Consider the following 144,179-nt stretch of genomic DNA (forward strand, 5'->3'; position numbering starts at 1 on the left):
CTGTAACCTTTGCCTCTCGCTGCAGACTCCTCTCCCCCTTCCATTTCTTAACCCCCAATACATTATTTGTAAGGCTGTGAGGTGAATTCCAAGAATATCAGAATTACTCTATCCTTGGCCATTTATATCTTCCCTGATTCCAAGAATTGCTGCCCCTCGCTTCTGACCATTTCTGTCTTACTATCACCGAGGTGCCAAGCTCTGTTGCTCAGCCCTGAAAACATAACCATCTTCTTAACCTATGTTCACTAGGCACAGGTCTAAAATCACCTCTCTCGCCTGGCTCACAAACTGCACTAACTTAACCTTCCCGTCTCCGACCATTTCTCCCCAGCTACTGAATTTCTACCTTGAAGATGTTATTAATCATGATATCATTTGTCTCCCATTACGTCTTAATTCCCAATATTAATGATCTAGACTTCATATCAATTATGTGAATACATATCATAATTTTATGCCTATTATACAGTCACTTCCCACTCGTAATCACGAAAACGTGATTCTTAAGCAAAATATTAATATGAAATGTCGACTTTGCAATGAATTTACATCACTGTATCGTCCCACCCTCTGTCTGAGCTCCCTCACACACTGGAAGGGGGTGTAGCCTGGAAACAGATCCATGAAATCGACTGTATGTTTGGCCCACCTTTCTATGAATGCAATGCAGTCATATGATTTACACAACTCAGAGAAATAATATGGCTGGTTTAACTTTGAGTAAAGACCAATAACATTCCAACATAAAAATGGTAACAAATTAGTATCGTCATTTTTGGTATCGTTAAGATTGTCACCATTAGTTTGATCATCAGTTCGACTTACGGTATGGGTTTGAATGCTATTTATCTTCGAGTTTTGGTGCTCCAGTAATTGGCCTCCGCCACAGCGAAGATACTTTGATACATGTTATGAATAACTTTAAAGCATTTTCAGGTTATGTTGCTTGATGTCAATTTTTGTAACTGACGCCATAATTTCTTCCTTTGTTATGGTACCATTTAGCAATGCACTGCCATTAATATCGAAATCGTTAATGGAGTTAATGTCTAAATCAAGATTTCCTGGTCCTTCATTTAACATTCTGGAAAAAAAATCAAAAGTAATTGTTTGTCCGGAATCCTTGTCGTTTCAACCTTTTTACCTTTTTAATAGTTTCCAGAATGAACAAGCATCCGACTTTGAGTCTTGAAAATTTTTTAAAAGGCAACGTTTGTAATCTTTACTGGCATTTATGAGCCGTTTTGTATTTGAAAGACTGCGGTAGGTTTTGGACACTTTTAGGGCATCAAAGTATTTTCCTCTGAATATTTTACATTGTTTTCCGAAAAATGCCTGGTTTTTCTTTTTTAAACAAACTACTTCAATTTTCTCTTTCTAACAAACCCAAATACTTTGCCGGCTGTAGCGACAAGTACATTGCTTATTGTATCATTTACTGCGGAGACAACATCAAGTGGATTGTTTGGGGAATTTAAATCATTAACAATAGAGTCGACAATGTTTCTGTCAATGGCATCTACTTAACCATTAACAAGTGTTTTGTTCCATTTACGAATGTGGCTTTTACATGATCGAGAGGGGGCGTGCTTGCTTTCGCTTGTATCACTGTGTGAAACTGAGAAGGACAAAGATATAGGAGAGTGGATATCAGAGTACAATGGGTTAAAGCCGTGGACTGTCAAGTTTTTCAAGGCTCGAAAGACATTTGCGCCTGCAGCTGAGTAATCTACTGGACTGACCCCGTTACAAGTTACCTCACCAATCCCTTTGTCAGACCACATAGCATATCATCCTAATCACCAAATCAACAGGACTGACTTCACAATTCCCGCTACAAACGAATCAGACTTTACCAGACTTTATCTGAAGGAATTAACATCAAACGATACCGACCCTTGATTAATAGAGATCAAGGCTACTTTTTCCCCAGTGCTTACGATCAGCACATCAATTAATTCTAGCCTCCTGTACAAACACCGATTCACACCCATAACCCCTACATGCCACTACCCCTACACTCCAGTACCCCTACAGCTAGTTAAAACAACACCTAGCATTTACCTGTCTGATATAATAGACTAATCCTAAAGAGGGATTAGTGCATGGAGCATAGATGAGATCAAGGGATGCATAAATGTGATTAGTCTTTTGTGGCAAGGAAATTAGTGGTCTCATGATGAAAACAAACCTCAACCCTGAGTAGAAGAAACATACAATTGGAAAAGTGTTGTGATTGCTAAATGTTGTTAAGAAAAGTTGTTATAGTGCACTTTAATGTTACATATATTACAATGTTGAGAAGTTGAGAGAAATAAAACGTAGACCATTCCTCCTGTTTGCGGACGGCCATGACGACAAGATCTTGGCCTTCGGAACACAAGAGAGTCTTGAAGCCTTGCAGTCAGCTGACAACCTCTACATGGATGGAACTTTCACAGCCTGTCCTGCACTGTGGAATCAAGTATACATCATCCATGCAAGACGTGGCAGCTCAACATATCCCCTCATCTTCGCCCTTCTTCCGGACCGCCAGACAACAACCTACTCCAGACTCTTCCGATTGCTCAAGGACAAACAACAACCTGGAAGGATTCCACAACCGTCTGAATCGAGAAATTCCACACAGGCACCCGAACATCTACAGATTTGTAGAAGTCATCAGGAGAGTCGAACACGCCGAGAGAGTGAGGATTGCTCAGATTGACTTTGGTGCTGCGCCAACAAACAGAAAACGAGTGTACAGAGAGATCGACAACCGTCTGTGCAGACTCAAGGAACAGCTTCAGCGTGGACAGAAATCCCCTCTTCAGTTTCTTGACGCCGTCGGCTACCTGCTCAGGCTTGGATAGACTGTAACACTGACACTTGAACACTTGTGATAATGTAATAATGTGGTCTTTCTCTCATCCTGATATGTTGATATGAAACACTTGTGATAATGTGATCTTTTGTTCATCCTTATATGATGATATGAAAACACTGAATGTAAATAGACTGAAAATCTTGACAATTATTGATCTCAATGTGTGATGTATTAAGGTCACACTTTTGATAATGTAATAATTTGGTTTTTCTCTTATCCTGATGTGATATGAGATGAGATGATTAAAACACTGAATGTAAATAGACTGAAAAACTTGACAATTGATCTCAATGATGTGGTACTTTGTGATAACACATGTATTAAAGTCACTTTTAAAATCTGTCTTGTGTCATGTTGTGCATCTTAAGTGGACCAGTCCACTGTATGGAATAGGTAACAGGCAGGAGATTAGTTATGCAACAGACCATAAACTATGTTGTTATAAGCTGTAGGGGTAGTGGCATGTAGGGGTAATGGGTGGTTACCCAAACACCCTACGCTCTTTGTACGACTGGCTTCCACCGGCTTCTATATATATCCCCATAATCCTCTGTTGTCCCTTTATTCCTTATCATCACATTGTTAATTTCGACTCAACCTTGTTAATTAGTCTTCTCTTATGTATATATCACCTGTTCTCTCTTTGTACCATTCTTACTTGAACACGATACAAGTTCATATATCGAAACGTCGTACTATAGAATAAAAGAAGTTGTCATCCATATATCCTTGTTCTAACTGACTTCAAACTTGTAAAATGCCACTCAAAGAAGTCAAGAAAACTTACATTTTATTCCGACCTACCACATCATCCATACACCATCATGAACAGTTAACCAGCTTGTAACTGCTGACCTAAAGATTCTCCGTTGTCCCTAGTTTTGGGTTGTTCCTCCCATAAAGGCGCATCTTGTCTTTTTGTTTCTTTTATTAAGCCATATCATGGTTATGGCTTACTTTATTTTCCTTTCTATTTTCTTTTCATTGTTTCACTCAAAATCATGTTACACAGTGTAAGTTGACCTATACCTACATCAAATTACAACAAACGTATTTACATGTATTAGTTACTTTAGTTCAGTTTGTGTGTGTCTACCTCCATGTAATCACCCACTGGAACCCACTGTCCTACCTGATACGACTATATGTATGATATTTGATTATGGCTGATATTGAGCAATACAGTCAGGCAGTGGGTTCCTTTGCTGCAAAACTACAGTCAAAATCTGCTGTCCGATTTATGAAATCCATAAACAGTTTTAAGTTCTTGTGTCTCTACAGCACCCCAGTATCTGTAATTGCCTCTCTCATCCTTCTCTGCTGTGGCCATATCCATCCGAATCCTGGGCCGAAATATTTCAGAGACCTTAAAATAATACATTTGAACGTACGCAGTTTGAAAGACAAAACTGATTTACTTGACGCAGAATTTCGATCTTATGACGTTATATGTCTTACTGAAACCTGGTTGCATGCAGACATTCGTAGTGTTGATATAGCAATACCTGGATATCACCTACCATTCAGGAAAGATACGCAAACGTGTGGTGGCGGTGTCGCAATCTATGTCAAAAGCAACTTACACGCCAAGCATATGGACAACCTTGACAACCCTGGGCTCGAGGCGGTGTGGATACAGATAAAGTGTAAACACCGTTGTTACCTAATCGGATCCGTCTATCGAGCAGATAAGAGCGCGGGGTACTGGGATCTGATTGAGGAATCTGTTGGTTACGCCGTCGACCTGTACATGTATACTATCGTTGTCGGTGACTTTAATACAGACGTCCTTCGGGAAAATCGAACTAAAATAGATAACCTTCAATCGATGTATGACCTTAAACAGATTATATCGGAACCAACTAGAATTACACCACATTCAAATACCCTGATAGATCTGATTTTTGTTTCGAATATTAAAGCTGTAAATGACTCGGGAGTCCTTGACCCTATCTGCAGTGACCTTTGTCCGATATTTGTGACCATCAAACAACCAATTCCCCTCCTTATATATTATAAGAGGAAAGTTTATTACTATTCGTTAGTTGATACTGTAAGCATGAACAAGAGTGTCGATGATATTGATGGTGATATTTTATTTTCTTCCAATAATATATATAAGATTGCAAACCGATTTAACATCCACAATAATGAAAATCTGCGATCAACATATACCAAATAAGACTGTCACTATTAGTCCTGCAGATCCGCTCTGGATGACGAGTCAAATACGTTCTTTGATTCGGAAACGTAATCGCCTACATAAAATTGCAAAGAAATGTAACCATCCAACGAAGTGGGCTAACTTCAGATCAGCAAGAAATAAAGTTACTTCCGCTATTAGAACTGCTAAACAAATTTTCGTTTCTAAAATTGAAGACTCTGTTAATACCTCGATCGGTACGAAAACGTGGTGGCGTCTGACGAAAGGGTTCATAAAATCACGTAACAATGACAATCAATTTGGGACAATTATCTTTAACGATACAATCTATAATGACCCTGAAGAAATCGCAAATGTCTTAAACAATTACTTTATCGCTCAGTCGACTATTGCTGATCCAAATCGAGATTTGCCCGATACCGAGTTTCCTTTGCAGCCCAAAATTAACTAACATCACTTTAACCCGCGATGACGTCAGAGATATTTTAATGTCACTGGACACATCAAAAGCGACCGGTCTAAAGTACTTAGATATACCGCAAATAGTCTAACATCCATACTTACGAAATTATTCAATTTGTCCCTTAGCCTGTCAATTTTTCCCAGTCCATGGAAAGAAGCATCGGTAATACCTATTCACAAGAAAGATAGCGTACATGAATGTTCTAACTACCGCCCTGTCGCACTCACATCTTGTTTATCGAAAGTCTTTGAGAAATGTGTATTTAAATATGTATTCAATTTCCTAAGAGATAACGACTTAATGACAAATTTACAATCAGGATTCATGCCAGGAGACTCCACAACAAATCAATTAACCTTTTTGTACAACTTTATAGCCAAAGCTCTTGACGATGGACAAGAGGTTAGAGCAGTCTGCGACATAAGTAAAGCCTTTGATAAGGTCTGGCATAGAGGAATTATTTATAAACTGAAAACCTATGGTATCCAAGGCGAACTATTACAATGGTTTGAAAGTTATTTAGAAAATAGAGTACAACGGGTCGCAATTAACGGCTATAAATCTGACAAGAAAACTGTACTAGCTGGAGTACCTCAGGGCTCTGTCCTTGGACCACTTCTTTTTCTGATATACATCAATGATATTGTATGTGATGTTGACAGTAACATTCGTCTCTTTGCGGATGACACCTCATTATATGTTATCATAGACGATCCATCAGTTGCTGCTACCTGTCTTAACAAAGATCTAGATAGAATTTCACAATGGGCCCGTAAGTGGCAGGTTACATTTCATCCAAATAAAACCGAAACTACTCAGTTCTCACGTAAAACGAAACCGTCTCTAAAACCGAACCTATTCATGGACGGAACAATCATAAAAGAAGTCAAAAGTCATAAACATTTAGGATTAACACTCCAAAGCGATTGTACGTGGAATGATCACACTAATGATATTGTACGTAAAGTTCGCCCTATGATCAGTTGTCTGAGGAGTTTCCTATATCTTGCCAATATTTGACTATTGTTCGCATATTTGGGATAACTGTACTTCTGAGCAATCGTGTACATTAGAAAATTTACATCTTGATGCTCTGAGAACTATATGTGGTGCCGTTCGTGGCACAAGTCATAACAAACTTTATAATGAAACCAAATCTCAGTCCATGCAAGATAGAAGGAATTGCCAGAAGTTAACTTTTTTCTATAAGATGTACAACAACCAATTGCCAAAATATCTTTGTGACCTGATCCCAAACTCCGTCTCCGGAACTACAAACTACAGCTTGAGGAATAACTCTGAAATACAAGGAATTTACAGTCGCACTGCCTCTTATGCTAAATCCTTTTTACCTGCCACAATAAATTTATGGAATGCCCTACCAAATTCCAAAGCGTCATGTAATCTCACAGAATTTAAAAACCTAATTACAAAAACTGAAAATAAGATTTACTTTGACCTTAATTATGGCACTCGTTTTTGCCAAATCGTTCACTGCCGCCTCAGGCTCGGATGTAGCGACCTAAACGCCGATAAGTATAACAGACATTTAATAGACAGCCCTTGTTGTTCTTGTGGACATCAGAGTGAAAACGCCCTACACTATTTCCTCACTTGCCGTAACTATACTCGGATAAGACTTAATATGTATTTTTACACTACCGGTTATAACCTGGATACCATTCTTAAGGGAAACAAAGAACTTACTCCCTGTGTAAACCAGAAAATAGTTGAATCCGTCCACGATTATATAACCAAGACACAACGCTTTAAATTTTCTCAGGAAAATAATTAAATTTACTCAACAACCTTCTCATGATTGATTTATATTTCTACAATGGCTTGTGAGACACACACAACTGTAACTCTAACTTATGACTACTTAGAGAATAGTTGTATTTCATGTAATCTGTATATATTTATATATTTTAAAAATATTATATTTATGCAATGGTCAGTATCGATGACGTCAAATCCTCCATTTTCATGTTGTATTATATGTTGCATGGGAGCGGTGTTAATATAAGCAGTAATGCTTGTTCACCAATCCCAATTCATCTTCATGAATAAAAATATGTTTAAATCATCTAGGAGGCCTTCCTGGAGATTGAAGGCCATATCTAGACTCTCGATTCCATACTTTGGTTTTGTTACAGCTTCAAACATCCCACTAGCACTTTCAATATGGTATCTTTCAACATCAATCTTGGAACCTTGAAAGTTCTCATCAAAGTGAAAAATGATTTTGTTGTGTTTGTTCATTAGCCTATTGCTGTATATGGCACCACCATCAAAAACTGGCTTCAAGGTTTCATCGAGGATCTTAAATTCAATTTCATGGCCAGAATACAAATCAAACCCAAAATCTTCTAACCTTTGAAATTGTCTCCTTGCAACATACCGAGGACAAGCTAGCTGAGGGGTGTTGTCTTTCAGCCACCTAGATTCGCACAACATTTCCACAACTTTCACACCATCTGGTGCCCAAGGAATTGGCCTGAGAGTGTTGGGATCAGGAAAGATATTCATATTGCCAAGGCAGTGGTTGCTCTCATGGTTTATAATCACTGGATCTCTTGTTGGAGCAAGTGCCAAAGTACCTACAACGAAGCGAAAGTATATTCAAGATATTGTATCATACATTTTTCTAATCTCTTATTCTTTTCACGTTTGTGTCCTTACATGCTAGGAAAGCGCACATCATTTTATAATTTACTTAACATTTTTGGTCAGCGAACAAGAACAAGGTCAACTTCATATTACTTTCCCTCATTGCATTTAAATAGTCATTTACTTTGAAAACACGTAATATATATTAACTATACTTTCGTGGACATATCATCGGAGGGAGCACGTCCAACCGTTTTCCTGGTGTACCTCAGTCTCTAAATCAGACAGCTGACCATCAGGGATAATATTGTTCAGCGAACAACATCAACTTCAACTTCATATTACTTACCCTCAAACAAAGGCAGCCCCTCTTCGAGATACTTTACAACATGACAACCCCTGATGACCTGACCACGGCTCCTCCCATTTAAATCGCAAAGAGCAAATCGTACATAGTCGTATTTCACCACCTCATTCTTGACTATTTCCATCTTCAACATTGTCACTACACTTGGACTCTAAAGGCACGATGTTCGCCTCAAAGGTATTTATAGTGTTGAGGAAAAGATTTTTTCTCACGCCATGGATATCCAATTTAAATATCATAATAATGGAGGTGGAACAGTTGTATCGGTGTTCTAGTGCGTAAATAAAACTGATCATGCTTCGGTTACATCAATCAAAGCATTTACACCTCAATGCTTTTTTAACATAATGACTGCATGCAATGATGCTTGTGCATGAATATTACGATTTCTAAAAAGCGCTGTGTAGTCGTTTACGCAAATATCCGGTTTCGATTCCCCATATAGGTACAATGTGTGAATTCTCTGCTAAAAGCACAGGCGAATGTACAATTCTGACTATACATACACTGAAAGACACGTGGTATCATAGCCTGAACTTTTACACAAATCAACAAGGTGTTTTTTTCTGCAAAATGTCATGAAATGTTGAAACAACAGTGAGTGTGACCACCATTGGCTTCAATACACGCCAATACACGCCGACGCATTGACGACGTAAGATGACGAATGACGTGATCTGTTGCCATTCCTGTAGGAGACATTGCTCCAGTTGTTTATCGATCTAGGTAGTTCCATAAGTGTTCTATCGGAACATGCTTGCCACGACACAACAACGATGTTAGTGTTATGCACAAAGTCGTTTGTCAGTTAGGCAACATATCAAGTAACAATACTGCTGCAGCTCTGATAGAGTCTGCCGTCCAGAACATTAACGACTGATTTGCTACAAATGCCAATAACGTTTTTTGCGAGGTCAGTGTAAAGGTTGCACCGAGACGTAGAAAATATAAAACGTCAAAACCATGGTTTTATCATGACTGTAAAATTGCCCACAGGAAATAATATTCTGCTAAGAATTGTTTTAACATGCATGAGACCATACCAAATAAAATGGGATTAATTAATACCAGCAGATCCTACAAGAAGACGCTTGTTAAATCGAAGAATGCGTTTAGCCATAATATGCAACATAACTTCGATAATCTTGACAAGAATGATCCAAAATCATTCTGGAAATTACTAAAGAGCGGTAACTCTGACGAAACAATTGATAAACTGTTTGAATATTATTAAGCGCTGAATGATGAAACCAGATTTGAAGAAGATACATATATGAATGAAAAAGCTCCAAACATATCAATGACAATGATGCTGTTCTCGATCTGCTTACTAGCAGTGATGAAGTCACAAATGCTATTAAACACCTTAAAATAATAATGCCAGTGGTGCCGATAATGTCATAAACGAATATATTAAATGCACAGCTGGTAATATGATCCGTTTATATGCAAAACTGTTCAATATCATTTTGGACTCCGGATGTTTCCCGGAAACTTGGCTAAGAGAAAATATAAGACCAATTTATAAAACAAAGGCGATCGTTCAGACCCCAAAAGTATAGACCAATTACTTTGCTGTGCTGTATGAGTAAACTATTTACGTCAATAATTAATAACAGATTGACTGACTTTTAGAATCATCACATGTTCTATCTGAAATACAAACTGGTTTCAGAAAGGGTCACTCGACAAATGATCACCTTTTCTCACTTTATTGTATTATAAATCTATTAAAATTTCAGAAAAAGAAATTATTCTGTGCATTTATAGACTTTGAAAAAGCTTTTGATAATGTATGGAGACTCGGATTGTGGAATAAGCTTATTAATTATAACATAACTGGTAAGAGTTTCAGAATTATACAGTCAATTCATAAAGGTATAAATTCGTGTGTCTCAACCAAATGTCACTCATCTGAATAGTTTGATTGCCTTAGTGAGTGAGTGAGTGAGTTGATATTTAATTTCACATTGGCAATATTTCAGCCATATCGTGACTAGAACATATTTGACATTGAAATGGAATATATGTATATTATAAAAACCTGTCGACGAAGGACAGTAAAACAACTAGAATATCACAATTAGAATTAAAACTAGCGTGGAGAGTTAAAACTAAGAGCACTATTTGGACAATACAATATATAAACAGGTTATAGATCGCCAACACCTGAAGGTAGATCACCATATATACTAGGGACCATAGGGACCTACAGTACCTTGCTACCTGCATGGACCCTAGTTGGATTTACACCATCCCTTCAGCTGTTGGCGATTGTAAGAAATGTTAGCCAAAATTAAAATAACAACAATACTACGTTTAAAAATCCTGGTAAGTTTAAATTGACTTTGAAAGTTTTGGGACTTACGTACCCTCTCAGGAGGACAATAAGTTTACGCTACTTCAACCCCTTTGAGGATACAGCCACTTACAATCCAAGTTGATAATCTGAACTACCAATTATATAACTTTATCTATTTACAAAACATATATCAAAATTCGTTTAACAAATCTATCTCTTTTAAAAAATCAATGATTAAATGATAATTAACTTTATTAAAAGGTCCTTTACTGTTTTGATATTGAAATATCTATGCCTCATGATGGAGAATTCAAAACAGTCAAGCAGGACATGCTTGACCGTGGTTCTCTCATCACAAGAGATACAAAACGGAGGATCCTCACCTTTCAATAGGTATGCATGAGTATATCTTGTGTGGCCAATACGACATCGTCGTATGATGACTTCTTCAAATCTGGACTGACAACCCAAGTAGGTATATCCAATATACGGCTTTATTTCATGTCATTTATTAATACCCACTTGAGTGTCCCACTTCTTCTGCATGAGATCACGGATGTACGATCCATTGGAAGCTTTGTAATCCGAGCATGGAATGAGAAGTCGTGTCACAGATTTGTTGAGTGCTGCCTTAGCAGCAAAATCGGCCATAGTGTAACCAGAGATTCCAACATGGCTGCGTAACCAACAGAGGACGATGTCATATTGGCCAGTAGCAAGCTCATTGTAAAATTTTATTATTTCTATTAAAAGTGGATGTTCGCAAGGAAGATTTATAATGGCCTGAAGGCACGAAAGAGAGTCTGAAAATATTATATATTGTATATATTTAGGGTGTCTTTTAATATATTAAAGCGCTGTTAATATGGCGTTAGCTTCTGCTGTGAAAATAGAGCTGTTATTTGGTAATCAGGAAGAAATTATTCTGGATCCAATGACAGTAGCACAAGCAACCGCGCCATCATCCTTGGACCCATAAGCGTTTATATGTATTATATTTATTTCTTAATTGATAATATTCTTGTTTATATTGTAAGCCATTAGTTTCTGATTTTTTTAAACTTTGTCATTGTATTGGTCGACTTGTGGTCTAACCAACTGCCAAGGAGGAGAAGAAAGAAGACGGGAAGGAGATGTATTCTCCAACCCAATGCCATCAGCAGAAATATATTCTAGGATTCTTATCCCACGAGGTGGAACAAGTGAAGTTTTTTTATTATAATAAAGAGGATTAAAAACGCATTTGTGAGCAGGATTGGATTCATTAGAATATAACTTTGTGATATATTGTAAAGACAATTTGATACGGCGAAGTTTTAAAGATGACTCATCGGCCTCAACGTAGAGGCTGTCAATGGGAGAGGTTCTAAAGGACCCAAGACAAAGTCTTAGACCTTGGTGGTGGACAGAATCTAATAGTTGTAAGTTACTTTTGCAGGCTCCACCATAAACGATCGAACCATAATCAAGTTTAGAACGAATCAGTGCTCTATACAAATGAAGGAGGGTCGACTGATCACCTCCCCACTTAGCATTGGAGAGGACTTTTAATAGATCTTATGCCTTCAGGTATGTTGCCTTAAAGGTCACATGCAACGCAAAACACAACTTTGCAGATTCTGATACCTTTCGGTATGGACTTACCGAAACAAATCATCAAAAATGCAAATTCAATTTATAAAGTTGAAAAATAACGCGATGAAAAAAACCGCGCGAAATCGGAGTTCAAACGATTCACTAATTTTCCCCCGACTTTTCCGGGGAAAACTGGTTTCAACAGCTGGGCTGCGCTCATAGCACGTGCGCAGTGAAATAGGTTCGCGCAACTTGGAAGCGGGCTGTCCGGTGAATACTCGGTGAAGGCTTTGGTGTGAGCTATTTTCCTAATGTTTTGTTGATATCTCACAGGCGCGAGCTTTTTATATGTTATGACAGTAAAGAAACTGTTTATATAATTTCATTTGTCTATTTCACCTCACGTTCTTCTTACCGAGTCACTTTCTCAGTTCGATACTTAAAAGCAATGTCATTATTTAGCGTTGACAGAATTTCTAACTGTGATATAGATATGTCGTTGTCACAGACAAAACTCAATGTCTTGTTTTATTGACACCTGTGCGTCTGCCTGCCTGTCTGCCTGTCTGCTAATGACAATATTCAATACACAACTGCGATCACTGACCACATGCAATTTGAACTTAACACCAATCAGGCTATACACCATAAACAAAACGCATTGATTTATGGCCCGAGTTTAGTCTCTGTCACATTATGTAAAAATTACACAGACAGGCAGGTGTGATACTTGAACACATGACATGTTATGATGTCTGTTGATTGCAATATGTTATACACAAAAATGATCATGTATTTACAAAACCCAACATCTCTATATATACAAACACAATGAGCCGTGAGGGCATCAAATGAACCAGCCGTTAACTTGAGTGCACACCAGCTGGGTTCGGTATCCCAGCTGCTTCGTTTCTTTAGCAATATTGCACTTTTGATTTGCGATTGTACGCTTATAATTTTGTTTATATGTTTTTTCATAACTCATGAATTAATTGTGTTTTAATTATGTTTGATTTTTGGTTGCATGTGACCTTTTAAGGTATTTAATATGAAGTAAAAACGTAAGATGATGGATAGATGCCAAAAATTTTAGCTTCCTTAACTACTTTAATGGGAGTACCCGATAGATGTAAGGTCCTTGTGTGGTGTATATTTACGACAGAAATGGATGCAGTTAGTTTTAGATTTAGAAAACTTAAAGCCATTTCGTTCGGACCGATCATTAATTTTATTGAGACAGGGTTGCAACTGTCTCTCAATCGTGTGCATATTTTTAGCCCGACATGATACATTAAAATCATCAACAAATAATGACCCTTCAAAAGAGTCATTTAACACTTTCGATAAACTATTTATTTTGATACTCAACAACGTTACAGATAAAATTCAGACAAGATGGAACCCACCCGTACCTGGAAATGTCGATCTGTTATAAACTGTGATATGAAATTTGGCAAACGGCCTCTCAGACCCATTTCATGAAGATCTTTCCAAATTCCATGTATCCAGGTTGTATCATATGCTTTTTCGAAATAAAAAAATATAGATACAACATGTTGTTTATTGACGATAGCATTCTTAACAAACGTTTCTAATCTAACTAAATGGTCAATGGTACTTATGTTTTTCCTAAATCCACACTGGATATTCGTAATAAGATTATTGGTTTCTAAGTACCATATTAGTCTGTTATTGACCATTCTTTCCATGGTTTTGCAAACACAACTAGTAAGCGATATCGGCCTATAGTTGGAAGGATCAGTATGATCACGGCCTGGTTTTGGAATTGGAATAATGACAGCATTCCGCCACGATGAAGGGAAATTACCCTTTGTCCATATTTGATCATAAATATTTAACAGGGTTTCTAAACACGAATCAGGTCAATGTTTACGTAACTGATAATGAATACCATCAGCACCCGTAGCAGTATCATGAGCTTGCCCAAAGGCAGTATGTAGCCCACGAAATGAGAAAACCTCATTGTAGTCCTCACCACTATCAGACGCAAAATTGATTGTAATTTTTTCAGCTTGTTTAAAGTTTTGAAATTTTGGTGTATAATTTGATGAAGAGGAATGTTGAGCTAAAGTTTCTCCTAATTTATGAACACTAGATTTTTATCCTTTACCTTTTATCCTTTGCACCATATTCCAGATTTCGTGTTCGTGAATTAATTTTTGATACCTTCATACATTCATCAGCTATTACATTTAAAACTTCAGAAAATACCTGAAGAGGATCAGCAACATCACTGAAACATTCGGGTCTTAGTTTAGATGTGTATAAAGTTGCCAGTCTGCCTTGGAAAAGTTCCATCTTGTGTAAGATGGAGAATCAGTTGGATACATTTCTGATAATATCGTTGGAAAGTGATCACTTCCACAGAGGTCATTGTGGACTGACCAACCAAATTCATTAAATAGATTAGAGTCTGCAAGAGACAAATCCAGAGAAGAGTAGGTGCTCGAATCATCATTATATATACACAAATCATTATTGGAGATAAAATCTTCCAGTGTTTTACCTTTATAATGCAGGGTTTCGGAAGTTGATCATAGAGAGCTTGAAGATTAGGCGGTTGAAGTGTTGAAAAAGGTGGAATATGCAACGAGCTTATTGTGAAGGCAAGAGTGAAGAGTAAGTCTCACTGCAACGGCCTGAAGATTAGTTGTAAGTATGACAGGGCTGTGAATTACATTCTGCTTAACAAGGATTGAAGATCTGCCTGTGGCCCTATCGCCCGGAAGTGAGAAAGAATGATATGCTTCGAACTGGCGTAGATTAAAAGTATCTGTCTGTTTCAGATAAGTTTCCTGCAGACAAAATGCTGATGGTGCCAGATCCTGGACTAATAACTGTAATTCATTAAAATTAGTCCTTAATCCTCTACAGTTCCGCTGTACTATATTTTTAGAATACGTTATCGTTTTGGTGGGTTGATTGGGGATCTACCCTGCACTGTTTTTGAGGGCGACAAGCTATGTGCCCTAGTTTGGATGTTTTCGGACACATCCATGTCCTCTAAGGATCCGAACTTATTAAAAAGTTGGATCTTGTTATTAGACCCCTTTGAGGCTCTGCCACTTTGACTCTTTTGTGAAGATTCACATCTAGATTTAGGCTTGTTTTTTACCAGTTTCTTTCATAATTGATTGAGATGTAAATTTTGCATTTGGCTGAGATGATTTCTCCGTAGTACAAGTTGCATCGTGAACACATGTGGCCTCTGGAAGGACTTCAGCAGTTTGAGTGGATGTTTCGGGTAGCAAAATCTGAGGAGTGTCAGTATTAACCCATGTTAAGTTGGTTTGACAGCATGCAGAAGATTTGACTACGGTCATGGTTGGCTCAGGTGATGTTCTGGTGACGGAAGCATAAGTTTCTGTTAGGTCCGATCTTTGGACAAGTTTTTTCGCATCTGCAAAACTAATGTTTTGAGTAAATTTAATTGTGTTGATTTCCATGTTCCGTTTCCAAATTGAACAGTCCTTTGAGAAAGATGAGTGACTTCCGGCGCAATTATTGCATTTTATAAAGTTGTTGGTACAATCTTCTGTTCTATGTGTCTGCTCACCACAATGGGCGCACGTGACAGACAATGTACAAGTGTTCACTCCATGACCGAATTTTTGGCACTTGAAGCACCTTAATGGGTTAGGAACATAGGTATCAACAGTGATGTTACAGTACCCAGCTTTTAATGATTTCGGAGCAATTGGAGATGAAAGAGAAAACAAATACGTGTTGGTTGGAACAGTTTCTTTGTTTTTCCGGATTGTAAATCTTTTGACATAAATGACACCTTGATCTTTCATCTCTGTTACAATATTTTATTCCGTCATGTCCGCAAACAATTGATCACGATCTCGAACTATGCCTTTGCTTGTGTTTAGCGTTCTGTGAGCTGAGACTGACGCTGGAATTCCTACAAACAATTCTGTTGACATCAGGTTTGTAGCTTTCTGTCTTTTACTACATTCAATGAGAAGAGCTCCTGAACGCAAGCGTTTAACATTCTTGACATCACCTGCAATGCCTTGAATAGCCGTTGATACCGCAAAAGGGTTCAACTTCAGTGGCGTCTTATCATGAGTCTCGATCACTATAAAGCGTGGCCAGTAATCAATTGATTGGGTCGGTCTGTGTTCATCATCTTCACGATCAATGTCTAGTGGACGTTTCGTTTTCTTTAAGGGGGTTTCGTAAGCCATGGTTAATGTTAAATGGTTCATCATCCGAGCTCCCCACCCACCACGGAGTATCACAAGGACAATGCTAAAAACAAGTGGATCTCCGACTTGCAGCACCAAGGATACCCGGATGATATACTCCAGCAGAAAAATTAAAAGATTAATGATTCCACCAGATTGGCCCATGAGCCACTGCCTTCTGGGCATACGACTATAGGCAAAAACATACATGAAATTGTGAGTTCAAAAATTTGCAAGACTTAAAAATATCATCTCATAATTCTCAATTTTTGTGCAACATTATACAGTTGTAGCACAGGGTTTGGCGTGACCAGCCGATTGATAGAACCGGGCCAGTTCTACCACCCGTCTAGGTGAAGTAAGGAGCGAAGTGGTGTGTTGGGCAAAGGAATGCTGTTCCTGGAACCAGTGCCCTCAACCACCAGACTCCCGTCCTCCACCGACACAGGGGCGCAACGCAGGGCAAACGGGTTGGTGGACCAAATATACCCCCGGGTCCACAACGGGGGGTTGAAGAGCGCTTAGCGTTACCCAGCACCCACAGCGAGGAGGTGGCTCTTCACGGATGCCTTGACTGCCTTAAACGTGTTCGACAAGGTGAGAATCTGTCGCCTCTACTCTTTCGTTATTCCTTAAAGGACCCCTGAAGTCTGGGTTAGAATATTGATCTTCAGTAACCCATGCTTTTCTTAAGAGGCGACAAACGGGATCAGGTGGTCAGCCTCGCTGACTTGCTTGACACATGTCATCGGTTCCCAATTACGCAGATCGATGCTCATGCTGTTCATCACTGGATTGTCTGGTCCAGACTCGATTATTTACAGACCGCTGCCATATAGCTGGAATATTGCTGAGTGCGGCGTGAAACTAAATTCACTCACTCACGACCTTGAACAATAGTTTAATGCTTTCTCATGTAAATGGGGCGGTGGGGTAGCCTTTTGGTCAAAGCGTTGGCTCGTCACGCCGAAGACCCGGGTTCGAATCCCCACTTGGGTACAGTGTGTGAAGCCCTTTTCTGTTGTCCCCCGCCAGGAAATGTACTTTCACGTCCACTAGGAAAGCACTTTGTGACAAGAGTTTACAAGCCATGAACTACGTTATATTTAAAGCCAGGCATTTCAGTCTATGTATTACTTACGAGTTAAAACTCTTTGATGTGCTTGTCGTTCCAATTTTGACTTAAGGGTGTGAAATATGGGGGGTTTGAAAACTTAAGTATTACGGAAATTATCCATGTTACATTTTTAAGGAAATTACTTAGGGTAAAGAACAGTACACCATTATATATGATTTATGCACAGACAGGACGAAGCCGAGCAGCCGAATGTTCTGGCAATGACGGTGTGGTTACATTTCTGAGAGTCGACTGTACAATTCTAAGTATATCATGAGTATGTATTTAGTTCAGCAATATTACAGCTCTACGATGTCGTTTGTAAACGGTGGCGGTGGGGTAGCCTAGAGGTTAAAGCTTCGCTCGTCACGCCGAACACCCGGGTTCGATTCCCCCCCCATGGGCACAATGTGTGAAGCCCATTTCTGGTGTCCTCAGCCGTGATATTGCATAGATCTAAATGTGAAACATGTTTGTCGTATGAGGTTATTGTAGGAACATTATGGGGTCAGACCCTATGTTTTCAATTATATATAAATTACTCTGAAACAAAGAAAAGCCCCCTTCCGAATACGTTACAGAATGACAACCTATGATTTCCTGAACACGCCTCATGCCATTCAAGGCAGAAATCGTCGTATTTCGCCTCTTTCGTGACTCTTGTCCTCATAATGATACTATGAACACATTACGACAAACTCACCTGATAATAATAATGTTGAAGTATAAACCACATATCATTTATGAAACATCAATTTTAAACATCTGTAAGATATAACTGAATACCAACATGTCCTAATTAATGTACTCACTGAACAGAATGTTCCTCATTAATACCAACTATGGCTTCGATGCGTATATAAACAAAGATGTAACGGCAGGATATGTTATTAATTAAATATGCAAATAAGAAAAACATTTTCACGGTCCAATAATTGATTTCTATGCCTTCCTGGAGATCACACCTGTGTGCAAAATGAATCTTACCATGAAATTAAAACTTTAATTAAATGTGTAAGTACCTGAAATCAACTGTGAAATGTGGATTCTATAAGCAGGAGTAGATTGTTTATTGCTTGACATGAAACGTAAAATCGCCATTGGAAAATCAAAATCATACCGCTCGTCATAAATGTACACCCGGGAAAAGCACTCCAACATATCTTGACCCCAACATATCTATGTTTATGTTCAAGGTGTTTATGATACGAATGATAATAATGTTCATTCATGCAATTTTTTGCAATTGTACTTGAAGGAAAGTGTCTCCCAAACACTGTGTAGAATGTCCAGAAGCCAACAAACGAATTGTCACAAGTGCAGTTTGTACACGTGCCATATGTAGGTATTTAATCTGCATGGGTTACAATGCTCATATTTCTGCAATTTTGAGATCATAATTTATTGGCATACATAACTCCAGTATTACCTGTATTTGTGGATGACAACACTAGGTCACATCGCTCTCGTGCACTGACAGCTTTAATTTACAATAATGCACTGACTGAATCCACGTAGGGTACAGAGAGTTATCCATGCACGTTATCCAAGACTGTTTTTCTTGCTTGTGCTGCTTAACATGTTTGAGTCTTTGTTCATGACAATTTAGGTGGAAACAACAATACAAAGATCTGAGGAGGACATTACCGGACTTATGTCCGATGCGATTCCCGAATTTGAATTGTACCATACGTTCCCGAATTATATCAAGTGAACAGTTGACTAGACTTTGCAATGTCATGAAGTGTCCCACCTGTTGTGCAGGATACAATGGTATCATCACTATTTCATAGTGATTCATAAACACATGCTCTGTCATCGTATCACATGGTTGCAATTACTGGATCGTGTGGTACCAGGGGCGTAGCTACCATTATAAATAAGCCCGGGCTTACACATGATTGTTGCTAAAAAGGTTGGGCAGACCCTCAGTACTATCTAAATATAAAACCTATCGGGCTTACACGAAAAATTTGGGTTGCGCCCCTGTGTCAGTGGAGGACGGAATTCTGGCAGTTGAGTCCGAAGGAGCCAGGAACAGCTTCCTTTTGCCCAACACACCAATTCGGCCCTTACTTCACCTTGACAGGTGGTAGAATTGGCCCGATTCTATCCATCAGCTGGTCAAGCCAAGCCCTGTGCTATAATTATGTAATGCACAAAATTTGCCAATTTGGAGAATTATAAGATGATTTTGTATTTTCTTGCCTAGAGTCGTATGCCCAGAAGGCGGTGGCTCATGGGCCAAACTTGTGGAATAATTAATCTTTTAATTTTTCTGCCTGAGTATGTCATCCGGGTATCCTTGGTGCTGCAAGTCGGAGATCCGCTTGTTTTTATGGGTGGGATACACCGAATCGCTTGTTTTTATGGGTGGGATACACCGAATCGCGACTTGTCTGAGACCACACGAGACCTCACTGCGATTGTCGATCGCATAGTTTTTGGCGACCAATTGTTTCCGTTTAAACTGAATATTGTGTGAGACCTGTCTTACGATCAAAAAGTTCTTATTTTCATTTTTATGGCGACTTGATTGAGACATGCAATCGATCTTATAGATGGCAGCTGGGGCGCAATGCGGTCGTGCCCCCTGGTGAGAGCGTACTGGCGACCTTTCTGGCAAGTGAGTGAGTGAGTTTAGTTTTACGCTGCACTCAGCAATATTCCAGCTATATGGCAGCGGTCTGTACATAATCGAGTCTGGACTAGACAACCCAGTGATCAACAGCATGAACATCTATCTGCGCATTTGGGAGCCGATGACATGTGTCAACCAAGTCAGCAAGCCTGACCACCCGATCCCGTTAGTCACCTCTTATGACAGGCATGGGTTACTGAAGGCTCATTCTAACCCGGACATTCACGGGTCCTTTCTGGCTTGTGCGTTGAGACAACTGCGATTGACTTGCGACTGGAGTGCGGGTAGTAAGACCATATTTGCGATCGAGTTGCGATCGTAGCGACTCCATGCGACTCAAGTCGGACAATGAGTACCTTTGTCAGGACCATATTGACACCTGTGCGACTTCACCAAGTCCCCATTGGAGAGTGGGCTGCAAAACTCGTTTAAGAACGATCGTGACCGGCAGCGATCTTGTCATTCTCTGTGTAAATGCAAGATTGCATGTTTCAATATTCCCTTAAATTCTATGTGTTAATATTGTTTAAAGTTTAAATTTAATCTTAAACTTAAATTTACTAAAAGTTCAAATGCAAATATCTTAACTCATTGGTCTAATGGTTAAGGCTGTGGATTTGTAATCCAAAGGTTGCAAGTTCAAACCCCACTTACACCAACTAAGCTTTTGTAACTAATTTAACTAATGTACATAAAGTATTTAAATTAGCCTCATTTCTAACACTTGTTTACCACATGATATCCCTAAGGAAGCACATGGTCTAAAAAAACATGCACTTCAGTCTATGCCTGACCACCATGCTGGAAAGTTGCTTCACCTCACTGTCTGCGAATAACTGCATGTCAAGAAACAAATGTAAGTTACTTTCAACTCATAGCATTTCTAACTTTATTGCATTCTTATCATTTGTATTAATAATAAATTATTGGTAAACAATTTTGATAACAGTTCAACGAAATGTTGTTCAAATGTTTAGTCATCCAAATGTACTTGTACAATTTCAATAAGCTTTGTAGAGTTTATTAATGCCAAAAGTAAATAAGTTTTAAAGTGCATTAATGAGCAAAGATTATGAAATTGTTTCTGCTTATATTGTAGTTTTTAACCTCATCAGAGCTCATCAGTTTTCATCGTAGCCTGATTCGTTGTCAAAGTGCTCACCAAGTTTCAAGGATGAAATGTTGATGAATTGGTAAATTGTAACCTGCACGGATGTAATAAACTCTGATGCGAGTATCGGATTTTGTTCTTGCATCTACATTTGTTCAACAAAAATTGCAGACAGTGAGGTACGTATGGAATTCATCTTTCAACGCTTTATGCATGGTGGTCTACAACTCTCAATGATTGCAACGTTAAACCGTGTGGCAAAGATAACGTTTATTCTTGTCTGAGCTTCTTGTGTTCAGTGGTGGTTACTATTCATCAATTCAACGTGACATTCCTGTTCAACATTTATATATTCTTCATGCTATGTGATGTGACTTGTTTGTGCATAGCTAACTTGTTTCTGGAGCACAATGGCTGAAAGTAACAGTGATAGCGACACTTCTCTGGACATTCATGAACGTATTCGGTGTCTGAGAACCCTGACTGAGAAAGGCAAAAGTGAACATTTACGTTTGTTAAGGAACAAGACTATTGGTGCTCTTTCCAACTTGACGAAGTGCAAAAATGAACTTGAGTCTTTATTGTTTGATAATGATAATCTGCCTTTAGTTAAGGCATGTATTCACAAGTTACATGATTTGTCTTCCCGTTATCAAACTTGTAATGAGATTTATTCCAGTTCTCTTGACACTGAGTAAGCTAGAGCTGCCGCTGTTCAGCACGCTGAGACTAAACTGAGAGACATCAAGCATGTTCATGATTTAGCTGTGAGCTGGATTGAAAAGGCTGAACGTGAATTGTTTGAGCAAGTACGTACTCAATCTGTTTGCCAAGATTCTGCAGATGATAAAAGATCTGATATCCAGTAAATGCCAAATCTCTCATGCCAGTTCTAATGGAGAATGAGCAGTTTATTGAAACCCAGCTACAAATGGTAAATGCAATGTTTCTGCCTCAGCCAGAAGTTCCAAAGTTTACAGGGGATCCAACTGAATTTGCAGTTTTCATGATGGCTTTTAATGCACGTGTTGTTCCCCACACAAAGAACGATACTGATAGACTGTATTATCTAGATCAACAGTTACAAGGTGAGCCCAAAGACTTGATTTTGGCTGCTTATATATGAATGTTGCTTCTGGATATCAAAATGCAAGACACCTTTAGTTTGAAGAATATGGTAATCCTAACAAGGTATCTACTGCTTATCTCAACAGAATACTGTCTTGTCCTGTTTTGAAGCATGATGATTTTCAAGGACTTAAGGAGTTCTCGTTCAATCTCAAGAAATGCTACCATGCCATGCAGAGTATGTCTCAGTTGTTGGTTCTCAATTATGCTCCTTATTTGCAATTTATTGTGCTAAAGCTTCCGCAGCATCTCCAGAGTGTCAAGTGTGTGTGGGACCGTGTAACGTCTAGAAGGATAAATGGACAAGATTTCATCGGATTTAAGGACCTGGTGGACTTCATCGAATTTGCTGCAAAGTCCGCAAATGAGCTATCATTTGGTAAACAGGCGCTAACTGTCAGTCAGAATCTTCTTCAGCCTAAATGTAACAGCTCCAGTAAAGGTAACAGTCTTTATCCAGGCCTCAGTCAACAAGTTTTGCCACTCAAGTAGGAAACAACGCATCTGATGGTAAGGTCAACAGTCCCAAATGATTCTTTTGCAAAGAGTCTCATGACCTTGATGAGTGTAAAGACTTCAAACAAAAATCCCTTGTGGAAAAACGTGACTTTTTGGAAACCTGTAGCAGATGTTCCAGTTGTTATGGACTAGCTCATTCTGCCTAAGGGTGTATGAGGAAAAAGATCTGTAAGACCTGCAGTAAAAGCCATCCAACAGCTATGCATGATAACAACTATCGATCCAACAGGAATGCAAAGCACGAGCGTAACAGTGATAAAGCGAATGAGCAATCTGACAAAGGTAATGATCCTACAAGTTGCAATGCATCCAAGTCTTATTGTATTGGAACCATTTTCCAGCCAATTCCTCCTGTTCAAGTGACCGTGAAAGGCCGCGACAAGGTGATGACTACCTACGCAATGTTGGACAACGGGAGCACTGGGTGTTTCATCATTGAGGATCTGAAGAATCGACTAGATGCCAAGTCTGCACCAGCAACACTGAAGCTCCAGACAATGAATGAGTATGTCAAGACGTCTGTGGTAAATGGTCTTGTTGTCTCGGACCTTGATGTCACTAATCACGTGAGTCTCCCACGTACATTCTCTTTGGAAGTTATGCCTGTTGATCATGCTCACATTCCAAAACTAGCATTGCTTAAACAGATACCTCATCTCAGAACAGTTGCAGATAAGTTGCCAGTGTATTTGCCAAATCTTGATATTGGAATTTTGATTGGTAGCAACTGTCCAGATGCTCTCAAACCTTTAGAAGTTGTTTCATCAAATGATTCAGGACTTTTTGCCGTTTGGCATAAACATGGATGGACAAGAAATGGCCCTATACAAGTTCGACAGAATCCTGTTGACAATACTGTTCTCTGTAACAGAATCATTCTTCATGAGGTTGAAAAGTCAAAGGAATTCATTGCACCTGAAACAGTCTTGAAGTTATTTGAATTGGATTTCAGTGAGAGCGATGTTGGTTCCACACCAGGCGAACGTGGCTACTCCATAGAGGATCAACGATTCATAGAGAAAACACAAAACGGTATCCAGTATATTGATGTTCATTTCCAAATTCCACTCCCTTTCCGTAATGAAAGGCCCATGCCAAGTAACAGAGAGCAAGCTATCAAACGTGTCCTTTCGCAAAAGGAAAAATTGTTAAGAGATTAAACGTACCATAAGGACTATGTGAAATTCATGGGTGCCATAATTTCAAAAGGATATGCTTGTGAAGTACCTGAAAGTGAGTTGAATGGCAAAGAAGGTTGTGTTTGGTACTTGCCCCATCATGGCGTATACCATCCTAAAAAGCCAAACAAAATCAGAATTGTATTTGACTGTAATGCAAAATGTGATGGTTATTCCCTTAATGATGTTCTTATCCAGGGACCAGATCTTGCAAATTCATTAGTTGGAGTTCTCACCGGGTTTCGTTCAGAAGCTGTGGCATTCATGGGAGATGTGGAAGCAATGTTCCACCAGGTTCCGAAGGAACAGCAGGACTTTCTCAGATTCTTCTGGTGGCCCAATGGAAATATTCAAGGGGAACTGAAGGAGTTCAGAATGACTGTTCACACCTTTGGAACCATCTCCTCTCCAACCATTGCTAACTATGCGCTGAAGGAATCGGCAAACAAGGCAAAGGACAGGTGTGATAATGTTGTTCTCCTAACCATTCTGCGTAATTTTTATGTGGATGACTGTCTTAAATCTGTAAAAGATGATCAAACTGCAATAAAACTGATATCCGATTTACAGTCAGTATGTGCAGAAAGTGGCTTCAATCTCACCAAGCCTACCTGCAATAGTAAATAGGTTCCCTCCTCTATTCCTTCTGAGCATTGTTCCAAAGAAGTACAGACTATAGATCTGAGCTATGATGATATTCCAATGGAAAGAGCACTTGGTATGCAATGGAATGTCATGATGGATAGTTTCAGGTTTTCAGTAGATCTGCCTCAGAAACCAACAACCAGAAGAGGAATTTTGTCTACTATGTCCTCCCTGTACGATCCACTGGGACTTGTCTCTCCATTCTTGCTGCCAGCAAAGAAGATTCTCCAAAATCTCTGTAAAAATAAATCTCTCGGCAGGGATGATGAAGTTGATGATGACCACAAGCAGAGATGGGAACAGTGGCTTTCTGAGTTGGAATCTCTGAAAGGTTTGTCTGTTAAACGTTGTCTCAAACCACTAGATTTTGGAAATATAGTTTCAAGTCAACTGCATGTTTTCTCTGATGCCAGTGTTCAGGCTATGGATGTGCTGCATATCTCCGTTTATGTGATAACAAGGACAACATCATACCTCCCTGATGATGGGTAAAGCCAGACAAGCACCCCTGAAAACTTTGACAATTCCAAGACTTGTACTTTGCAGCACTGCAGCAGTGAAAATCGGCCAGTTTTTGCTCAAGGAATCAGATATTGACATTGACAGAATTACGTATCATACTTACTCCACGACGGTTCTTCATTACATTTGTAATGAGCGTAACAAATAGCCAGTATTTGCAGCAAACAGAGTCAAGATGATCAGGGATTACACCTCTCCTCAGCAGTGGAAGTACATTGACACTAGGCGGAATCCAGCAGATATTGCTTCTCGTGGATCAAGTTCCAAGCAGTTCCTAAAGTCAACAGCTTAGTTCAAAGGTCCTGATTTTCTCAGAAGTGCTGAATCTGAGTGGCCTGTCTTAGAATGTGAGAGTGGTGGATCTGTTGGAATGGTACAGTCTCATGTTGACGTCCAAGATATTGACGCTGCTCAACGCCTTGTGAACCCATTATTCGCCATGGCATCGTCTGAAGCGAGCAGTGGCAATCAACCACAAATTTTTCTCATACCTTCAGTCAACAGCTCAAAAGCACAAATATCCGCGGTCACTGACAGTCAAGGAGCTTGATGTTGCAGAGAACTGTATAGTCAGGTTTGTTCAGCAGACTCATTACAAATCAGAACTTGCTTCCCTTGTTGGTTCATCATGTGAACGAGGCCGAGTACATGTCACTCTCCCTAGAAGCAGTTCAATACGTAAGTTAGATCCAGTTGTCCGTGGTGGTTTGCTGTGTGTTGGTGGTCGTATTAACAAAGCTGATATTTCAGATGATCCACGTTTGTTACCACGAAAATGCCATGTTTCTTCTTTGATTATTCAAGACATTCACCACAGTTAATGCGACACAACATCAATGCAATCATGTCCTGCATCTGATCGAAAGGTGGAGCTGACGAATGTATCTGCGAGATCGCAAAATGATATTGCATTTGCTGGCTTCTCAATAGAGATAACCTGCTCCTGTCCACCTATGAGTAGAGATGAGAAACTTGTCACTCTTGTCAATCCACATCTGAGATTAAGATATCAGCTAACATCGATTTATCCTCTGTCCCGTTTGTTTCAGCAAGAGCTATTGTCAAGATCAACAAACCGTCCAGCTACATATGAGATGATGAGAGCCTGAAGAATATTTCTATCGTTTTTCATCACAGTTCTGTTATTCCTGGTGGTAAATGTTGAACAATTGTACCTTGTCAATGGGTTGTATGTGGCTTGTCTTCAAGGTGAGTCTGTGCTACTGAACAGTCGACAGCTTACAAGGTCATCTTGCTGCTGACCAAGAACTCTTGTATCAAGTAAGGATTCCTGTATCTTTTCAGTTGCAAGGTCTTTTGTGGGAGTGTTCTGCAAGGCGTTTGGTTGGACACTAGACGTTAATACTTGGAAACGCTGTAATATGTTTTACAACAGTGTTCTCATCTGCATTGTCTCCATGTTGCTGTGATAACTGTAGATCTTTTGCACATCATTAGGAAAGCGAGATCAAATGCTTCTGCTGTCACAAAGTTCTCGCCACTTCTTTGGTCACAAAAAACATTCCTTCTCTATTGGACCTTGGAACAATGGGGTTGGTGTTGTTGGAGGCATATTAGCTGAAATGACATTTGACATGGCATCTAGAATATCTAGAGTTTGGGTCGAAGATAGTTTCAATGTGTCAAAGATCGCATCGATGGCTGGTCCAACCTCTCATGCTGCTACTTGTGTTGCATGAAAGGTGTTTTTTTTCACCCAAGGTTCCATCCAGGATATCAATGTTGTCTGCTGTGAAGAAAACAAATCTGTTTGGTGGTATGACAGAACCAGTGGTGTGAGTCTTTGTTTTCAACGTTGATGTGCCAAGGATGTGTTAAGTCACATGACCTGTTTGTAACTTTAAGTATGTCCTGCTTTGTGAAACAACTCGACAAGATCTTTGGTTCTCATTACTTGATGAAGTGTACTGGCCAAACTAGTACGTTTCGGAGTCTACTTCTGCCCCACACTCACATAGATCATGTCCTGAGAAGCACTTATGACCCAATGGTTCAATGTTATATGTAATGTTACATGTTAAAGGAGGAATGCTTACAATAATTGCACCATCAACTTAGAAGAGGAGCCATATAAGAAGAGCAGCCATCAACAGTAAAGGGACCGTTCATTATTTTGAATTGTCAAATTACCACCTTTTGAATAAATCCGTCAAAACAATTACAACTGAGCTCAGTAATGTTTCATATGTTGCTAACCATCTGAACTATGTACCAATTTAAAAAATTTATTAACAACCTATTCCTATTATTCTATGACAATTTTGATAAAATATAAACAAGGAATTAACTTCGTTTTTCTAAACAAAATCCAGTTTATTTCGTATTTTCATTCAAGTGAGAGGCAGTTCTTTACTTTGTGGTGACAACAATATTAACATTTTAATGGTACAGTGGTCATTTTTATTTGATGATATACAGATGTAAGCCTTCAGCATTTTATTTCACTGAAAAGGTTTTGCGGCTATTTTAATTTTTTTTCAATTTTGAGGGTCAAAAGTAATTTTGGGGGGAGGGTATCCAATTTATCCATGATCAGCACCTACTTGATGTATAAAAAAGACAGGTTTCAAAATATTTAGAAAATAGATATACAGTCACAAGTGATGATATATTCTGCACACTTACCACTACTTGGGGTGACTATGGCGACCATTTTGTTTTTTCAGTTTTAAGCGTCACAAAAACATTTTACAGTTTGGAATCCTATTTATTCATGATCAGCACTGTCTTAGAAAGTGAAATTTCCATAATCTGAAAAATAGAGATACAGTCACAGACGAAAATATCGTGCACACCTACCACTATTTGAGGCAATTTGTGGCCATTATGTTTTTTTCAGTTTTGAGGGTCAAAAATTGGGCTGCACAGTATTACCGGTATACCGGTAAACCGCAATACAACATTGTAACAATTACGTATCGCGATACGTTTATGATGTACCGGTATACCGATAAAGATTTATTTGTTCAATTTTAATCCATTCAACACCGCAGGTACGACTTCCGCCCGTATACCCCCTGAATGTTAATGGTGAGGAAAAAGATATATATGTATATTCAGGTAATATGGCTGTTGGTGGGTGGGGATTGGGCGGAAGTCTTTCCAAATGATTGGCAACGGGTCCACTTAAACATTGTCAAAGAGCAAAGTATCCATGTTTCGAGGTAATAATTAAAATTGCATGAACTAATGAATGAAATCTACAGTTTTCATAGAAGTTGTCAAACGTACATCTAAGTTACTATTTCCATATTTTTGAGTGCGATCGTGTTATGCAAGTCAAGTGACATCTCGGCTTTCGTTGCCTCGATTTTCATGCTTGGACACGATTTTTAATGTGAAACAGATCGCATAAGGATTATCTGTCATAGGTCGCTTTCGAACGATACCCGCCATCACACGAATCTTCTCCGATGATAATGAGGCTCTGTATGATGAACTGCAATTTGACATCACCACTAAAGAAGTACGTCAAGCAATTAGAAATCTTAAAAAATAACAAATCGTCTGGACTAGACCAAGTTATAAATGAATATTTCAAATGTACATGTGAACTGATGATTAATGACATTACTAAACTGTTTAATGCAATCTACTCATCTGGTATATATCCAAAGACCTGGACTGATGGAGTTATCATTCCTCTACATAAAAACGCTCATTTAACATCGAACTATCGCGGCATCACAGTTAATAGTGGCTTTACAAAAGTGTTTTCATCTGTATTGAATAACAGACTCATGGTTGATAAATATAACGTCATTTCAGATGCCCAGGGCCGCCTCCGTGGTGTAGTGGTTAGAGCGTCCGCTCGGAGAGCGGAAGGTCGCGGGTTCGATCCCCGGTCGCGTCATACCAAAAGACGTTTAAATATGGTACTTGTTGGTCTCTGTCTGGCGCTCGGCATTTATGGGTACAACAAGGACTGGTCGGCTCGGAGTCAGTATAATGTGTCTGAGTGGGGTATTCATGCTTCACTGTGGCATGGTATCTCAGTGGGCTAGCACTATAAAACCAGCTTCAGTCTGGGCTAGTTCAAGCAGCCGCACATACACATACACACGCATGCACGTCGTAATATGAGCGAAATATTCTCAAGTACGACGTAAAACCCAATTTCACCTCATCTCACCTCAGATGCCCAGTTTGGATTCAAACATGGTTATTGTACCGTGGATGCATTATTTGTACTCCAAGGACTTGTCAGCAGCTAGCTACAAGAAAATGAACGCCTATATTGTTGTTTTGTTGACCTTTCAAAGGCGTTTGATACGGTCTACAGAGATGGCCTGTTGTTTAAATTACATTACTTGGGAATACGTGGTAAAATGTGGACTATTATAAAGGCTATGTATGCCGAGGTTAAAGCTTGTGTTAGATATAAAGGCAATATCTCTGACTACCTCCATGTTACTTTCGGTATAAAACAGGGCGAGGTCATGTCTCCCATATTATTTTCCTTGCTCATGGAAGATCTCGAAATGAAGCTCCAAGAAAACGTCGATAGTGGTCTTTGGATTGAATATGTCAATCTGTTCCTTATATTGTTTGCTGATGACATGATCTTGTTTGCTGAATCGCCGAGTGGATTTCAACACTCTCTGGATAGTTTGCATGAATACTGTAGTGACTGGGCCTACAAGTTAACATTATGAAGGCAAAAGTGATGGTTTTCCGCAAAAGACGAAAATTAAACCAGGATGAGCATTGGTATTTTAATACTATGCCGCTGTGCTGCATAAAGATGCAATCTGAAAACACTTCACGTGAAAAAAAAGAATGCAAAAATTCTGGCATGAATGCAATTATAGTAATTGAAGACAGACAAAAAAAATCATAAACGTTATATATCTTTATTTCAAACATCAGAATCATCGAGACCAGACATTTATTTTCTCATCTTCCAATCAAATGACAAAGTCGTCTTATTCTGATCGTATTTCCGACCCGTGAAAAACCGTGTAAACTAAACAACTCTACTCTGCCATTGCTAGAAGAATCTGAAAATTTACTTAGGTAAATAGGTACATACAGTTTTAGCACACAGCAAATGCTTATATGTATTTCTTATGCAACAATGAAGTTCTGTACATATTCTCAAAACAGTGTCGGCTCGTAAGTTTTCACATGCAATTAAACTTGCATGTAATACAGCAATTAATTCTCCCTGTTGTAACCCGTGTAAGTGGTATAGTGAGTGAGCGAGTTAAAATGTATCGTCACATCGGCAATATTACCGTCATATCGTGACGAGAACAATTAATTGGTATACATAGTAAGTAATAGTAAATTATGAAAAGCTGTCTACGAAGGACAGTAAAATAACTAGATTATCACAGAGGCGAATTTAAAACTAGTAATTAAATCTAAATCAATTTAAATATAGATGACAATACAATATAAAAACGGGATATAGATTGCATACAACTGAAGGTAGATCACCATACTAGGGACGTTAATTGGTATAAACCTACACATGTTATTTGTAATCATTCATTTGATGGTGAGTTAATGAATTTATAACAGGTATAATTAGTGGTAACACCACTTAGATTACCCGACAAAGGTTCCCATTTGGCATTTCTTGTGTCTGGAGTAAATACTCAATATTATAAACATCGATCAAAGGATTAACCGATAACACGCTGATTGACTAATTACTTGTATCTTACGCAGCGGATTTGTCAAAAGGTAGTGTTTATGTATGTAGATTTACTAGTCTAAAGTGAAGACACTCTGTCGTGTCTGTGTCTGAGAAAAAACGACGTCCTTCTTTCAAAGGATTAACCGCCAATACAAGATTGATTGCTCATTATTGGCTAACTAAATTACTTCTGGTTTTTTTTAAAGAAAGGAGGACATTATGCAATTAGTTGCCAGGTGTGCTATCTTGGGTGACCAAGGAGACTATACACCAATGTGAAATACCTGAAACGATATGTCACGTTTTCGTATATTAGACTGTTAGAAGACAAATCACTTGGAACAGCTGCAGATGAATTGCATATCATTCGTTTTTTGTGGATATTGATGGATACATTCCTCGAACAAGGTAATAGCCTGACATTGTTCCTATAACTTTAATCTGTTTTAATTTTAATATTTGCATTTTGTTTTTATTCATTTGTCGTAGCATTCAACAGAATCATTGTTTTCGCCGTGAAGTGTAATGAGACAGACAACATACACTAGGGCGTGTGCGCGAATTATGATTCACATTGGCAAACTATAAAATGTCTAGATATTACAGTCATGTTATAAATTCACTTTAAGTATCAGCAGATCGTCTGCTTTTTATTTAGTTTTATAATGCATACAAGTATGATAATAAACTAATTAAGATTATAAGACCAAATATGAAGACGTACATTGACTAGTATCTACATACTGGTGAGTAGACGTTAACCACGTGAATGTAGCAAGAAATTTATCGCGCAGTATTGTGACTTCGACCCCCACCTCGCTTCTGTGGATGAAATCGTTATGTTTATAAGTTGTGTCATGCAAAATCCTTTTGGTCATGATTCAAATATATATTTAACTACGAGTAGAAAGTAGTTTTGATTTTCTCAAACACACTTGATAGCCCGTGACTTTACGATTTTCAAATATGGCGGCGCCCTGTTGCGAACATCGGCCAGTCTGAGGATAAATGCTATTTAGGTTTGTTTTCACTGAGTTACAAAATCAAAACTACTTTCTACTGGTAGTAAAATATGTATTTGATTGATGGCCAATAGGACTTTGCATGACATAGCTTATAACATAACAATTTCTCTCGCGGAAGCAAGGTGGGTGTCAATATAATACTACTTAGTATTATTGTTACTTCGACCACAACCTCGCTGCCGAGGAAGAAATCGTTATGTTACAAGTTGTGTCATGGAAAATCTTTATGGTCATTAATCATATACATATTTTACTACAACTAGTAAGTAGTTTTGATTCTTTAACTTCCGTGTAGCGATCTGAACACAAGTAAGTTATCGTTTCAGGCTTCCACAACGCTCGCTTCGCACTCACAATCATAGCCCATTTAGCAGAAACTGCGGGGTCATGTGGATATCTGCGCATTGTGACACCATCGCCCGACCCCTAGGAGCAATTGACAACAACGCAACGATTCGGCATGTCTTCGTTGATGTCGAGAAATCATCAAAATGACGAGCTTGCTACACACTTTATATACAACTAACTGAAAATCCTTCCTCATATTACGTCACTGCAGTGCTCTGGCGACAGAGTTACGTAACCTGTCTGTGGTTTCGTTGGCGGGCGAGTGTGAAGCGGGCGACCTTTTGGCAACTTTTAATCGCTCGGTATTGATTAACCACAAGTATTTTAAGAATGAATTTGGTGTTCTGCATAAGACTTACCACAAATCATTCATATGTAATAGTTAACAGAGTACAAAAAAACAGAGTTTATTTGTTCTTTAACAACCCACGATTGTCATAAGAGTGACCAACGGTATCTCATGTGTTAATGATGAATCACTGGATAATTTGGTCCAGAATCAATTATTCATATGGCTGGAATATTGCTGAGCGCTATTGTTAGACAACGAACAAAACATACATTATATTTCGACCTACCACATTATCCATACATCCACATTAACCTTATACCCATGTATACTTTGGTTGCTCTATATATGTAGCAGGGTTATACCTTATCTTCCATTACGAAATACAACAGCACACAAAAATCATATAATTCTCCATTAATTATAAATGTTTCAAAATCAAAGGAAACATATCAAAATGGTTCTAACATATATCCTCTTACATTGTGAAATAATTTTACAGATATTCTTTTTTCTCAATAGCAAATCGTTCCTCGTCAGTTTCAACACCCTCATACTTGGCAATTTCCCCATCTCTCTTGCTCTGGACAAACCATGTCACCAGTTCTTTCCCCAAAGCATCACACAATTCCTCATCTTTTTCCAGTTCGTCTAGAGCTTCACTCAGAGAACGGGGAAGTAATTCATTGTGTTCTATTTTCCCTGGGGGTGGGCACTCCATCTTCTTGATGACTCCATCCAGTCCAGCAGCAATAGTAGATGCAGCCACGAGATATACGTTGCTCTTTGAACTTGGAAGTCTGTTTTCAATGTATGTTCTCAAAGGACCGTCGTTCTTGGCGCGCACACATGCAGTTCGATCTTCTATTCCCCAGTTGACTGACGAAGCGAAAAGAAACTTGCCAATGTTCCTATAACAATTGACGGTAGGGTTTGCGAATGCGCAGAGAGCTTTACTATGCTTAAGGACACCAGCAATAAACTGTTTGGCAATAACAGACAATTTGTCTGCAGCATCAACATCGTAGAATACGTTTTCTCCCGACTTAGTCCAGAGAGAAAAATTGAAATGTTTGGATTGCCCCATTTCCCTGTCTGCAAGATGGGACATGAAGGTGACTGTACAATTGGTCAGATCCGCCATTTCTAGGAGGCCTTCCTGAAGATTGAAGGCCATATCGAGACTCTCGATTCCATACTTTGGTTTTGTTACAGCTTCAAACATCCCATTGGCACATTCAGAATGGTATCTTTCAACGTCAATCTTGGAATCTTGAAAGTTCTTATCAAAGTGAAAAATGATTTTGTAATGTTTGTTCATTAGCTTATGGCTGTATGCGTCAGCACCATAAAAGACTGGCTTCAAGGTTTCATCGAGGATTGTAAATTCAATTTCATGGCCAGAATACAAATCAAACCCAAGATCTTCTAACCTTTGAAATTGTTTCCTTGCAACATACCGAGGACAAGCCAGTTGAGGGGTGTTGTCTTTCATCCACCTTGATTCGCACAACATTTCGACTACTTTCACACCATCTGGGGCCCAAGGAATTGGCCTGAGAGTGTTGGGATCAGGAAAGATATTCATGTTGCCAAGGCAGCGGTTGTTCTCATGGCTTACAATCACTGGATATCCTCTTGGGCCAAGTGCCAAAGTACCTTCAAAGAGATAAAAGTATATTCATGATATTGTACAATACATTTTAGGTGATCATATTTTCATTTCACCTTTGTGTCTTACATGTAGTTTCCTGAGAAAGCGCACCACATTTTATAAGTTATTTAACATTTTTGGTCGGCAAACAACGTCAACGTCAATTTCATATTACTTACCCACAGTGCATTTAGGACTTTACTTTGAAAACACTTAAAATAGATCTCATCGGAAGGGAGAACATCCAACCGTTTTCTTGGTATATCTCAATCTCTGATTCAGATAGCTGACCATCAGAGTTAATGAATACATGACACGTTCTGTATGGATAATAATATCTTTTCTTCTTTATGAGGCGTTTCAGAGCTAATTCTTGCTCCTTCATCAGGTGAACCCACCGTGATCTTGCTGGAATATTGCTAAAAGTGGAGTAAAACCAAACTCACTCACTCATCAGGTGAATGCTGACTCAGTGTACAGAGTGAATATGTTGAGATCAAAACATGTTTCCACAAGGCAAGTCACCAGAACAGCCATAATAGACGTCACTTTCACTTCAGATAGAACACTAAAACACATGTTACATGTCAATGGAAAAGGTCCCACTGAGTCCATCCTAAAGCCTGGAGGATGTGTGTACGAAATTGCATGCAGCTGCGGAGACAAATACATTTGTGAGTGAGTGAGTTAAAATTTATCGTCACATCGGCAATATATCACCCATATCGTGACGAGACCAATGAATTGTTATACATAGTAATTAATGGTAAACTATAAAAACCTGTCAACGAAAGACAGTACAATAACTTGAAGACATGCCTGGCCGTGATTCTTTCATCACAAGGGATGAAAAACGGAGAATGCTCACCTTTCAATACGTATTCATGGGTATATCTTGTGTTGCCAATACAACATCATCGCATGATGACCACTTTAAATCTAGACTGACAACCCAAGTAAGTATAACCAATATAAGGTTTTATGTAATTTAGTTATACCTACTTGGGTGTCCCACTTCTTCTGCATCAGATCACGGATGTAAGATCTAATGGTAGCTTTATAATCAGTGTATGGAATAAGAAGTGGTGTCACAGATTTGATGAGTGCTGTCTTGGCAGCAAAATCTACCATTGTGTGCCTAGAAATGCAAGCGTGCCTGGGTAACCAACAGAGGGCGATGACATATTGGCCAGCAGCAAGATCATTATATACTCAGTCAAATTAAAAACTTCACACCAATAAATTTGTAAAGAATGAATTGAAATTTGTTAACTCACAGTTATTAACTCACTGACAACTGCTGTGAAAATAGAACTGTTATCTGGTATTCTAGAAGATATTGTTCTGGATCCAACGACAGTGGCACAAGCTACTGTGCCACCATCCTAAGGATTTATATGTATTATATTTATTTCTTAATTGACTTGTTCTTGTTTACACTGTAATTCATAAGTTTCTGATTTTTTTAATGTGGTTAATGATAGGTCAACGTGTGGCCGAAACAATTGCCAAGGAGGCAAAGAAAGAAGACGGGAAAGAGATATATTTTCCAGCTCAATGCCGGCAGTAGAAATGAATGGTTTAATTCTGAGCCAAAGAGGTGGAACAAGGGAAGATTTCTTATTGTATAAATCCTCATAGAGAGGATTGCAGACACAGTTATATGCAGGATTAGACTCGTTAGAATATGCAATACATTACAAAACCATATCAGGCCTACCAAAGAAAACTTCCCCACAGAAAAGCCGACATTAATCGTGGTAATAGCAACATAAACATACTAACTCGCTACTGAAGCAGTAAAAACGGCAATGAAGACTGAAACTGCAACAGTTTTGTATCACGCGCTTCTTTCGATCTGCGCTTCTTTCAAATTTCCGAGCAACTTTGAATTGTCTCGCGTAGAAAAAGTATTGAATATGTCGAAATAATTGCTGTCAATAATTTTATACGAATGGAAATTAAACTAAACAAGTGTACAAACAAGCACGATGATGATGAATGCCAAATAACACAAGAGAGATACTTTAAAAAGGGAATGTAACTTTTGTCCAAGCTTGAAAATGTCAACTTTCGGTCGAGACTTTCCTCGCATGCGCAAAATCAAAGTTGCAGGCTCTTCGTTTTCTGATCCAGTTTTAGCCATTTAAAGTTGTCGTTTTTACTTTTTCAGTAGCGAGGTATTATGTTTATGTTGCTATTTCCACGATTAATGTTGGCTTTTCTGTGTTTTTCTGCACAGTGGGAAAGTTCTTTTTGGTTGGCCTGATATAGTTTTGTAATATATTGTAAATACGGCGTTGTGTAAGAGATGGCTCATCTGCCTCGACGCAGAGACTGTCAACAGGAGGAGTTCGAAAATATCCAAGACAAAGTCTTAGACCCTGGTGGTGGATTTAATCTAATAGTTTTAGATTGCTTTTGCAGGCTCCACCAAAGATGGTCGAGTTTTGAACGGATCAGTGCTCTATACAGTTGGTGGAGGCTCTTCTGATGTCCTCCCCACTTTGAGTTAGAAACAACTTTCAATATATCTAGTGCTTACACGCATTTATTTTTCAAATATTTTATATGTTGCTGAAAGGTCAAGTGTTGATAAAAAATCAGACCTAGGAACTTGGCCTCTTTCACAATTTTAATTGGTGTACCGTCCAAAAGTTATTCTGAATCCTTGTGTGGTTTATATTTTCGTCAAAAGTGGATACAGTTCATTCTTAATTTTGAAATTTTAAAACCGTTTTCTAAACGCCATTCAGTAATTCTGTTCAAACACATTTGCAATTGCCTTTCAATAGTATGCCTGCTTTTGTCATGACAGGAAATATTAAAATCATCCACAAATAACGACCCATCAATTGAATCGCTTACACTTTTGATAAATTATCAATCTTTTTACTTAACAATGTGACAGACAAAATGATTACACAGGGTAGAACCCACGCGGACTTGAAAAAAACTTGGATATAAATTGAGGCAAACGGCCTCGTAATCCAAAGTCATGTAAAACTTGTTTAAATGCCGTACTTCCATCTAGTGTCGTATCCTTTTTCTAAATAAAAAACGATGGACACAGCATGTTGTTTATTAATTGCAGCGTTCTGACAAATATTCTTCTGTTTTTACGAAAACCACATTGAATGTCAGTTATTTGGTTATTGGTTTCTAAGTACCACACTAGAGGATTGTTGATCATGCGTTCCATGGTTTTGCAAACGCAGATAGTTAGTGAAATAGGTCAATAATTTGACGGATCTATATGGTCACGTCCAGGTTTAGGTATTGGTACTATTATAGCGTCACGCCATGAGGAGGGAAATTTCCCGACGTCCATATATCATCAAAAATATATAAAAGTGTCTCTAGACAGGAGTCTGCTAAGTGCCTCAGGAGTTGATAATGTATGTTATCAGCTCCTCCAGCAGTATCGTGATCTTGGTCAAAAGCGGTATGGAGCCTAAGAATAGAAAATATTTCGTTATAATCTTCACCCATTATCTGAACTGAAATTGATAGTTTTCTTTTCTTGCTCATGTTGATGCTTTTGGAATTAAGGTACATAATTAGACGAGGAAGAGTGTTTAGCAAGAGTTCCACGGAGTTTATTTGCAATATCTGATTTATCTGTCAGTAATTGATCTCCGTGCTTAAGATGATGGACGCTAGATTTAGTACCTTTACATTTAATTTTCTGGATCATGTTCCATACCGTACGAGAATTTATTTTTGAAACATAATTTTACCAAAATTGGCGTTTATTTTGTTTAAGAGTACGCCGGGCTTTAACATTTAAAATTTTAAACTTATTTAAATTATGGATCAGTGGATGGCGACGGAAATATTATTCAGTTTTCTTCCGTGCCTTCCCAGCTTGTTTTTAGTTAGCATTAAACCATGGTTTACGTATGTGTGGATTTGAAGAGGACTTCGGAATACATTCATCAGCTATTTTGTGAAGTTCGTTAAGGAAAGTTTTATAGGGTCGGGAACAACAAGAAAAATATCAGGTGTTAGTTTATTAGAACAACGAATTTCATATAAAGGCCAGTTTATTTTTGGCAAAGTTCAATCGTGATGATGGTGGGATATCAGATGGTGTAACAGATTTTAATATGGTAGGTATGGTCACTTCCACATAGGTCATCATGAACAGAACATTCAAAGTCACTCAATAAATCAGAATCAACAATGGATAAATCCGGACAAGAGTATGTTCCCGTTCCTGGATGAAGATATGTATGCGAATCATCATTAAAGATGCATAAATCGTTGCTCAAGAAAAGAACAAAATCTGAGAACAATATTTCACGTTACACCAACTACAACAGCCTGGAGAGGGGTATTGAGAGGAACAGGACTATGAATGATGCATGCCTCACAGAAAGAGAAGACCCTCCAGTGGCTTTATTACCCGGGGGAGAAAAGCGGTGATATGAGTCGCACCGTCTGAAATCAAAATCAGTGGTTTTGAGGAACGTTTTTTGTAAACAAAGAGCAGATGGGTTTAAATCTTGAAATAATAGCTGAAGATCAGAAAAATTGTTGCGAAGACCTTTACAATTCCATTGTATTAACGTGTCAGCACAGCTCATGGGGGCTGAACTTGAGATCGTGAGCCGGTAAGTCCTTTACGCTGAATGGCAGCGATGGACTGACCTCCATATCTAGAGGTTCAAAGATATTAGGAACCTCCAGACGAACGGTTAATGGTAAAGGCACCTGAAAATGTTTGAGGCCCTTTGATTCCTTTTTCTTGAGTTTTTGTCTTTCCTTCTTTGTGAGTCATACATTTGGTTCACATCAGTAACAGGTTCAGGTTGACTGTCAGGTTAAGACATGGTTGTTTCCTGTATAGTTTTAGCAGACAGGGTAGTTTGTTGAAATGATGTGGATTGAGAAGAAGTGGCTCCAGCATCTATTTAAAAAAGAATGGTCTGTACATCAGATACCCAATTAATTGCTGTGTGTCAACTTTTGAAATTGAGGAGGAAACTGCAGCAGAGTAAGAAACTGTAGAAGTGGACGAGGATGACTCCTTTTCTACCAATTTCTTTGCCTCAACAAGAGAAATGTCTTTAGAATATTTGATGGTTAGAATTTAATTTTGTTTTACAAAGCACGGGCATGATTTTGTAGAGGACATGTGGTCGCCGTTGCAGTTTGACTGTCATGTTTCTCACTGCAGCCGGGGCAAACGTGTGAGTTACGGCAGGACTTAGCCCCGTGTCCAAACTGTTAACATCTAAAACATCGGAGAGGATTGGGTATATATACATCAACTCCGATGTTGAAATATCTGGCTTTGATGGATGATGGGATCTTCGAGAGTGCAGACGTAAAAAGGTAAGTGTTGGTTTTGATAATTCTGTCACCTTTTCTAGTGAACCCTTATCACATAAGTTACACCCTGACTCTTCTGCAATTTCCTCCTATGACATGTCTGAGAGGCACTTTGCACGGTCGCGAACAATGCCTCTGCACAATTTTAAGGTTTGTGTGCTGAAACAACAATCTCAGTATTTGCAAAATGCTTGGCTTGCAGCAAAATTAGAGACTGTTGTCTTCATGCACGTTCCCCTAGCAAGGAACCGGAGCAGAGATGAGTAACATTCTTTAAGTTTCCACATATGCCTTCACTTGATTTGGAAATGACAAAAGGGCTCACTTTTTAGGGTTTCACAATCAACACCTGTTACGACTAGAAATCGTGGCCAATAATCGGAATTGTGTACAGATTCACAGATATAGTTTTAGATCGAGAACCAGTTAATTGTTGGGTAGCCATAATGCAAAAGGGTTAATTCTACATCTCTGCTCCTCACCCGTCATCGAGTGTCACCAAGGCTACAGGGAGCTCTCAGCATTACCCAGCACCCACCACGAAAAGGTGGCTCTTCACAGGTGCCTAGATTGGAGAGACATCTTGCCACAAAAATCTGACATGAAATCTGCCCTTTGGGAATACCTTCTCAAAACTCCCGACCACAATATTTCCTGGCAACAAACCAAGATTCTACATTCCAACATTAACCACTGGAAAAAGAGGAAACTTCAAGAAAGCATCAAGATCCAAAGGAAGAGGCCAGCCATTAGCCAAGACCAAGGCATTTACCTTCCCGGTGTACACTGTATTGTTCTATAATCGCCGGCTTTGTCTTACATTCTAATACCTTTAATATTATTGGCTTCATCCTTACATTGTTATTTTTATGAGGTGAGGTGAAATTGGGTTTATCGTCGTGCTTGAGAATATTTTGCTCATATGACGACGTGCATGCGTGTGTGTGTGTATGTGCGGCTGCTGGGACTAGCCCAGACTGAAGCTGGTTTTATAGTGCTAGCCCATTGAGATACCATGCCACAGTGAAGCATGAATACCCCATCCACTCAGACACATTATACTGACTCCGAGCCTTGTAGTACCCATAATCCCGACCGCCAGACAGGGACCAACAAGTACCATATTTTAACGTCTTTTGGTATGACGCGGTCGGGGATCGAACCCGCGACCTTCCGCGCTCCGGCAGACACTCTAACCACTACACCACGGAGTCGGTCCTTTTTATCTTTGTACATTAATCCTATCGAACTGACTTCATGTTATCTGGCGTTGTGTAAACATGTTTTAATCTCTATATATTCACTCTGTGCCTTGACATAGCATTCTCCCGACGAAGGAGCAGGAATTAGCTCTGAAACGTCGTATAAAAACGTGTCATGTATTCGTGTTCGTCCAATTTCTAAATGCCTTCCAAAAACTTCATCAGAGATAATATTGGTCAGTGAACAATATCAACATCAACTTCATAGTACATTCCTCGTACAAAGTGAGTGCATTTATATCCATGTAAGCCCTTTACATTGAAAACACGTAAAATATATCTCCTATATTTTCATGGACATATCATCGGAGGGAGCACATCCAACCGTTTTCTTGGTATACCTCAATCTCTCAGACAGCTGACCACCAAAGATAATATTGCTCAGTCATATCCGTGAAGGTCCGGGTTGGAATTGATCTTCAGTAACCAATGCTTGTCGTAAGAGGCGACTAACGGGGTCGGGTGGCCAGGTTCGCAGGCTTGGTTGACTCATGTCATCGGTTCCCTATTGCGCAGATCGATACTCATGCTGTTGATCACTGGATTGTCTGGACCAAAAGCGATTATTTACAGACCGCAGCCATATAGCTGGAATATTGCTGAGTGCGGCGTAAAACTAAACCCACTCACTCAGCGAACAACATCAACGTCAGCTTCATATTACTTACCCTCAAACAAAGTCAGCCCCTTTTCGAGATACTTTGCAGCATGACAGCCTCTGATGACCTGGCCACAACTCATTCCATTTAAATCGCAAAGAGCAAGTCGGACATAATCGTATTTCACCAGCTCTTTCTTGAGTATTTCCATTTTCGACATTGTCACTGCACTTGGGCTCTGAAAGCATTATGATGCTCGCCGCAAAGGTATTTATAATGTTGAGGAAAATATTTTCCTTACGCCATGGATATCAACTTTAAATGTAAAAATAAGGGATGTGGAAAAATAATATAGGTGGGCTAGTGCATAATTAAAACTGAACATGCTTTGGTTACATCGATCAAAGCATTTACACCTCTGTGCTTTCACATAATGACTGCATGCATCGAAGTGTAAATGATATGATGTTTGTGCATAAATATTGCGACATCTAAACTAATACGTGATGTAACGATTAAGGCAAGGACTGAAGATCCTGGTTTAATGGGTACAATGTGTGAAACCCATTTCTGGTGTCTCCGGCCATAATCTTGCTGGAATATTGCTAAAAGCAGCATACATCTGAACTCACTCCCCACTCTAAAACAACGGGATAGAATTAGGGATTTTTTCAGTAAAAGTGACAAAACCATTACAACATCAACAGGAAATCTCTGGTAAACGCAGAGGCGAATGTACAATTCTGACTATATCATGAGTATTTAAACAAGTGCTCACAGGAAAATATACAGTATGTTTGACTAAACTTGAAAAGAAAAGAAAAGCATATATGAATGAACATTTGTTTCATTTCATTATAGTATTCAATTCAACAGCAAATGTACACAATTTGATTTCATACCAAATCGAAAGTAGCAACATGAAGTTAGAAACGGATTTGGGATTTGGGATTCGAATCCCGAATCCGAATTATCTTTTCACATTCGAGATTCCAATCCCGCATCTGATTTTTTTCCATATTCGGGATTCGAATCCCGAATTTGAATTTTTTTTCATATTCGGGGTTTTCTTTTGTATATTCGGCACTCGGCATTGGGCATTCGGTATTTGGTATTTCAACTCTTAATATGCATTTCTTCAACACATCTGGAATTCGGAACTTCAGTATCCCTGTAACTATACCCTTTGCACCTTCATCTGTCAAACCTATCTCTACTCGACGTTGCCGTGCAGATAGTCAACAGTTGGTCTCTTTCAATCGGGTTACACAATTGGCAATCATAGTCTATATGAACATTCGAAATTCGGTCGAAAAGTACCTGATGTGTGAGGTGCAAGTGACTGAAGTGTAGTTTAGGGCCAGAAATCGTGAAAAGAACTAAAAACACACACCCAGAAACACGTTTCTGACACGAGGGCGGATCTCTTGAACACAGCCGAGGTCACCAGGTCATGTCTCTTTCAAGTAGTTCAGGAGAAGAAATAGTTCCCTCTTTACCATGCTGTAGCTCCGTTGTTCTAAGGTCCATAAAACATTTCCAAAAGCTTAAATCCAATATGGCTGCCATACGGTGCCTTGAAGCTACATGGATACTCCCCTTGAAATTGTACGGATTCTTATTCCGGATCTGTACCAGAAATTACAAAATCTTTGGACCGGTAGTTTTGAAGATTAATGGTCTGGAAATTGTCCTTGAGTCAAGGGACTGGAGATTTTTCTGGTAACAACTTCAGGACCAGGGACACCTTGATGAATTTTTGGAAACGATTCTAAATACTGTTTTTTGAGTAATAATAAAAATGATGAGAAGTTTTCTGAGAAGCCATTGCATCGTGTGTACATGCTGTGTGTGGAACAGAATAGCAATCCAACCGTCTCTTTCGCCTGGATGAAATCGGCAGGTCTTAAATGTGAAACTGGGAGCTTTCTTTCTTGTCACTTCCCACCCTCAATTGCCAAAATGCGATTCTAAAAGAAAATGTTTGCATGAAATGTCGATTGTGCAATGAATTTACAGAGACTGTCCAACACCTTGTCAAAGGATGCCCTTCCCTGGCACAAACAGCATATCATAAATGACATGATGGCATGGCTCGTTGCTTTTACTACCGTTCTCCGCCATGCCTATGATGTTGAAAACCGAGGTCCATCCATGGTACGACCCTCAACATGTCCAGGGCGTCATGGACAATGATGCTTTCAAACGTATTTGGAATAGGCCGATACATTCGGGTTTCGGGATTTGAATCCCAAATCTGAATGTGGTATTTTTAATATTTGGGATTCGAATCCCCAATCTCGAATCTGATTTTTTTTTCATATTCAGTACTTTTGCAGATTCCACGCTCGGCATTCAGTATTCGGTATTCAGTATTTGAACTCTTGGTATGCATTTCTTTTACACATTTGACATTCTTAACTTCAGCGTCCTTGTAGCTATCCTCTTGGCACCTCCATCTGTTCTTGGCGTTGCCGTGCACCCTCGAACGGTCCTGAAGCACTTCCCACTTGCACCTCACACATCAGGTACTTTTCGACCAAATTTTGAATGTCCATATAGACTATCATTGCCAATTGTATAATCCGATTGAAAGAGACCTTAGAAACTTGCCTTATGTCAACACAAACTTGATTTAACAGAACTGGCGTAAACGGGTTTTTTACGGTGCTGTTGTGGGAATTGTGAAATTCACTGTATCGACGGTGATGTGTTGAGATATACAAGAGTTGTGATGACACCTGGTGAATCCGGACTGTTCTGTGAAGAGTATACCAGTCTACCATTCTAATGAACCAATGCAGGCAATGGGGTAGCCTAGTGGTTAAAGCGTTCGCTCGTCATGCTGAAGGCCCGGGTTCGAATCCTGACATTGGCACCATGTGTGAAGCCCATTTCTGGTGTTCCCCGTCACTCACTCTGAACCAGTGATGCTGTGTACACTGAGCTAGGCGTGCCTTACGGTGACATGGAAGCAAAGTAAGCCACATTGCTGAATGTCGGAGCCAGATGTGATGCTCCCTTAGCTGCCACCCAATGATCTCAAACAAGAAAATGTTTGTTAATATGGTTGCTTGGTATTGTTTCTGTAGGTGAATATGGTTGTCCTAATAACCTGACGTCGCTCATAGATGGACAGCTCGTGGCAAGCCACGAGTGTTGTGTTGCTGTAGATAACTTCTCAAATGCGATACTATTGTGTTTAAAAGATAAATAAAATGTCTTGCAACACGTTTACGTGCGCACTGTAAATAGTAACCTTGAAGTTGAGGAGATGTCTTTAAAAATGTGTATTGAAAGATTCATTATTAAATTTCTGAAAATATTTATTCAGTGAAGCAGAGTTATTTCTGTAGTTTATATATAATGACATTGCATGGAGAATCTGCCACACTGTGCCAAGACGACATTGTTATTTGTATAATTGTGAACTTTCAGAAACGTTTTGCAGAATCTTAATTGTACCTTGTGTACGTTTGCAACCGACTTTGTTCGTGCACGAGTTGGATGTACACGGTTAAATATTGATACTGGGAGACATAAGAAAATTGCAAAGTCTGATGTATATATTGTAATTTAAACAACGTCGAAGATCTGTAACATTTCACCCTCATATGTCCATCCTTAAAGAACATTCGAAAAAAATATATACCAATTAAATATTTAAATCGCCCTTCAGTACAACACTTTGTTCAAACTATCAAGATTTAAGATCTTTAATGTTATATTTCAAATATGCATTCAAGAGTAGAAATTAAATGTGAATCTTTTGTTTAATTAATCATATACTGTATCATGTATACTTCATGTATAAGGGCCTATTTGATTGATTGAATTGCACACTCTCATTAATACAATAATTCATTAATACACTAATAAGTGGTTTCCTGTTTCTCAGATCCATGGCACAAGGTAGGTGTGATCATAGCTATAAAAATATTAAATTATTCTAACGACCATTGTTTCCGAAATGTTTCTAGTAGTCGTTGATTGAGAATGCTGTTTTTCTCGCTTGTGCAGCTAAACATATTTGAGCCGTTGTTTATGATAATTAAGGTGGAAACAGCAATACAAAGACATCTCTTTTGTGTTGACAACGTCTATTTCTTTTGTTACATAGTTACAGATTTGTTGACATTTACGCTTACAGCAGTAACTGATCAAAAAACGTTCCAACGACACAGATGAGGAATCATCAACAAATATGTTTGAAGACATATTGGACATATGATTAGATACAAAAAACAATCCCACCTCCAATAATGTAGCAGCTGGCTGAATACAATGCTTGGAACCTTGGAGGGTTCCATGATTTCATTTCAAGTACAGTAACGTATCTACAGTATCTAAGTTTGATCAATGATCAATGGTACATCTCTTTCCCCACAAGGCTGTATGACAAAAGGGATTATTCCAACAGTCAACTTTCCTTTCATGCCGGGCAATATTCCGACAGCTCCAGCCTTTGGTGTTTACATTTACAACTATTAATGTGCAATCGACCTTTCTGTTTCATCAACATTTCAAGAAGCGTCATACTACTCTTTCTCAGAAATTGTTACAATGTTACAACATTCAAGGCCACAAAATATTGTATGGTAGACATTTCCAGATTTTATGCATCAGTTGACGTCCGATGCAGTTCCCTAATTTGACTTGAACCATACGTTCCCAAATTATTTCAGCTGAATACTTGACTTCACTTGCATATATTTATGAAGTGTGCAGGATCTGAGTATAAGTATAAACTGACGCTAGTTTTTCCAACCAAGAATAGACAGCCTGGCTAGCAGTTATGCTCAAACATTATCTATTATAATATGTGAGTGAGTGAGTTAATATTTAACGTCACATCGGCAATATCTCAGCCATATCGTGACGAGAACATATGAAAACATTTTGAAGATTAAAACCTGTCGACGATAGCCAGTAAAAATACTAGAAAATCACAGATATGAATATAAAACTAGCGAGCAAAGCTAAAACATTCCAATTAAAGCAGACAATACAATATAAAACACGGGCTATAGATCGCTAACAACTGAAGGTAGATCGCCATACCAGGAACCATGGGGACTTACATTACTTTTTGCTACCTGCATGGAACCTAGCTGGATTTACACCATCCTTTCAGCCGCTGGCGATTGTAGGATAATTTAGCCAAAATTTAAAAGAACAAAACTACTACGTTTAAAAACTTGGTACGAGAAAGTTTCACTTTGAAAGTTTTGGGAACTTACATACCCCCTCAGGAGGACAATAATTTTATGCTACTTCAACCCCCCTATGAGGATACAGCCACTAACAATTTAAGTTGATAATCTGAACTACCAATTATAAAACTTTATCAATATACAAAACATATATCAAAATTCATTTAACAAATCTATCTCGTTTAAAATATAAATGATTAAACGATAATTAACTTTATTTTAAAGGTCCTTTATTGTTTTGATATTGAAATATTTATCCCTTATGATGGAGAATTCAGCACAGTCAAGCAGGACATGCTTGACCGTGGTTCTCTCATCACAAGGGATACAAAACGGAGGATCCTAATCTTTCAATAGGTATGCATGAGTATGTCTTGTGTGGCCAATACGACATCGTCGCATAATGACCTCCTCAAATCTGGACTGACAACCCAAGTGAGTGTAACCAATATAAGGTTTTATTTCATGTAATTTATTGATACCTACTTGGGTTTCCCACTTCTTCTGCATCAGATCACGGATGTAGTTCTAATGCAAGATTTGTAATCAGAGTAAGGAAAGAGAAGTGGTGTCACAGACTTGTTGAGTGCTGCCTTTGCAGCAAGATCAGCCATTGTATTCCCAGAAATGCCAACGTGGCTGGGTAACCATCAAAGACGACGTCGCATTGGCCAGTAGCAAGCTCATTATACAATTCAAGAATTTCTAATCAAAGTGGATGTTTACAAGAAAGGTTTTAATAACCTGAGAAGACACGAAAGAGAATCGGAAAAGATTATGTATTGTTCATATTTATGGTGTTTATTAATATATTTAAGAGCTGTTAATATGGTGTAAGCTTCTGCTGTGAAAATAGAGCTGTTATTTGGTAGTCGAGAAAGATATTGTTCGGGATCCAATGACAGTGGTACATGCCACCGCGCCACCATCCTTGGACCCATCTGTAAATAAGGATTTGTATGTATTATATTTATTTTTTAATTGATTATATTCTTGTTTATACTGCAATTCATTAGTTTCAGATTTCTTAAACTTTGTCAGAGTTAGGTCAGCTTCAGGCCTCACCAGTTGCCAAGGAGGAGAAGAAAGAAGACGGGAAGGAGCTATATTTTTCAGCTCTATGCCGGCAGCAGAATTGAATGGTTTAATTCTTAGCCCAAAAGGCGGAACAAGAGAAGGCTTTTTGTTGTATAAATCCTCATAAAGAGGATTGAAAACACAGTTAAATGCAGGATTAGACTCGTTCGAATGGAGTTTTGTTATATACTGTTAAGATAATTTGATACGACGTTGGTTAAGCGATGGCTCATCAGCCTCAACATAGAGACTATCAATAGGAGAGGTTCTAAAAGACCCAAGACAAAGTCTTAGGCCTTGGTGGTGGACAGAATCAAGTAGTTTTAGGTTGCATTTGCAGACATAATCAAGTTTCGAGCGGACTAATGATCGATATAGGTGGAGGAGGGTAGCTTGATCCCCTCCCCACTTAGAGTTGGAAACAATTTTCAACAAATCAAGGGCCTCCAGGCATTAAGCTTTAAAGGATTTAATATGCGGCAAAAGAGTTAAATGTGAGTCCAAAATGAGACCCAAGAACTTGGTCTCCATGACAACTTTGTTTGGAGTGCCATTTAAAGATAGTTCTTGGTCGTTATGTGGCTTATATTTCTGCAAAAGTGTAGACAATTAGTTTTGGACTTGGCAAATTTAAAGCCGTTTTCAAGACACCATTTATTCATTTTATTTACACACAACTGCAATTGCCGTTCAATAGTATGCATATTTTTTACCACGACAAGAAATGTTAAAATCATCCACAAAAAGTGATCCATCGATTGACTCTTTTAAAACCTTGGATAAACTGTTGATCTTAATACTAAATAAAGTAACAGACCAAATACTGCCTTGAGGGACATCCTGATTGTAATGATCAGACAGGGTTGAACCCACTGGGACTTGAAATTGCCTGTCTTTTAAAAACTGTGATATTAAAAGAGGCAAACGGCCTCTCAAACCAAAATCATGTAAATCCTTCAAAATGCCATGCTTCCAGGTCGTATCATAAGCTTTCTCAAGATCAAAGTAAATTGATACAGCATGTTGTTTATTTACTATGGCATTTTTAACAAAGGATTCTAAACGTACCAAATGGTATTGGTTTCAAGATACCAAGTTAATCTATTATTCACAATACGTTCCATGGTTTTACAGACACAGCTAGTTAGAGATATCAGTCTGTAATTAGACGGATCTGTGTGATCCCGGCCAGGTTTTGGTATTGGGACTACAATGGCATTACGCCACGAAGGAGGAAATGCTCAAGACGTCCATATTTGGTCAAATATATTTAAAAGTGTCATCAGACATGGTTCAGGTAAGTGTTTCAGTAGCTGGTAATGTATATTATTATCACCCGCTGCAGTGTCATGAGCTTGCTCAAGAGCAGTATGTAGCTCATGTAATGAAAACACTTCGTTATAATCTTCACCGTTATTTGATTCGAAAGTTTTGTCTTTACCTGTTGTTTCTGATATCTCTGAAACTCAGGGACATAATTTGCAAATTTGGAAGTTTTGTCAAGAGTTTCGCCAATTTTATTTGCAATTTTAGACTTGTCAGTAATTAAATTATCACCATCTTTAAGATGGTGAACAGCAGATTTTGAACCTTTGCCTTTAATTCTTTGAACCATGTTCCATACCTTAGACATTGGCGTGCGTGAATTAATTTTTGAGACAGAATTTTTCCTAGATGTCGTTTGTTTTGTTTCAAGGTACGATGCGCCTTTGCATTGAGTATTTTAAATTTATTTAAGTTATGGACAGTTGGATGATGGCGGAAATAACGCTCTGCCTTTTTCCTCGATTTTCTGGCTTGTCTACAATCTGTAGTAAACCATGGTTTTCGTACATGTGGAGTCGTAGAGGAGTTTGGTATACACTCATCAGCTATTTGCTTTCAAACGTCAGCAAAAGTTTGAATGGGATCAGTTATATCACGGAAACATTCTGGTCGCAGTTTCGATTTACATATAGTTTGATATAAAGACCAGTTAGCCTTCAAAAAGTTCAATCTTGTATACGATGGAGTGAATGAGTGAGTTATTTCTGAAAGGATAGTTGGGAAGTGGTCACTTCCACAAAGGTCATTATTAACAGACCAATCAAATTCATTCAGGAGGTTAGAATCTGCAAGAGACAAATCCAGAGAAGAATAAGTGCCAGTTGCAGGATGCAGATAGGTGCTGGAATCATCATTAAATATGCCCAGGTCATTATTGGAAATAAATCTTCCAGTATTTTGCCTTTAGTATTAGTGTTAGTACTGCCCTAGAGTGGGTTGTGACCGTTTAGGTCACCCATAATAACACATGGCTTATGGAGTTGAGTTGGGATTGAAGATCAGTCAGCTGAAGGGTCGATGAAGGCGGAATATACAGAGAGCATTACGTAAATGCTACACCCAGAGTTAGTCGCACTGCAACAGCTTGGAGATTAGTGTTAAGTATAACAGGGCTGTGAATAACATCCTGTCGTATAAGGATAGCACAACCTCCAGTGGCTCTATAACCTGGAGGGGAAGAATAATGATACGTTTCAAACCGACGGAAGTTAAAATTATCTGTCTTTTTCAGATACGTCTCTTGCAGACAGAACGCTGATGGTGTTAAATCCTGGATTAATAGCTGTATTTCATTAAAATTTGTCCGGAGTCCTTTACAGTTCCACTGCGCGATATTGTTATATAGACCCATCTTTGAGGCGGATTAATTGGGTATCTAGGGCGACAAGCTATGTGCCCTAGAATGGACGTTTTCGGACACGTCCATGTCCTCAAGTGATCCGTATTTGTTAAATAATTTGATTTTTTCATCTGACCCTTTTGGGGCTCTGCAACTTTGTTTTTTCCAAGAATCTGGCTTCGGTTTGTTTTTGCTTTTGACGATTTGCTGAACATTTCTGGTAGACTGAGTCATTTGAGATGCCTGAGAAGATGTGTCACGTTCAGAAGATGGTTCTGATTGGGTTTGGGTCGTGTCAGGAAGACTTAATGGTTCCCCAGTTTGTGTTGACATTGCAGGTGATAAGATATCAGGAGACTCGGTTTTGAACCATGTCAAGTTCGTCTGACAGCTTGCAGAGGACTTGATCTTTCATTTCTGAAACAATGTCAAGTTCGGACATGTCAGTGAACAACCCATCTCCGTCTCTAACGACTCCTTTACTGGTGTTAAGTGATCTATGAGGAGAGACAGATACCGGAATGCCGACGAATGTTTCAGTAGAAATCAGGTTAGCTGCCTGTTGCCTTTTGCTGCACTCAATGAGCAATGACCCGGAACGCAAAAGTTTAATGTTTTTCACATCACCGGCTATGCCTTGTATGCCTTTTTTTGTACCGCAAAAGGATTCAACTTCAATCTTGAGTTATCTTGAGTCTCCATCACTAAGAAACGTGGCCAGTAGTCAATTGATTTGGGCTGTCGATGGTCATCATCATCAGGATCAGTATCAAGAGGACGTTTTGGTTTTTTTAGGGGAGTTTCGTAAGCCATGGTTAGTATTTTAAAGATTCATCGTCCGACTCACCCACCACAGAGTATCATGAAGACAATGCCAAACTCAAGTGGGTCTCCAACTTGCAGCACCAAGGATACCCGGATGATATACTCCAGCAGAAGAATTAAAAGATTAATAATTACACCAGATTGGCCCATGAGCCACCGCCTTCTGGGCATAAGACTCTAGGCAAAGTTCATAACATTATATTTCAAAATGACAAACGTTTTAGATTAACAAGTAGGCCAAGACCGAAATTAAAACAATTCCAAATCAAATTTGTGCAATGACATATATATATATGCTAGGCACATAAAGAAACTGTGCATACAAAAATTTAAAATCTAAATTTATCAAACCTGTGTAGACACATAAGGATTTAAACTCAGAGATTAGTGACATGTATCCAACATGCATGCACGTGCCACGTTCCGTGACGTCAGTGGGTTCGTCCTTGAGACGTGCAATACGTTGTTGCACGTGCATTCCGGGAAAGAGAAACAGAGCAAATGAATGCCACACAATACTGTCACTTTGGAAAGCTCAACCCCTGCCCTTGCGATCGTTCAAAAAATTAAACGGCTATTGAAACGCATAGCATGCCAAGGCTCACGTCTGCACAACGTCATGAGGCCATTGGGATGGTCCGTGGGGGAATGTCTCAACGACAAGTGGCTGCACATTTCCACTGCCACTGGAACACCATTTCTGCACTGGTGAGACGCTACCAGAACACAAATGACGTCATCGATCGGCCACGTTCCGGACGTCCACGTGTAACAACGCCAAGATATGACAGATGGATAAGGGTGACCCATCTTCGCCACAGGTTTCAGACTGCAATGATGACTGCCCGAACTATCCCAGGACTGCGCCGTATCCGCCCCAACACAGTTCGACAACGTTTACGTCATCACGGGATCAGACCACGACGTCCTGCCATACGGCCTATCCTGACACAACATCATCGACAAGCTCGCCGAATGTGGTGCCGAAATCATGTCCGCAGACTGTTTTGGTGGAGAAATGTTGTTTTTACAGATGAGTCCAGGTGTAACATTTCCTATAGTGATGGACGTCAGCGTGCCTATAGAGGCGTGGGAGAACGTTATGCACAGGCCTGTGTCTTGGAGAGGAATCGCTTCGGTGTTGGTTCCGTGATGATTTGGGGTGGAATAACAGCACGCCAAAGAACTCCTTTGGTGATTGTTCAGGGCAACTTAACTGGTGTGGGCTACAGGGATCAGATTCTTCGACCTGTGGCAATTCCTCTTCTGCAACGTCATGGCCCTGGGTTCACATTCCAACAGGACAATGCCCGCCCCCATACGGCAAGGGTTGCTATGGATTTCTTGCAACACCACAACGTTGACTTACTGCCTTGGTCTGCAAATTCACCGGATCACTTCCCGATAGAGCATGTTTGGGACGAGATGGATCGACGTCTACGTCGTCTTCATCATCCTCCAGATACCGTCCTTGACGTTGCAACAGAACTTGAGAGAATCTGGCGTGACATCCCACAAGCCTTCCTTGCACGTTTGATAGGCTCACAGGGGCGCAACCCACGGCAAACGGGTTGGTAGACCAAATATACCCCCGGGTCAACAACGGGGGGTTGAAGAGTGCTTAGCGTTACTCAGCACCCACCACGAGGAGGTGGCTCTTCACGGGTGCCTATTATAATATGTATTACCCTACCTCAGATATTAGCAACTCATCTCCGCAGGTCTCAAAGTCGTTGGTCCTTTCACGAAACTCTCACAGAATTTTATTGGCTATATCTTTCAAAAGGATGCAGTCTGGAATCACTTCACCAGATCAGAAAGTATGAAGAAACAGAAAGTCTGACACGAGTGCAGTGTTTGCCCTTAACCCTAAAAAGCCGCAGGTCCTATATAAGGACCCAGAACCATAAAAAGTTGTGGGTCCTGATCAGAATGTGTAGGCTCTATGTTTTAATATGGAAATAATACTCTTAGTTAGTGGGGATGAAAAATCTGTCGGCACTGCAGCAAACAAAAGCTGTGGGTCTGAGTGGTTTTCTGACGTTAATTTCGATATAACATGTTATTATTATTATTATTATTCAAAGACCAGTATCAGCAAGATTAGGCATTTATTTTCTCACCCTCCAATCCAATTAAACGGCAAAGGCATCTTATTCTTTTCGAATTTGAGACTCCTAGAGATCCGTGTTAGAACTGGTCTTCAGCAACCCACGATTGTCGTAAGAGGTGACTAACGGGATCGGGTATCCCATTTGCCCATGGTGAATCACTGGACAGTCTGGTCGAGAATCAATTATTCATATACATGTAGCTGGAATATTGCTGAGCTCCACGTTAACAACGAACAAAACATACATGTTCTTTCGACCTACCACATTATCCATACACCCTCATGAGCGTTATATCCATGTACACTTTGGTTGCTCAAAATATGTAGCAGGGCTATATCTTCTATCTAACTTATCTTCTATTACGTAGTACAACATTACACACAATTATATAATTCTCTATTAAAGCATAAACGTTTCAAAGTTAGAGGTAACATATCAAAAGGGATATAACCAGCATATTATTACATTGTAAATTAAATTTACAGATATTTTTTTTTCTCAACGGAAAATCGTTCCTCGTCAATCTCAACACCCTCATACTTGGCAATTTCCCCATCTCTCTTGCTCTGGACAAACCATGTCATCAGTTCTTTCCCTAAAGCATCACACAATTCCTCATCTTTTTGCAGTTCATCCAGAGCTTCACTCAGAGAAAAGGGAAGTAATTCACTGTGTTCTGTTTTCCCTGGGGGTGGGCACTCCATCTTCTTGATGACCCCATCCAGTCCAGCAGCAATAGTAGATGCAGCCACGAGATATACGTTGCTCTTTGAGCTTGGAAGTCTGTTTTCAATGTATGTTTTTAAAGGACCGTTGTTCTTGGCGCAGATACAAGCAGTTCGATCTTCTCTTCCCCAGTTGACTGACGAACAAAAAAGAAACTTGCCAATGTTCCTATAACAGTTGGCGGTAGGGTTTGTGAATGCGCAGAGAGCTTTACTATTCTTCAGGGCACCAACAATAAACTGTTTGGCAATAACAGACAATTTGTCTGCAGCATCAGCATCGTAGAATACGTTTTCTCCCGACTTAGTCCAGAGAGAAAAATTGAAATGTTTGGTTCCCCCTACTTCACTGTCTGAAAGATGGGACATGAAGGTGACTGTAAAACCGCACAGATCCGCCATTTCTAGGAGGCCTTCCTGAAGATTGAAGGCCATATCGAGATTCGAGATTCCATACTTAGGTTTCGTTACAGCTTCAAACATCCCACTGGCACATTCAGAATCAAAGTATCTTTCAACATCAATCTTGGAATCTTGAAAGTTCTTTATCAAAGTGAAAAATGATTTTGTTGTGTTTGTTCATTAGCCTATGGCGGTATGCGTCAGCACTATCAAAAACTTGCTTCAAGGTTTCATCGAGGATTGTAAATTCAATTTCATGGCCAGAATACAAATCAAACCCAAGATCTTCTAACCTCTGAAATTGTTTCCTTGCAACATATCGAGGACAAGCTAGCTGAGGGGTGTTGTCTTTCAGCCACTTAGATTCGCATATCATTTCCAACCTAAACCTGTTGACACTGGACATGGTGAGACAGAACATTCAGATGTTGGTCCAGTACTAATATCGAACGATCTTCAGGTTAGAGAACCACGACGTTCGCAGAGAATCAGAAAACATCCTGAACGATTTCACGACTGTCTTGAAATGAACTTTGAACTGTCATCGAATATATCTGAATGACTGAAAGCACTGAGAACTAGTTTACTCTTAAATTTTCTGTATAATATGTGTATAATATATCAGGAAATCAATTCTTTGATATTGGGCTGGTGCTATTTGATATAGCATTATTTCGTAAATATCTTGTCATTGGTGAATTGAATGTTTGGTGTTATTTGATATTGCATTATTTTGTAAATATCTTGTCATTTGTGAATTGAATGTTTGGTGTTATTTGATATTGCATTATTTTGTAAATATTTTGTCATTGGTGAATTGAATGAAAGTATGTTCACTGTATCAGGTATCTAGTAAGAGTAAACAAATATATGTATTAATACAACATTTGTTGATAATATGAAAATACATAACATTTGTAGAACTTAACATTTTACAGTTGTTGAGGGAATGATCAGAACCAGCTCGTTTGTGAAGCGTGTGAATGATTAAACATGGGAGGAATGTGGCGTAGTAATATTATACATCATGTGATGTAATGTGATGTAGTGTGCATGTGCGTGGCGTATCGGATGCTCTGGCACTCGGGAAGTAAAAGGCTTAGCGTAAACACTTAGTTGTGTCGTCTCTTCTCCTGGGAACAGCAAGTCATGCAGTGAAGGACCCATAGAACACTACAACATCCAATGTAATTATCAAAATAATGGGTTTTGAAAAGTAATATAGGTGGACAAGTAATTGAAAAGAACTGAACGTGCTTCATTTACATCAATCAAGTCATTATACAGTTCAATGCTTTCACATAATTACTGAATGCATTACTTAAAAGTAGGGTATTAAAAAGTGATTAAAACGTTCGCTCGTCATGCCGAAAACCAAGGTTCGATTTTCCACATGGGTACAAGGCGTGAAACCTATTTTTGGTGTCCCCAGCCGTGACATTGCTGGAATATTGCTAAGGGTGGCGTAAAAGTAAACTCACTGACTCTAAAAAAGGGGCTGGAATTGGGGGTTTTCAACCCATATTGTCGTATGAGGCAACTATGATTGTCCTTGGAAACAAATTATGGGATCAGACCACGTATTTCACCTCTTCCGTGACTTTTGTCCTCGTAGTGATACTATGAACACATTACGAGTGAGCAAGTTAATATTTAACGTCACATCGGCAATATCTCAGCCATATTGTGACGAAAACAATTTATACAATAAAAAATGGAAACGTTTTGAAGAGAAAAACCTGTCGGCGATGGACAGTAAAATACTGGAGTATCACAGATATGAATATAAAACTAGCATGTAAAACTAAGACATTTTAATTAAAGAAGAAAATACAATAATAAACATGGGCTGCAGATCGCCAACAACTGAAGGTAGACCACCATACTATGAACCATGGGGACCTAGATTACTTTTGCGACCTGCATGGACCCTAGCTGGATTTACACCATCCCTTCAGCCTTTGGTGCTGGTAAGAAGATTTAACCGACATTTAAAATAACAAAAATACTAAGATTAAAAGGTATGGTTGAGCGAAATTGACTTTGAAAGTTTTTGGGACTTACGAACCCTCTCAGGAGAACAATACTTTTACGATGCTTTAACCCCCTTTGAGGATACAGCCACTAACAATCGCAGTTGCTAATTCATACTACCATTTATAAAATAACATTTATCTATTTACAAAACATATTGTTCAAATTTATCCAAAAATTCTATTTTATTTCTTTTGAAAAACCAATTATTAAATGATCATTTACATTTTTTAAAGATCGAACAAGTATATATGGATGACAACTTCTTTATTTGAGATACGACATCGCTTCGACAGTTCTGTATCGTTTTCAAGTAAGAAACCTGTATCGACACGTCGTGCTCTAGAATAAAATAAGTCATCCATATATACTTGTTCTCTTCAACTTGCCACTCAAAGAAGTCATGAACAAGATCTTTAAGTGTTTTCAGACTAAAATATTTATCCCTTGTGATTGAACACATTACGACAAACACAGAGATATATATAAAGTTGTAGAATAAACCACATATCGTTTATCAAACATTCAGAGCTACAGATAAGCTGCGTATCTGTGTAAATTTATGTGACTCAATTTCTATAAGGTCAATTACGTACAAGTACGCTTGAATTTTTGTAAATACTCAATAAATGTGATCTTACATTCGTACACACAAAAATGTAAAATCTTAGCTTGCGTACCCGTGGACTGATAAAATGACTGAGGTTACTGAGAGGTTTTATTTCAGGACACGAACTTGACGACTTAATGAGATCAAATATAAATAACAAAAACATTAACAGTTAAACTTTATAACATTTTCAAAATCAATAGAAAATGGTAAAATATCCAATTGAGTTTGATTGAGGTGATATTTGGTTACTTAAAGAAAAATTAAGATACCCAGTTGAGATGAACACAAGTGCGTACATAATTGACATGCATCGATTTTAAATAACTGTTTGATGTAATTGAATACCAACATGTCTGCACTGATGTACCTGCTGAACCAAATGTTCCTCATTAATATCAACCATGGCCAAAATAACTTTTAAATATGCTAACATCAAGCGGTTAGAAACTGTTTAGATAAGGTACGATCATAATCACAAAAACAATACAAAGTTTACACATTCACGTAAAACTTGATTAATAATTGGTCTGTGACATGAGATGTATTGAGGCGGATCTCCTTCTTTGGATAAAAGAATGTGTATAATAAATGTGTCCTATTCGTAATCGCCGCATTATAACTTGATATTATCCAGTTTCGTTCAATGGAATGGTGGATTTGAGTGAAGCTTAGATATACTCTGCAGTGAAACTCGTTAACTTTAAACATGGTCAATTTGCTTTAACACATAAGCTATCGATATGCATGGGACGTTCGAACATAGTCTGATACTTTCATTATGAATTGTAGTGCTATAACGATGCATCGAACTATTGATGGATTGCAATTGTTGAGTCTCCGATAGAAATTTATCGATAGTAGACACGAAAAACTGTCGATGCATCGATAGTTTAGAAATTGACGTCCGTATCGATGAAAAGGCTATGAAAAAATTCTATCCACCCGTTCTCGGATTTATCTATAGGAAACCCAGCTAACATCGCGTTAAAGCAAGAAAACCAGGCCCATTTAAGGCATTCCGGAACTGGGCCTGTACTATTTTGCACATTGGCGTTGAACTGGGCCAGTACAGGCAAAGAAGTATGGCCCAGTACACAGCCCTAACGGTCACAAATTGGCCCTTTACAGTTTGGCCGGCACTAGCCCGGTTATGTTTAATACAGTTTTTACTATTTAAAAGAAGCTGATACGAAAACAAACTATGAAATAGAAAAAAGCAAGAAAACACAAGTGTATCCATAAGAGTTTAATTCATGAAAATAGATGAAAACTTGATGCGTCATTCTTTCATTGATTCAGAGTCCCTTGTCCTTCTGGATCATCTTGTTCAACAGAAGTTTCAAAATTCAATTCACAAGAATACAGTCTCTTTTTAAAGTATTTTCAAATTTGATTTACTATTCAATCTTTCGATTTGTTCAGTATGACATGATTATCAAACAATACTATAATATAGTCCATATTTTGAATTTATGTTTTTGAATGAGGCATGTCAACAGGTTTTCCATGATCTAACAACATGCCATACATACTGAATGTTTCAAAATGTCCTTGTTCCTGCGAAATTCATACTGCATGTTATTGTTCAAATTTTAGCTCAACACTTAACCTTAGTTGAAAAAGTAGTCTGTATAAGTGATTCACAACAAATACTGTTACATTTTAGTGTCACTGTGATTAAGGCAATTTTCATTCATAAATGTGGGAAATGCCACACTCTACCCTTTGGCCACCACTCTTGAGCAGACGACATGGTCCTGAGATAATCCCTCACAATTCACCAGACAGGAAGTGCACCGCCTGTACTGGGCCAGTACTGGGCCGGAACAGTATTGTGGTGCAGTATTTACGGTTACCACCCATATGCATTCTCTTCCCACAGAGGTTATTCCTGTCATATCTTCCCACGTAACCTCTGTTCTAATACGGCCCTTTCATGGTGTGAGCGTTCAAGACTCGTGATTGGAGGCAATCAGATTTAGATGTGCAATCAGCGACGTTGTTTCAAAAGTGATCATTCGCAAGGCCTCGGTAATTTCCGTATGCTTCGAGAAAAACTAAATTTCTTCCCCTGCGCGATGCACAAACGTTTCTTCTAGACAGAACTCAGTCATGTTATGGCGGATCAGTGGCGTCTCCATCGCCCTCGTTGACAACGGACAAGCTAGCCATTAAACGTCTTTTGTGTAACATCAACACAATTCCCCGGCAGATGGGGGATATTTGTGGCCCCACATTTGCTTGTGTTAGTCAAGTTGAATCTTAGTCGATGTAACACGTGGATAGAAAGAAGGGAGATAATTCGTGTTGCAATCTTTTGCCGCTAGGGGATTTTACGAGAACCGGGAAATATGGCCGTATTAGAACAGAGGTTCGTAGGAAGATATGACAAGTAACCTCTGTGGGAAGAGAATGCCCATATGTGGCCCAGTACAGTTTTTTCTGTAACGGGCCTCTAAAAGAAAACAGGTATTGGTCCTGTACTGGCTCTATACTGTCGTACATTATGCCAGTACCAACGGTACAGGCCAGAGCGATGCCAGTACTGGCCCAGTTATGTGATGTTAGCTTGGAATATATGGCCTGTCGCCCAGCAGTTTATAGCCGCCATTCGGTAGTGACTGCCGGGGTCAGTGTCAAAGTTAGAGTTATACGCCCCTGTTACCTCTTAAACAAACAAGGCTGCAAAACACCGCATGCGACTCGGAGTTTGAAAATTGTGAATAACAATAAGTTTATGTTTTAACTGTTTACTTGATCTGGGTTTCAAGTTTCTTGTCAGTTATTAAAAGAAACTGAAACTACATGTACTTCAACTTGTATTTATTTTATATAAACTATACATACATTTGGGAAATAACTTCAAATGAGACAATTAAAGGAGAACATTTTGGAAAAAGCAAGTTTCCAACGTCAAGGATAATGGACACTGGACACATACATCTGAAGTCGCCTTTTTTCAGTTTCGTGCGTGTGTGTTTTCCCTGCAGGGAAACGCCCCCGAGTAGGGGTAGAGACCTCTGTCCTCGTGTGTCCAATGTGACGGTTGTAACTGAGATTGTTACTATATCACTGGAATGGAATAATGCTGCGTATGGCATTAAAACACAAACCAACAAATTCTTCTCTCCCAGTTTGTCCGTCTGATGCCATTTATAAAATTCATTTCAATATTGGCTTTTTTCATTCATAATTATATGCAATTTCCATTTTCATTAATTTAGTATCTGTTCATCACATGTCTGATTTGTGTTTGCACAGGGAAAATGGATAAATGCTTCACTGACTAAACATCTAACGATAATCTCCAGATAATTATTCTGGTAAAGAAATACAATAGAAAACACAACAAGGTATACATAAACTAAGTGTATTCAAACTAAGAATCAATATCAATTTCAATGCAAATTAAACAATGTGACACAGACCATTTCCTTTGATCTAATGAAAACATTCAGAACAATGCGATCTGATTACTAACCACAAGTACACTGATAGCGTGATGTGACAAGCGGAGCAATAATATGGATGCGATACAATTTGTATCCCGATTTTGAACATTTTTTTCATAGCTCATATTCAGTCCCTTTTTGCAGCTGAATCACAACACAGAATCATCTGTTTTCAAACTTCAGATAGCAAAACTTGAGATGCTGTGCAGATTTTGCTATTTACAGCCAACCATGAAATACTGGCAAGTATGCATAAACTGGTTCTTGAAAAGGTTCTATTCCATGATGCTACACCCATTTACTTGTAATGTAATGAATTGTATATCGGTAGCGATACAGGCATCATAAATCGATGTATTGTATCCTGAGAAATGGTGTAGAAACTTAAAAACATTCCACTCCAATCATCTTTGTTGTTAGTTGTTTAAGGTTTTTACATGTAGGATCATTCAGACGTAAGCCTTCGGTGAAACTGTTTCGGCCCAAGTACATTTTATTCAAACCCAAACACAACTGGAGAGATGAGATGAACAGATACTAAATTAATGAAAATGGAAATTACATTACTTATGAATGAAACAAACCAATATTAGAATGAATTTCACTTTACTCAACATTATTCCAGTTGTATAGTTTCGGTCTGTAAATAATCGAGTCTGGACCTAAAACTACTTGATTCCGTCCACCACCAAGGTCTCAGACTTTGTCTTGGATCTTTCAGAACCTCTCCTGTTGACAGTCTTTGCATCGAGGGTGATGAGCCACCTTTAAAACATCGACATATCAAATTATCATTACAATATATTACCAAACTACTGTAAACGTATTATATTTCGCGCAGGTTTTATTTTCGCGCTTTTCGCGCAAAACATTTTAGCGCGAAAATTTACACACCGCGAATAAACCTGTCATTCATTCAGTCTAGCCACGCTCGCCCCTGAGTTGTTACCATAAAACATCAAGTTTGAAGACAGAAATCTACGGGAATCTTAAAATGACGACTGATAGTACCATAAAGAATCATACTTAACTGTCGCTGTAATGGATTTCCCAAAACATAATTAAATAATGAGCCAAATCCCATCGCCGAATTAGCGAAAACAGCAATGTGTGTTGTGGCCGCCATGGAAATTGGTCACATGTTCTATTTCGACCAATCGTAGTGACAGATGGTTTGATATAAAACAGATTACCATGAAACGACTCGGAAAGAAATAATACAGCAGTATTTTATTTATTCATTAAGATTTTATTTACCAGTACATCATGAAGCGAATAGTCACTTAACACTCAATCATCTCATTCACAACAACCCGGCTTGTTTGAAATCACAAAAAGCTTCATATACAGTAGAAGTTAATTTCCTTGATTGTCGATTAACACTCAATCATCTCATTCTCAACAACCCGGCTTGTTTGAAACCGCTCTGGATGAGGTCCCTCCTCTTTGAGATGGTGTCAAAGGCCTTGATTATCCATTGTCCGTGAAGGGGCTTAATGACGCTGGTCCTGATGTCAACTGAGATTGCAGACACTGCATCATCCTTCCCTGCATCCTCTTGCGCGTCCAGTTGTCGCACAACCTCACTGGAATACCACTCGTGGAAGCACTGTTTGATTTCGCCCTTAAAGTTCTTGTTGGAGAGCCAGGTCAGAGTGGTTGCAGCTTGTCAGTACAGGCTGACGCTGGGACATGCAGGAAACAAATGTTTCTTCTTGTAGGAGTTCACGCAACCTGGGTCCGTACGATGAATAGACATCCAAGATGCATAACGCTTGTGGTCGGGATCTAATCCCAGTTCGTTACGTGTTGCTACAACGTAGGGGTCGATGACTTTCTCCACAAATCTGAGCATGGATTCCTCGGTGCTCCAATGTGATTCTGTATCATGCTTACAATTGTGTTTTTAATCCTCTCTATGAGGATCTGTACAATAAAAATGCCTCCTCCTCTGTGAATACGAATTAAACCTTTCCTTTCTGATGCTGGCATTGAGCTAGAAAATATAGCTCCTTCCCATATTCTTTCTTCTCCTCCTTGGCAATTGGTGAGGCCACAGGTTGACCTGACAATGACAGCTTTTAAAATCAAAAACTAATGAATTACAATATAAAACAAGAATATAATCAATTAAAAATTGAAGCATAATACATACAAATCCTTGATACAGATGGATCCAAGGATGTGGTGTGCGCAGTGGCTTGTGCTACTGTCATTGGGTCCCAGAAACAATATCTTCTCGGTTACCGAATAATAGCTCTATTTTCAGCAGAAGCAAACCTGCAATACTAACAGCTCTTAAATATTAATAGACACCAAAAATATAAGCAATACATAATCTTTTCTGACTCTCTTTTCTTGCCTTCAAGCTATTACAACTCTTTCTTGCAAACATCCACTTTTATTCGAAATTATTGAATTATATCATGATCTTGCTACTGGCCAATACGACATCGTCCTCTGTTGGTTACCCAGCCATGTTGGAATATCTGGTAACATAATGGATCGATCTTGCTGCCAAGGCAGCACTCAACAAATATTGTGACACCACTTCTTATTCCATACTCTGATTACAAAGCTGCCATTAGATCGTACATCCCTGATCTGATGCAAAAGAAGAGGGACACTCAAGTAGGTCAAAACAAATTACATGCGATGAAGCCCTATATTGGTTACACGTACTTGGGTTGTCAGTCTAGATTTGAAGAGGTCATTATGCGACGATGTCGTATTGGCCACACTAGATATACTCATGAATACCTGTTAGAAGGTGAAGATCCACCGTTTTGTATCCCCTGTGATGAGAGAATCAAGGTCAAGCATGTCCTGCTTGATTTGTCCATCACAAGGGATACATATTTCAATGTCAAAACAGTTAAGGTTCTTTTTTATATTTTTTTCCCATTTCAAGTCTCAGATGAAATACATATGACATAAACGACAATATATACTGAATCTCATTGAAAACGCACCACTTATAAAAGTTCAGATTATTAAAAGCACGAGTAAGGAATATTGATATTTTTTTAGTGGATAATAACAGATGGACGACTGGACACAGAAAAGACGCTCATTCATTGAAATGTTTCACAGTCAGAAAGGATCAAACACACGTGGGGTCAAATCGAAAAGTCCATATCGCGTGTGACCGCCACTTGCATTGACACATGCAGTTCAACGTCTCCTCATTGAGTCAATAAGCGTCCGAATAGAGTTCTTGAGGATGGCATTCCACTTCTGCGGTAGTGCATCCTCAAGTTCCCGGATGTTTGGCATCTGTTGTCGCGAAAGACTTTGACCAATTTCGTCCCACAAGTGCTCCATGGGGGATACATCTGGCGACTGTGCTGGCAATGGAATAACCTGGATGTGTTGCTGGGCAAAGATACTGCATGGAAAGTCTTGTTGTGTGTGCCCGTGCCTGCGTTGTCCTGTAGAAAAGTATAGACATCTTGGTGGTGATTGAAGAGGTAGATACTATTTGATTCTGAAGAATCTGCTCACGGTAATAGGGCATTAACTCTCCCTTGACATACATATGAAGGAGCAGTCCTGTGATTGTAATTTATTTCACCCCAGACCATGACACTCCCACCACCCAAAGGTGGGTCTGTGAACCACACACTCATCAGCATAACGTTCACCACGTCTACGCGCCAAACGCATGTAATCGGCCGTCAGCATTACGTAATAGATGAAGACGTGACTCGTCAGGTGTGACTACCACACCATGACATTGTTGTAACCTTTACTGAAAATGCCTGCTAGCCATTGTCACACTACGCTGATTACGGTGTGTCTGTCAGTCAGAATTGGTCCAACGTCGAGCATGTATGGAGCTCTGTAGCGTGTAGATGGCGTCGGCGGAGTCAGCGTATGATGGCCCTAATGTCAGCCTTGAACTGGTGAAGCGGTCTGGCAGTAAGGCGATTTCAATCACTGATATGGACAAAGGTGTATGGCGTCCCTGATGGAGCGTCGTAACTTACGTTGTTGCCAAGTTCATTGAAGGTCACGGGTGCTGCCTGTCTACTGATGTCGTCTATGAAGCCTAACGATGGTGGAGTGGCCAAAGCCAAGTTGTAGAGCAATACCCCTGCTGCTGGTGCCAACCTGATTGATGCCTAGTACACGTTCTTCTTTCGTGAGGTGTTAACCTCGGCATCTCTGTCCTCGTTTCACAATCGTTAGTGAAGCTAATGAGAATCGGTTCTCATACACCTGCTTTTTAATGTCACAGTCAGTATGATTTCAGAATGAAATTCGTGCTTTCATGGCTGCATGTTGATGCATTTTGGAATTAAGAGTCCTGCACCAGTGGACAGGAATTTGTTTCACAAAGCATTTTTTCAACTGGACATGCCCTTCGACTTCCTGTTAGTTATATTCATTGATCATAGTCATGCTGAAATCCATCATGATGGTACTATGGGAAAATGTTAGACTGGTGTGCTTTCAACGATGTTCGAGTATATATATAAAACATCAATGGTGTTTTGTAAGGTTATAAATAATATAAATGATAAGATATCATTAGAAGTTTCTGGGTAGAGGCATAAAAATATAAAATTAGAGGGATAAGGTTGAATAGTGTGATTGTAGTGAGTGGGGTCTGGAAATATCAGCTGATATTATAAGTAGAGTTCAATGCTTAGCACGTAGCTAAGGTATATAAATGTTTCAACTTCCTTATAAAGGGTTCTAAGCTATTGTTTTATCTAGCTATATATTTTTCAGTTGTACATATATCTTTTAAAAACTTTAGAAATCTCTCAAGGGAAAGTACTTGTTTTATACTTCAAACATAAATGAATCTTTTGGCAAGAAGTATAATATGGTTTAGTATATTATTGTTTGAGCACACTCCAAACATGATAGTGAATTTTGTAAATGTGACATTACACTGGAGGTGGGTATATCTTCTTTACAATGTTAATAATCATTTCATAATTGAATTTTTTAAAGAAATAGAATTATTACATAAATTTTGAATAATCTGTTTTGTAAATAGATAAATGGTATTTTAAACACGGTAGTATAAATTAGCAACTGCTATTGTTAGTAGCTGTTACCTCAAAGGGGGTTAAAGTAATGTAAAATTATTGTCCCCCTGAGAGGGTACGTAAGTCCCAAAACATCAAAGTCAATTTAACTTTATCAAACATTTAAACGTAGTATATTTGCTATTTTTAAAAATGGCTAATACTCAGCATAATCGTCAGCAGCTGACGGGATGGTGTAGATCCAACTAGTAATGTAAGTCCCCATGGATCCTAGTATGGTGCTCTATCTTCAGTTGTTGGTGATCTATTGCCCGTTTCCATTTTAGTACTGTCTCTACTGATTTAATTTTATAATAGTGTACTAGTTTTCAATTTATATCTGTGATGCTCTAGTATTTTTACAGTCCTTCAATGACAGGGTTTTATGTTTTAAATTTATTGATTTTAATATTGATATAAATTAACTTGTTCTCGTGTAAAGTCAAGAGGAATTAAATATCACATTCTTAACTTCTACTTTTGGGAAAGGGGTAATGCAGATCTGAAACGTTTAGCTCGTCAGTGAAATCCACATAGGTGGTGGGGTCTCTTAGTGGTTAAAGCGTTCACATCAAAATGAGTGAGTGAGTGAGTATGGTTTACGCGGCTTTTAGTAATATTCCAGCAATCTCACTGTGGGGCACACCAGAATTGGGCTTCACACATTGTACCCATGTGGCGTTCACATTAAAGACCTGGGTTTGATTCCCCACATGGCTACAATGTGTGAAGCCCATTACTGGTGTCCCTGGCCATGATATTGCTGAAATATCGTTAAAAGCCGCATAAAACTAAACTCACTCACTCACTCACGAACCTACCTACAAACAGAATGGCCACGATCCATTCATTTATGCTGAACAAAAACATTAAGAATGGTGAATATTTTTAGGATATTTGTTTGTTGTGATGACTGAGCACTAGTGTTGGGAATTGGTTGAAATCTCACAATCGATGATTGCTTCATTACCAACGAACAATCATCGAACAAAATTGGTTAGCGTCATTTTTCAGATTTTCCTATCCAGGTTGTTACTGCAGGAAAGTATAACATGATGCAACTTGTTACTTTAAAGTGATGACTAATATATCATGAACATAAACTTCCTGGAGTCTTAGAAAAATATTCAGTCATGACTTTTCAGTTAGTGAAGTGAGTTTTCTAAGAAATAAACATGTTTCCAGGCCCTGACAACTTCTAAGATATGTTCCATTGTCAGTATTTCAAAGACTAAAACAGTAGCTCCAAAATCGTTTATGTTCGATTATGAGAAAATGTGATCGATTGCTTGGTCGTTTGGTAACTGCGACCAATCTTCGATTATTTCAATTAAGCTGAACACCACTACTGAGTACACACCTTCACACAACAACCCCTAAAATATTTTGTGTTCTGTATATTGTAACTGGGGTCCTTCTACACCAACAACCCATGTAGAATGGGTTAGAATTTATCTTCAGTAACCCATGTTTGTCGTAAGTGGCGACTAACAGGATCGGGTTATCAGGCTGGCTGACTTGATTGACACATGTCATTGTTTCCCAATTGTGTAGATCAATGCTCATGATGTTGATCACTGGATTGTCTGGTCCAGATTATTTACAGACCGAAATTATATAACTGGAATAATGCTTAGAAAAGTGAAATTCATTCCAATATTGGCTTGTTTCATTCATAATTAATGCAATTTCCATTTTCATTAAGTTAGTATCGTAGTATCGGTTCATCTCATCATTTTATTTTTGCACAAGGAACATGGATAAAGGCTTCACTGACTATATCTAAATATATACTCTCCAGATAATTATGCTGGTAAAGAAATACAATGGAAAACACAACAAGGTATAAATAAACTAAGTGTATTCAAACTCAGAATCAATATCAATTTCAAAGCTCATTACACAGACAATGTGACACAGACCATTTCCTTTGATTTAATGAAAACATTCAGAGCAATGCAATCTGAGAACGAACTGCTGACTTCAGGTGCAGGGATAGGGTGAGGCCGGATAGGATACCCCGGGCAATAATATGACACAATTTCTATTATCATTTTTTCATAGCTCATATTCAATCCCTTTTTTGCAGCTGAATCACAACCCAGAATCATCTGAGTTCAAATTTCAGATAGCAAAGATGGCACATGGTACTCAAAGACATATATAAACTTTGAGGCACTATGCAGATTTTGCAACTTATAACCAACCATGAAATACTGGCATGTCTGCATAAACTAGTTCTTGAATAGTTTCTATTCCATGATTTTACACCCATTATATAACTTGTAATGTAATGAATTGTATGTATAGCGATACAGACATAATGAATCGATGTTTGGTATCCTGATACTTGTGTAGAACCTTAAGAACACTCCACTACAATCATATTTGTTGTTAGTTGTTTAAGGTTTTACAGGTAGGATCGTCCAGACGTAAGTCTCGCGGAAACTGTTTCCAGTCAAAGTACATTTTATTCAAACCAAAACTCAACTGGAAGGTTCTTACAAATTCCTTCAAACACAAGACTTCCACTGGACAAGAAAATACATTCTATACTTATATCTCGTGTAAAATGTGTCAAAAAAAGTTATACAAGCAAAGGCTGAAAATGCTTTGAATATTATAAAAACAGGGTGTGGGTTTGGGTTATGTGTGTACACCACATCATGTAAATGTATACGTTACACAATTCCAGTTCTATCACAGAGCATGAGTAAATGTATCTGTGAGTGAGCGAGTGACTGAGTGTGTCGTGGATGAGTGACTTTAAAAGTTTGAATAGCCACAGTCAAGACTATCACAGTCACAGCATTGGGATCCTGTTAAACAAATCATATGTGGATTACATACATCAAAGGTCAATAATGTGAGAAATAACTCAATTATTCCCACATGATCACAGTTGCCATAACAACCCTATTTGTGGGGGGATGTTTGCGTTTATGAGACTGTTTGCTGTTGTTACATGGCATTCATCAATATTGTAGCTACGGGGTACATCATTGCAACAAAAAAACAACATGCTGTGATGAGAAGGTGGCTGATTGTGTGACCATCCGCCTTCGGGACTGGATAACACACACAAGTCCAACAGACTCAACATCTTGGCCAGTCCTTTCAGAGTCACTGAATATCAACTGGGTGTTTGATGAGTATGAGCTGTGGTTGAAAGGTTCTCATCATTACTACAACAGACTAGATTGCCTTACTGGTTCCTCCACCACACTTCTGGTCACCAAAGGTGCAATAACTGGATCCCATCACAAAACAGTTTCTCCTTATAAAGAGTGAGTATGGTTTTATGGTTTTATTTTAGCGCAATATTCACAATATCACAGTAAGGGACACCGATATGGGCTTCACACATTGTAAACCACATGGGGAAATTGAACCTGGGTTTTCAGTATGACAAGCAAACACTCTAACAAGCAGCCTACTACACATCACCTCCCTACGTAAAAGTCCTTCCACTGCAGAGAGACGATGAGATATCATCATTTGCATAACCAGTAGATATGTAATTTTTAGAGTAAAATTGATATTTTATACTTATCCTGACTCATGCTCTTTTGTTTGTCTTCTTCTTCTTATAACACAGTGGAACACCTGTATCTCCTTATTTGAAGCTCCCTTCAAAATAAAATCACTAATTGGTACTCACCACGAGTTGTCTCCCTTTATCTCCCCTGGCGGGAAAAGGTGTCGCCACCTCCAGCCCATGTGCTTCACTCTCTCCTGATTTTGCGAGCCCAACACTTGGACTTACAGGGAAATCCAAAGTGTTATGTGGGGAGGATGGAGGGCCAACCCTCATGAGTCAGGATAAGTATAAAATATCAATTTTACTCTAAAAATTACATATTTTTCCTTATCCTGACTCATGCTCTTTTGCTTGTAGTATCCTACGGAAACGGAGGTGGGATTAACAGAATACTTTGGATTTATAATTAGTGATTTTGTATAGATATACTGTAATATCCCCTACGGGAACTTCATGAAGGCTTAGATTTAGGATGTTTCCTGTATAACAAAACCATAGGTTATATAATGCCATAAAAGGGGAATTACATTGCGAATATATTGAACATTACATATAATATAATATATATATATATAGGTGACTCTGATAGAGGCACTGAAATGAATATATCAAAGTATATGCTTAAGGTTGAATAACTTAAGCTGAACATATATACATAGCCCTAAAACTCCATAGAGTTATAAGCTAGATAAGTATGTATAATCATACATATTAATCTTGTGAGGGTAATATTTAACGCCTACGAGGGACTGTCAGTTGCTGAGCGAGGACCAGTGGTCCTAAATGAGGAATGCCAGAGACATCTTCTGTAGTGATGTCTCTCAGGTAGTGATTTGCAAATACCATGTTAGATTTCCAATAGCATCCTTCCATAATCGTGGTTCAAGGAACAGTTACCCGTAGGGCTTAGGGTGGAGGCCAGTGCCCTGATCTCATGTGGATTTGATGCTGTTGGTGGGTCCAAGCCTGCTGCCTTGTAGGCACGGAGAATGACAGTCCTTATCCAAATAGATATTGTGGTCCGTGACACTTCTGTTTGATTCAGAGGCTTATAAGGGGATGAATAAACGCTTGAGAAATCTTCTCCTTGTTTTGGATCGTCAGAATAAACTTTAAGCCTTACTGGACACAGTGATAAGTCTTGTGTATCTTGTGATCCGAGAATAGAGGATAGCCGGATGTGGAATAATCTGTCTGGTTGACCTGGCAGTTGATTTTAGCGATGAAATCCCATCTTAATCCTGGAGGTGCGCTTATGTTATGATTGTCATCAAACTGTATCCTCTCGTAATCCAGAGCGCTGAATTTCGGACATTCTTGCCGCCGCGGGCTAGAGATAGCAAAAACAGTGTTTTCTGTGAGAGAAATTCAAAGTTTGTCGATTCCAATGGTTCATAAACCTCACTCGTGAGGTGTTGCAACACTATATTCAGATCCCAAGCTGGGGCGTGGAACTTCCGCTTTTGGTCCTCCAATCGGAATGCTCGTAGTAAGGCCAGTAACTCTGGAGATCTTGTCAATTTACTACCTGTTCTCATGGTGATTACAGAACTAAGCGCGGCAAGATATGTTGATATCGTTGAACCTTTTAAATGTTTGTTTTGGCGCAGGTTACACAAATAGTCTGCCACTTGAGGTTGTGACGCCTCTTGCTGTAAAACCTTCTTTGCTGCATAATTTTCAAACTGTGCCACTTGTCGCCGCATTGCCACGAAGTTGAGTAACGTAAGGCGTTGACTGCTTTTTGCCGCCTGGCAGAATATCCTCTCTTGTTTAAACACATTTGTATACAGTCCATAATGCGTAGTTGGAACATTGCTGGGTTTCGCGGCACTTGTTTGGTGTGAGGATGAATTAACAGGTTTTGCGCGCTTTGGGTAGCTCCAGTGTTGGTTGACCGATTTTTGAATTAGTATGGGAAACCACGCTCTGGCCGCCAGTAGGGGCCACCAAAGTGAGTTGTAGGCTCTGTGTTTGTCTGATTTTCTGTAAAACTTGAGGTATTATTGCTGGCGGGCGAAACGCTGCACGCATTGAGGCCTTCCCATGATAGACTTAGAGCCGCCCGCTGCCCAAGCTTGAGGGTCTGGGACTGGTGACACGTAATGTCGGTAGCTGATTGTTGAATCGCTGCGGGCTTAAAAGGTCTATTAGCTGTGCTCCTAATTGCTTGATTATCTGTGCAAATATTTCCCTGTTGATCATCCACTCTGTTGGTGATGGTAGATGAGGCGTAGAGAGAGCCGCCTGCTAGTACATTTCTGGTCCGGAATGTGCACTGCTCTGACATGTAGATTTAGATCTTGTATTAAATCAACAGTTGAAAGCTGAGGTTCAAAAGGTTCATCGATCTCGCTGAGCCTTGCCTGTTTATGTAGACCGCCACTGTCGAATTGTCTGTATGAATCATTAGGTGTGCATTTTGTAGAAATGTACTCCAAATGTAGAATGGCGCTGATTACAGCTTTCATTTCTAGACTGTTTATATGGAGTTTGCATTCTTGCTGATTCCATAATCCTGATATCGCGGTGGTTGGTGAGATGAGCTCCCAACCTTGGAGTGACGACGCCTACATACAGATGGGTTTTGTATTCCTGCTCTGCTAAACAAACTCTTCGCAGACATTCGATTTCTTGGTCCACCATAGTAGATGAGGTCTGAGATGTTTCGTAGACTGAATGGTTGTACATCGCTGAGATGTGTGCTGATGAGGACCTGTAGGGACGAATCTGTAACCTGCCTGTGACAGTCATGTCTTGGGCTGATGTGAGAAGACCTAGTAGGCTCTGCCATTGTCGGAAGTGGTAACGGAGAGAGTAGAGCTGGTGGAATGGTCTGTTGTATCTTGAGCCAACGGTCTTCTGGTACAACAATACGGGTTGCGATTTGTGATGAATCGAATACCTAGGAATTGCAGGTCTTGGCGATGGTACTAGGTCCGACTTATGCGTAAGTTTACTAACCATCCTAGTTGTGTTAGTAGCTTTATGATGTAATTTAACTGTAGTTTGAGACGCTGTGGATCTTGATCTACTTGTATCCCGTCGCCGAGGTAAAACGCACTCGCGAGTCCTTGATGATGTAGAAAATTGATAATCGGGTTTCGCGGATCCTCGTGGAATAGCCAGGGGCTGATGATATTCAATGGGAGTACTTTCCACTGGTAATGTAGCCCTTCTAGAGTAAACCGTAGGTATTTCTGGAATCGGGATGAATGGGGATGCAGGTAGGCATCCTGTAGATCTATGCTGCCCATGTAGTCCATAGGATCTAATCATCTGGCGAACTGAGGTAAATGTATCATGCTAAACTTCGTGGTTTGGCGTAGATAATTCTTGTTGAAAAAGCTCATGTTGTAGATGAGTCTGTATTTCTCCGTGGAGTTTTTCTTGGGAACTAGGAAAACTGGGGAGTAGAAACCTGGTTCGACGCTTGCTTGATCTATTACTTCTATGGCCTGTTTGGATAGGAGTGATGAAACAGCCTCTTATCTTTGGTAGTTGTTGCGCTTTGTAAATCGAACCTGGGGGTTTGATTGTCAGCGGAGGCTTGGCCTGTAGTGGGATAATACTTAAACTGTTGAAGAATGTTGGAAACGCAACGGTCTTGCAATATTCCCCAGTTTTCCCAGTGTAGTTGGAGGCGCCCACCCACTTTGTGCTGGCTGTACTGGAACGGCTGGGGTGGAAGACTCCAGTCGCTCCAACCTGTGTTTCAGTGCCTATAGTTGTGGAACCTCTGGGTGTCCTGCCTCTTCCTGATCCTCCTCTATAGTTGCCATATGGGCTTAATTTAAAAGAATCTTTACCTCTAGAGCTGGCTATCTTCCTGTCTCTTGCTCTTTGTAGGCCCGTGAATTTAGATCTGCCTGAGTATCTTTGTGAAGTCTGATCTAATGACGCTGGCTAGTGTGTCCATCGACTTGATCATAAGGACTTCCCTGGAATCCTTAGAGACTTCCTTGGCAACCTTTGTCAATTTCTCCGCCGAAAATGGATGTTGTCGACCACGGGCTGTATAAAGTGGGCTGTAAAGTTCTCTCCCAAGTACAGGAAGCGAGGAGGCCTTGACGACGAAGCTAAGGTCAATGCTGCTGAAACAGATGTAAGATGATCCGCTAAAAACTGCTGATCTTTCTTTGCATAAGTAAGGCAGAATAAATCATTCTATCATCTCCGCCGTGGAATCCCGAATCTAGTAATAAGAGTCTCATTGATCGCCCTAGATCTATTTAACCCAAAGAACATACGCCTCGCCATGGTTTCTATATGAGCCAGCTTATGCGCATCATCCATCTTGTAAAACTTGTTCTTTACATCGCTGATGATCTTATAGTTCTCATCGATGTCCTGGGCTTTGTAGAAGGAGTCCATGTTATGCGTGGAGAACTTCTTGGCATGAAAGTTGGGCAGATGTGGTGTCTGAATTTTCGTAGCTTTCTGGAAAGCTGCATCTAGATTCTGTGGCACTGCCGCAATCGGGTCGATCGGGGGTAGAGTGATTGCATCTGGATCATCTTCCTTCATCAAATATGTCTGTGCTTGTATTGCCACTTTTAGATGGTGATGTGAGATCTAGGTTATTGACCATCCAATACCGTGATTCTGCATCAGAAAATATGATTCCTCCATCATCCTCAATACCTTCATCATTAATGAATTGTTGATGCTCTTCGACCGCGGTAGCTGCCTGTATATCCCGATGAGGCTTGTGGCGCATCTAGTTGACTTTGTGCGCTTCTATGTGGAGATCTGACGGGTGATCGACCTGGTGATGAACGATGTGGAGATCGTCTATGGGATGATCTTCTCGGAGACTTGTGAGGTGAATGTTGATAGCTTCGCGAAGCTCTTCTATAGTCCCTCGATGTTCTTCTAGATGATGAGGATCTGGAATCATATGTCCTTCGCGAATGCCTTCGCAAGCTTCATTTGCGTCCGGTCCGGGGGATCGATGATATGACCTTCGCGAAGGCCTCCATGATGTCTGATGGTCCGAGTCCATATCTAGAGATGAAATCGAAGATGTTGATGATCTATCCCGCCTTCGCGAAGGCCTTCGCGAAGGCTGTACATCTAGGTCCTTCGCCAAGGTGGTCCGGGACTTCCTTCGCTGAAGGTGATGTCGCCTTGGCTGCTACGCTGACGGGGGTGCCTCTGGGGTGCTGTTCACGCTGGAGCCTTCGCTGCTGGTTCGGACCCTGCTTACGCAGTTTGTAGTGGTCCTCCATGATGTTCATAATTTGTCGCGATCATGTCTTCTGGGATGATCTGTGACGGTCGCCGGGCGCCTTCTCTGGGCGATGGGGTTCACATCAATAACGCCTGACGCCGGTGTAGAGGCATCAGGCTGCATGTTGATCTCTGCAGAAGTCACAGTCGCTGACACCGGTCGCTTCTTGTGCCGCACGCCGGGATGATTATCGGCTGATCATCGAGAGGCCCAATTCTGCTGCTGGAACGATCTCGGCTGAGAAAGTTCTTGTTGTCTTCAGATTTCCTTTGGAAGTCGCGCTGCCCTGGGGGTCCTCAGTCTGCGCTTGAGACGACGCTGAGGCCCTCTTAGACTTGGTCTGCGATGACGGGATGTCTGGGGAGGCCGGGCGCTTCTTCGAGGTAACGGATCATGGCCCCACGCTCCTCCGCCGCAGGGGTCTCTAGCAGAACACCAGACGGAGAGGGTCGATCGCTAGCAGCTGACTGGATGGAATATCTGGACTCTCTGCCATGTTTTGCCCTTGTTTCATGGACCTATCTGCAGCACGCCTTAAGACGCAAAGATGATATTTATTAAATGCAGAATGAGATAAATTAATGCAGTAACTGCAACGTGAATTAAACGCACAGGGCGTAGAACAACTAGGGCATATAACATGCGGATCAGAGGCAGAGAAACGAATCTACAAATCGCACAGATTTTCATCAACGTAAACCTAGCTGAACAATCACGAATACACGTGAATAAACAGTAGAAATACGATAATAAATCAATACAAATTAGTAAAGGATACTAGCTATACCTCTATAGTAACCTAAGAGAGGTAAAAACTAAGAGATTATCAAAGGATATGGTGTGTAAGGAGACACGAGGCGCTCTCACATCCTGCTCACTGGGCGAAGAAGGAGAGAGTGAAGCACATGGGCTGGAGGTGGCGACACCTTTTCCCGCCAGGGGAGATAAAGGGAGACAACTCGTGGTGAGTACCAATTAGTGATTTTATTTTGAAGGGAGCTTCAAATAAGGAGATACAGGTGTTCCACTGTGTTCGCAAGAAGAAGAAGACAAGCAAAAGAGCATGAGTCAGGATAAGGAAAAATAATACACAGGAAGCCCAGCATCTGCTGGTAGCGGTCAAGCACATCAAAGCGACACACCTCATGCAGCTTCCGCAGACAAACTGGACATAGGAAGAGGGGCTGATCCATGGCCTCCATTAGTGAGGTGCTCTCGTTCATAGAACAGTGGAAGTAGGTGCAGTGGCGGAGACCAAACAGGTGGCACAACTCATGGCTGATGGCCTGAAATAAACACTAAAACAGTGAGTTTGGACCAGACAAACCTGTGGTTTACAATCAATGTCACATGCCCTAGGGGTATTCATGGCTGATGGCCTTGAAAACAAGTGTGGAAGTGAGCACATCTCACATACCCCCGCTTCCCACCAAACTTTATATACATGTTAGATAATAGTTTTGCCATTTACTGATTACATTCATAATTTATACAAATATTATTTTGTGATTTCCGTGGAAACCTGACATATCATTGAACTTGACTGTCTCATGTTGCACACAATGAAGTGAACATTGGTGATAAATGTCACTGATTCTCATGATTAACTTTTCGGTAATATAGACAAGACAACCATCAAACATATTTTGCACTAAGTCATGTTTCCACGGAAACGAAAAAAATAAAATTCTGATAAATTTTAGAATAGCAAAAGGCACATCTGTTGGTCATGATTAACTTGTGTTTTAAGTTTGGTGAACCGAGCATGTATAGATTCAGTGATATGCTCCGGACAAGATAACCATCAAACACGTTTTGCACTAAAACCATGAAACAAATTTTCCAGACAAAGGATGGAAGGATGGAAGGAAGGACGGAATGAATGTTATATTTTCAATCAATGTCATATGCCCCAGGGGTAGTCATGACGGATTGCCTTGAAAAAAAAATGCTATATGTGTGTGTGTGTGTGTGTGTGTGTGTTCATCACCCATTTTGTTCTAGGGAGGTAGGGAGGACATCAATTTTGTACATGACATGGAGGGGGGTCACTTACTTTGTACATAAATTTTATGGGGGTCATTCACATTGTACATGCTTCTCCATAAAAATCATCATCACTCCCCCTTGCCATAAATTATGAACGGTCCCTAATTGTAAGAAAAGCAACTAATGCTTGTCATAAGAAGTGATTTAACTGATTCAAGAGGCCAGGCTCAATGATCTCTGGTGGACATTATTATATGATTGTAGTTAATCTGTCATGAATCAAAACCGTTCACAGACTGCAAGCAGCATGCAAACAAATACAAAAATATAAACAGCAACGTACTCGTATAAGTTTCCAGACGAGGAACCCATCTACTTCAGTGATGTCCTTATGTGTCTCCTTCTTGAAACCCTTGGTTTCAAACCTCCCGAAACAGAAGATGCCAGCTCGATGGTAAAAGGACACTTCCCCAAGGGTGAAGTTCAGGTCATCCTCGGGATACAGATCTGTCCACACCAGTCCAAGGACACAGTGACCATCTGAAGGAAGACTGCTCTGCAGCAGGGGGTAAAAGTCCTTGGCTCTGTACTGTTTCTGTTCTGTCACTTTGTGAAATCGCGTCTTTACATGATTTGCCCATCCCCGTCTCTCCATGGACATACTTGGCAATACTGTCACATCAAGCCCACTGAAAAATATTTGTGTGAATCCTTGCAGAAGACTGAACACATCTAATGATAATGACTTCATTGAAATCCTAAACTGCTTCATGAAAGTGGGGAATTCATCAATTGGTTGGATGTAAATGATCTTCCTTGTTGGAACACAAAGTGCATACATGTTCTGAAGTTTGTACATATATTTCCATCTGGGATATGTCTGACCAAGGTATATTGGTCTGGCTTGTGTGAGCGGCAGAAATAGCCCTGCATCCTCATCCTGCTTCATGCCTCTGGCACTAGCACCTTCAAGGTGATGTTGGCTACATTCTGTCTTGTGTTCAGGCAAATCTTTTGAGTCCCGTGTAGTGTCATCAAATGGATAACTTTCAAAGTCTACAGGAGAAAAGTTATCAGAAGCTGTTGCTGTAGAACCACTTGCTTCTGCACCACCCACAGGAACTGGGATAGGAGCTCCAGGCGACCCAGCATTAAACTCCTCTAATCTCTTAAAGTTATTCTTCTGGGAATCTAAGATGGTGGAGGTGAGGCATTTTTTCCCAAGACTCACCACTCTCTGGGTCATGGGGTCAAGTTTATCAAAGTTCCCTAACAGTAGACGCAGGTCACGGGCAATCTGTGGAGACGTGCCGTCAGAAGGTGTGCTTGATGTACCACCCATTTTGAAAATATTGCTCAAACTGGTGTGACTGCACAGGAGATTATTGAATTATACAGGAGAACATCATGATGTCGTTGGAATAAGATTCTGCATGGTCTTTGTTATGAAACGAATGATCCTAAGTCCCCTTTGAAAATCTGAAATAATAAATAATGTTATTAAAAGTATTAACATGTATTGTGAATAAACTGTACAAAGACAGTGCTAAACATTGAACTCACTGATATCAAATATCATAATAACAGGAATAAAAGACATCATTTTTGTCTCTTAAATTTAAATTCAAAATTAGGTCGCGTTTGTTGTTGTTTTTCGATCTTCAGGCTAAGGTACTTGAGTTCTGGATTTGTCGAAAGGAGTATCATAGACAGACAGCAATCTCGCTTTATGTGCCCTGTGTGTAAACGATGGGCTTGGGTGTGCACTGGTCAGCTGAATCAATGCAACAACGTTTTATTTGTCTTCAACCAATGTGTATAGTTTTGGCTGATTCGCAAGAAGAATCAACAGATGTAGGCACGATAAGAATAATGTTCAGGAATATTCGTTTACACATCTCTAACCGGCAAAGGACCTTGACCCATTCAGCACCCAAGAAGTAAAAGTGGTGTTTACGGATGTTTACATTACACCGGATACCAGTGTAGTCGAAGGGAGATAATAAATCAGGTGCTTCCGCGTTTGGAAACAAATGCTACCTGTATGGTGACTTATAACACTTCTTATCAAGATCAACGAAACTTGCAAATGAAAGCTTTAATTTTTTAGAATGCAGCTAGAAAAGAGAGCCCCACAAATAGGGAAGAGCGAAAGATCCGTTCTCTTCCATCCTGAATTAAGAGTTTTATTGTCACAAAGTTGCACACCGAAATTCATTTGTCAATAACAAGTCAATTTGAAAAAGTAAGAGGCTACAAATTCAGTTGTGTAAAATTAAAAGATAAGTATCGTCATTCAACGTTCAACTACGCAGACCAGCAGAGAAGTAGCAGAAATCACTTCTTAAGAAAACACTTACATCTCCTACACAGAGTATTTCACAATCAAAACAACTCACCACTTCCTAATTAACATTCACAACAACTCAGTGAAACCTGTTAATCCTCCCACAACAATGAAAACAGTCGGGAAATTATGATGAGTAGACTAATTTTGTCTGATCCGCCGACAAAGTTTACCTGTACAAACACTTATGGTATATAGACCTCAAGAAGGTAAGAAGATCATTCCTCAATCACACTTTCTTGTCCTTATCTGCCCTTAGCTTCGTATCACTGAAAAAAAAGCATAACAACTTCGTTATACACATTCTAAGTAAAAATCAAACTTAATATATACTATTATTCACTTATTATTACACGTCAATAATTGTTTGTCGATTAAATACATAGTTGACAGTAAGACGTATAATTCTCCATATTAGTTATCCCAGTTCTGGTCGCAACACACGTCTACGAAATCACCGTCTACGAACCAGTCTGGGTTACGAATCCACCGCGTCTACGAACTGGTTCAGTCTACGAAATCACCGTATCCCAATACAATCAAGTGTAAAGTTAAACGCTTATTGCTCATATTATACATCCTCAATTTTACAAAGTGTTGTTAAAAATCTTTAACTGAATATAAGACAGAACGAAGCTATGTGTGAACCGTGTAAATACTGGTAACGGTTAACAGAAACGGTAGCTGACAAAGGGGCTCAGCATGTTAGCGGTCCCAGCATGTTTCGTTCAAGACCCTCAAACATGTATGTACACACTACGTGTTCTTTCTGCTAGGTCAGAGTTTATCATGTGTTTCTCATAATGGCAGTATAACCCAATTCTTCCCTTGTAAGACAAGGCGAAAATTTATCTCCATTTCTGTTTGCTCTTTATTTAAATGATTTCGAATATTTTCTGTCAAATAACGTAACTGGTTTGGAATTGGTAAATGCTTATGCACTAAAAGAAATTGGTATGTTCATTAAGCTACTGGTAATTCTTTATGCTGATGATACAGCACTTTTATCTGAATCTCCTTCTGATTTGAAACTTTGTTTGGAAGCTTTTGATGCTTACACGATGGAAACTTACAGTAAACACTCCTAAAACTTAAGTTTTTATTTTTTTCCAAAAGAAGCAGTAAAATCAGTACTTTATTTCTTCTGCAAAATACTGTTTTAGAGGTAGAAAAACATAAAGTTTATCTTGGTGTACTATTCACAAGCACTGGTCGCTTTTGTAAAGCCATTAAACGGCTCTCTGACCAATCGTCTCGTGCAATGTTTGCTATATTTAGTAAAATTCGCTTGTTAGATATACCGGTCGACTGCCAACTTAAACAATCAAAAGTAATGTATAAATTAATGTTCAATTTGCACATTTCTCAGGCAAATGCTAAATATAAGTAAAATCTATCTTAGAGAATACAGGCTTTAGTTACATTTGGCAATTACAAGAATTTCAGAGTACCCATTGGCTGGTAAATAATGTTAAAACTGTACTCGTTGATCAGTTTCTGCAAACTTGGAGAGAACGTAAATCACAGTCATCGAAAGGCTTATATTACAATATGTTTAAGGATAATCTTTATATTGAAACTTATTTGTTGCAACTTCCTCTAGATTTACGTATTTATACTACAAAACTTAGAACTTGTAACCACAGACTCCCTATCGAAACTGGTAGATGGCATAAAATTAATAAAGAAAATAGATTGTGTACATCATGCAAGAGTAAAATTGGGGATGAATTTCACTTTACGTTAGAATGCAATGAGTTAAACGAATTACGAAACAAATATCTTCCTGCATATTATTGTAAACATCCCACTGTTGATAAATATATTTCACTTATGTCTATCACACACAAACCAATACTTGTTAAGCTTGCTCTTTTTGTGAAATTGGGCGTGCGTACGTTCCGTTAATGTAATATGTATGTGTTGCATTGTTTTGCACATGTATTTGTTTTACTCTGTCATGTATATGACTCATCAGAATAAACTTTGACTCGACTTGACTGGAAATGCCGTGTTATTCACAGTAAAGATGTTGACATCCATAAATCTTGCTTTTCTTATGCAATCCACTTCTAAATGCCCTTCAAATAATTATTCGTCAATCTAACGGATAATGATTACCCGAATTACACACGGGTAATGCCCCAGTTTACCAAATGACATAAATTAATCCCTTTTGTTTCCTCAAAACAAGACCAGACCGATCAAAATCACCGCGATTACTCTCCGTCGAACGCAAACTGAACTGATTCTGCTTTCCAGTGGCAATTTCAGTTAATGAGTGGTCCTTTGTTGGAGGTACGTCTCATAATAGAGTGTAGAACACACAAAAATCTTTTCCGAAAAGGTATTTTGCATCGAACTGTGCCTTATTTGTCTGTGACAGTGCAGCCGAATACTTCAGGAAGCTTGTAATTGCAACGGAGTGCGTCACAATTTTATCCTTTAGTTTGATATGTCGTTACGAAAATAGTACACACTTTTGTTTACCTTGGAGCCTGTCAAAGTGATGGCACATGTTTCAACTGATTCTGACGACAAATCTCTTCTTGTTTATATTGTGATTCAGATGCAAAGATGGATAACGCTGTATTGTTCTACATTGTTAACGTGTGTGTAAGTGAACTGTTTACTGTGTTAAAAAATGACAAGACGCAAAATGCGATTGCAGGAAGAAAAGTCAACAAGTTTTCACCTGTTTGGAAAGTTTGTAATGGTAGGGTTACCGATTGTACAAAACACGAAAGGATACGAAATATTTAGGGAGGCACTTGTGTACTCAGAGCTTGAAATTCATTGAAATATTCTGATGGAAAATATTATGCTTACATAGACAAACATACATTAATAATATTTTCTCAAGTGACTTGTCTAGCCGAAAACTTTTATAAAGCGAGGTGGTCCAACAGTCAAGAGACATTAGTGTAGCATCTCCTCGCAGTTCATGACTGCAACTGAGTTATGCTTTTAACTAAACACATTATAATGAATAAAAACTTGATCATTTTTGCTAAGCTATTATGCTTAATGCTGTTGACTTTCAGAGATATGGTTGTCACATCCATGATCCTCTGATTGCTCTTAATGATGTTGACTTTAAGAGATATGTTGTCACATCCTCTGATTGCTCTTAATGCTGTTGACTTTCAGAGATATGGTTGTCACATCCTCTGATTGCTCTTAATGCAGTTGACTTTCAGAGATATGGTTGTCACATCCTCTGATAGCTCTTAATGATGTTGACTTTCAGAGATATGGTTGTCACATCCTCTGATTGCTTTTAATGCTGTTGACTTTCAGAGATATGGTTGTCACATCCTCTGATTGCTCTTAATGCTATATCCCGAGCATGACTCACATCAAAACCTATGCCCGTCTCAAGCCGAGCCCCTCTCTCTATGATGAGTATGATGTCTCACCCACCACTTTGCAAATACGGACACCAGAGATATTCCGTGACTATGGCTCCCCAGGGAAGTTCCGAGCAACTGTGCGCCATGAGTACTACTTTGACAGAGTCTTTGACGTCAGTGACACTCAAGAAAACGTATTTGATGGAGTTGCCAGAGAAATTATCAATGGTATGTGTGTGTGATGCATGTCATTAAATTTGAAGAATCCGTAACAGTGAAGTCCAATGTCTGGTTTAGATTATTGATAAATTCAATATGTGGAAGAATTCTTAGAGGGATGAGTATGACCTGCAGTTTTGTGGAGCTAGTCAAAGATTACAGGATGGAAGGATTAGGATGGCCCCCTGGATGCAGGGTTGGTACAGTGTACCAAAGTATAATGAACTGAGAAAGCTTGAAGAATGATTTTGGATGATAAGTATTGATAAACAGGTCTCTCCCTCAAGTGATTTTTAAAATATCAAATATATCAACACTCAGTGAAAAAACATAATAATTCTTTGGCAAACCATTATCCACTCATGTTGATTTTATTTTCCTATTTAAGACAAAAGGTTGAGATTCTTTATTGATATATTCTGTCATTGTGACTGCCTATGTTCTGATGTGTTTGTAGGTTTCCTCAATGGCTACAACGGCACCATGTTCGCATATGGCCAGACAGGGACGGGAAAAACCTACACTGTTGAGGGGAGTGCTAGGAGGTACAGTGACAGGGGTCTGGCCCCAAGGTGAGATGCTACATGAACTTGTTGACAGTAAAACAACCCTTGAAACACACTTCATACTTAATGATGTTTTTAAGGACAGATCAGTTAATAGTTTTAAGAGACTGACTGACTGAGTTTGGTTTTACGCCGCTTTTAGTAATATTCCACCTACATCACGATGGGGGAACACCAGAAATGGGCTTCACACATTGTACCCATGTGGGGATTCGAACCCGGGTCTTCGGCGTGACGAACCAACGCTTAAACCGCTAGGCCATCCCACCGCCCCAGTTTTAAGAGAACATTAAAGTCCTACTGATAGGGTGATCTAACAAAATTGAAAATCTGTATCAGTGTATGAGTATGAGAAGAACAGCATGCAACCACATTTTAGTGCTATTCTGTATGGTCTATTAACTCTTTTAAAAATGTAGGGGAACTTCATTTTTAATTTACAATTGAAAAAATTAGGATATATACTAGAGTGAAACAATGTTGATATGATAATAATGAATGTTTTGAGAGTGCATCACCACTTGCACTTCCTTATGACCATAGTTGTTTTTGAACAGTAATTACTCTTGAAAGATAATTGGTGTATGACGTGAAATTTGCATGTGTACACTTTTCATTTTGAATCTGAAAGAATGTCTAGGAACACACACTAACAACTGTGTGATGCAAGATGATTGTCAAAATAAATGCTCAACAGTTAGAAGATAAATAGTTTCGTTTGTTCGATTTCCAGGATTCATTGGAATTCAACATAGGCTCGTCATATGAGCGAAATATTCTCAAGCAGGACGTTAAACCCAATTTCACCTCAACATAGGCAAGAGGCACCTCAACATCTGGCCAACATGGTCGAGAAACCTCGTCAAATATAGTTTGATTCCCTGAATTACAAAGGCCGAATAGTAACCCAGTGATATTTAACAAATACAGTTCGCTCTACCACCATGTATAGTGTTATCAAGCACACTTTTGCCCTGAACTATTATAGTTAAAGCATGAGGACCCTTGCGTCCGAGTGCTTTAACGTTATATTAGTTCAGGGCAAAAGTGTGCTTTATTACACTATACATGGTGGTAGAGCGAACTGTATTTCTTTTCTAGGATGCCAAATTTAATACTTTCTAAGGATAATTACCATTAATCTAAGGCAGAAAACAAACGACGGGTTCGGTGACCTAAGTTAAGAATCCTTGCACAGGGCTAATTGGTGCGCTGTTCTATTGATGAGTCTGCCCCCTCCTACGTTAAGACGAACATTACCAGAAAAAACAAATGATAAACAGTTTGATGATGGTTTACGTTCAGATTAAATATCTGCTCTAAATTATTTCAATTACATCTGATATTAACGTAAACCATATGGGGCAATATGAACGTCGCATTTCTACTACCAACATAAGTTTAGATCAGTACATCCGCTAAGTAGTCAAGCGACATTCCATGATTGCATTGTGGGAATGTAAACATTGCGAGCATTGCCGCATCGCTGAAAACGTGTGAGTCGAATGAGACATTTTAACCATCGGAAAAGAAAAACGTAATGAATCCACCAGTGATGTTATCTGCGTGAAGCAACTGCGAAACAAGAAACAGGATGCAACGGAGTAGTTTACTGTAGGAGGCTGACTTGCATCATGACATCGCTTTCATTGTGATGTAATGCAAAATTGTTTGATTATGAGGGGGCAGACTAGAATGGCGCAATGACTCCAATACATTGTGATGTAATGTAAAAAGTGCACATTATCGTCTGATAAAGTACTGTCGGCGCCTTTGATCTTTCACCAAAGCATCTTAGAATTAAGAATATAATTCGATGAGGTTTCTCAACCAATGAAATTGCAGAAAACATTCACTATTGGTTTACAGTGATTTATTGACCTTCTTGAAAACCGCCAAAATCAAGAACCACACCCCATGCATGTGTTTGGGGCTACTGCGTTGTGCATGTGCATCCCATGCAAGGAGTTTAGGGGTGGTGGTGATAAAGAGAAATGGTGGTGAAAAGTCTTTGAAACGTTTGTTGCTTATCCTTCTTTTCCAAATTGAAAGTTCAGGATCCCCTACATTATTTAAGAGTATATTTTACATCAGAGTAAAGAGAAATAGGATTTAACACTACATTCAAGATAATTGCTCTTATGTAGCTACATGAATGCATGTATGTGTCTGCCTTTACCAGTTCAGAGTTGTACCAGTTTTGTAATCCTAGCGCACTGAGCTATCATGCCATAGTGTAACCCTGAGGCAACCAGGACTTAATACTGAGCACTTTTGAGGGTAGCCATAAATTGTCATTATAAATCTTGTATCTTCTATTTTTCTGGAGCTTGGCTTACAATCCACTCACATCTTGCTTCTTCAGAGCCCTGTCCATGATCTATAAAAGCCTGGAACAAAGATGTGATGAGGAGATCACTGTCCATATTTCTTATATGGAAATATATCAAGAAGTGGCGTACGACCTACTGAATCCTGGTGCTCGAACCTTTTCCCCAGTCACTCCACTACCCAGAGTAGGTCTTTTTTCTCCATTCATTTTTTGTCACACCTAACATAGACGCTTGTCACCTATACATTCTCCCCTCTAACACCACTACCCAAAGCAGCTCACACATTCTCCCTACTCATGCTTTGAAGGAAAACAAACTGTTATTAATACTGAGTTATCTCCCTTGCCTTGGTTACTGTAAATACAGATATATACTAGTACTTGATAGAGGGATTGCTTTCTTCTGACTTATATACATAACTAAAGCTGACCCTCATAGCTTTTCAAATCGTTTTCAAAATTGATTACATGTGGAACAAACATGTTAACCCAGAAATTGGTTTATGGAGAACTGAATTGTGAAATCAGTTAATTGTCACACAATGAATAATTAACAAATTATACACAGTTTCAAGTATGCAAACACAAATTCATTGTTGGAAGTCAGTAGGTGTAAGTAACAGGTCCTATAATTAATGTGAGGGCACTCGCAGATGTTTTGAAGCAGGCCTGTTCCTGTTCTTGACTACAGAGTAGGGCTTCAACGAGTCCATTTCTTGGACTCGAGTACTCGGGGGATGAGACTCAACTCGGACCCGAGTACACGAAATTCATACCTTTCAAACAAACGATTGCGTAACCGGCATGACATGTGTTCCGATCACACAAGGGAACACTTACTTCATTCCGACTTCATATCGTCGTGTGACTAACATTTCCTATTGGTCAGAATCAGTATTTGGATGTTTACTTGCCAAATGTGTTTTTTTTTCATCGTACTGGTTGTACTGCCTGCATAACACAGTTATATACCGCACAGGCGGCATTTGGTTATTTTTCTCTTTTTCACTATCCTGATTAAGACACGCCCATACATTTGATTTTTTATTTATCTCCATGTCTGTTAAGATAGTTACCTAATCATTTTAAGAATTGAAATCTCAAACGATGTATATTATTTACACTCATCTGCAGACTTGTAACAATGACAGCCATACAGCCACAGCTTATGAGGTGTAAACTACTTAATCTAGGCGTTAATGAAAACATTATCAGCTGGGTTAAAGAATTCAGGGTACATAGAACTCAGTATGTCAGTGTCAATGGCTATCAATCTTCTTTCCTCTCAACCTCTACTGGAGCTCCACAGGACTGTGTTCTTTCATCCGCACTCTTTGTTTTTTTATACCAATGACTGTTACTTGTCATTAAAAGACTTGTTTACTGTGAAATTCGCAGATGACGCCACTGTTACTGGCCTAATTTCTGATTCTGAACCTTATTATCGTGAAGGCATTGACAAAACCGTAATGACATTTTTAACAAACCTTTATTCAAAGTGTGTTGACCTACAATTTTCTATGTTGGTATGGGGCCTGTCTGATCGCAACAAAAACAAACTTTTCAAAATTGTTAATACTGCCGACACAATGTCGAGTAAATTCCCTTTATCTATGAGCGCCAGATGGTTAAAGAGGCAAGTAAAATTAGATTTGATAGTTAACATATTTTATCTCACCATTTTGAAGTACTTTTTTCTGGACACTGCTGTCGATTACCTTCCCTCAAACAAACAGAGCTCGACAGTCTTTCATACCATCAAGTATTTGTGAATGCAACAAATATTTTGAAATGTCACCATGTGATAACTAGTATTATTCAGCCTCTTTCCCTGTGTGGTTAATTGAATTATATCATGTCAGATTCATTGTGTAAATAGCTTTCGTTTTGTGCATGTAATTATTGTGTATATCTTTGTGAACTGTGTATATATTCGTTAAATTTGAGACAGTTTGGATGTATAAGAATTTCCTCCGGGATAATAAAGTTATATCTTATCTTAATATTAGACGTTAACGGCCGCTCATCCTCAGCACATGGCAGACAGACAGTCTGTCAACGTAACCTAATAATTCGAGTTATCTCCCCTTTTCGAGTCCTCGAGTCCTAGAAAATGGACTCGAGTCCAGCTAAACCTGACTCGTTGTCGAGTACACAGGTACCCATGGAAGCCCTACTACAGAGTAGTACTGGGAGCTTTCAGTAATCCGGTGTTTTACAATTATGAGAAAGGTACAATAATTTATGGATGACAACTTCTTTATCATGCATGCATTATGATGTGACATTCCGTATAGGTTCTTATACTATTGACCTGTGAAGGTCTGGGTTAGTATATAGATCTTCAGCAACCAATGCTTGTCATAAGAGGCGACTATCGGGAAAGGGTGGTCAGACTCGCTGACTTGGTTGAGACATGTAGTCGGTTCTCAATTGCGCAGATTGATGCTCAAGCTGTTGTTCACTGGATTGTCTGGTTCAGACTCAATTAGTTACAGACTGCCGCCATGTAGCTGGAATATTGCTGAGTGCGGCGTAAAACTAAACGCACTCACTCTTGTACCATTGTGAAGCAAGAGTGAAGTACTACAGCATAGATCAGATATACATCAAACAGGGTTTAGTAAAAACAACATGGAGACATGCATTAAACGGATTAACACCAAGAACAATGAATATTGGTAATAATACAGTAGCCATAAGAGGAATCCACCTGCTTGTAAAGTTTGCTGTTTTGTCAATTACAAAAACTGTATCATTACAATGGAAAACTTCTTTGTGAATGAAAGTCTGTGTAGATTTTAACTTATATCATAGTGATAATCATAAATGTTAATAAATTTTAGGTACCCAATATACCGTTTCTGAGAAAAAAACATTTGAATATGTATCGTTTTAAGGTATCGTTTGGAGATATACTGGTAATACTGTGCAGTCCTAACCATTACATCATTTGTTTACTTAACAGGACCTTCATATTTCCTTAACGACCCTTGATGCATGTATTAGTTATTAGGGTTCTCTTGACCCCTAGTTCTGCATGTCAAGGTAAAACCATGCAAAACATACACAACCCCAATATTCTGAACGTATACCCAAGTTGATCACTGGTTATATATATGTACAGATAACTGGCCAATAGAGATTGTACTATTTTCACTGTTGGAGACTGTTTGACTGATTACATTAAAATCAGGGGTGGAAATAACGCACTGCCCGACGTCCAAGTCCAGTGTTTCTTTCTGTCGGGCAAGCAACTCCGTATGTCACACTGTACTGGCGTCCAGTTGACTTTCCAATGTTAATTATGCTGTTTATTTAAAAAATCAACAAGAAAATGGCCGGTATAGTGGAAAAATAGTCAGAGCAAGTGATTTCACATGTGCCACTGTACCGGAGTACACTAGCAATGTTATAGTTATTTCCACCCCTGTAAAATAAGTCAGTGTTACCCACCCTGCATGAGTTTAGGTTTTCTGATTCGTCAGTGAGATATCAAATAACAACTCAACAATGTATGTTCACTCATGAGGGGGCCTGTCACTCTGCTTGTGGGCTTCTTGGGATAGTTGGGGCGGTGGGGTTATAGTGGTCGCACGTCACGACAAAGACGTGGTACCAACCTGGCCAACATCCATCATGCATAAACAGCCCACTAACCCCCAAAATATACTAGTATTTGTTACAACTACGGTAATAGGTCACTTTGACGTGTCCGTTACTGTTGCCGGTAACAAAACCTTACTTTGCAGTTAAACTTAATGCAGTTTGGTATACAAATACCTGGATATTAGTAGATTAAGACGTTGATATTGGTCAAAAGTTTCATTTTCTGCATATTGTTAAGCCAGTGCATTCATTTTAGATGAATTAATTTGGTCCAATGCCATGTCGCCGGAAATGTGATTAATTTTCATTAACATTGCAAGGGGGTATGCACATTAAAAGAAACACTGAGAACATGTAGGGTTGGTCTAAGTTTACACTCATCACGTACCGCACCTGCATTTCTTTTATTGTTCCAACTACTGCACTTACTCCCTTGTAATACAAAGCAATAATGTCGATTTGAACTATGATCGTTTGTTAAACAACTGTTATCCTAAGGCCAGACCAATTTTATTTCTTGTTTTACAGATTTTTGTCCTCAGAAAACCTAAGGGCAGTAGGGAAAAAATCAAAATCACTAGTCCAAATAATTTTCCTTTTGAATACACAAAGGAGTTTATTTTTGGTAATTTATGAAGTTTAATGGGGCAAAAACATGATGTTTTATTTTCTGAGCGGGAAAAATTAATTTATTTATTTTGTCTTATTCTTCAAAAATACAACCAGCGTATCCATAAAACAAGAAATATGATTGGTCTGGCCTAAGTTGAATATAATTCTGAGTTTTAAATGTCCAGTTGGCAAGGTAAAATTATGAGGATTCGCAATGTTAATTTCACTGTATTTGATTTACATTTTTGTTTAAAGTGAAATTCATCGGTATGTTTTCACTGCAAACAGACTATAATTCCACCTGTTACCACCGCCAAATTAGGGAATCATGCTCTTTTTTAAAGTTACATTTAGAACACAAAGTATGCCAGATGGGAAAAGAAAACAATACAGTGGAAGCTGTCAAAACCAGCAGTTATCCAATGCGGCAAGTTGTCAACACTGGCATAAAATCTCAGTCCTGTCCATGGCTAGTGCAATTATCATCATTAAAAGCTCTGCAATCCGGCATCTGTCTATTCCGGATCTCGGCATGAAATGAGCCGCCAGAATATGGGTTTATACTGTAATCAGCGCTGTCTAATCCGGCGTGTGGCAAGGATTCAGCTGGATCTGTATTGTCACCAAATATTCCTGCATTGAAACTACATGGTTGTTGACAAAGACATTTTAATCTTAGTTCAGCATGGGTATACTTGTACATGTAACTGGTGAGTTGACTTGTTTTATTGTGATAGAACAATGTATATGAGAGTGACAAAGCTTGTTCACTTCTAGTCAGAAGTAACCATGTCATCTGTACAATCCGGCACGCTGTCTAAACCAGATTATTTCTTTAGTCCCGACGAGTGCCGGTTTAGACAGCTTCCGCTGAATTCAAATCTTGTGTGTGGTTAATGGTAACTTACTGCTTGGGTTTCCAGAGTATGTAATCTCCGTTACTGAATATTACGTGACTCCTATCCCATCTGGGAAGTCAAAGAGAATGTATTACAATCACCAAAGACCTAAAATTGAGAGTCATGTTTCGAAGTTTACAAAGTAATGTCACTCTTTATTTGATAAGACAGACTTACAATTGGCAATAGAACATTACTATAACATTAATAACAACCACAAGGAACATTTCATCCTAGTAAAGGATATTCTGTCGCTTCTATTGGATTTAAATTGAGCTACAGTACTATTATTTCAGAATGTTTGTTGCTAGTCTCATGTTAAATAATTACAGCATAAGTAGATCTGAGAATAGTTTACTTTTCTGCCTTTAAATAGTAAGATTTATGAAGATAATGTGAATTTTAGTTTGCAAAAAGTAGCTCCCAAACATGCTTATTAAATCTTTATATGATCAGTTTTGAATATCTTGAAATCTTCCGAGTTTAAGTTTCTCTGAGGACAAGACTGTGTTTCTGAAGACTGGCTTTGCCTGAAATGTTCATTTAATACTTATAGAAAAGGTTTATATCTAGTGGTTGGAAAACTTTTCAACCCTAATTCCTCCTAAAATAGACGCAACATGTGTTTTATTGTTGAACTTTCCGATGATTTGAAAGTATTTGTCACTTCATGGCATTTTGTTTCATGTGTATCCTGCATTTTTAAGTTTTCTTTCACACAGTTTGGTCAATGTTTGCAAGTTCAGTATGTTTTATCGTGCACTGTACTGGCTGGGGATTAGTTAGTCTATCTAGCAAGAACACAGTTACAATGTTAAGAAAACGTGTACTCCAAGGCTTGGTAATAAGGACCATGATTGCTTTCTAGGTGCATGTTTTTATCGGCTCAGGTGGTTATCCCTTGTTATGACAAACTTTCAGTGTTAGGATTCTCTAAGAGTCTACCTATCTTATTACCTTGCTATATTTTCAAAAGCTTTCCATTCATATTGAATTCCCGTTGGTTTCACTGTCTGCAAGGACATATAAAATTTATTCATGGGGGGTTCACTGGACCACTACTTTTATAAGTCATGGTAAAAGCCTGCATGTTGTCATAGCTGCAGGTGAAGTGAGGTGAAACAGGGTATACTGTCTTTGCTTACCTCATAATGTAGACAGGGTAAACCAAGTACTGTCTTTTATGTCAACTGAAATCAAACCAACTAACTACTGCTCTCTGGGCAGGTACTTTATCCTTTAGACAAATATGACATCTATGCGCGTGTGTTAATTTATTTATTATCCCCTACGCTTCTAAAGGCTTTAATTACAAATGGCAGTATTTCGATCTAAAAAGTTGATCTATATATAACCTGGAAGCTTATGAATACATATACGGCAAGGTCAAGGTCACTGTGCATTGACAGGAACTGTTGTAGGACTAAAAATCTAGCACCAATAAAAAACAGTCAAATTCTGACAAATACAAACTTGACACGGTGTCAATTTTTTATTACATCTGAAGGCCCATTGTATAAATGTTAACAGTGAATTTTATTCTATTACAAGTATTAATCTTCCACAGTTTCATTGATCCATCATGTCTATCTATTTTATTTTAATTTTTTTTTGGTGGGGGTACACATGTCTGTAGTTTACAAATGCAATTTTGATGGCATATTTTTTATAATTATAAACAAAGGGTAATAGAGTATAGATTTGGCAACATATACCAGATATACTACTCAAATGTGGATAGGGATCAGGAGTATATACATGTGGTCTCTTATAACTGATGGTCATACTGATTGCTCAAATATGTTGTCATACAATTATTCAAGTATTCAATATTGCTATGAAACTAAAGCATGTGCAATTTCAATCCAAGTTGATTTAACATAAATACACTTTTTAATACGTAGTTGCCATCCTGATATGCGATAGTCTGAAGTAGATCAATATCTCTATAAGATGTTGAGTAGTATAATACATCATGTAATACTTACTGAAATCTGATAAACTCCCCAAGCCGCAAACCCCATGCTGGTACTCCAGTGTTGCCCAGAGGTTTGTCCGAAGAGATCCCCTGGCCCACCACCCTCTGGTGTGGTGTAAAGGGGGGTCATATTGCTGTTATAACCCAGTGTGCTATCAGTTATATCTGAGTTGATGCTCCATTGTTGCGTGGCTCAGTGTTGTTTATGAGTTTGCTCTCACTGGGATTAATTCTTCCTGGAGCAGTTGTGTGGTTAGAACTTGATGTTTATTGCTCCATATGGTCGAGATCTTGTGCTCATTTCTTTATTTCTAGTAAGTATTTCATATTTTCTTTTATCAAAGATGTTGCTGTAATTATTATATATATGAATTAACATTAACTTATCAAGGAAAACAAATATCTTTCTTGTTTGTATACTTAAATGAACTTAACATTTGAGTTTTTTAACTGAACATCAGACTTTCGAATAATCTATTCACTAATAGTATGTGTTGTGATTCATTATTGTTCTTTCAATGTTACATTTTGGTACATGCAAGTGATTTGCTTCATAAATGTATTGGCATCTGTACTGAAACATCAGAATTATGAATATGGTAAAAATTAACTGCAAGTCTAACTCAATGTAATTAGGTCTGTCATACTCACAAATGTTTACCATGAAACAAAAGGTCAATGAATTTCAGGAAATCCCTTTCCATTTGAGAAATTGTCTTTATATTCGACATTTAATGGCAATGGAAAAGAAGTTAAAGACATATCTAAGGTATTAGCTGTGTGGCACGCTCACACTGACTGAATGGAAATCCTGCCTTTCCAAAACTGTAGTGGAGGACCTTCCACTCACTTAAACATTTCTGACAAAATCACTGGGGTTAGCCTACTGAGTATAGTATAGGCCCTTCAACATGTCGAGCAAAAGGGCCAGGTTTGATTCCCAACACGAAAAGTGACATACATAAAAAAATGTTTGCTGAAATAATACTGAACGTAAAACTTGTTTGAGAGGCATTTAGAAGTTGGAGCAGTAATGAAGGATAACAATATGAACAACTTCTTTATTACAGTGAGAGTGTTGTTTCAGTGTATGTTCTATCAGCATTATCAAGAAAGTGATGAACTGTAATAAAGATGTGGTTCGTTCATATATTGTTATCCTTCCTTACTGAAAGTAAACCCAGTGTAAAACCCAACTCACTCACTCACTCTTGACTGCTCCAGGTTGCTGTGGCGGAAGGGGCAGGAGGATCATGTCTGCTGAGAAATCTGTCTGTTCATCTCGCAGCAAGTGAAGAGGTCGCACAGAGTCTTCTTCTTCAAGGTCAGACAAACAGAAGGGTCGCAGAAACTCCAGTCAACCAAAGGTCATCAAGGTCACATGCAGTTTTTCTCTGTCTATCTCACCGCTAAACGACCAGACTCTGATGTCATTGTCAGGTAGGTTAAGTGCTACGCTCACTCACTTCAAAATATCACATTACATTTCCATACTTTGGCTGCAATTAGTAAAAACATCTTTTCAGTTAATGAATAAGGTTTTCAGGCTTTTCATAAACTGTCCAAGACTGTCCAAGGGAGTTAACTGACAGTAAAAGTCCAGATTCTACCCTTGCTGACCTTGGCAAGGTGGTGCAGTCGTAGCACAGCCAGGGTCTCTTTTGAGTTATGTCCCTATAAATGACAGATCAGATTTCACCTTCCATATCTCTTGCATTTGCTTCAAATAAAATAGCAGAACCCAGTCAAAATGATCTGATAAATAATCAATTGGTCTTACGTCATAAAGTGCATGAAGTCATGGTGACGTGCTTCGTGACCATCGCAGTGTTGTGTTTGGGAGCCTGATCTCTTCGGATGGTTCTTCCAACATAAATCACTTACTTTCAGCATTGGTGTATGTTAGCGATTTCATCTTTAAACTAATTATCCTTGATTCAAACTGTGCAGGTTCATAGGTTTATGTACCATATGTTTGTACAGTTCATGTGTTTTGACAGTACAAGTATCCCTTCCTACAAATACTCTGCAAAAAAAAAGAAACACATAAGTAAAAACATTGAAAATATCTGCCTGAGTTTGCTGATATTGATGCGAAATGAATAGCAGATATGAATTTCTCATAGTTTGGACCAAAAATACTGAAAAAATGGGTGAAACTCCAAAAAAATGCAACCACTTGGGAGCGTGACGGCCAAACACACCAGCATGTAATGAACATGCAACTTGAATTGTTGGGCTATGAAAATGATTGGATTTCATTGGTCTGTCATCACAATTGTACAGTAAGTGAAAAAGTGAAACCATGCCATGATAGGTATCTGTTCGAGATCATTCTGACTGATCATCATCATTGTCAATGTCAGTAGTGTTAAGGGCACAGAGAATGGCCACAACAGCGATGGAGACAAGTTTGGTTTAGTGATGAGTTGCATATTTTGGTTCTCAGTATAGATAGATGTTGTGTATGCTTAAAAGTGCATACTGGGAGTGAACAGGTTTGGTGCGGGAGTGTAATGATGTGGGATGTCATCTGTTTTACCAGTGGAACAGACTTGGTACAATGTAACAGCACAACATTACACAGCTGAAATTCTTTAACCACACATCCTTCCCATTATTCATTAAGCAACTGTCAATCTTCAACTTGACAACGTCCAGACTCACACAGCAAGATAGACAACAGACTTTTTGAGTAACGTAACTCATATATTTGGGATTATACTTTCTTGGTAAAGTTCAGATTTAAGTACTTTTTTTGGTTCAAGTCCCATCTGGGATTCGAACCCACACCCTCCGAGTCAGGCACCTACTTGCCACCATACAAATTCAGTCGTCTCAGTAAAGTACAGATTTGAGCACTTTTGTTGTTGGGTTGAGTCCCATCCGGAATTCGAACTCACACCCTCAGAGTCAGGCAGTCACCTGCAAGGTATTTTAAAATCCCAACATGAATGATACTTGCACCACTAGTATGTGATATGTTTATTGTGTTGATGGGTCATTACTCTTCATAATGATGCCACATGCTCAATATGCCAGGGTTGGACATTTCAATTTGGCAGGCCCATTTCTGGTGTTCCATGCCGTGATATTGCTGGAGTATTGCTAACAGCAATGTAAAACTAAACTCACTCACTCAGTTTGGCCGAGAGCTGTGTAAGCCTTAGATGATGTCTTTGCATCCTCACATAATGTACCCCACATGGTTGGCATACGTCATCGTATCCCAATTGCGTAGATCAATGCTCATAATGTTGATCACTGAATTGTCTCGCCCAGACTCGATTATTTTCAGACTGCCGCCATATAATTGGAATATTGCTGAGTGTGGCATAAAACTAAACTCACTCACTCACATGGTATAAGTTGACCCTCTGCAGGTTTTATTATGCTTCATGTTGTGTAATCTTTGTCATTCATCCTTGAGAACAGCACTAACATATATTCATATCAGATAACCATAGAGTTAATCTCTGCCAGTGCCCTTAGTTTGTTATCAGGGCAGTGTTTCGGACAGTAATCATAGTGCAGAGGTGACTGTAATTTATCACAGCCTGACTTCATAAGATTACTGATAACCAATATGTTGTCAGAGGTGGTTAATCCAGCATTTCATTATAAATTGTTATTCGCGTTACAACACATTTAACCCACATCTTGTATGTCATGAGTTTAGCAAGTGTTTGAATAGTAATTCAGTTATATCATCTAAATTATGTCTGGAAGGGGTGATATGGGTAATTTTTCCCAGGTACTGAGCTGATAACCACGTATCGTGCTGGGTGATCAGTATGAATCTTGGATTCAGCCCCACTAACACACTAACACTAGGACTACACAGTATTACTTGTATTTCAGTTTATCGTAATGCTCTTTTCAAAAGATACGTATTGCAAATTTTTTTCTGAGAACCAGTATATTGGGTAAAGAACATATATGAAGTTCTTGTGATCATCTTTATAGTTTAAATTAAAACACAAGATGGAATCCTTGACTATGCAACCTAGCTTTGAGATTCCTGTTATCAGAACCATAACATATTAGTTTAGGGACTTATGATGTAGAAAATAGGATTGATATGCACACTTAGTGTCACTCACTGTCAAACACTTAAGTTCCCAATACATATATATCGCAATACGGGTACCTGAATCACAATACTATAAATTATTTTTTTAAAAAGATGGAATCCTTGACTATGCAACCACAGCCATAACTGACACACTGTTGAAGGCACACATTCTGTACCTCCTTCCTTCTTATGTTATATAGAACATGGTAGATTATCACATACACTGCAACCTGGTTGGCCAGGACTTCTGTAATATGGAAACCCTTCTCTCTGGAAGATCGTGATTAATCCATTAATCCCGAAATTTGTTACTCCAGACAATTTCCCTTGAAACAGTGCTGTCCATATTAGCCATGTTAATAGGGTTCGACTGTAAATATCTTGAAAATGTGAATAGTCCCCATTGGTGTTAATGATTCCATCAATGTCACTAATCCCAAAGGCAACAGCAATTCTGTAGAACACACTGCAACAAGTTGACTTACAACAAAGAGAGGGTTTACAGTGAAATCCTTGCTCTGAAGCTCCTTTGATTGAAGGGACAATCCATTCAGACAGGGATTTTCTTAACAATGTTGAAATGAACACACTGTAGCCCATGTCAATGGTGAAAACAGCAAACATGAATGCTAGGATTAAGACAGCAAGAGGGTAGCCCTGTACAGTTGTGTTAAATATACAACACTTCACACGATGTGATTTACGGGCATGCTTTATATTGACTACTGCTCACACATAGGGGGTGATCAGGAGATCTAGTCTGTCACGCCTCCGTGTTAATCTCATTTATATGATTCTGTTATCTACTGCTATATCAGCCACGGATGACACTACGCTTGATCACAAGTACTGTCCAATCTCAAACTTTGGGGTCTACCTGCAAGGTAAGAATGTCAATGGAAGAGTAGAAAAATTGTCTGTTTTGTTTAATTATTAAATCATATTCTATTGGTTTGGAGTTTTATATTTACTTGAAAGGAACATCTATTCATTCATTAAGTTTATCAATTTTATTGCACAGAAGTTGAATAGGGTCGAGATAATTTGTGAGCATTATAGACAATCAGCAGATTGATCGAGATGGAGTTGTTGAGGTTAGGCAAACCAAATGTTCTGGGCCTTGTCTCATGTTTCATATCAGAGTTTAAAAAAGTAACATATAATGTTGGATTCATTTATGATTCGTAAGATAACATTAATATATAGCCATCATTTATTTCATCAACTTTTATTGCATGTATCCATTTCACAGATCAAGGACTTGTTAACTTGTTAAGCTATAGAACAAATACATTTCCAGACTTTACAGAACAGATTATTGGGTCCCCATTAAGTAGTAACCTGAGGATCATGCTGTGAGAACTGTACACATGAAAATGAACAGCAATACATTGTGCTGTGTAAAATTGATTTTGTGATAAATGTACAGATATGTTGGGAGCCATGCATTACAACAGCACTGTGTCCAAGTCAGTGCTGTGTGGAAAGGGGCAATAGTGAGTGAACACATATAATTCTCCACACAATCTCCATACCTTGTGTCGCTTTTAGCATCACTCACTGTTATGTTAGGACTTGCAAGTAATTGCAGTTTTGGGGGTTTTTTTATTTTGGGGGTGTTTTGGTTGTATGTTTGTTTCTTTTTGTTTTGGTTTGGTTTGGTTTTTGTTTGTTTTTTGTTTTTTGTGTGTGTTTTTTTGGGGGGAATGGTTGTTTTTATTTATTCATTTTATTATTTTGGGGGAGTGTGGGGGTGTCCTTGAGGCCTTCAATAGTATTTGAATTATTAGTAGTTATTATATAATATAACTTTGAACTTAAGGCTTATGACTTTGACCCCCTCAACTCTCAGGGTAATTTTTGAACACTGATTTGGATCAAGTTAAATTCATTCCACAATAGTCAACAAAGTTTTTTCTCTTAGTTCTTTTATTAACAAGGCTTGAAATGGTATCACAGTGACATTTATCACTGTCATTCAAAAGCTTAGGTTTCAAACAATCTACATGGTTTCTTGTAGCATAGCACATTTTATTACTTTTTCATGGTAATCATCGAATCCTTCAACATTGTACAAGATCATGTTGTAACATGACATACTTGTTGTTATTGTATATATTACTGTGGTATACAGTCCATCGTAATAAAAGATATGTATTATGTTCTGCTTGTCCGGGAATGCCTAATAAGGTTATCTGATATCAGGGTAGAGCTATGAAGAGGGTAATGGCCCAGAATTAATTGCCCTATTTTTCCCCCTGCCAATGAATAATATGGTCGGTTAGCTGCGAGATTCATCAAGTCAAGAAAATGTTTTTATCCTTATCTTTGTCCATTCATCCATTGGGGACATATCTGTCAGAGACATTGAGATGGATTTTCCTATATTTCATCATGCTGGAATAAAGCTTCCTCTACATGCTGCAGTCTATTGTCATTGCCTGACACGGAATAGCTCATTTTTTGTAAGAGTATTTATTTTCATATTTCAGCAAACCTGAGTTTGGCATACATGAGACAGCTGCATATATTTACCCTTTTAGTTTTAGATCACCTGGTTTTGTTGCATATCTAGGATTTACTGCTCAGGAAACGTTAAGGGTACCATTCCATGACAGATTAACTTAGTGATAGACAGGAGGAATTGAGTAGCCCTGAGTTTTAGTGGAAAATAATGAGTAGGATACCTTGTGTTGAGGTGCCCACAGGAAATATGTGATAAGAAAATAAGTGTAATATAATCACTTGAAGACGTTTAATCAGGTTTGTATTCAGACTGTTGAGATCGCCTCCGTGGTGTAGTGGTTAGAGCGTCCGCCCAGAGAGCAGAAGGTCGCGGGTTCGATCCCCGAACGCGTCATACCAAAAGACGTTCAAATATGGTACTTGTTGGTCCCTGCCTGGCGCTCGGCATTAATTGGTACAACAAGGACTGGTCGGCTCGAAGTCAGTATACTGTGTCTGAGTGGGGTATTCATGCTTCACTGCGGCATGGTATCTCAGTGGGCTAGCACTATAAAACCAGTTTCAGTCTGGGCTAGCACAAACAGCCGCACATACACATACACACGCATGCACGTCGTCATATGAGCGAAATATTCTCATGCACGACGTAAAACCCAATTTCACCTCACCTCAGACTGTTGATCTTCTTCAAAGATAGGTATTTTACACATATAAAATAAATACTGTTGCACAAGAGCACTCGTTAACTGAAATGCACTCCTTGTTTTGTTTGTTTTGAACATATTTTATTCATGAGAAAAGGATTAGAACACCGTCTCCGTAGTATTTACATGATATTATTTACATGTAAATGCACTCCTTACCATGCAATCATAGAGTAAAATGATTTACGGTGCTTATAGTATTTTCATAAGCACAGTACCTTCTTTAATACATTCGCAATAACAGATACAACATTATAATAATTCTTTTGTCCCCAGGCTTGAACTGTTACATGGATATGGGAATGGATTCTGTCCTTCAATTCTCTAATTTGTTTCCGGAACAGTACAAAGAGAACATCCATTTCTTGATAATATTTTGACCAGATTTCTCTACAGCAGTGACCTGGGACCTTTTTGGAATTTTGAAACTTTATATATTTTTTGGATTTCATGATTGAAAAATTGTGAGTTGTGTATGTTTCTGGAGCATAACTCAAATGTAGTTCAGTAAATCATGATCAGTTTGTACAGATATCAGCTTAGCAACAGCTGGCTGTGCAGGTGCTTGTATGCTTCTGAGTACTGGAGTGGATCATGTAGGATTACTATCATACCTTGCAGTCGCCCTGGGATCAACATGCTTGGGTTGCTGGGTATTGCATGATATACAGGGACAGTGACGATCATCACTAATCACTGTCTGCTTGACAGATTTCATTCTTCAATTAAGGAAAGGGACATGGGTGCCCAAGTTGTCAGTTTGCCAACATTTGTTGTGTAGAGTTGTTTCCCTTAGATATAGCAGGATCCTTGGTTTGTAATCACCAGGTTTCATGAACGTGTTGATGTGTGTCATTTCATAGTTTCCTCACCATTAAATTTGTATATTATGACGTAACTGGTGAATTCACTCACCAATGGGGCAGTGGGTTAGCTTAGTGGTTAAGTGTTAGCTTGTCATGCTGAAGACCTGGGTTCGATTATCCACATGGATAAAATGTTAGGAGCCCATTTCTGGTGTCATGAAATTGCTGGAATATTGCTAAAAGTGGTGTAAATCCCAACTCACTCCCTCAATCACTCACTCATTCACTCACCAATAGAACTATTTGATCCCCTGAATTATCAATTCGGCCTCTATGATAAGAATGTATTTCTCTGTCAAAGAACAAGTTGTTACATAAAGTAGACCAAATGCTTTAAACATCGAAGCAAATGGATAAATTAGGGACTTAGGGCAGTGGGTAAGTTCAGTGGTTTGCCCATCACACCGAAGACCCAGGTTTCATTTCCCACATGAGTACGATGTTCACCATTATGATATTGATGGAACATTGCTAAAAGTGGTGTAAAGTCATACTTATTCACTAACCCAGTCTGTCTACATCATCTTATTAACACTAAAATTTAGTGAAAATTCTGGCAGGGACAGCTTGGAGCTGTCTGCTGTGTTCTGATTGTGGTTGGTTGTTGGAACAGTTGTGCTTCAAATATGTCAACCCGGCTTATTGTTTGTTATTATTGGGAAACATTGTGTGTCTTTGTGTGTCATTGTTTCTTGTGTTTCATAGTGCAATTGTTTCATCATTTGTTATTGTTATGAAACATAGCATAGCTCTTCGAAACTTGGCGTCCTGGGGAATATGTTTTTGAGAGTCCATTTCCAAAATTGGGAGTCCATCAGTTTGCATGAAATCAATGGTCATGGATCCTTCCATGATTATGTTATAGTAAGTGTTACTTTCAATATCATTAGAATAATGATTGTACATACAGAATGTTTATATTTTAATATGGGATATCATACACATGATATTAGTTTGGGGGTACTTCATCAAATTTCTGGATAATTTCTGGTCAGATATGCAGGAATCATGCGTCCCGTAAAACCCTGTTGTGTATAAATGCATTACATTGCTTTTCATTCTTTGTTGTTCTATTTCATTGTGATACTGTCTGCCATTCCTTGCTATTGTGCATCTGGTATAACATTGCATGTCATAGTGTAGTGTTGTTGTTATGGCTATCATATGATGGCTATTCAGAGAGGTATTTATATAGGCTTATAGCCTGTTTACCAATCCGTTCATTAAATAATGAATAAATATTGTTTAAAACGCTATCATTGTATTTCACTGTGTGTCATTGTGTGGATGGCTATTTTCACTACTTGCCACTGGTTTGCCCTTCCTCTTTACTCAGAGGTGTGTATTTGCTATTATACGGATAATGGAAATGTATGACATGGTGGCAAAACTGAAACTGAAATTAACTTGTGTTATGATGTTAATTTGTTTGTCTGTTGTTTTAATGGCACACTCAGCAATATCCCAGCTAATAGGTGGCAGAATGTAAATAACTGAGTCTGGACCAGACAATCCAGTGATCAACAGCATGAGCATTGATCTACGCAATTTGGATACGATGACACATGCGACAGCTAAGTCCGTGAGCCAAACCTGTTAGTCACCTCTTATGACAAGCTTGGGTTGCTGAAGCTAGTGTTATGAACCTTCTATTACAACAAATCGATGTATTGTTTGTGCAGGTCTAAACTCCACCTGGTGGACCTGGCAGGGTCAGAACGGGTAGCCAAGACAGGAGTGGATGGTCAGCAACTGACCGAAGCCAAATCCATCAACCTGTCACTCCATCACTTAGAGACAGTCATTATCTCCCTCCAGGCAGACAGTGGAATAGACAGGCAGCGCACAGCACAATCACTCAGACAGTAAGTACCATAACTATCCACTGTGGTGAGCCATAAGTAGTCCACCATAATTATCATCCTTATTGTCCCTTAATTAACAACCATAATTATCAGCAATTAACAGCAGTGGTGTACCTTATTTAACAGCAGTGGTGTACCTTAATTAAAAAACATAATTATTGGCCATGTTGTACCTTGATTAACAGAAATTGTGTACCTTAATTCAAAAAACAATTAACAGTCATTGTGTACCTTGATTAAAAACTGTAATTATCAGCCAAGGGGTAGCTTAATCAAGAGCTTTAATTATAAGCCATGGTGTACCTTGATTAACAACTATAATTATCATCCTTATTGTACCTTAATTAACAACTATAATTATCAGCCATGTTGTACCTTAATTAACAACCATAATATATTATCTGCCATTGTATACCTTAATTATCAACCATTATCTTTGACCAAACACAATGGTATACCACTTATGTCCATCACTGAATAACATATTCTCTGGTCATTCAAGATGGAATAATATGGTTTAATATAGAAATCATATGAACCCTTGAAAGTCATTTACCAGTAGTCCTGTAAGATCTTATTTCATGCTCCAGACAAGGGCAGTGGGGTAGCCTAATGGGTAAAGTGTTCGCTCGTCACGCTAAAGACCCAGGTTGAATTCCCCACATGGGTACAATGTGTTAAGCCCATTTCTGGTGTCCCCTGCCGGGATATTGCTGGAATATTGCTAAAAGTGGCGTAAAACTAAACTCACTCACTCACTCATGCTACAGACACATTTTTTAAATAGCCTGCATCATGACTTAACTTGCCACAACCACATCAGAATCAAACACAACATTCTGAACAGCAAGTAGGCTTAAGAATATATATGTCAGGGTAGAGACTGCAATCTGGTAGAATCGGAGATTCTACCAGTAGAGATTGCGATCGGAGTCTCTACCAGTAGAGACTGCGATCGGAGTCTCTACTGGTAGAATCTCTGATCCTACTAGTAGAGATTGCAATCGTAGTCTCTACTGGTAGAGACTACGATTATATGGAATAACCTATGCAAGCAAGTGCAAGCTTATGCAAGCAAGTATAATAAATGGGGATAATGTTTTCCTATTATTTGCCAGTTATAATTGAACTTATTTATTGTTATCTTGTTAACTTTATTTGTTAAGTCTGTTTTGGAGTAAGGTATTTTGTTTTTGTTTTTTGAGTGGAGTCCAAATTTGGCAGCTTGGTCTCATGATGTAAATACAGTGTTACAAACCATTTTTATTTTGTATTTTTGATATTGTTTACAGTGAGGTGTTAAATGTTTGTTATCAAAGTCTCAGTTAAAAGTAGATGTATTTCAAAACTTATGATCAGTAATTGTTATAAAACACTGCTTTCCAAAGAGGTGGGGAAATGAAAAGCTCGCGTCATTCTTGAGGCAATGCTAGACCTGGGCTGTTAGTTCACATAACTTTACTTAAGGTTAAGTTTGAGTACATATTGTAATTTATTGTTGTTTAAAACTACTAAGTTTAATGTTTGCCAGTTAACTGCTCAGTGCTGAATAAATACCTGACCTGCCTCACTTGGACCTGTTGTTATTAAACAATTACAGTTGATCTCTTGATGAAAGAAGTTGACTCCCAAAAACATGTCCATGACTCCCTCTCATGACACCAGGGAGTCATGATGACTCCTAAATTTTTATGCATAGGGCAAACACTGATTATGCAATTGATTTTGCTTGTAATCAGTTTTGTAATATATGTATATATTGTAATATGATCTCTCAAGTCACATTTGTATTTTAGTCCTTAATATATCTGTAGAAGTGGAAACAGTCTAGTGTTATATCTGAATAAAATGCATAGTACTGTTCAGAAAAACTGGTAGAGACTCCGATCGCAATCTCTACTGGTAGAATCTCTGATTCTACCAGATCGCAGTCTCTACCCTGACATATACATGTAATAAGAATTTGTTGTAGTCTTGTATATTTATTCCTATCACTACGTTAATATCGGTTATCATGTGTGTACATGTTTGTTGTCCCATCTTCTCCAGATTCAACTCCACTCCTCAGCTGAATCGGCCATACACTGCTGATGATGCTCGCTCCCCAAAACATGTGCCGTACAGGAACTCCTTGCTTACCATGGTCCTTCGGGACAGTCTGGGTAGGTTGCTTATTGTGGTCCTCTAGGACAATATGGATAGGTCACATCCTTTGTTCCTTAAAGGTCACATGCAACCAAAAAAACAAACATTATTAAAACACAATTATCACTAATTCATGACATATAATATACATTGCAGGGGTGAAAATAACCCATCGCCCGACGTCCGAGTCCAGTGCTTTTTTCTGTCGGGCAAGCAAATTTGTATATCACTCTGTACCGGTGTCCAGTTGACTTTCCAATGTTAATAATGTTGTTTATTTAAAAAATTAACAAGAAAACAGCCGGTATAGTGGAAAAATTATCAGGGCAAGTGATTTTACATGTGTCACTGTACCGAAGTACACTAAAGTTATTTCCACCCGTGCATTGTTGATTATGAAAATACAAATAAACAATTATAAGTGTACAATCGCAAATGAACCCAGTCAGAGCGTGGGCGGTGGGCGTGCACTTAAGTGTAACAAAGGCTTTCATTGGCTGGTTCATTTGCCGATACACTCAGGGCTCTTTGTGTGTGTTTGGAGATGGGTTTTGTAAATACATGCTCATTTTTTGTGAATAACATTTTGCAATCAACAGACATCATAACATGTCGTATACAAGAATCACACCTGCCTGTGTAACTACATAATGTGACAGAGACAGAACTCGGGTGCACGAGCCATAAATCAATGAGTTTTGTTTATGGTGTATAGCCTGATATGTGTTGCAGTGGTCAGTGATCAAAGTTGTGTATTGCATATTGTCATTAACAGACAGGCAGGCAGACACATAGGTGTCAATAAAACAGACATTGAGTTTTGTCTGTGACAGAGGCACATCTATATCACAGTTAGAAATTCTGACAATGCTAAATAATGATGTTGCTTTTAAGTATCGAACTGAGAAAGTGACTCGGTAAGAAGAATGTGTGGTGAAATAGTTAAATGAAATTATATAAACAGTTAAATCAGTAATCTACTGTCATAACATATAAAGAGCTCGCACCTGTGAAATATCAACAAAACATTAGAAAAATAGCTCACATCAAAGCCTACTCCAAGTACTCACCGCCAGCGAAGGTTTTCCGTCTTGAAATGTCGAACGCCTCACTTGTTGACACATTGTTGAGTAGATCTAGATCCTTAACAAGGTGTTTTTTATGTAACGAATAGATTATTTACTATTTGTTGTTTGAATACACAACCAAGATTAGACTACTCCTGCTCACGGCCTTATAATCCAGACATCCCGCTTCCAAGCTGCACGAATCTATTCACTGCGTGTTTGAACTCCAATTTTGGGGTGTCATCGCGTTTGTTTTCAACTTTATAAGTTGAATTTGCATTTTTGATAATTTGTTACTGTATGTCTGTACCGAAAAGTATCAGAATCTGCAAAGTTGTGTTTTGCGTTGCATGTGACCTCTAAAGACAGTCTGGGTAGGTTGCTTATAGTGGTCCTCTAGGACAATGTAGGTAGGTCACATCCTTTGTTCCTCAGGGACAGTCTGGGTAGGTTGCTTATTGTGGTCCTCTAGAACAATGTAGGTAATTCACATCCTTTGTTCCTCAGGGACAGTCTGGGTAGGTTGCTTATTGTGGTCCTCTAGGACAATGTGGGTAGGTCACATCCTTTGTTCCTCAGGGACAGTCTGGGTAGGTTGCTTATTGTGGTCCTCTAGAACAATGTAGGTAGGTCACATCCTTTGTTCCTCAGGGACAGTCTGGGTAGGTTGCTTATTGTGGTCCTCTAGGACAATGTGGGTAGGTCACATCCTTTGTTCCTCAGGGACAGTCTGGGTAGGTTGCTTATTGTGGTCCTCTAGGACAATGTGGGTAGGTCACATCCTTTGTTCCTCAGGGACAGTCTGGGTAGGTTGCTTATTGTGGTCCTCTAGGACAATGTGGGTAGGTCACATCCTTTGTTCCTCAGGGACAGTCTGGGTAGGTTGCTTATTGTGGTCCTCGAAGACAATGTGAGTAGGTCACATCCTTTGTTCCTCAGGGACAGTCTGGGTAGATTGCTTATTGTGGTCCTCTAGGACAATGTGGGTAGGTCACATCCTTTGTTCCTCAGGGACAGTCTGGGTAGGTTGCTTTTTGTGGTCCTCTAGGACAATGTGGGTAGGTCCCATGGGTAGGTCTGCTGACTGTGGACCTCTTGGTAAGCTTTTAACCATGGTCAACTGTCGCAGTCTATGTAGGTTAATTTTTCCCTCTGCTTAAGGTTATGCTCAAGGTCACTCTGGGTAGGTTGCCTGCATTCTGCATACACTACACACGTTCTACATACAAAAACAACTGGTCTCCAACCCTTGGAAACAAGTTTCAGACATTGAACCAATTTCTGTTCAAACGAGCCTGTTTCTACTTCTACCCTGTGCCAGCCATTTTAAATGGGATGTAGTGGCCTCATATTTGAAAACTGACAACACAGGATTTTCAAACTATTTGCAAAAGTTAATGATTTAACATAAACAGCATTAGCTTTCACTATCTGACTGAATTATTTCTGATATGAGGTATTTCATGTTTTGACACTGTGTTACAGGAGGTAACTGTCAGACTGCCATGATTGCTACCATCTCCCTGGAAGTACAGAATCTCGGAGAATCTTTATCAACCTGCCGCTTTGCACAGAGGGTGGCCTGTATCGCCAATCATGCCATGTGAGTAGACACACATAAAGAAAGCAGTTCTTATCCAGTTGTGAAACACAAGAAACAGACATTATTATCCTGCCCAGCTTGGATATACTCTGTTTTGCACCTCTCATTTTGATAAACGACATCCAAACCCATATAAATACACTCCTTTTAACAAATTTATGAATATTTAATTTCAATCAATCACAAACAAAGACTTGTGTTCATGAAGGGATACAGTTCGCTTCACTGAATATGCAAGTGAATCATAACAGTCCTGGTGTCATTGGATTTCCTTATACAGGCTCAATTATTGACATACTGATGTAATATTTCTGGAGTTTAGCAGAAAAAACAAATCAGTAATATGTAATATTCTTGGTACAATACTAGTGTGTTATTTAAGCAGGTGATAAAATTAATACATAGATTTCATGAAAAATGTCCAATATTTCTCTGAGGAAGCTGTTTATACCTTTTCTGCTGGCATTTCTCTGTATGTTAATGTTGTATTGTATCTTTACATTTTGCTTACAGGCGAAATGAGGAAATTGATGATCGCACTCTGATCAAGAGACTGAAGAAAAGAGTTGCTGAACTAGAGGCGGAGATTGCCTTCATGAGACTGAACAAGGTTAGAACACAAAACAGTTCCGTCAAGAGTTAGTTATGAATGTACCCAGTTCCATGCATGGGATTCTTGGATAGAATTTTGCCCCCAGCAACATATGCATTATTGTTCCGCAGAACGGGCGACTATGTATTCAGCAGCGTCTGTCCGTACGTCCCGATTCTTGTTAACGCGATATTTCATGAACTGTTGTACCCAATGTCTTCATATTTGGTGACAGACTACATTTGGGGATAACACAGACACCAAGTGATTTGGGTGATCTTGACCTTATCTTCAAGGTCACCACGACACTTTGACCACTTTTCAAACTTATGTAAACGTGATATCTCATAAACCATTGCACCCAGTGTCTTCAGTTATGTTGACAGCCTACATTGGGTGATTGTGCAGACACCAGTGAATTCTGGCATCTTGTATGTTAGCATAAAACAAAAAGTAGTAATTATGTCATGAATAATCCAATCCTTAGGGGCGGGGACATTACCATATTAGTGGCAAACACTTGTTTTAAAAATGAAAATAGTCTTAGTTTGCATAGTTCTTTTCTGTGTTAGGTTGACTTTTTATCATTGGAGTAATATTCTATTCATTGTGGTCAATATCTCCGCAAGAAATGTATTGGTTACTGTTACATGTGTTTTGAATTCTGTTCCAGGATACTGAGTGTACAGATGAAATGATGAGCAGCAAGTTAACTGATGAGGACAAATTACACTGTGCACGGGTTGTGCATGAATATCTAGGGGGTCGTCTCAGCGATCCAGTTACAGCAGGTAGATCACACATAATATAGTGCATGAATATCTAGGGGGTTGTCTCAGCGATCCAGTTACAGCAAGTAGATCACACAAAATATAGTGCATGAATATCTCAGGGGTCGTCTCAGCAACCCAGTTACAGCAGGTAGATTACATATAATATAGTGCATGAATATCTAGGGGGTCGTCTCAGCGATACAGTTACAGCAAGTAGGTCACACATAATATAGTGCATGAATATCTCGGAGGTTGTCTCAGCGATCCAGTTACAGCAGGTTGATCACATATAATTAAGTGCATGAATATCTCGGAGGTTGTCTCAGCAACCCAGTTACAGCAAGTAGATCACACATAATATAGTGCATGAATATCTCGGAGGTTGTCTCAGCGATCCAGTTACAGCAAGTACATCACACATAATATAGTGCATGAATATCTCGGAGGTTGTCTCAGCAACCCAGTTACAGCAGGTAGATCACACATAATATAGTGCATGAATATCTCGGAGGTTGTCTCGGGCAGTCTCACTGCTCCTGTCACGGAAGAGAGATCATGTTCTGTGTAGTACATGAATATCTTCAGGCCATCTCACTAACCTTGCACCCACAGCAGCCATGTGATGGGTAATACAGTAGCATTGTGACAGTATGCAGAGGAGATTTTTTTATTAACACTGCAGATTTTTATAAACTGGAAACTGGCTATTTCTAGGTTTTCTACATTTAATTTTTAAATTCTGAGTTGAGGGTAAAATAAGTCAGCAAATATGAAATATGAGGTTGAGGTAACATTCAGCAACGCATTGATAAAATGATCAACAGTGTTATAATTACTTTTCCACACTGAAATAGGAGTAACATATGTTATATTTGGGATTACACTTTCTTTGTAAAGTACAGATTCTAGTACTTTTGTTGGATTGAGTCCCATCCGGGATTCGAACCCACACCCTCAGAGTCAGGCACCTAATCGCCAGCACACAAAGTCAGACGCCTAGACTGCTCAGCCACCGCGGCTTCCACAAAAATGGCATTGTGTATTTCATAGCTTTCGGCCGCGGGAGCCGTGCCAGTTAACACTTATCAGAGGGGTACACAAAGTCTGCAGTCTAGACTACCAGCTGTCCGACTTCCATTTTTGTGGAAGCCGCGGTGGCTGAGCAGTCTAGGCGTCTGACTTTGTGTGCTAGTGATTAGGTGCCTGACTCTGAGGGTGTGGGTTCGAATCCCGGATGAGACTCAATCCAACAAAAGTACTAGAATCTGTACTTTACAAAGAAAGTGTAATCCCAAATATAACATATGTTACATTTGACCACTTTCTAAATGGCATTGTGTATTTCATAGCTTTCGGCCGTGGGAGCCATGCCAGTTAACACTTATCAGTGGGGTACACAAAGTCCGCAGTCTAGACTACCAGCTGTCCGACTTCCATTTTTGTGGAAGCCACGGTGGCTGAGCAGTCTAGGCATCTGACTTTGTGTGCTGGCGATTAGGTGCCTGACTCTGAGAGTGTGGGTTCGAATCCTGGATGGGACTCAATCCAACAAAAGTACTAGAATCTGTACTTTACAAAGAAAGTGTAATCCCAAATATAACATATGTTACATTTGACCACTTTCTAAATGGCATTGTGTATTTCACTGAAATAGGAGGTTCACGCTTTTCATATTGTTAATAAGTTATGGCTATTGTCAGCCAGAGATGTGAAATCAGATTTCATCAGAATCAAGCAGAATCATTTGCATTCCAGGCATTACTGATCCCTACAAGTTCCGGGAATGTCTTCGTCTGCTAAAAAAGATGGTTCTCAGTGGCTACTTCAAGTCTGGGTCCGGTTCCAGTTCCGGTTCTGGTTCTGGTTCTGGTCCTGGATCAAGAAGCAGTCCGGGGAAGGGTCAGAGGAACTACAACAGGAGGCCAGATGATAACTCCGTCCAGATACTACGCATTGACCATGACAGCACCGACATTGGCAACTTCACATGCGACAATATGGATGATGTTAATAACAATGCAGATATTACCAGGTACCAGTAACTACCATTTGTTTCAATGTAGGTCTGAATTGTTTTATGAGAATGTTAATGGTATGCCATATTAAATATCAAATTACATTGTATATCATAAACAAACTTATTATCAAACACCTTAACTATTGTACTCAAATATTTTGTTGCTCTCTTTGAAAATAATAACCTGAACAAGTTACAAAAGACCCACAACTGGAAGGCTGTGTGTTGCAAAACCAACCAGTCATGATTGCCCATAGTCATTCTTTGAAGTAGTATGCGTTTAGCAGATTTTAAACACAAGTATTTGTTTAGACTTTGGTTGAAAGGTGAGGTATAGAACCACTGTGATGTTGCACCTCCTGTTTTTCTCTTCTCTCTTCAGTCCTCCCATGAAGCCAGGCCAGGCTTGGGGTGCGAGTCCATTGCCAAGTACTCCAGATGTTAACAACAGAGGTCTGTAAAGTACATAGCAATGTGTTACAATGTCTTACATGTTCCTATGCTCAACTAATATGAAACTAAATTCACTCACTCACCATGGTTACAAAACTAAAATTATCAAACATAAAAGTAAAAATTCACAAAAAATGTATATAATCATGGTGACAGTTATTTTTTTATACAGCCAGTGGTAAATATCTCTCTGACAATGAATTTTATCCTATCTCAAACTGTGCATTATGTCAATCCTAAGTGGAAACACCTCACTTCACCTGAACATATCCTCTCTTACATAGCATAACCAGGGTTGAAAATACATCAGAAAGATGTAATGTTTCAAGTAAAATTGATATTTTTATACTTATCCTGATGCATGATCTTTTGCTTATCTCCCTTTCCCTTGCGAATGGTAGTGGAACACTTGAATCCCTTGAAGTTCCCGAAGCGGTCGTAAAAATACACTTACCCACGAGTTACCTCCCTTTTGCCCTTTCCCGCGCAAACAGTCATGTGACCAGCCTTACTTGACAATAAATATATTCCAAGGGATTTTTTCTTATAAGTCGGACAGATTTTTGTCCAGCAGTAATTTGGCATTCATATTTTTATGGAAATTACCTATCTAGATCTTAAAACATATCGAGTAGAATGCATTTCTTTATAATAAGATTTTCACCCACCAACTATCAAAATCAGATAACCTAAATGGCCTTGCCCTATCTATTATCATTGGTGGTACTGTTGACTAAGATTCCATATTTGCTGAGTAGTGGCCCATATATCACATTCAGCCTCGTTAGGTTTAGAAACATTACATCTGCATTATCAAGCTGACATACCATGTATTTGAAATGATATATTTTTTTGGAACAGGGGGAATCCAACTCTCAATAGCAAGACAATATCAGTATTTCAGTGAAATAGTACAAGGCCTTTGGAATTTATCATTAATGGTCAGCAAGCTCAAACTTTTGGTATCAGTAACATCATAATGCAGCAGTCATATATCAAATGAAAAGTCACCTTATGCTCCTGACTTTCAGCGAAGAAAGGTACAGATTGGACCTCCCCGCACCGGCCAGCCACAGCAGACTCCATAACCAGCAACAGCGTCAAGTATACATCACCATACGAGCGGAAGCGTGAACGTGAGATCCAGCGTCTAAGTCGCCGGATCAACAAGTTGCAGTCGAGCTACGAGAGCAAGGAGAATGAGCTGACTGACCTCCAGCAAAACGTGGAGCTGCAGGAGCTGGAGGTCATGGAGTCAGGGCTCAAGTGAGACATAGTTTTATGATCTCAGTTGATATGTTTATCCATTTAATTTGTGGTTCCACAATCTGTGATTTCATTTGATCTGTTTTATGTGTCAAACATTTAAAGGTTGTCATAGTTATTCCTGGGATCTAGTGAGATACAGATTTAAGACCACAACTGTGACAGATTTTATGACAGCTTCAGTCAATTAGGCATTTTAACTGTTTTCTAGCATGTTGTTAGGTGTCTGTACTCATCCTGGCTTGTTGTTAGGTGTCTGTTCTTTTCCTGAAGTGTTGTAAGTTATCTGTACTTATTCTGAATCGTTATTAGGTGTCGGTACTCATCCTGGAGAGTTGTGAGGTGTATACTTATCCTGGAGTGTTATAAGGTGTCGGTACTTATCCTGGAGAGTTGTGAGATGTCGGTACTTACCCTGGAGTGTTATAAGGTGTCGGCACTCATCCTGGAGAGTTATAAGGTGTCTGTACTTATCATGGAGAGTTGTGAGGTGTCGGTACTTATCCTGGAGCGTTATAATGTCGGTACTTATCCTGGAGAGTTGTGGGGTGTCTGTACTTGTCCTGGGGTGTTTTGAGATATCTGTACTTATCCTGGAGAGTTATCAGGTGTCTGTACTTATCCTGGAGAGTTGTGAGGTGTCTGTACTTATCCTGAAGTGTTATAAGGTGTCGGTACTTATCCTGGAGAGTTGTGAGGTGTCTGTACTTATCCTGAAGTGTTATAAGGTGTCTGTACTTATCCTGGAGAGTTGTGAGGTGTCTGTACTTATCATGGAGTGTGATAAGGGGTCGGTACTTATCCTGGGGCGTTGTGAGGTGTGTACTTATCCTGGAGTGTTATAAGGTGTCGGTACTTATCCTGGAGTGTTATAAGGTGTCGGTACTTATCCTGGAGAGTTGTGAGGTGTCTGTACTTATCATGGAGTGTGATAAGGGGTCGGTACTTATCCTTGGGCGTTGTGAGGTGTGTACTTATCCTGGAGTGTTATAAGGTGACGGTACTTATCCTGGAGTGTTATAAGGTGTCGGTACTTATCCTGGAGAGTTGTGAGATGTCGGTACTTACCCTGGAGTGTTATAAGGTGTCGGCACTCATCCTGGAGAGTTGTGAGGTGTCTGTACTTATCCTGGAGTGTTTTGAGATGTCTGTACTTATCCTTGATGCTGCGAGGTGTCTGTACTTATCCTGGGGCGTTGTGAGGTGTCTGTACTTATCCTTGATGCTGGGAGGTGTCTGTACTTATCCTGGGGCGTTGTGAGGTGTATGTTCTTATCCTGGAGTGTTTTTCTTCAGGGCCAAGGTGGAGGTCACCAAGGATCAGGTCAGCCACCAGCAGGCCTATGTCAGTCAGCTGCGGGACACTGAGGCTGACCCCGAACTTTTGGAGCAGGAAAAGCTTGTCGAAAGACAGCTCAGGAAGAGACAGGTGAGATGTAGTGAGAGAGAAAGGGGGTAGGGGAGTGACAGGCAGGGTAACAGAGGAAACAGGACAAGTATTAAGTGGGGTGGAGTATGTGGAGAGACAAGTGGAATATGATAGTGAAATGGTTTCAAACAGTACAATACAATGTATTGTACTGGAGAACACTCAGCCTATTTTGAGAGCTCCACAATACGTGGAACATGAAGTTAGTATGATTTAGTATGATTTCAGTGTAAACTGCATAATACCAGGCCCCGGGAACATGAAAAAATCTTAAGTCTAAAATTTGCTTAGCACAAAAAAATCTTTAATCTAAAAAAATTTGCTTAGCTAAGATTTTAGATAAGAAATTGATGTACTGAATGTAGTACACCATGTTTTAAACCCTTAAACAAGCATTAGAACAAACGTAGGCATAACTGCAACATGTACTCATGCGCGGATCCAGAGGGGGGGTGCGGAGGTGCGCACCCCACCCAAGAGTGTTCCAAATGTACTACATGTTTTATGCCCAGGGTTCCGAGGATTGGGGTGCACACCCCCAAACGAAAATCCTGTATCCGCCCCTGTGTACTTTAGTTCCTACCATGTGCAATATTCACCATTCGGACCAATATTACAGTCACATAAACTCACATTGGGGAACTTTGTACTGGAATAGTTTGGTTCACGGTGAACAAAACATAACGTAAATATAGCGTCCGTATCCACAACAAATTCTCTCCAAATGATCTGAGTTACATTGACCTAGTGTTAAACATAGCGGAGTAATGCCCCCTTATCTTTATATGTGCATGACCTCTCTGTCCTCGTTTGATGTCATACAAGACAATCCATTTTCGACATTTATTGTGAGTCATTTTTTATGTTTAACGTTACGCATAAGCAAATAAACCCATTTCACATACACTTATGTCATTCAGATATCAGGCTGTATTTTCTGCGCTCACACTTTCCGTAATGATGCCGAATTAAAAAAAACATAGCATAGTGCTTTTATCGGTGCACGATCAAAAGTGGAGAAAACTTTAAGACTGAAAAATGTACATGATCCCCGATTTAAGACAATTTGTTGGGACTTAAGATCAAAATGAAATTTGTGCAATTTTTAGACTTAAGTCACTTTAATGACCCTGGGGCCAGGACTCACAACCTTCAGTTTCAGAATTCAGGTATAAGTTTTGGTTGGATTTGAATTGCATGTACATAGATGCTCATTGTATCAGTCCCTGGTTTTTAGTGGGATTTTTTGGTGTGGGGGAAGGGGGGTATTTGATTATTTACAGACCACTGTCATATAGTTGGAATAAGGTTGACCGTGGCAAAACACACACCCACGCGCGCGCACACACACACACACACACACACACACACACACACACATAATATAAACAGATACATTCACAGAAACAAGCACTAATTTATTCACTGATTGATGGAGGGAGTTATCTCCCCTTGACTAAAAGTAAAATTAAGTTTACATTTTCTCCTAAATTTCTAATTATTTTTCAGGCAAAATTTGAGACGAAGATTGAAGCTATAAGGCAGAGGAAGATTCAGATTCTAAGAAAAGATGGGGAATCCCCAGAATTACCCAAAACTCCTACTAAAGTGTGCATTGAGGAGAAGTTCGCCAGTACAAGAAGCGTGATGGTTCCCTAAATACACGTCAAGTGTTTGACATGCTAAAACAGGAGGAAAAGAAGAGAGAAGGTAACAATTATTACTATTTCTTTCCAGCTTCAGGAAGCAGTAGTGAAAGTTGACCACTTTTGGTCATTGCTCATAATATTAAGCACCATTTGGCTTGTTCTATGGCTGAAATTTAACAATAAACTGTGATATTGCCAGATGTTTATGACTAGAAGTAGACACAATTCATTCACTTGCTCACTTCCAGGAATGGTCTTGACATGTTGATTTTTACCTGACAGGCTCAAACAGAAATCGAACGAGAAGATTCCTGACAGTGAGTCGCCAGCTCGAGAGGTGGGGAAGCTGCCACCAGACATAAACTCCGAGCTGAAGCAGATGATCCGCCAGTCACATGACAAGGAGCAAACAAATGCAGACCTGAATCACAGTGATCAGAACAGCAGAAGAACATTCCATAAAAACAAAACTCATGTCCACAATGATTTTAATGGATCTGGTCTAACTGAGGATGGTCATGAAAGAATTGACAACCTTGAAAAGAAAGGATCCAGAAGCAATGGTGCTAACACGGAGAAGAATAATGTTAAAGACAATCAGGTTAATTCCAAGTTGAACTCAAGACCAGTCTCAGGGAAGAGCTTCCAGTCTGTACAATCTATGACTGTTCCTGATGGTAGCTTCTACACCCAGAGGAAGTCGTCGTCAGGTGTAGCTTCGCGGTGGGCCTCAGCATATTCCACACAGCCATCCACTGCTGAAACGCGACCAGCTACTGCTGATACATCTATGGTAAAATCCCCGCCTGATGGGCTTTCATTAAGCAGTCTTTCACAAGCCATTAACCCAGACTTGAATCCTGTGTTTGAATCCAGTGATCTTCCAGGGAATAGCATTCCCAATGAACGGTCTTGCCAGAAGAATGACAAACCCTTTGCGACCTACATGCCCAGTGAGTATGTGTATGGAATGGCTAATGGGGACGAGTTTGATGCCAGGAGGATGGGGTGTCATCCAAGACCTTTGAGACTGCATTGTCTTCCATGTTAGATAAGGAAGAGACGGTTCACTACTCAGAGGAGTATTACAACCAGTTTGCTCGGGCAGGCAAACGAAAACATGGCAGCCCAACTCGCAAGCAAACATCTCGTAAACATGGCGATGTTGACACAAGCAACACTGATGACGCAACAAAGATGCTCATGGCATGGGGTCCTGAGGCTAAGGTAGGTGCTGAAGTATTCACAACTGTTTTTCAGTTTCTTGTAACAGTTCGCCTGTGAACTTTGCTTGACATCCAAATCATGCATGGATGGGATGGTGCGGTCCGTGCGTGCGTACATGCATGCGTGTGATTGTTTTTAATAATAATTTTATTTTAAGGCCAGACCAATTTTATTTCTTGTATTTTTTCAAGAATAAGAAAAATTGTTTTTAATTTTCCCCGCTCAATAAATAAAATCCATATGTGTTTTATTGGCCAAAAATGTAAACTTACAAGAAAAAGTTTTGAATTGTTTTCCCCACATACACTTCATATATTGCCAGAAGCAAAATACTTTTAATATTCAGAAGGAATATTACTTTAACTGGTGATTTTATTAATATATTTTTTTCCCTCCTGCCTTTAGGTTTTCTGAGGATAAAAATCTGTAAAACAAGATATAAAATTGGTCTGGCCTAGCTTTATGTGTCATCATCACACCCCACCCTAGCCATAAATTAGGAACAGTCCCTTAGATTGGGATTTTCATATAAAGTCCTTAACCATGTGTGCACATATGTTTAGTGCTAAATATCTTATTATTTTTCACTTGTTGTTAGACTAAAGCTGTAGGAAAACTTTTTTACATGAAAATATTGGTACTAGTATCATTTCATGGAACTGTGGCATCTGAATTACCATAAAACAGTGCTTGGCACCCAGTGTATGAAGGGCAGTTTGGTACAGCTTCATACAGGATTACTCTGTCTAGTTCATGTCACTGTCATTCAATATTCTTAAGGTGGGGTAGTAGGTTTTTGTAGAAAACAGTGTTCTGCTATTGGTGAAATGGAGAACTAAACACTTTATTTTCTCTCAAGATTTTCAATGTACCCTGCCAACAATTATATGTTCGAAAAAAAATATAATATTTTTGTGAATGATATGATATTGTTAGAATAAATATTTTCCCACACGTTATTCACCATTTCTAGTGAACAGAGGTGATCAAATCTTTTCACCTAATTATAAAGCAGCATTCAACTGAACCAACTTGTCGAAAGTAACTCTTGTTTCTAGCTTCCAACTGTTTTTCTCAACCAGTCTCGAAACCCAACAAAAAGATAAGGCCTTTCACTGACAGGCGAACTTGCAGTCCAATACAATGTTTCTCACGGACAGAAAATCGTTAGTGGATAGTTGGGATCGTGACATGAGTGACAGAGGTGAAGAAGTCACTCCTGAAATTAAGCAATGGCAGTGGGAACAGTCAAAATAGTATGCAGACACAATATGCTGGGTGACAGAGGATGTTCCATGACTTGTTGAGTCACAGTTCTATTTATTGCTCCAGGGATCATCTGTTGGAGCCAAACTTGCCATGTTCCTGGAGGACATTTGCAGCACCCCAGACACCAGAAAACACACAGCTCACCATGGTAACTCATCTTCCATACTGCCTCTAAATTGTTGGTATAAAAAGATTGTTATGTGGCCATAATAAATCAATAAAAAGGGTTTGATAAGCACCTCAGACTTTTTATGACATCATTAATTACTTGTTAAAAAATGTGTGATAATTATTGACAAAAATACGTATACAATGTAGTAACAACAGTTAATTACATTGGCTCAATGGAGGACAAGTATGTAGGACATATTTCCGGCAGTAAAGAGTAAACAACCCACATCTACATAGTTAGTGAGTGATTATTGTTTAACTATGTACCAGGTTTGTTAGTGTCAATTAACTTTAAAATGTTCCCCCATACAGACAAGGAGTCTTCCAAGAAAAACTCCAGCGATCGCTTTACAAATCGTCTGGAGCAGTTCCAGTCTTCCCCTGTACAGAATGTTACCAGTAGTCGCCAAAAGATCAAGGCTCTGCCGGACACGGAAAGAGAGTCCGCCTACATGAGCAAGGCAGAGACAGAGAGGCACCGTATTGCCAAAATCAGGAAAGCCCGTCAGGCGGCAGAAGTTATACAAAAAGCCTGGAGGAAGCACCATCAAAAATAATCCTGGCAATCCAAATATTATTGCACAAAATTGATTACTGAACAAGTTAATGTGAGCAAAGATGACACTGGAAAGTGTGATGCATGTTTTGATATTAAGAAAGCGTGTTATGTTATTTGACAGGACAGTTAGTTTTGGAATTCTGTCATGCTAATTGGGCTCAAAGAAAAACTATTATGCTGCATGGTTCCAGGGTATTTATTAAAATATATTTATTATAATGGACTGAAAGTTAATAGTGACAGAAAAACATCAGGTGTTGTGAGACCATTGGCAAAGACTGTGAGGTCATGTGGTATTATTCAGATGACACACAATGACACACCCTACACAAGAAGTAACAAAAAAGAAGAGTCTGGCCTTTATAAAATTATTTTATTATATGTCCAAGATTTTATTATATATTTTTTTAATCATATATTATTATTATTTTATTTTACATGTGTATATATATACATCAATTATATATAATTTAATAAGAGTAGCTTCAACGAAGTCTCCTTTTCGATACTTGTTATTGTACTTTACTTTACTTTACTCCATTTATACTTAAAGGTGGTGCTGTTTGCTGCTGTCTTAACCATAGCATGGCCTTGCTCACTCGTGCTCAAATGTTTTGTTGCACATATCTGGTTAGGTTAAATAGTCAAGTACTGAAACACAATGGCAGAAGCAGAGATGAAACCCAGTTTCATAGTAATTATCCCCCCGCAACGCATTTTGCACTGCGTCAGTGCTCATTACTCTTTTCCGGAGCAGAACTTTTAAACCGTTCAATATTTCTTCACCAAACTTGGCACATAGATAGGTGTGGTGGTGTAATGGTGCCTTTTGGTAGTTTGGGATTTCTGATTATTATAGCTTTTGCATTTCCATGGCAACAAGTTTGACTTAGACTGAAATTGGTGGTTGTGCTCTTTTCCAGAGCTGACTGACTGACTGACTTTGGTTTTACGCCGCTTTTAGCAATATTCCAGCAACATCACGGCGGGGGACACCAGAAATGGGCTTCACACATTGTGCCCATGTGGGGATTCGAACTCGGGTCTTCGGCGTGACGAGCCAAAGCTTTAACCATTAAGCTACCCCACCGCCCCTTTTCCGGGAGCTGAACTCTAAACCGTTCACTATTTCTTCACCAAACTTGACACATAGATTGGTCTTGTGGTGTACTGGTGCCTTTTGGTAGTTTTTGATTTCTGAATAATATATCTTTCCATTTCCATGCCAAGTTTGACCTAGACTGAAACTGGTGGTAGTGCTCCTTTCTGGAGCAGAACTTTTAAAACCTTTCAATACTCTCCTTCCACTTTCCTATACATTTGACATAATTATAACTCGTAGACATATTCATGAAGAGTATTTTGCCATTGCAGGGGATATTGATGACTTTGTCTTCTTGTTGAGAACATGAGTAAATGAGTATGTTTTTACACTGTTTTCAGCAATATTCCAGCAATATCATGGCAGGGGACACCAGAAATAGGCATCACACATTGTACCCATGTGGGGAATCAAACCCGGGTCTTCGGCATGACAAGCGAACGCGTGCTAGGCTATTCCACAGCCCCCATAGTACTCGAGACAAAATGCAGTAGGAAAGCCCTTGTAAAGCCGATGGAAAATTCAGTCAGCAGTTTGTCTTCATGACTCTTTTTTTTTAGAAACACACAAGGTTGTGAAGTGGTAAGATATCTTACTGTGGTCTGCAGTTGTTAAAATGTATAAACAGTAGTCAAATATGATGGCATTATTATTACATTAAGAATCACATATATCCCCAACCTTGGTGTCAAGGGTAGTGTTAGTGTAGCATGTAGTTGCTGAAGAAATAAATATAAAATAGGTAACACCCTCAAGTGTAAAATCAGTTTTATGACGCAAGGGAACAGTTCTGGTATTTGCTGAGTGGAAGCATGGTCTACCACAGGAGTCAGTTGGGCATTTATGCATTACTTGCCATTTAAGACTTTTCTGAAATCACACTTGCTCTGAGAATTCCTGCCAAAAAAGCTAGGTAAAGTTTATGAATACATTATTTAACTGTCATGTGTTGATCCACAGTATAGTAATTCAGTTGAGTTCAATGTAATATTACACATTCTACCATATTACCATTTTGAAAGCTGACATTTGACATGTATTAATTTAATACAATTTGGACATGCTTCTCCATAAAAAAAATGAGTCCCCAAGCCATAAATTATGTATGGTTCCTTAAGTGACCTATCATTTCTAGTGTCACTTATATAAGCCCAGGAACATCTTGGAGATTTTTCAATATTTGAAAGAAATTAGTTCTGTCAGTACTGAAATGCATGTTTTGGTATTTAACAATGTTTACTAAATGGGTGATCTCTTTACGGATGAGTTAAGAATATATTCATCCACGGATGAGTGAGAGAATGTTGTTTCAAGCTGCTGTCACTTTTATCTCAGCTACATCATGTAAACATTGAGTCTGATCAGACAGACCAAAGAATGGAAGCATGATGATTTGTAGTGTGAAGGTGCTGTAGATGCTTTAACTCTCGGCAACTATTATTTCATCTCATGGTTGAAAACCATGTGTACAAGATTTTTTTCCTGCCATGACAGTATTACAATCTATATTTGTTGAATAAAATTTTAATCAACAAAAAGGCTCTTTGTGTTGGATTATTTGATTCATTTTTACATCTGGATCTACCATTGACAGTCAGATATTCATGAATTGAGGTGATGATAAATTCAGATCAATTTAGTTTGCCACTTAAGGGAGTTTGTGGAAATATTGAGTCTGGACAATGCAACCACTGGATCCAAATTTTGTTATTTACAATAAGCATGGTGTACTGAGAACCTGTCCCAATCAAGATCGTCACACATCCTTGACATTCTGTCAATAGGAAGCAGATTATGTTTGATGAAACAGTTCTAAACAATTAATTTTCAAGGGAGATAACCACCCAAGATTTGGACATCATGTACATTCTTCCTCCTTGCCCATTACATCCAGTCCTGAATGATGGAGGGGTGCGTGTGGTAAGAGTGTGAGTTGGCAAGATACTGAGCCTTGGGCACACAGAAGTGTTATCTTGTGCTAACTGTAACATATATCACAGAAGTAACAAAAGGTAACTTCTTTGATGGGCATTTTAGAGGTGAGGTGAGGTGAAATTGGGTTTTTACATCGTGCTTGGGAATATTTCGCTCATATGATGACGTGCATGCATGTGTATGTGTATGTGCAGCTGCTTGTACTAGCCCAGACTTAAGGCGGTTTTATAGTGCTAGCCTACTGAGATACCATGCCGCAGTGAAGCATGAATACCCCACTCAGACACATTATACTGACTCCGAGCTGACCAGTCCTTGTTCTACCCATTAATGCCGAGCGCCAGGCAGGGACCAACAAGTACCATATTTTAACGTCTTTTGGTATGACGCGGTCGGGGATCGAACCTGCAACCTTCCGCTCTCCGGGCAGACGCGGGCATTTCAGAAGTTGGGTTGATGAAAAATAATAATTATTATGGATATACAATACACACAGAATAAAAGAAGTTGTATATCCATCATAATTGTCATTATTCTTCTTTAACAGAAATATTGAACAAGCAGCCATTTCAAATACAGAAAAAAAACCCAGTCAACTGAGTGACTTGCGTTTCATACATTTATTCTTGTAACAACATCTCTGACAAATTGACTCACTACCTGCCTTGTAAACAATACCTGCGTAAACCAGTAATATAGAACCTCATAAAATATACGACATTGTATAGATGTCACAACTAGCAGACACATGAATATAATCCCTGCAGTAGGCGACATGTCGCTTATAGTAAATGCATGAGTTGACACCTCCAGTAACACTGCTGTAGAAAAGCATGTTTCCAATGATACGACTATGCACAGTTTTCATCTGTGTGCAATATACATGGTAATTCCTCCTCAGTTTAATGTGACATACTTCACACAGGAGACATGTTCACTGATTGTTCATTTCTGAAAGGAGTTGAGTCGTTAGAGGTGATATACAATATCAAATGGCCACAAAATGTACCTGGGTTGTATATGAAATAGAAACTGGCATTTAAATGAATGTGGACCTCCTATTCACGAGGGCAACATTTTTGTGCACTGTTTGAGTTATGCAACATGTTATGATGAATACCAGTACTTCCTACAAAACAATGGAAATAAATATATAGACACAATCATTGTTTTGTCGTGTTTATAAATTCTCAATGCATGACTGTAATTGGAATATGAAGATATACAATTGTTTTGATTGCCGATTCTCATTCAACCTCTTCTGACAGCAGACCATTAAACATTCATAAGAAAATACACCCATACAAATGAACAAGTACAAAATTAAGCACGACAAAGAAGTCAAAATCTAGTGTCACAATTAACAAACTTTTAGTTATAATTCATTTTTTGCCACAATGAAAATATATACTTTCACTTTGGGATATAGTGCAAAACTTGATGAGCTTCAAAATAAAATACTACGGACTTAGTATATGGTACAACAGATCTGGAAATCTTATTTACTAGGCACATATGCAGAAATGCATTTGACCAGATGTGGGGATGTTGTATTCTATGTAAGGTCAGGCATCTAGAGTCTCCTTGTCAAACATGTACTCCCCAAGTCCTGGTCCAACTCGTTTCAGAGAAGTGATGTAGTCAGAGATCTGTTTAATGGATTCTACCTGCTCCTTCAGGAATTCCTCCTCTATAAAATCTGCCATCTGAAAAAGCAAAAGAAAAAGAAAATTTCACCAGGAATTAAATTGTTTTTTACTAATATTGAGGTAGCACAGTATCTTACCCAAGTGATACAGACTTTATGCACCAACTTCTATATGCTACATCATGACAGGGATAGAATTAATTTTTTTCTAAGTGTGCCTTGGGGCACCAGGCAAATATTCTAAATGTGCCATTCAGAAATCAAGTGTGCCCACATGTTTTTAGAATAAATGACTGTAGCAATGATGATCTCTGGAAATTTATTGTTAGTAAACAACAAATGTAACCTGTTTTCTGTTATCACTGATATGTCTTCTGTTTAAGATGGCTTTCTTAAGCTTCATTTGTTCTGCTTTCCCAACACCTTTAATAGCTAAGAATTCCGTGACAGGTTTACCTGTTCAGTATATCTAACATACACAGTTTCCTCTTCAATAACCGAACTATCAGTACTAAAGCTCCCATTACTCTAAGTCGAAAAACAACCAGATTTCTTATCATCATCCATCATATTTCCAGTGAGTTCCTGGGCGATCAAGTCAATAAATGTTTGTGCTTGTTTGTCATTTGCGTAAGTGTTTTGTTTGGGAGATCAAATGACTAAAGGTGAGTTTTGTCTCTAAAAAATTAGGAGTGCCATAAGGGCACTGGGAACATTTTTTATCCGTGTCATTTCAATATTTACCGTGCCATGGCACGCTAATATATGGGGTATTTCAAACCCTGTCACGATGACTCAAGAATGATATTGCATTAACTGATACACCACTGAAATATCAGCAAATCGTTCATCACAAACAATAAGTACATCAAGATTTAACTTTGATGTTATCAGTCAGCAACTGCATTTCATGAACGGTCAAAATATTTTTTTTGCACCATAATTACAATAAGTATCTATTCTGGCCAGTTGGTACTAAAATTAAGTCAGATTTTAAACGGCAATTTGATTATCTTCTAACTCCAATCTTATGGTGTAGATCAATATGTCAGAGAATGCTTATCCTAATGTATACAGAGATAATATCTCATTTCAGACTTGGTCGTTAGAAAGTGTAGACAGTGGTTCCAGTGGTAGAACATAGGTGTGAATCAGGTAAGGTGAAATGGAGTCTTATGTGTTCAAAAGAATTGCACATGTGTGAATGAGCTTTCTTATAGTGTTCGCTCACTAACTTATAGCTAGGGTAACCCACTGACATGTAGTACAGTGTTTCCAGTCCTTGCTTCATGCCAATAATGCCACGTACCACACAGATAAGCAACAAGTACATCTTATGGGAATGCGATCTCTGTGGAATAAACCACCTAGCATCCAATCACTGAGGAGATAGCTGTTATCAACTTACTGAATCATTTAACAATCTACTGTTGTACACTCCTTTACATAGACATGACAATTCTTACATGTGCATCATTGTGAGTGTCTGCTACCCCATGCAGGTCAATCAGGGCCTGGTTGACATTTTTTTCCAGGGCAAGGGCAGACTGCATAGCATCAAGACCTGAACCCCACTCGTCTCTCTCTGGCTTCTGAACATGGAAGAGAGACATGATTAATTCATTGTGATAAATAACATTTACAGTTCTACACAAATATACATTTGAAAATATTGTAATATAATATATGTCTTTATTAAGTCAGTCTGGTGGCTTTTTGTGCTGAGATGTATCTCCAAATCTGATCGATAGGTAAAGTGATCATAATTGTAATGAACTATATCATTGTAACTTGATTGAAAGAAAAGGATGATACACATTACTCTTTCTGTGTGTGTGTTTCTGTGTTTGTATACAGGAGAGGGAAAGAATGTGTGTGGTATATCACCACTTTGAGCAGTATTTCAATTATTTCGCAGTATTTTAGTTTGATGAGAAACCTGAACTGATGCAGGGCCTTACTGGATGCAATCTGACAAAAGTTGCAATCACAATTTGCTGAGTCAATGACAAATTGTTACCTGCACATTCTGCAACACAATACGACCACCTCTCAAGTTCTGGAACTGCATAAATTTCTCTGCATGTTTACGTTCCTCTTCAGATTGCTTTTTAAAGAATTTGTGGAAGCCATTCAGACCAACATCATCTCGGTCAAAGTGGAATGCCTGAAGACAAAGAGAGCGAGTTAGTATGATTTTACGCTGCTTTTAGTAATATTCCAGCAACATCATAAATATGGGGTGTCAAGAAAAAAGAAAACAGCTCTTTAACCAGTCAACCAGTTAACACCACACAACTTTCAATCAAGTGATCTGAAAACACTTGTGCATGTGTGAAGTTTCTATGGTAACTGGTAGCTCCTCGCTGTGCAATGCTCAGAGGTTCCTGTTTTGCCTTTCAAAACATCTCAGTTGGATATATCCAGAGCTAATCATTTGACAGGCATTCTAAAGTTGGGAGATAAATAACAATGCACACAATTTTCTTGTTTATTGCACAGAGCAACGTTTCGATGTAGATTCTTAAACCTTAAACAAAATAAACAGTATGACATCACTAAGAGAGAGAAAGAACAACAAATAGCACAAGTCATGAAGTCAGTATTACGAGAAGGGTGAAATAAGCTGATTGGATGCTAATTGAATAGTTGATTGATGCCATTTATAGCTTGATTAACTCTTCATCGGGTGACGCTTCAGTAATGCAATACCCAGACCTGTCAAATCACAGGTTGAATGATTATTTACATGCTATTACTATTCACTGTTTTCAGTGTGATTCTTTAGTCTCAAGCTGGAAGACAACATCAGGTTTGATCTAATGGTCTAGCAAAATTTCCATAGGTTTGATGAATTTAGGGAAGAAAATGGTGGAAAAATTGTTTGACAAGTTTGGACTAACAGACTGATAGTTTTCGCACATGGGAAGGTTACATGGAAACCAAAGGTTGATTTACCATGTTTACCAGGCACAAAATATACAGTCTAATACTCCAATATGTATACAAATGAGAATGGATGTAAATAATGCATATATCATGATGATCCACCACCTGAATGTATTGGACTCCATCTACTTTACAAAACTGAAAATTATATCTCATGTTCAATTGTATACTGAAAGGTAAAGTACACTTAAGCTGTAAATGAAACACCCATCATCTGTCTCATCAGCACACATCTGCACCTGGGAGTACATATATGTATTAACCGCTCATGCTTATGATAAATATGAAAGCTCACCTTCGGCAAGATCAATGATGAAATAGATGTAATATATTTACTCTGAACATTAAAGATGATAACTTTTCAAACAATATAGAATAGATTAGAAGGTATAATACTCCAGTGTCAATGAATAGGGGGTGGGGCACATATGGTTATGTAAATTCATGTTCTGTAACATATATGTTATATTATGTATGTTGTCATTTGTCATAGCTAGTACATTTATGCAATAAAAACAAAAGTGACAAGTCGCATTGTATGATAAAGCTAAACATACAGAGTTGTGCAAAAAGTATTTGGACACTTGACGTAATTTCCATAGACTTACATGTCAATTTAGTGTAGCATAAATAATTTTCATGAATTTGATTTTCGTAAGATACAAGTCACATTTTGCACATTTGTGAGGAATCATCTTACCTACAATCACATAATTTCTGTTTAATTTTCCGTTGCTTATTCATCGAATGGCAACAATTTAATCAACACATGTACAGTGCCGTGAACTCCTTTAACACGGCGGCCTATGGGATTGTGCATTGTGGAACCATACATTAGTTGATAAATGTGATGTCATTAGTTAAATAGTAGTCGGAAAACTGAACTGAAATTATGTGAGCAGGGCAGAGATGTTTTCATATTTGCCCGGAAAAATTTACAAAGATCCATCCTGAACTCACTTCATGAAAATTATTATGCGACACTGAAATAACATGCAAGTCTACTCAAGTGTTCGAATACTTTCTGCACAGGTCTGTACATACAATGACAATGTTAACATGACAATAGACATGCTAGATACAAACATTCTGCACAACAAAGTTGTGCACATTAGGACTAGGAGAAGAGCAAAGTGGGGGGACTTCTTAGAGAATGAAATCCGATGTCCGATTGTGACCTATATTTGGCTAAAATTACTGGAACCCCCAAAAGTTATCACTGGACGTGAAAAATAACACAGAACCTGGGGAAATCCATACCCCTTGAATACTATTGTAGCTGTCCAATTGTTTTGTCAAAACCCTGAACTTACATAAACACTTACATAAATAATACACAATGTCCATCCGAAGAGGACAGATTCACGAAGGAATGGGAAATGTTGCATTTTTTTCGCTACTTATTGAAACTGTGTACATAATATACCTGAGGTCCTGATATATATGAGAGAGTAGACAAGTACCATACCCGAAGTCACAAAGACTCACCATTGACTGATACACGTAACTGGCATACAGTTCCATGTTGATCTGACGGTTTATGCCAGCCTCGCAGTCTTCGTGATAGTTTTGACGTGCTTGCGACATTGTTCGATGTGAGAATATTCTTTACAAAGGGAATAGCAGGATGATACACTGTCGAGAAATTGTCCGTACGCACACTGACGCAGCTAAACAAAGATCGACAATATTTATATCTCAAAATGGTGGCTGAAACAGGAAGTGACGAAAATATACACAATCCAATCAGAGCACCTCGGCCTTGTCTGCGAAACTCACCTTAAGCGAGAATTCCGATTGACCATGGCCTGACCAACATTTCTTGAATGAGTGAGTGACTTATTATTTATCGTCACATCGGCAATATTTCAGCCATTCCGTGACGAGAACAATTTATAAATTAAAGATAAATGCATTTTGAAGATTAAAAAATGTCCGCGATGGACTATAAAACTACTATATTATCACAGAGAGTAAGGTAAAACTAGCCTGCTATTATAATATAAAGGAAGATATCATTAAAATAAAGCGAACAATACAATATAAAAACGGACTATATGTCGCCAGCAACGGAAGGAAGATCACCACACTAGGGACCATGGGGACTTACATTACTTTTGCTACATGCATGGATGCTAGCTGGAGTACACCATTCCCTCAGCGGCATGAGCCAGGGGGGTAGTATTCCAATTTAGCCAAACATAAAAATAACATATATTCTACGATTAAAAACACGTAGTATGAAAATATACTTACCTCGAATGAAATAGGACTTACATACCGTCTCAGGGGACAGTCATTTTACGCTACTTCAACTCCCTTTGAAGGTATTGCCATCAACAATGAAAGTTATTAATTCATTCTAACAAATTAAAAGCCATGTACTAACTGCAACAAAATCAAAATTGATCAAGTAAGTCTAGTTCTTAAAAAAAACAACCAAATATTAAATGATAATTCCCATAATTAAAAAGATCCTTAACTGTTTGCCATTGATATATTTATGGAAAAATCAATACAGTCACGCAGGACATGCTTGACCGTGATTCTTTTACCACAGGGGTTGCAAAACGGAGGAGCCTCACCTTTCAATAAATATTCATGAGTATAGCTCTATCATGCATGGCCGATGCAACATCGTCGCACAATGACCTCCTCAAATCTGGACTGACAGCCCAAGTTGGCGTAAGTGATAGTTGGTTTTATTTGCTGTAGTCTATATTTCCTGAACGGAGACGAATGTTGAATGTAGTTCCAAGTTTTGTGATTCATGCCACCATGTAAATGGAGCCAGAGACCATATAATAATCTATTATATGGTCTCTGCTGGAACATTGAATCAGAACATTGAATGCTGATTGAAGCGTTAAACACACGCCATATAAACAAAAACAGACGAACCAATAGTAATACCATACCTGTCAACCCTCACGCTTTGGCTTGAGTCTCATGCTTTACTCATGCTGATGGGATCGTTGTCGACACAGGTACTACAGATATATACTCCAAGTACGTTTCGGAGCTCTTAACGAAGTCAAAATACAGACACGCCTATGAGACCCCCATCACTCAGTCCCAGTGGACCCACATACCGATAACCACATTGAGGGTTGGCACTCCCGTCTGAAAGACTTGCTGCATAAGATTGAGACGGTGATGCTCTTTCTGAGACAAAGATCAGTCCTGATTACGAGAAGACTTTGAACTTGAGATAGACTAGTTTAAGGAAGTTATGCTGATGTAGTCTGATCGAGTTGGCACTTCCTGTGAAAATAAATCCTGTGAAAATCGTTGGGCGGAATATGTTCTAACCCTGCTTTAACGAAACAGACTTCAGTAAAGAATGAAATGCATTATGGGATTGTTAAACGCTTGTAATCACTGCAAGTTACACTGTTTTCCTGTCTGTGCGATATGGTGCTAAAGGAATCTCGTGGCCAGCTCAGAGTTTCAAAAGAATATTTCAAACTTCAGTGTTACACCATGACTTCGGTGGGCATTCAGTGTTATGACCGTTCCAAACATTCCAAATCCCGTTGTTTGAAAGGATTACAGACTCTTTGCTCCCTTATATTTACCTATATAAAAATGCCTGGAACGTAACATTAGATATATAGATTTTAAGACCTACAAACACATACTTGAACCACTCCAGTTTCGCTAGAGTCGAGAGAGGAGGAGAGGTTGCCACTCTTATATATACCCTGAACAAATTTATTTGTACGATTTTCTGTTGACCTCTCCCATGCTCTTGATACAATGCAGCCTCGCCAGCTTATGCTTTAATCATCTTTAATGTCTGTTAATTCCACAACTATTAAATGGATAGAATGTTTTCTTGAAGTCAAACAGTTTGTGACTGAAAATGGGATCAAATCACAAGTAATCTTCACATCTCCTGTGACGTAGTTGACCCAGTTAGAATTGGCCTTCAGCAACCCATGCTTGTGGTATGAGGCGACTAACGGAGCGGGTGTTCAGGCTCGCTGACTTGGTTGACGCATGTCATCGTATCCCAATTATGTTGCTTCGATGCTCATGATGTTGATCACTGGATTGTCTGGTCCAGTCTCGAGTATTTACAGACCACCGCCATATAGCTGGAATATTGCGGAGTGCGGCGTTCAACAGCCAACCAACCAACCAGCCAGCCAACCAATCCATGACCAGTATCTCCTATATTGTCGTCAGATAAAGTTAAGAAAACAAATTTAGGGTGAAAGACATTTATGGGTAAAAGTGCCAAATGCGATTGTTTTCATACGACAGCTGAGATATTTTTTAACATAACTACAAATAATACTCTTACTCTCTGTTTTATGGAACTCACTATCCAAAAATGACACGTACAAGTAAAAATATCGGAAATATCTGACGGAGTTTGCTGTAAAATGAATATCATCAATTTCTCATGTCTGCATGCATAGGGAGTGAATAGTGCGGGTAGAATGAAGTACGTCCCCAAAGAACCGAAAATGTTGGGGAAACGCACAAAACGCACCCACGTGGGAACATGACGGCCACACACACCAGCATGTAATGAACGTGCGACTTGAATTGTTGGGCTATGAAAACGATTGGATTTCATTTGTCTGTCATCACAATTATATAGTAAACGAAAAATGATGATCAAAGCAACATCGCCATCAACTTTAGCTGTAGCCAATTTTTTCTATGTGTCGCCTTGCACCAGAGACCATATTATAAAGGGACAGCCCTCGCCAACCGTTTGTCGTTAACTGGTTTATTATATTGTCTCTGCTTGCACCTTCACGAGACAATGGGATGTATTGGTTCCAGACGTCAAGTTCGATACGTCATTGTGTCTGTTCAGCACCATCAGCTACGACGTCATCCGTATGAAGAACGCAGAGTATGGCCACAATAGCGATGTAGACACAACAGACGGAAGGTGTCGTGGGGGAACGTTGTACCCGAAACAGAGTGTTGACAGGTTTAGTGGCAGGAATGTAGAACTGCGGTAGAACTGACTTGACAAGGGTCTTTCTGAGTACTAATATCCAAGTACTGTCACGGCATTCGAGGTCTCCAAATCTAAACAGCATCGAACATTTATGGGATGCCCTTAATCAATGTCTGTGCGATCACATGACACAGATCCTCCAACAGTTTGCACAAGCACTGTGGGAAGAGGGGTGAACATTCCCCTGGCAATTGTAATCTGATTGCTTCCGTGGGTCAACATGCCAGGCAGGTTTGGATTCTCAGGGGTCCATCCACGACACTGAGAACAGATGATCTTTACCATGACATTCAATCGTTTCATGTGTGCCATGATGAACTTCAGTGAATGACTGACTTGTACCACATTTGAACAATTTATTATAATCTGTTGAGTTATATGATACATAAAACATACATCTGAAAACTACCTTTGTGTTTCTCTTTTGTGTTTCTTTTCTTGCAGAGGATATATACAAAGCGGATCAGTATTGAAGGTCTACTGCTGGTATGGGAAAATGTGTGTTCTCAATAAAAATAAGTATATAAGATTGAAAATATAGTAAGCAAACTTTCAGGTACGTCCGCGATGTTCATGAGCAGCAAACTGTCACAAACATGTATGTACTGTGTAAGGAAGATCGTTCTTGAAAACCCATTAACCAGCAGTATGTTTAATCTTCCCCTTCATTTGAACACCTCTGTGGTACACTTGTTGAGGGTGGGTTGGGAGCGTTGAAGGTCAGTGGTTCCATCTCAAAGATGTTAAAATATGGTATTTGATGTTACCCTGGTTTAGGAAATGACTTGCAATTTGTGAGCCAGTCATTTAAGTCAGGTCAGTCATGAAGTCAGTCCTCATCTTCGGGTTTACATTGTGTTCACCACAGCGCTTGATGACAACCTTTAACTTACCATTGTCAATGGATGTCGCCCCAAATTCACTCCCACACACACATGCATATTCATATATATTTACATATTACATATAAAACACAATACCACACTTCTTTAAAATAAGCATTTTCTTGTAAAAAACAGTTTGAAGCAATAAACAAAATAATGCAGTACTGAGAATAACAGTAACAAAATAAAACCATTACAGCACCATTTTAATACATGTGTTCTTAAACAATAATTTAAGGGAATTTCCTAAACATAATGTGCTTTACGTTTACAATATATTTAGTGTTGACAGTTGTATCAGTAAAATGTAAATGCTCATGTAAGGTAATTACACTTCAAAAAGAAAGCATTCTTCCTGAAACAGAAGCCTTTCATTGCCTTTGGACTACAACTAGGCACTTAAAAACATGCCATAACTGAAAATATGATAGACGTTCTGGAACTTGGAGAGTAAAAAAGAAAATACAAAACTTTATGGGTAACAACTGAACAATGTTTCAATTCTACAGATTAAATTTCAAGAATCTGCATTGAAATGTCACTGAAGGCACACCTGAGGTTCTTATCTATGATAGTGTATGTTTTATTACATGTTGAAACTGCCAAATTGTATGTTCGAAAGAGAATTTAGAAATTTCCTGACAAATTGTTTGATGTACACTCAGACCATTAAGTAAATCTAAAATCCATGTCAAATGTAATAGGGATCAGGGCTATTTCATCCCATCAGCTTACAGCCACCTAATCCACAAATAATTAATCCACTCAACCCACTCTGGCTTCTCATTAACATGCCTAACTGGGTATCCTCCCAAAACTTCCACAGCTTATAACAACATTTCTGGTTGACTGTACACACTTGAGCATACTGATTACCTCAGTCTGTAATGGTTTAACCCATTAATCAGTAGTGAATAAATACAATCACTTAGTAATATATAATAATCCCACTTATCCTGTGTTGTTACATCATCATGTTATTGTAGCTCATCATGTAACTTTCATTCATGTTTTGTTATCCCACCTTTGTTATTGTTATCTCATTATCAAATGTACGTGTGTCTTGTATATATATAACTGGTGTACCCCATCATTCCCCCATATGCTTCAAAACAGTATAAGAATCTTTTCCAAAATGTCGCTATTGTGAAAATAAAGAAGTTGATCATCCATAAAGTTTTTTGATCTCATACCACCAACTTCTAGAATGCCACTCAAACAAATCAAATGTAAATTCATTTCTCAAGCTCATAGCAGTCTCCCGACAACACCAAAACATCAACACTCATGCAAAGTATACAATATGTGAAACAATGAACTGTAAAAACATGTACAAGCATAGCTTAAGATAAACTCCTGCTGTTCAGCCTGTGAACAGTGGAACACAGGTCATTAAGCAATACAAATGTATTCATGCACATACAACATTTAAGAAAACATAAAATGAATTGAAACATACCTTCTGTGAAGCAAGTCTTGCATGCCATGTAGAAGTGATAAACATAAACGCTAGAACCTATGGATGCCAACTTCTTCATCGTGAGGAACACAAGGTTTCATAATGTACCGTATTCCTCTAAGAAATGCGGGGTAAAGCAGTGGTTTAAGATATATTTAATTACGCTCAGTTAAGTGCAGTAAGTGCCAGGCCTCTATTAAGCGCCAGGCTTCTATTAAGCGCCGGGTCTGAAGTCCGTTGAAAAAAATAGTTCCCGGGCGCTTATTAGAGGAAACACAGTAATTCACCTGATGAAGGAGTAATACTAATACAGACAGATACAGCCATAAATGTCTCTCCCTTTGTGCAAAGCAGCCTTCATACACCTCCCCCTCACAACACAGTCATCTTGGTTTACATTTCACATGTATGGATTACTGAATGGAGACAATTTTTTAACAAGATTTACCAAAAACTAAACTTTTCAAACGAAGTTAAGATCAAATGAATTTTTCCTAAGATTATAACTGATCTGTCATATGTATTATGATAGATTAACTCTTGTTGGTATTCTTAATGTATTGGGAGTTGAATATATCAGAAGGTGATAAATGTACAGGTAAGGTTTTCAGGGAAGGTTTATATTTAAAGAAAACAGAATTATTGTAAAATTATTTTAACATATCTCACTGATGAAAAGCCGGGACTTGAATAAACACTGGCGTCTCCATTACAGGCAGTTTTATGCACTGTATTCTAACCCCTATTATATTTGCGATAAATTGTTGGGGATAAAGAGTGTCTGAAATAAATTACATGTCTGGACAATTAACTGAGGAAATATGGTTCCTGTATGACCGATATGACAATCAACTCACATTGACAATGTCAAGGTGAGCCAATCATTTTACCCTTATTTCAGAAGACAGATATGACTCTCTTCATAGCAAAACACACACAAAAATTACAAGACCCATCTTTATTTGCACCAATGTGTACTATGGTGTATCATTGTACAGCTTGACAAGCATTAAACTATGAGGATAGTGTCTGTACCATCTTTATCTTTATTACAATATCAAAAACTTTCAAGATCTTTTCAAATCAGCACAAAGGTCCATCAGGTTGTACGTGGAGAAGAAGCATGTTTGACTGGCATTGGAGAAGGTGGTCAGTAATGGTAAAGGCAAGGTATTTTATGAATGACTCTCGCTTGACCCATACCGAAATACAGCATCGCAATAACAATAAGTGTTATACCATCAATGTGGATGCATCCATAAAACTATGTCAACAATTTTTTTTTCATTTTCAACAAATTTATTACTTTGAACACAACAGGAAAAGGCTGTCACATGATCATGCTCACTCACATATTCCTAAAAAGCAATTGGAATGTTTGATTTTAATCATAGATACCTCTGGATATTGAAATGATTAACCCTGATTATTGTTTTTGTTCAAGATATAATTCACAGTTAATTATTGAAATGGTAATTACTTGATAGTGCAACACTTACCATGCTTTTCCGGCTGATGCAACCTGGTACAGATTCTGATCAGTCTTGTAAATTCTTGATCTTGTTCTTACAATGGTCCAAACAGTGTCATCAACACACTGGAATATTCTTCAAGATCAAGATTTGATAAGACCCATCAGGATCTGTACCAGAGTGTGTCAGACAGGGAAGCATGGCAGGTGTTAAACCACCGAGACACTGTTCGGACCATCTTAAATACAAGATCAAGAATATACAAGACCCATCAGGATCTGTACCAGGGTGTGTCAGACGGGGAAGTATGGCAAGTGTCACACCATCAAGACACTGTCTGGAACATTTTATCAAAAAGAACAAGAATTTACAAGACCCATCAGGATCTGTACCAGGGTGTGTCGGACAGGGAAGTATGACAAGTGTCACACCATCGAGACACTGTCTGGAACATTTTATCAACAAGATCAAGAATTTACAAGACCCATCAGGATCTGTACCAGGGTGTGTCAGAGGGGAATCAAGACACTTGTTACAGCATCAAGACACTGTTCGGACCATCTTAAAAGAAAAACAAGAATTTACAAGACAAATCGGGATCTGTACCAGGGTGTGTCAGCAGGGGAACCATGACAAAGTGTTACACCTTCGAAACACTGTCTGGAACATCTTACAAAAACAAGATCAAGAATATACAAGACCCATAAGGATCTGTACCAGGTGTGTCAGACGGGGAAGCATGGCAAGTGTTACACTATCGAGACACTGTCTGGACTATCTGTAAAAAGACAAGAATTATTTACAAGACCCATAAGGATCTGTACCAGGGTGTGTCAGACGGGAAGCATGGCAAGTGTTACATCATCAAGACGCTGTCTTGACCATCTTCAAGACAAAGTCAAGAATATATACTGAGGGATATAAATATGGATCGATGAAAGCACAAGTGTTCCTTTATTTGTTTCAGGTTTCTTCACAAGCCATGCGATACAATGCTTGTGAAGGAACCTGGAAAAAAAATAAAGGAACACTTGTGCTTTCATGTGATCCCTTATTTTTTTCCCCTCAGTATACCAGACCCATCAGGATCTATATCAGGGTGTGTCAGAGTGGGAAGCATGGCACGTGTTACACAATCAAGACACTGTCTGGACCATCTTCAAGACAAAATCAAGAACATACAAGACCAATCAGGATCTGTACCAGGGTGTGTCAGCAGGGGAAGCATGGCAAGTGTTACACCATCGAAACACTGTCTGAACCATCTGTAAGAAACACAAGAATTTACAAGACCCATCAGAATCTGTACCAGGGTGTGTCAGTGAGGGAATCATGGGAAGTGTTACACCATCGAGACACTGGTTGGACCACCTTATAAACATGATCAAGAATATACAAAACCCATCAGGATCTGTACCAGGGTGTGTCAACAGGGGAAGCATGGTAAGTGTTACACCATCGACACTGTCTGGACCATCTTCAAGACAAGATATAAAATATACAACACCCATCAGGATCTGTACTAGGGGTGTGTCAGCAGGGGAAGCATGGTAAGTGTTACACCATCGAGACACTGTCTGAACCATCTTCAAGACAAGATATAAAATATACAACACCTATCAGGATCTGTACCAGGGTGTGTCAGCAGGGGAAGCATGGTAAGTGTTACACCATCGGTAGACACTGTCTGGACCATATAATAAACAAGATCAAGAATATACAAAACCTAACAGGATCTGTACCAGGGTGTGTCAGGCCGACGGGAAGCATGGCAAGTGTTACACTCATCGGTGACACTGTCTGGACCATCTGTAAGAAAGACAAGAATTATTTACAAGACCCATAAGGATCTGTACCAGGGGTGTGTCTGACGGGAAGCATGGCAAGTGTTACACTATCGAGACACTGTCTGGGACCATCTGTAAGAAAGACAAGAATTATTTACAAGACCCATAAGGATCTGTACCAGGGTGTGTCTGACGGGGAAGCATGGCAAGTGTTACACTATCGAGGCACTGTCTGGACCATCTGTAAGAAAGACAAGAATTATTTACAAGACCCATAAGGATCTGTACCAGGGTGTGTCTGACGGGGAAGCATGGCAAGTGTTACACCATCGAGGCACTGTCTGGACTATCTGTAAGAAAGACAAGAATTTACAAGACTCATAAGGATCTGTACCAGGAGGTGTGTCAGGACGGGTAGCATGGCAAGTGTTACACCATCAAGACGCTGTCTGAACCATCTTCAAGACAAAGTCAAGAATATATACTGAGGGACAAAAATAAGGGATCACATGAAAGCACAAGTGTTCCTTTATTTGTTTCCAGGTTTCTTCACAAGCTATGCGATACAATGCTTGTGAAGAAACCTGGAAAAAAAATAAAGGAACACTTGTGCTTTCATGTGATCCCTTATTTTTTTTCCCTCAGTATACCAGACCCATCAGGATCTATATCAGGGTGTGTCAGAGTGGGAAGCATGGCACGTGTTACACCATCAAGACACTGTCTGGACCATCTTCAAGACAAAATCAAGAACATACAAGACCCATCAGTATCTGTACCAGGGTGTGTCAGCAGGGGAAGCATGGCAAGTGTTACACCATCAAGACACTGTCTGGACCATCTTCAAGACAAGATATAAAATATACAACACTCATCAGTATCTGTACCAGGGTGTGTCAGAGTGGGAAGCATGGCACGCGGTTACACAATCAAGACACTGTCTGGACCATCTTCAAGACAAAATCAAGAACATACAAGACCCATCAGGATCTGTACCAGGGTGTGTCAGCAGGGGAAGCATGGCAAGTGTTACACCATCGAGACACTGTCTGGACCATCTTCAAGACAAGATATAAAATATACAACACTCATCAGTATCTGTACCAGGGTGTGTCAGCAGGGGAAGCATGGCAAGTGTTACACTATCGAGACACTGTCTGGACCATCTTCAAGACAAAATCAAGAACATACAAGACCCATCAGGATCTGTACCAGGGTGTGTCAGCAGGGGAAGCATGGCAAGTGTTACACCATCGAAACACTGTCTGAACCATCTGTAAGAAACACAAGAATTTACAAGACCCATCAGAATCTGTACCAGGGTGTGTCAGTGAGGGAATCATGGGAAGTGTTACACCATCGAGACACTGGTTGGACCACCTTATAAACATGATCAAGAATATACAAAACCTAACAGGATCTGTACCAGGGTGTGTCAACAGGGGCTGCATGGTAAGTGTTACACCATCGAGACGCTGTCTGGACCATCTTCAAGACAAGATATAAAATATACAACACCCATCAGGATCTGTACCAGGGTGTGTCAGCAGGGGAAGCATGGTAAGTGTTACATCATCGAGACACTGTCTGGACCATCTTCAAGACAAGATATAAAATATACAACACCCATCAGGATCTGTACCAGGGTGTGTCAGCAGGGGAAGCATGGTAAGTGTTACACCATCGAGACACTGTCTGGACCATATTATAAACAAGATCAAGAATATACAAAACCTAACAGGATCTGTACCAGGGTGTGTCTGACGGGAAGCATGGCAAGTGTTACACCATCGAGGCACTGTCTGGACCATCTGTAAGAAAGACAAGAATTATTTACAAGACCCATAAGGATCTGTACCAGGGTGTGTCTGACGGGAAGCATGGCAAGTGTTACACCATCGAGGCACTGTCTGGACCATTTGTAAGAAAGACAAGAATTTTACAAGACTCATAAGGATCTGTACCAGGGTGTGTCAGACGGGAAGCATGGCAAGTGTTACACTATCGAGACACTGTCTGGACCATCTGTAAGAAAGACAAGAATTCATTTACAAGACCCATAAGGATCTGTACCAGGGTGTGTCTGACGGGAAGCATGGCAAGTGTTACACTATCGGAGGCACTGTCTGGACCATCTGTAAGAAAGACAAGAATTATTTACAAGACCCATAAGGATCTGTACCAGGGTGTGTCTGACGGGGAAGCATGGCAAGTGTTACACCATCGAGGCACTGTCTGGACTATCTGTAAGAAAGACAAGAATTTACAAGACTCATAAGGATCTGTACCAGGGTGTGTCAGGACGGGAAGCATGGCAAGTGTTACACCATCAAGACGCTTGTCTGAACCATCTTCAAGACAAAGTCAAGAATATATACTGAGGGGAAAATAAGATCGATCACATGAAAGCACAAGTGTTCCTTTTATTTGTTTCCAGGTTTCTTCACAAGCTATGCGCGATACAATGCTTGTGAAGAAACCTGGAAAAAAAATAAAGGAACACTTGTGCTTTCATGTGATCCCTTATTTTTTTCCCCTCAGTATACCAGACCCATCAGGATCTATATCAGGGTGTGTCAGAGTGGGAAGCATGGCACGTGTTACACCATCAAGACACTGTCTGGACCATCTTCAAGACAAAATCAAGAACATACAAGACCCATCAGTATCTGTACCAGGGTGTGTCAACAGGGGCTGCATGGTAAGTGTTACACCATCAGACGCTGTCTGGACCATCTTCAAGACAAGATATAAAATATACAACACCCATCAGGATCTGTACCAGGGTGTGTCAGCAGGGGAAGCATGGTAAGTGTTACACCATCGAGACACTGTCTGGACCATCTTCAAGACAAGATATAAAATATACAACACCCATCAGGATCTGTACCAGGGTGTGTCAGCAGGGGAAGCATGGTAAGTGTTACACCATCGAGACACTGTCTGGACCATATTATAAACAAGATCAAGAATATACAAAACCTAACAGGATCTGTACCAGGGTGTGTCTGACGGGGAAGCATGGCAAGTGTTACACCATCGAGGCACTGTCTGGACCATCTGTAAGAAAGACAAGAATTATTTACAAGACCCATAAGGATCTGTACCAGGGTGTGTCTGACGGGGAAGCATGGCAAGTGTTACACCATCGAGGCACTGTCTGGACCATTTGTAAGAAAGACAAGAATTTACAAGACTCATAAGGATCTGTACCAGGGTGTGTCAGACGGGGAAGCATGGCAAGTGTTACACTATCGAGACACTGTCTGGACCATCTGTAAGAAAGACAAGAATTATTTACAAGACCCATAAGGATCTGTACCAGGGTGTGTCTGACGGGGAAGCATGGCAAGTGTTACACTATCGAGGCACTGTCTGGACCATCTGTAAGAAAGACAAGAATTATTTACAAGACCCATAAGGATCTGTACCAGGGTGTGTCTGACGGGGAAGCATGGCAAGTGTTACACCATCGAGGCACTGTCTGGACCATCTGTAAGAAAGACAAGAATTTACAAGACTCATAAGGATCTGTACCAGGGTGTGTGTCAAAGTGAGGGAATCATGGGAAGTGTTACACCATCGAGACACTGGTTGGACCACCTTATAAACAAGATCAAGAATATACAAAACCTAACAGGATCTGTACCAGGGTGTGTCAGCAGGGGGAAGCATGTAAGTGTTACACCACCAAGACACTGTTTGGACCATCTTCAAGGCAATGATGACAAATATACAAGACCCATCAGAATCTGTACCAGGTCGTGTCGGACGGGAAGTATGGCAAGTATAAGACACTGTTTGGACCATATTGAAAGCAAGATGAAGAATATACAAGACCCATCTAGATCTAGTACCAGTGTGTGTTACCCACATACATGATAAACAGGGTGTGTCAGCAAACTGTCTTTACCAGCAAAACAAAGGTAAGAAACTAAAAGAAGAAGAAACCAAGGAAGTACCACTGATCTGTACCACAGTGTGTTGGGAGCATGCAGCATGACACACACCACACATATACACTTTTCTTTGATCAAAGTTTACATATCTTTGCTTAACATGGGGAAATTATCTTGAGGGTAACAACTCTGTCCTTCCAAGTCACTTGTAATGATGACCCAAGGTCATGCAAACGGAAATGCTCTGACCTTAAGCTGCTATGTTTACTGCCACTACACCCGCGCCTCTTGACACCAAAATAAACAGAAATTTTAATGATAGTTACTTTAGTAACTTTTTCCCCAACTGACCAACAAAGTTAAACTATTTTTTCTTATTACGTCAAAGGGGATGATTAAGATATACGTTAATGGCATGTGGTCAGTTGGTGTTATCTGGAAAATATTTGACAAAAGGGGTGTCCCAAATGTTGGGTTTACAGACTATAAGGTCATCAACAACTGCCTGCAAATGACTTCTTGGGAAAAGAATTCAATCAACATCCTCGCCATTTACCCGCAAGAATAACACAAATGACCACATCAATCAATCAACTACCCACATTCCAACAAGAAGTTCTCACCTGTATTCAGCCTTGATTCAGTCAAACACCTTACATTTTGAGACCAAGGAAATGAAATTTCGGCACCTATGAGCTGTCACTTAAGGACCTGTATCAGGCCCTTCATCAACAAATCTTACTACTGGAGGAAATATCATTCAACTTCATTACTAACATCAAAAAGTGTCTACAACAACCAGCAATACACATAGGGAGATTGACATCCTACACCACTCAAGCACTGAAATCCCCTGCCAAAGCCAGCCCACATGCACCCAACCTGACAACTGCCATGAAACAGAAGCTTATCACTGACAAGAACATCACCACTGCTTCAGCCAACAAGGGTAAACGCCCAGGGTCATCCTTAACTTAACTTGCCAGACTTTCTAAATGTTCAAAATATCCACCTACTGCATGATCCAGAATGATTCCCCTGCAAACTAATACCAATATACTATCACCACCTTGCACAAACACCTTATACCAGAGCCACAAATAAATATCCATTAATCCCCCGCCATCTATCGCTTCCATAATTGCATTACCTCCCTTTGATGGCTTTTTATCCAATCAGGTGTCTACGCTTGGGAAGTTGAGGGTACCAATCACAAGGCTTCTATCATAACTCACTTTTTGATTCTTTTATCTAACCGATTACACTTGGCAACACAATTGTTGCAGAGATACCCTGAAAGAGGTAGAAGGAGTTCTTGCATATATTTTTGTAGGTTTCAAACCTGTCAATTTGTCTGTATGACTTTTTCCCTAAATCTGAGTCAGAAAGTTGCAGCAAACCTTTGAGTAGCTGCAGCTGCTAATCTTTGTTGACACACTGGCAAACCTCGGTTGTAATGGCTCTCATCTAATTTGGCTACTGTGAGAAGGTGGAGCCAGCCAGGTAGATGCATCCAGGGTACAAAAGTACTGTTGGAAATAGAAAAACCTGTTTTTTTCTACATTTTACGCTTACAATTTATGTAGCTAATATGTGAAAGAAATATCTGTTAAACTAAGTTCTTAAACCTAACTATAGTCTCAGTCAGAGGGAGACAGGAAACGGACAAAAGGACTTTACTGAGGAGAGATTAGTGCAAAAATGAGCAATGCTAATTTATTTGGAACAGACCATGGCTTTATGCAAATTTGTGTGCAAAAATATTGTATTACAAAGGACACTTTTTAAATGCCCATTTTGAAATTAGACTTAGCTTCATTATTAACGATAGTTGAACTAAAAAGTAATAACTTGAATGCTGTAACTATTAAGGATGTAGCTACCATCGAGTCTCACTATCACTATAAAAACAAACAGGTAAGAGGGGTCATCTCAAAAGCAAAACCAGGACGGGAGTTGCAGACGGTGGTTGGGGTCGCGCTAGGGGATAGAGATATCAGCTGAGATAAGATAATCCTTCAGGGGAAGTAAACTGGGGAAGTAAACGGCATGTCATAACAATTGACAAATAATATCCAGTCCTGTCGATCTTTGGGTGGTCATGTCACCTATATATATTTTGAGACATTTAATACCATGGCTGATTTAAGCTTTCTATGGTCATCATACTCTTTACATATCTCAACATAAACTTTGTGGAAGAAAGACACGAATCAATAGATGAGACATATTCAACACACAGGAAAAGCATATATTATCTTTGAAATGACCCATTGTGCCTGTAATGCAAGCAGATGCATACCATACCAGGTGAGTTGACGGTCCATCGTCATACCTGGCTGAGTTGACCTTATTGCATCTATAGTTTGATCTGTTGTTTTCAGCAGCTATTCATATTTTTTAGAAAGTTTTTCCAGATTTTATTAATAAAGATGTCTTTCTGATATCCATGGATTACGATCCCACTGAACTTAGGTCGATGTGGGCTATTTCCACATATGCTATTTGCAGTTGTGTAAATTTTAAGGATACAGAGTAAAAGCCTGAAAACAGTTTTTGTTTCTATTTCCGACAGTACTTTAGTGGAGATTTATCTGCTGTGTGTTCTACAATACTGCCTAACAATTCAACAAATCCTTGCTCCATTTTGCTACATCAGGAGTTTCGCCCCAAACTCCAGAAAATCACTTTAGCAGACCAGACCCAACATAGAAGACCTTCTTCAAAAGTTTTTCAATCAATGAAACTTCTATGGATGTTACCACTATGATCTGATCCAAGGCCTGTCCATGGGCTTTCTCTCATCCCCTCAACCAACAATGTTCATTGAAACTGAAAAGAAATCCTTGTTACTATTATCCAACAACAAACAAAACACCTCTGTCTGTAGAAACCCTACCCATTTTGACCGAGACATTCATTTCAACTGTGACCACTTCCTAAAAATTGAAAAAAACATAATTCTCCACTCTCACCAGCTGAGTAATCAAAAAAAATTTAGCACCTCAAACAAGAACTCACCCAGAACAACCACTACCCAGCAAAGATAATCAAGGCCAGGCCATCTACCACCTACAAGGAAGCACCTGCCACCACCAAGCCTTTAACCAGCACTTCAATCCAATTCTGTCTCAAGGACATAGGAAAAACCTCCCAAAACTTCAGCTGCCTCATGAAAAAGGCAAGCAGGCAGTGACATTTCACCAGCTAAACATCTTTTAAAATCCCTGTTTTAAAACAGATGGAGGAAACACTTCAAAGCACCTTTTAAGGTGCTGTCTTTAAAATCAGTTTTTACTGTGGCAACACTCCATGTAGGTGAAACCTCCTGCCCAATATCATGTGTGTGACAATGTACAAAGGTTTATTCTCCCACTGTGCCCACTTTTTGAAATGGCCAGTGTCAAAACAACAGAGGGA

General features: G+C 39.1%; 5 protein-coding genes across 5 annotated transcripts; 1 reads left to right on the plus strand and 4 right to left on the minus strand.

Moving 5' to 3' along the window:
- Positions 1-32,733: 32,733 nt before the first annotated feature.
- On the minus strand, positions 32,734-41,857 carry LOC124283490 (lengsin-like). The gene is made up of 2 exons (XM_046719559.1): positions 41,674-41,857; positions 32,734-34,411 (listed from the first exon to the last, which is right to left on the minus strand). Exons 1-2 carry the CDS (start codon positions 41,822-41,824, stop codon positions 33,249-33,251), a joined length of 1,314 nt encoding a protein of 437 aa, XP_046575515.1. The 5' UTR covers positions 41,825-41,857; the 3' UTR covers positions 32,734-33,248.
- Positions 41,858-53,977: 12,120 nt separating this feature from the next.
- LOC124283459 (glutamine synthetase-like) lies at positions 53,978-54,658 on the minus strand. Its single transcript, XM_046719525.1, has one exon. The coding sequence runs from the start codon at positions 54,656-54,658 to the stop codon at positions 53,978-53,980; it is 681 nt and encodes a 226-aa protein (XP_046575481.1).
- Positions 54,659-73,008: 18,350 nt separating this feature from the next.
- Positions 73,009-78,531, minus strand: LOC124283471 (archaemetzincin-2-like; the record flags this gene model as incomplete). Its single annotated transcript, XM_046719535.1, has 4 exons — positions 78,424-78,531; positions 76,873-78,008; positions 75,633-75,826; positions 73,009-73,015 (listed from the first exon to the last, which is right to left on the minus strand). Coding segments are annotated over exons 2-4 (1,200 nt in total), but the record flags the coding sequence as incomplete, so codon positions are not given.
- Positions 78,532-81,354: 2,823 nt separating this feature from the next.
- LOC124283480 (kinesin-like protein KIN-4A) lies at positions 81,355-118,979 on the plus strand. The gene is given in 22 exon segments (XM_046719547.1): positions 81,355-81,492; positions 82,177-82,457; positions 82,906-83,020; positions 85,380-85,530; positions 93,669-93,833; positions 93,835-93,884; positions 102,238-102,420; positions 104,470-104,582; positions 107,118-107,235; positions 107,749-107,845; positions 108,501-108,618; positions 110,356-110,632; positions 111,000-111,070; positions 112,102-112,336; positions 113,633-113,765; positions 115,275-115,392; positions 115,395-115,475; positions 115,559-115,571; positions 115,697-116,421; positions 116,424-116,641; positions 117,974-118,058; positions 118,394-118,979. Coding segments are annotated over 21 exon segments (3,543 nt in total). The 5' UTR covers positions 81,355-81,492; positions 82,177-82,225; the 3' UTR covers positions 118,639-118,979.
- Positions 118,980-122,282: 3,303 nt separating this feature from the next.
- On the minus strand, positions 122,283-128,004 carry LOC124283433 (soma ferritin-like). Its single transcript, XM_046719493.1, has 4 exons — positions 127,763-128,004; positions 125,346-125,492; positions 124,792-124,917; positions 122,283-123,383 (listed from the first exon to the last, which is right to left on the minus strand). Exons 1-4 carry the CDS (start codon positions 127,859-127,861, stop codon positions 123,243-123,245), a joined length of 513 nt encoding a protein of 170 aa, XP_046575449.1. The 5' UTR covers positions 127,862-128,004; the 3' UTR covers positions 122,283-123,242.
- Between the last annotated feature and the right edge of the window lie 16,175 nt (positions 128,005-144,179).

The sequence above is a fragment of the Haliotis rubra genome, unplaced genomic scaffold, assembly GCF_003918875.1.
Source record: "Haliotis rubra isolate DU_JTF1 unplaced genomic scaffold, ASM391887v1 Scf1093, whole genome shotgun sequence".
In the NCBI taxonomy this organism is placed as follows: domain Eukaryota; kingdom Metazoa; phylum Mollusca; class Gastropoda; order Lepetellida; family Haliotidae; genus Haliotis; species Haliotis rubra.

What these genes read in the sequence shown, in the direction of transcription:
- LOC124283490 (XM_046719559.1), bottom strand. Translation starts at nt 41,824, where the DNA reads ATGTCGAAAATGGAAATACTCAAGAAAGAGCTGGTGAAATACGATTAT. An exon ending in GGGGCTGACTTTGTTTGAGG is followed by an intron (nt 34,412 to 41,673) that starts GTAAGTAATATG and finishes ATCTCTTTGAAG; the next exon opens with GTACTTTGGCACTTGGCCCA.
- LOC124283459 (XM_046719525.1), bottom strand. Translation starts at nt 54,658, where the DNA reads ATGGCCTTCAATCTTCAGGAAGGCCTCCTAGAAATGGCGGATCTGTGC.
- LOC124283433 (XM_046719493.1), bottom strand. Translation starts at nt 127,861, where the DNA reads ATGTCGCAAGCACGTCAAAACTATCACGAAGACTGCGAGGCTGGCATA. An exon ending in GTTACGTGTATCAGTCAATG is followed by an intron (nt 125,493 to 127,762) that starts GTGAGTCTTTGT and finishes CTTTGTCTTCAG; the next exon opens with GCATTCCACTTTGACCGAGA. An exon ending in TTGTGTTGCAGAATGTGCAG is followed by an intron (nt 124,918 to 125,345) that starts GTAACAATTTGT and finishes TTCCATGTTCAG; the next exon opens with AAGCCAGAGAGAGACGAGTG.